This window comes from Gopherus flavomarginatus, chromosome 4, assembly GCF_025201925.1.
Source record: "Gopherus flavomarginatus isolate rGopFla2 chromosome 4, rGopFla2.mat.asm, whole genome shotgun sequence".
Lineage (NCBI taxonomy): Eukaryota > Metazoa > Chordata > Testudines > Testudinidae > Gopherus > Gopherus flavomarginatus.
Window position 1 is genome coordinate 37,471,679 of NC_066620.1, and position 144,179 is coordinate 37,615,857.

At 42.7% G+C, this 144,179-nt stretch overlaps 3 protein-coding genes across 7 annotated transcripts; 1 reads left to right on the forward strand and 2 right to left on the reverse strand.

Moving 5' to 3' along the window:
* Nucleotides 1-1,306: 1,306 nt before the first annotated feature.
* Nucleotides 1,307-13,827, reverse strand: CRIPT (CXXC repeat containing interactor of PDZ3 domain). 4 transcript variants are annotated; one of them, XM_050951978.1, is made up of 5 exons: nucleotides 13,717-13,827; nucleotides 12,989-13,054; nucleotides 11,999-12,053; nucleotides 10,803-10,906; nucleotides 1,307-2,047 (listed from the first exon to the last, which is right to left on the reverse strand). In XM_050951978.1, the coding sequence occupies exons 1-5, from the start codon at nucleotides 13,730-13,732 to the stop codon at nucleotides 2,028-2,030; spliced, it is 261 nt and encodes an 86-aa protein (XP_050807935.1). In that variant the 5' UTR covers nucleotides 13,733-13,827; the 3' UTR covers nucleotides 1,307-2,027. The 4 variants fall into 4 exon arrangements, with proteins under 4 accessions (XP_050807935.1, XP_050807932.1, XP_050807931.1 ...); XM_050951975.1 differs by lacking the exon at nucleotides 1,307-2,047 and adding an exon at nucleotides 2,905-4,517; XM_050951974.1 differs by lacking the exon at nucleotides 1,307-2,047 and adding an exon at nucleotides 7,924-8,401.
* Nucleotides 13,828-13,934: 107 nt separating this feature from the next.
* On the forward strand, nucleotides 13,935-77,675 carry PIGF (phosphatidylinositol glycan anchor biosynthesis class F). 2 transcript variants are annotated; one of them, XR_007774162.1, is made up of 7 exons: nucleotides 13,935-14,041; nucleotides 16,030-16,280; nucleotides 19,414-19,505; nucleotides 20,703-20,819; nucleotides 43,795-43,903; nucleotides 48,632-48,934; nucleotides 77,342-77,431. XR_007774162.1 is itself a non-coding variant. In XM_050951949.1 (6 exons), exons 2-6 carry the CDS (start codon nucleotides 16,053-16,055, stop codon nucleotides 77,453-77,455), a joined length of 660 nt encoding a protein of 219 aa, XP_050807906.1. In that variant the 5' UTR covers nucleotides 13,940-14,041; nucleotides 16,030-16,052; the 3' UTR covers nucleotides 77,456-77,675. The 2 variants fall into 2 exon arrangements, 1 of the variants encoding a protein (XP_050807906.1); XM_050951949.1 differs by lacking the exon at nucleotides 48,632-48,934 and having other exon boundaries at nucleotides 13,940-14,041; nucleotides 77,342-77,675.
* Nucleotides 77,676-77,869: 194 nt separating this feature from the next.
* On the reverse strand, nucleotides 77,870-108,742 carry RHOQ (ras homolog family member Q). The gene is made up of 5 exons (XM_050951952.1): nucleotides 108,163-108,742; nucleotides 107,530-107,588; nucleotides 82,158-82,322; nucleotides 78,690-78,785; nucleotides 77,870-78,025 (listed from the first exon to the last, which is right to left on the reverse strand). Exons 1-5 carry the CDS (start codon nucleotides 108,302-108,304, stop codon nucleotides 77,870-77,872), a joined length of 618 nt encoding a protein of 205 aa, XP_050807909.1. The 5' UTR covers nucleotides 108,305-108,742.
* Between the last annotated feature and the right edge of the window lie 35,437 nt (nucleotides 108,743-144,179).

The window sequence follows — 144,179 nt, forward strand, 5'->3', positions numbered from 1 at the left end:
TCTTTGCACAAGAATTATGTGTTTAAGAGAAATTGGAAAGTCAACGTTTGGAATACCAAGAAGCTAGTCACTTCTCTGAACAAACCTGTCAGTGGGCGTCTGTGGATGGAACACTCTATGAAGACTCACTTATGGAAATGGACACAATTTCAGTGAAACAGAGGAAGTTCAAAATGCACATCAGAAAATCAGAGTCAGTATAGTGAGGGTGTGATTAGTTAGATTTTTGGGATCAAATGAAGGGTGGATGCAATAGGAGAGTTTTGCAATAAAGTTCAGGCCAAAGAATAGGGATGGGAAAAACATGAAGCGGGATAAAGACATGAGAGCTGGGAAAAAAGGCAAGCACTCTAACTTCAAAAGATCAGGCTACCATAGAGTCTGACCATTGTTAGGAAATGCTACAAAACCTTTATCTTCAGAAATGCCTTTCCACCATAAGAAAGGCATTCACAACACTGGTCCCTTCCCCAAACCTCTACCAACAAAACAAATATTAAAAAATCCTACCCAAAGCACAGTTTTCATACTGAGAAGGGGAAGTGTCAGACACACCATGAAGTCTATTAAGAACTTTGCTACCGATTTTATGTACAAAGCACTCAGATACTACAGTGGTAGGCATTGTGTAAATCTCTAAAATAGATAAGGAAGAAATGTGTAGAATATTAGCAAAATCAACGGGATCAAGGGTGGAGCTATTATAAGGAGTAGATACTGGTAACATGAGAAAGGTGGAGTAGTGGGGAAGAACAAGGGCTGGTAAAAGGGAATGGAGTGGATGGGTGCAATGAGGAAATGAAGAATCAGAAGTGGAGCAAAAAGCAGGAAAGACTGGCTTTGAAAAGAATCTCCACACTCCTCAATATGTCAAACCAGGACAACAAGGATTGAACAAAACTGAAATGACACTGAAGATACTAAACCTTCTCCAGTAAACAAAGGCACTGGACCACCTGACATTGTGCTCAAGTGGTTAGGGAAGGGAAGGGGAGTGGAGCTCAGGACTCCTGGGTTTTGTTCCTAGCTTTGGCCCTGTGTGACCTGTCTGTGCTTCAGTTTTCCCATTTGTAAAAGACCTTATCTAGCTCAAAAGGCTGTTGAGGATGAAGAGCTTTGAGAACTTCAAATAAAAGCTGCCATGCAAGCACAAGTTATTTAGTGTAATACAGCATTGCGTACATGCAGTACAAAAGAGGAATACCCCTACTTATCCTGAGATGTGTATTACCCACACAGCAGCATTTCGTTCGGACGTCGGTATGTTTAGAGAGATAGTCATAAAATGGATACAAACACAGTAAAACACTTTAAAAATAAGAATAATCATGATTATTCTTAAGTGGGTAGCAAAAGAAATTTTAAGTACATTCAACACCAGCATTTACAGAATGCAGAAAACATTCACTTTGTATGACTGAGAAAAAGCTACAGACAATCACATTTTGGAAGTAAAGATATGGGTAAATATTAGGAAGACAAAAGAGGGTATTTATATAGTGTAATGAAAAACACCCGTTTAGTACATATCAACAGAATCGAGGAGTTGAGTCCATCAACTTAAGTCCCCATCTAATTGGAAATCAAAACACATGTGGAGCAGGCTAATTTGGAAACATACTTCACATATTCTGATCCAATTAAAAGAAAAAAGATGGGAATCACATTTCTACAGCACATGGGAAATCCTACCATTGCCTTGCAGACTGGTTTATAAATACCAGAGTACACCAAACTCTAGGGTTTAACTTAATATGCACAAACTGGTTTTTGCAATAATTTTTGAAGTGCTTTTTTATTAGCATAAAGCTCATTTATGCAAATACACATGTGACTGGGGTCCTAGAGGGGAGCCAGCTGTGGTCACTCAAGTAGGGTGAACTGCAAAGAATGGGGCAGACAATCCCCAAAGAGCTTGTAGATATTCCAATACTTAGCTTGACCAAGCCAGCATAAAACAGCTTCTTTATTACCTCACTGGTTACTCTGAAGTCCAAGGAACACAGTTGCCTTAAAGTTATCCAGGCTCAGGCCTCCATCCAGGTACCTAAGTCAAGTATGATGATTTCTGAAAATCTTATTTCATCATATAAAAGAAAAGGTTCTACCAATCCCAAAGGATCGGACACATTACCTCCCAAGTTAATGAATGTTTCATGTCTTACCCAAATACATGCTACAGCCAATTCTTATTAACTAAACTAAAATGTATTAAAAAACAACAGAGACAGATATCAGCCATGTTAGTCTGGATCTGTAAAAGCAGCAAAGAGTCCTGTGGCACCTTATAGACTAACAGACGTATTGGAGTATGAGCTTTCGTGGGTGAATACTCACTTTGTCGGATGCAAGAGACAGAGTATAGTTAAAAGATCAATATACATACAGACATGAGTTCAATTCATTGAGGTTCAGATTCATAGCATAGATGGTGAGCTTTGTAGTTGCAAAGAGTTCTTCCAGAAATAGTTTATAGGTTATAGTCCAATATCCAAATATTCAGGGCATAACTGGGACCTCAGTCTTGTGACTCAAACTTCCCCTGATGAAGCCTAAGCCGATCTGAGATGACAGAATCAAGACCCAAAGATCTTTTATACAATTTCATGTCTTTTGACAAGTTGGAGTTCAAAAGGTAATTAGCATGACTTTGAAGGAGGCCCATCACCCGTACTTAGCTATAGAATTAAAATAAGGCCATTTGCTTGTTCCTCCACCTCACAGTACATTTCAAAGAGAGATGAATACCAAGATACCCTGTGTTTACAACTCATTTAAATGATAAGATGTTCTTTTGACCTCTGAATTATCAGAATACAGCACAGACAGGGACTGCTGATTACATTGTTGACCCTAATCATACATATGTAAATACACAAAAACACAAACATTATCTCCCCGCAGGTCTTTTGAGGGTTATTTATTTTGCAGGATGTTTAACACTTTCTAGCCATGCATCACAACACAATATACATCCAGTTTAATTCTTTCATGTGATTAGAATTACTTGGTTTACAAGTCCAACTCCTAACACTGAGCAATCATATGTGTAATCAGATCTCATCAGCACACTGAACAGGACACATTGAAGAATATAGCAATAATATAGAAATACATTTTAACCTGGGGGGAACACAGAAAATAAGAATTATATTACTAGAATTGGAAAAGGTACAGCCAGTAACAGGCATGTGAGCCTGAACAGACTAACTGAACAATCTAATTTTCAGACAGAAAACTGGAAATGAGCATCCTATAATCTCCTCTTGCTGTAGGAGCGTAATGTCTCTTAACAGCATTGATTTTACCTCATCAAGGCAAAAGATTCCCATTTATGCTATGTGAAAAAGTTGACTCACCACAACATGTGCCTCCACATAGCTTGGCAGGTGCAGTAGTTTTTTCCACTCTAATACCCTCTGCTGACAGTCACTCCAGTCCCATAGTTTTCTTCTCAGCCTTCTGGCCAGATCACATTTTAATCCCACCGTTCTGACGTAAGAAAAGCATACCGTCATGGGGCTTCTTCACTCAGTCTAGTCTCTCCTCTAGTTCACAGGTCTTTGGCTTCTCCATAGGTCCTGCCAACTGCTCTCTTGTGGAACATAAAACCTCAGGACTGTCTCTCTCATCCTTGTCACATTTCCAGGGCCTTCATAGGGATTCCATCCCTATAGCCTTCTTCCATCAGCTTTCCCCAGAGAGAGAAATCCTCTTTACTGGGTCTTTTCCTTGGATTTCACCTGTAGCATTCACTGATTTCTTTTATGAAGACCCACCTCCTCTCCAGCTGAATCTAACAACAAATCAGACCTGACAAATCCTCTAGGTGCAGCAAAGTGGGCTGAGATATCAGACTCCTGTTAACTCTTCATTCCTTTTTTTTTTTTTTTTTTTTTTTAATATACACCTATCTCCTAGAACTGGAAGGGTCCCTGAAGGGTCATTGAGTCCAGCCCCCTGTCTTCACTAGCAGGACCAAGTACTGATTTTGCCCCAGATCCTTAAGTGGCCCCCTCAAGGACTGAGCTAACAACCCTGGTTTTAGCAGGCCAATGCTCAAACCACTGAGCTATCCCTCATCCATATAAGGCAGATACTGCATCCCATCCTAGTTTTCAGAATATGCCACTTTAGCTTCTGCTCTCACAGTGGACAGAGAAAACATACACTTCCTGACATACAAGATTTTTTTTCAAGTTAGAGACTTATGTGCTGGAGTTGGTTACACAGAAAGAGGTCTTTCCTTATCTACTCTTAGTCTGAACTTTTACATGGGTGAAGCTTTTGACTAGGGTGTGAAATGGGAGACATGCTGAGTGTTACCCAATTAAAAAGATGCATCACAGATGTCTTACTGGACTTGATTTTACACTGTTCTTCCACTGGACCCCATTTTCTTCTGGTGTAAATCAGCAGAGCTCCACTGAATTTAATAACCATGCTTTTACCAGCCTCTCCCTAAAACAGGAAGATGGAAGATCCAAGACTGCCTCCAAAGAAGGTCAAGGCATGGCCTGGCAGAGGCAAAGGAAGAAATTAGGGCATTTAAAGAAATTACTGTGCTTATAATGATCTTGTGAATACCAGTCTTTTCCCATCAATTTTTGATGACACATCAGCTCTGTGCAAACAAGGCAAACAGAAGTTTTAAAACTGTCATGTTAGAGCACTTACACAATTTTTGCCCTAGTAGTTTCCACAGGAGTAGAAGCACACCTCAGGAGGTAAAAGTAGTGTATTTCAACCAGTGACTGCTGGCTGAGCAGAGCAACATTACTGTCACTTCCCTACCTGGGACAGAAAAGGAACTTGAAAGGTTTTCCATCACATATTTCTTTAGGTCTTTGTCAAAAGATAATTTGCTGAGACACAGCACCACTATTACAGCCATCACCATGGCCTCTTTCTACTAGGAGTATGAAATATGCAGTGGCAGATACTGCTGCTCTGAGAGATACATTCAAACTACCATACAGGAGTTAGTAACAGGCACCACTCTGAAGCACTCGGCCAGCCCTCTCCCTTATCCAAGTGTGTAGCTGCATAGGGCTCTACTGTGGGGAAACCATCCCCATCACAAAAGACTTACTTGAGGTCACTATCAAGACATATGATCTACACTCCTGTCATATTCCATCCCAAAAGCTAACACTTTCATTTCCCTTGTTCCCTATCCCCCTCATTAACAGTTCTTTAATCCCTGGCCTGGTTGCCAAACCCTTCCCCTGCAACTGTTTTATGCTGAATACTGACAGCCAACAGGGCTTATGTCAATACAGGACCCTACAAAACCTGCATCCAGCTCTGCTGCAGTAGGGCAGTTTGGAAAAGAAAGGCTGCAAACAGAATGGCTTGCCACACCTAATGTTTTCTTCATAGCTCAGTTTTCTCCATCTCCCATCACGAAATATCACCACCAACAGTTTGCAGTATTTCTTGGGTGAGTCATAAAGTTGTTTCAGTAATAGTTGTGACAGCAAGAGAAAAATTAAACTAAGTACAGCTATTCGCAGAATGAAACAACATCTGAATGATAGCTGAAGGGAGTTGCAAATCAGGCAAAAAGGGATAGTGGTAGCAAGGGAAGGGATCCTGTGATGGGGTGATGTCAGCCGCCATAATTTGAGGTCACTGGAAGCCAGCCACTTAGAACACCCCTGCCACCGGGTGTAGTTAAAGTAGGAGTGACTAAGTTAGTTTGGGTTTGGAAGGGATCACTTGCACCTGTATGAAGGATTAAACAAAGACTGTGAATGGCTTGCCAACTACAAAACCAGTTTCTCCTCCCTTGGTTTTCATACCTCAACTGCTAGAACAGGGCCTCATCCTCCCTGATTGAACTAACCTCGTTATCTCTAGCTTGCTTCTTGCTTGCATATATATACCTGCCCCTGGAAATTTCCACTACATGCATCCGACGGAGTGAGTATTCACCCACGAAAGCTCATGCTCCAAAATGTCTGTTAGTCTATAAGGTGCCATAGGATTCTTTGCTGCTTTTGTATGAAGCTTGATGAACTAATGATCTCACCAGCTGGACAGCTCTGAGAAGAAAGCAAGAAGTATAAAAGGCTAAATCAGGGAGTAGAAAGAGGCTTTATGTAGCTGCTGGGATGTACCTAGAATATAAACAATAATAAAGATGCTTGGTGGAGGTACCCTGGTGGACTGTGTGTGCTGCTTAATTAACAAGGAAGGCTTACCAGCCAGGGTTTCCAGGAGCTGAAGGTGGAACCTATACATAGACCCTTAGAAAAAAATATTACATATAAGGAAACAAAAACAAATCCTTGTGTAGCTGTAGATGGCGCATATGCTACTATCAGTGCTTAAGTGATATTTCAGTGGGAGCAGACAGGAGGATTCTAAAGACTTAAACCCCTACAAGTCCTGATAGCTTTGGAAGAGCATTCTCTTGATTTAGGCTGCTATAAATAGTTAACAGTCCTTTAGCTCATGGTGTTTGTAGTACTTTTATTAATATTTCTTGCACATGATGGAGAATCCCAAGCACTGCTACAGGCTGGGGACCGACTGGCTAAGCAGCAATTCTGCAGAAAAGGACCTCAGGATTACAATGGATAAGAAGCTGGTTATGAGTCAGCAGTGTGCCCTTGTTGCCAAGAAAGCTAACGGCATATTGGGCTGCATCAGTAGGAACACTGCCAGCAGATCAAGGAAAGTGATTAGTTCCCTCTATTCAGCACCAGTGAGGCCATATCTGGAGTATTGGGTCCAGTTTTGGGCCCCCTACTACAGAAAGGATGTGGACAAACTGGAGAGAGACCAGCAGAGGGCAACAAAAATGATTAAGGGGCTGGGGCACACGACTTATTAGGAGAGGCTGAGGGAACTAGGTTTATTTAGTCTGCAGAAGAGTGAGGGGGGATTTGATAGCAGTCTTCAACTACCGGAAGGGGAGTTTCAAAGAAGATGGAGCTAGGCTGTTCTCAGTGGTGGCAGATGACAGAACAAGGAGCAATGGTCTCAAGTTGCAGTGGAGGAGGTCTAGGTTGGATATTAGGAAAAACTTTTTCACTAGGAGGGTGGTGAAGCACTGGAATGGGTTACCTAGGGAAGTGGTGGAATCTCCATCCTTAGAGCTTTTTAAGGCTCAGCTTGACAAAGCCCTGGCTGGGATGATTTATTTGGGGTGGGTCCTGCTTTGAGCAGGGGGTTGGACTAGATGACCTCATGAGGTCTCTTCCAGCCCTAATTTTCTATGATTAGCCACGGGCCAGTAAGAATACTATAATAAGGAACAGCACCAGCTAAAGTTCATACATGTGTGCTCATGTTGACAAACATACCATTTCTAGATTCTCTCTCTCAAATAAGCACCCTCCTTCCCAGGAAAGTGGATGTACAGCTTCAGTCCCTCCTACTCAGTTTGTGAAGGTCACTTTTCATAGTTCTATTGAAGCATTTATACTAGCACAGCATTCAAGAAACTTCGTTCCAAAATAGCTGTTTAAGACTACACTCCAGCTACAGTAGGACATGAAGAATATGAGAGGACTAGCATTAGGATACATTTTATGGTCTTGAGCAAGTAGACATCCCTGTGCAAAATGGGTGTAATAACTAATCTCAAAGAGGAGACTTGATATTTCTAAAGCATTCGGCTATCTAACCTCAGCTGCAAAGGTAACATTAATTGAAGTAAACTGGCAGTTATTAATTTGAATTATCAATAGTAATGGGTTGGGTTTATTTTTTATTTAGTATTCAGATCATTTGTTTTAATTTGATCAACATTACTCCAGTTAATAAACCATTGAGAAGTCTCAACAAGAGTGAAGTGTTGTTCATACCTACACAGCAACATTCCACAGTGTAGGACAAAACTGTAACCATTCGTTTTTTAATGTGGAAAGTTACAAATATGTAAGGTTATCAGAAAATAAAGTAAATGAAAACTGAACAGGAACAACAACTTTAATGAGTTGACATGATCTCATATTTTAAGCATTTACAAAATGTTTACACTATTATGTAAGTGGTCGAGTCAAAACTAACAGTGGACTAGCGGGAATACAAAGTCTGAGAATCTGAGATATGATGGTGGTAGTTTCGATTTGAATACTAAGTAGACATCTCATTGCAATTCAGTACAATATCAATATGTGTAAAACCATTATTTTAAAACATCAGTAAGTTTACTGCTAAAATAATAAATGTCAGATCTCTTGGACTTCTAGTCAAATGTGTCTTTCAGTTTTTTCTTCAGACACATATTACTCTCTAATAATATTCACAAGCTATTTTAGATTAGAAGTTAAATTGTACAAAGATTTTCAGAAACAAGTGCATAAAGTCCTCACTTAACATAATCAGACAGATGTTTGTTTGTAGTTCTTGGTATCCAAGACTTTTTTCCCACACATTGAGCAGATGCCTAAAAATGAAGAATAAGGTGTGCAAGTCATATTAAGAGTCTTGTTTGGGTAAATTTCTTTTCAAAGATTTTCATGGCTGTAAGTCTTTATAAAGAATCTCTTCCAAAAAGCTGTTAAACAGGAAAAGTTGATGGATGAATAGAATGAGCTCTCATTCTCAAGTTGTTTGTGTATGCTCTTGATTTTTATAGGAAATTGCAAACTATGCAGTAGCGATATTACAGCTGCTAAAGCAGTTTATGTCTCAACGATACAGCTACACTATGGGTAAATCACTAACATTTAAAATATCAACATATATAACTAATATAATTAGGGCTGTCAAACAATTAAAAATAATTGCAATTAATCATGAGATTAAAAAATAGTCACAATTAATCGCAGTTTTAATTGCACCGTTAAAAATAATAGAAAACCAATTTAAATTTATTATAAATATTTTTGGTTGTTTCTCTCCATTTTCAAATATATTAATTTAAATTACAACACAGAATACAAAATGTACAGTGCTCACTTTACATTATTTTTTATTACAAATATTTGCACTGTAAAAAAGATATACAAAAGAAATAGTATTTTTCAATTCAACTCATACAAGTATTGTAGTGCCTACAAGTCGAAGCATGAAGGGTCATACTAATGTTTAGGACATCTGGCATGTAAATACCTTGCAACGCTGGTTACAAGAATGTAATGCAAACACCTGTTCTCACTTTCAAAGGACATTGTAAGTAAGAAGCAGGCAGCATTAACTCCCGTAAATGTAAACAAACTTGTTTGTCTTAGTAAAAACAAAGAGGAGTCCTTGTGGCACCTTAGAGACTAAAAATTTTTTGGGCATAAGCTTTTGTGGAATATAACCCACTTCATCAGATGCATGGAGTGGAAAACACAGTAGCAGGTATAAATATACAGTACATGAAAAGATGGAAGTTGTCTTACCAAGTGGGGGGTCAGTGCTAACGAGGCCAATTCATTTAGGATGGATTTGGCCCATTCCCAACAGTTGACAAGAAGGGGTGAATATCAACTACAAGTTCTGCACTTTCACAATAAAAAGATTGCACTACAGTACTTGTATCAGATGAATTGAAACATACTGTTTTTTGTTTATCTTTTTTGCAAATGATTGTAATAAAAGTAATCGAGTGAGCACTGTACACTTTGTTTTCTGCGTTGCAATTGAAATTAATGTATTTGAAAATGTAGAAAACATCCAAAAATATTTATAATACATTTAAATTGGTATTCTATTATTGCTTAACAGTGTGATTAAAACTGTGATTAATCATGACTTTTAAAAAAAATCTAGTTAATTTGTTTTGCGTTAATCGGTTGCCAAACTGCGATTAATTGACAGCCCTAAATATAATTACAAGTCTGCTGTAAACAAATAAGAGTTAGGAAGTTTAGAGTCAGGAATGGAGTATTAACTCACCCCTGTGTGTGCCCAGCTCAATGGTATGGAAACACTGTTGTATAGACCATAATGGATGCATTGCAATGGTCTGCTTCTTTGTGCTACTGATTTGATCTTTAACTTTTACTTCTTCTCAGTTTCAGCTTAGTGCAAGTCTCATTTAGTAAGTCTCCTTCAATAAAATTAGCATTATCCCTCTACTGACTGTGGCATAGTTGCTCCATTTGATTGCCACAAATTGCAACTGGGTTCATGGGAAGTCAGAGTCAATCACAAAGACAGCCACTGACATATGCACTCTTCAGGAACCACCATCACTCAATTCTCTCACAAACTGGGTTCCCCTCTCTTCCTTTTGTGCTACACAGCCAGAATCAGAGGCCTTGTGAGGCTTGTATGCTCCAGGCACCTAAAGATAACTTCTTTTGGTGTGAGACTATTAAATATAAAGTAAAATTTCAGACTATATGGGAAAACTGTAGCAAAGGTGTAACAAGATCCAATGGCTGGAAATTGAAGCTAGACAAATTCAGACTGGAAATAAGGTATACATTTCTAACAGTAAGGTTAATTAACCGTTGGTACACTTTAACAATGGTCATGATGGAGCCTCCTTCACTGGGAATTTTTAAATTAAGACTGCATATATGCTCTGGGGCATTCTGGGGTGGAAGTTTATGACCTGCATTATACAGGAGGTCAAACTAGATGATCATTATGGTCCCTTCTTGGCCTTAGAATCTATGAATCTATAAATGAATTTCAAACACAATCACATTATTTTATATTAAGAGAGATCATGAAGTTGCTCAGCAACAGCAACCTTCAATAATGGTTTTCCATAAACCTACCCAGGTAAGCTTGAATTATTCTTCAGCTCTACTATTTTTGATGCCTAAAATTAAAACAAGTGGAGTTCCATTTGTGCACTAAATTTAAGCTGGGATGGGGAAGGAAAAGTCATGCTACATAAATCTCACCTTTTTTATAAGCACATCCCTGGCAGTAGTGAGACCCTGGCTGATGAACAGAACTCTTACAAATCCGGCATATTGCAAATTTGTTCTTCCCATAAGGATCAAATCTAGGATGAAAAAAATAAAATATTCCACACATCAGACGTTCATGTAAAAGCAACAGGAGAAAATACTCCCATCTGCCTCATCATGATAACTGCAAAACCATTGAATTTGACGTGACTATGAAGATACAATGTAGAAAGACTGGCCTAGGAGAGAGACGTTCAAAGAGTCCTAAGGCCAAATATGGCAAATGGAAGCTAATAATATAGCCCACTGCACATCCCTGCAGTGTGTAGACAAAGCTGATCAAATACAAGTCTTTATTTGTAAACTATTAATGATAGAATATTTTGCACTTTCACACCTTTCACCTATGGTCTCTAAGCACTTTGCAAAAAGTGAATTAAGCCTCAACACTCCGATGAGGCCAAATCTATCACACTACTTTACAAGTGGATAAACAGGCACTCAACGGTTTCTCAGTGACTCATGGTCTCACAGGAAGTCCTGTGAGACGCAACAACATGGGGGTGGCCTGCACCCTCTGAGCCTCTCCCCATGCCCCAACTCTGATCCCCCTCCCACTATGCAAACCCCTCAGTCCCAACGCAGAGCACCCTCCTACAGCCCAAACTCCTCACCCGCAGCCCCACCCCAGAGCCCACACCCCTACCCCAATTTTGTGAGCATTCATGGCCTGCCATACAATTTCTATTCCCCAATGTGGCCCTCAGGCCAAAAAGTTTGCCCACGCTGCAATAACAGAACCCAGATCTCCCAATTCCTAAACAATATCAAATCCTTCCTCTCCAAATCTAAAATAAGACATGAGTGCACAACTCTGCAGATATATGTAAGTTTACGGTGGACTTAAGCATTGCAAAGTTTGGGCAGTTGTATTTCTGTGTTCTAGGAAGAACACAGCAGTACAAGATGAATCTGAAAATGCATATGTTTGTTTACAAATATTTATAGCATCATAATATTGCACGGTCTTTGCCTCAAATAGCTTGCATTCTATCAGACAAATAGAATGAGAATTGTATATCAGTTTTAAAAATTACCCAGAAATACATAAAAAAGTTTGTACTGGGGCCAAAACTTGTATGAGACCTTTATTCTTATCTGAGTAAAGTTACAATTGCAATACTAACCTGGCCTTCTTTGAAGTCAGTGCCTTATTTTCATTTAGTTTTCGTCCGCCACTTTCTTTATGGAGGAAAGATAAACTGACTAATATCAAAGTTATTTGTAAAAAGCTTATTTACTAAATTAAAAACAAAAGACACACCCAAATGCCCCTCCCAGGCTTGATCAAATAAGGGGGAAAAGGTTCATTCAAAACAAGAGCCCAGAAACGTCATAAGTCTTGGAAGTCCAATACAACACACATTGAGTTCTCATATTACTACTGCTATACACTAAATGTAGCGGAAGTGCAATATATTATAAACAATGAAAAGTTATCTACAGCAGTGGTTCTCAAAGACGGTTTGCCACTTGTTTAGGGAAAGCCCCTGGCGGCCAGGCCAGGTCGGCTTGTTTACCTGCAGCGTCAAGACAGTGTATGAAAACACAACACTTAGAGGATGCATACTTAATATTTTGTACATTTACAGAAACTTCCATCAGAGAATCTCTACAATATATGAATTCTCATTTCTATTGTACAGTTAATTTGATACAGGTTTTGGTCAAGGAGGAAAGAATGGGAAAAGGTCTGGTTCCTTTTCCTATTGACTTCAAAGCATTACTACGTAAAGCCCCAGGTGGGTGGACAACAGCACTGCACAGAACTCACTGCAAAATTGAGGTGCAAAGTAAAACGTAGAGGGTAAGTGAACTAAAGCAAATAAATGGGTGGAAAAAATGAATACAAGGTACCCTAAGGATTAAGATGTGAGACGACAGGACCTCTAAGTCCATGTTTACACACGTCATTATTTCGTACTGCAATATAGTAGAAATACATACAACACCATAGAAGATCAAGCTAATTACATTCCCAGTAGACTGAATTATCATGGGAAAAAATCTGACTAAAACGAAGGGCAGAAGAGGGAGACGAGCTTATCTACTGACATCTCTTTGTGTAATAAGAGAAAAAATTCTTCCTCAGTGAAGTAACTCTTTAAATGCAGTACCTGTAGTGTTTCTTGCTCCATCCTTCCATGTGTCAGGTGTAATCACAGTGCCAAGTTTCTTCTCACCTATAACAGAACATACACAGGGTGCGGGGGGGAAAGAGAACTAGACTAGTTCTCATTAAGGTCTCTACGCAAATGCTGCTTATTACTACAAATGTTATTAAATATGTATTTCTGGAGTCAGTGCTCAGCAAGCTCCCCGTCAGAAGCCAGGCTGTGCTTGGCCTCTATAGGTTCCTTTCGTGAGAGAGGCCTGTTCACCCACAGAAGCAATGGCACAGGATCAGGACGTAAGGCGAGAGCAGGGAGAGCCAAGAGGCAGCGGTGCGAACATCGAGGGGCCGCCAAGCAACAGGTGCGCCACACAACCTGGGCAGTTCAGCCCATAGCTGTGCCCGTCTCGGTCCCCACCTACTAGCCAGGGAAGGGGGGGGGGAGTGGAGATGAGGCCCAGCCCGCAGGGGAGACCTGCCCCCGCGGGTCTACCAGCTGCTCAGAGAGCGGGGAAGGAAAGCGGACAGCGGGGAGGCCGCTGGGCACCCTGCCCCTACCGGGCCGGGGGGCGGCGGAAGGGACAAGACAGTCTCGTGATTGAGACCCTCAGCGGGGGTTCAACGCGCGCTTCCAGCGCAGGCTCCGGGAGGGGGCGGTCTCAATGCCGACGCGCTAGCGGGAAGGGCTGCGCGGGGGGGGAAGGGAAGGGGAGGCTGCCCGCGGATACTCACACTTCTCGCAGACCATGCTGAGCCGGAGCCGCGCAGCCGCGGGGAAACAGCTGCAGTAAAAACGTAAACAAACCTCCACTTCCTACATCCGCTTCCGGCCTCCGCCTCGCCCTCCCCCCACATACAGCCTATCGGCTTACCCAAATCACATAGCCCGTTAGCCTGATTGGTCCCCACCACCTGTCAATCTCAACCCTTGTTTCCTCTGTATTGAGCGCCGCGCGGCTACCGACGCAGAGACTAGAAAGAAGGAGCAGGTGAGCCCCGTGACCTCTGACCTCGCGTTCGGCGTAGCCGCGCCCACTGCCTCATGGGTAAGACTCAGGTAAGAGGAATACGGCCTTACCGCCACCCCCACCCCCACCCGGCTGCTCCCCCCAATGCCTCTCCTCCCGCGGCTTCTCCCCCCCCCCGCCGGATTCTCCTCCAGTCTCTCTCCCCCCCGTCTCTCTCTCCCCCCCCCCCCCCGCCGCTGGCTTCTCCACCCGCTGCTTCCCCCCCTCCCCCGCGCCGGATTCTCCTCCAGTCTCTCTCCCCCCCGTCTCTCTCTCTCCCCCGCCGCCGGCTTCTCCTCCCGCTGCTTCCCCCCGTCTTTCTCCCCCTGCAGGCAGCTCCCCTGTTGGTCTCCTTCCCCTGGTAGGCTGCTCCCCCACCTGACTCCTTTCTTCCATAGCAGTGCTTCTGTATATCCTGATGTCAACATTTCCCAACCTAGTGCTAAAAATTTCCCAAATCTGGTGAAAAATTTCCAGATAAAGCTTTTTACAGTGTTTCTGTATTTTGAGAAATTTCCCAGAACCTGGGAATTTGTGAGTAAAATGTTTCAACTTGGGAAATTGGGAATTTTCATTCAAAACATTTTACTCAAAGAGTCCCAGATTGTGGGAAATTTCCCAGGATATAGAACAGGGGTAGGCAACCTATGGCACGGTGCCAAAGGCAGCACATGAGTTGATTTTCAGTGCCACTCGCACTGCCTGGGTCCTGGCCACCGGTCCAGGGCGCTCTTCATTTTAATGTAATTTTAAATGAAGCTTCTTAAACATTTTAAAAACCTTGTTTACTTCACATATAACAATAGTTTAGTTATATATTATAGACTTATAGAAAGAGACCTTCGAAAAATGTTAAAGTGTATTACTGGCACGGCAAACCTTAAATCAGAGTGAATAAATGAAGACTCAGCACACCACTTCTGAAAGGTTGCCGACCCCTGATATAGAAGCACTGTTCCATAGGCTGCTGGGCCTGCTGCTGACCAAATTTGAGGGTGAATCCTGGACGCATGCCGACTGAGGCACCTTGCACATAGGCTAAGAAGAAAGCAGGTCGTGACATTTTGCCTCTCTGCAAATTGTCTGATGGCACAAAGCCTGTGGTGCAGACTGTCACTGCCTGGGGATGCAAACATCGGCATGGCCCATGCATCAGATGTTGTAGCAGGAAGCATTATCACAATCTGTTGCGAATTACAGGTTGCAAAGAATAGTACAGAATAATAATAACCCTTCCCCTCCCCAGTGTATCTTGCAAGACTGTGTAATTGGATTCTCCATATATCAGAAAATCAGGAGAGGGTGGGCTGGAGAGTTAGGTTCTTGAGTTTCTTTTTGGTTGTATGTAGTAAAGGTTAAATCTTAGTTATTTGAATGCCCTTCCTCCCAAACAGCTACAAATTTAAGTTTACTAGAAGTGTATAGTTAAGGATGAAGATTGCATCAGCTCTTTAAAAGGTTTCCATCAATTTATAATTTATATTTTTCTATGGCCCCATGTTTTAAAACTTAAAATTATGAAAATGTATATTTTTTTCAAATCTTTTCTTTTTTGTGCTGTTTGATTACTTTTTGTTTACGCTGTGTGTGCTTTTGTTCACATGGAGAATGAAAATGCTGAGTTTCATTTTTGTTTGTATGTATTTTCTCTTTGTGCTCAACCATGGGAACCAGTATACAGTGTTGTTGCAAACACTTCAGAGGAATGTTGTGTATAAAAAAATCATCAAAAATGTTCCTATTAGTTGTCTCAAAATCAAATTAATCAGCAGTGAATCAGCATCATCTAGGCTGTGTGAGTATTCAGTTCAGCCAGCTTTTGAACCATTGGGTAACCAATTTTGAAGTATTTTATTGCTAGCTTTTTAATTCTGAAACTTTTTGGGAATGAAACATAACGATTGCTCTTAAACTGAGTTTTCTATTTTAGAACAGCACATAATTTATCTTACTATGCATTCTAACCAGGAAAAATATTTTTCCTTCCTCTTAAACCTTTCAGTAGTTAACTACAATAATGTTGTTTGCTTTATTGTAGGTGGATATTCAAGATAGAACACCATGAAAGATACAGAAATAAAGAGACTGCTGTCTGCCAACGTTGTCTCTGTTTTGTCCATTATCCTAACAACTACTGTTCCACCTCTCTTCTTGGAGAACTTCTCAGTTTTGGGAACACACCTTATCTGGTTGTGCATCTGTTCTATTTGTGTAACTACTGTAAATATAATCTTGTATATAATACTTAAACCAAATCCATCTTCTAAGAGAATTTCATTTGCTCACAAGGTAAGATTTGTGTAGTTAGCTTAATGTCAGTAGCTTTGAGGGAGGTTTGACTGTCTTTTTACTGGAAGAATCATCTTGGAAAGTGAAAGGACAAAATACATTCAGGTGCTTGGTTGTCAAATCTTGGCCTTTGTAAATGATCTGAGTAAATGTGTATTACCTTTTGAAACGAGTTTTCCAGTATTTTCATCAGTGTTAAACATTCTCTTCTACTGAAGTTTTCAGGGGGGAGCATTACTGTACTCTAACTACTAGACCCCACTGCCTTCCCAGAGTCAGGTAGAGGACCCAGGAATCCTGATGCTGCCAACTCCAGTCCAGCTGGGATCTTTCTACCTCTGACACTGTCAGCGAACCCAGGGTTCCTGGCTGAGATAAGTCTTACTGTGTTTTCAAGAACTGGTGGTTTATAGCCTAAGACTGTGATCCTCCAATAAGCTCCACGCTGGCAGAAGTCTGTGGGACTCTGTGAATGCAGAGGTCTATATACACACAAGTCACTGCAGGATCAGGGCCTAAGCCAGCATTATGGAGAGGTTTGTTCTCCTCTGCAGTTAATAGTTGTTAAGGCCATAACAATAATTTGAGAAAGAAAAAGAGTGAAATCCTGGAAGTGGGTTTTTTTTTTTAATCAAGCCCATAGAAATGAAGGTAAAGCGTGACAAAATTAATTGGGAAAGTATTGGAATGGATAGTTAAGGTCACTTGAACAACCAGCCAGCTCCCACAGGCACTGCAATTTCATAGAAGACACTATAGTATTACATTTTGCAGGTGAGGTATTGGGAATGTGAACACCAAGAAATTAATTTTAACATGGGGGTCTGGACCAGTACCCAGCAAGCCCAGGATCGGGGAAGCACAAAGGCATCTTGACACTACCTTTCTTCTGTACCTCAGGTGCTGAGCCAAGGAATTAGACTGCTGTTGTTAAGAACTTGAGGATGGTCAAATAGCTTGACAAGGCAAATATCTTGAAAGCAATAACATAGCGTGTTAGGTGACATTGATTTATTTGATAAGGGCAAAAAATAACACAAAAATTATTTAAAAAAACCCCTTTCTAGGGTTTGTGACTTGAACAAAAAAAACAACTAAAAACTTTACATGGAGCTTGAAACTTAACTAATGTTGGACTTTTCCTTTGTGACTTGAGTTGAATAGAACCGCTCAGCTTTGGGTGGTGCTTTTTTAATCAAAACTGCTCATCAAACTCCCACAGAAGAAAAACAGGTAACAAATGAGTACCATCTAAATTGTTATAAAATTAATGATATATTTTTAAAAATATTATGTACATCAGCGGTTCTCAAACTGCGGGTTGGGACACCAAAGTGGATCATGACCCCATTTTAATGGGGTCGCCAGGGATGGCTTAGACTTGCTGGGTCCCGGGGCCAAAGCCCAAGCCCGAAGGCTTCAGCCTTGGGTGGCAGGGCTCGGGTTACAGGCCCCCTGCCTGGTGCTGAAGCTCTTGGGCTTTGGCCCCCTAGCCTGAGGAGGTGGGGCTTTGGCTTTGCCATCTCCATCCCCCAGGGTGGTGGGGCTTGGACAGGCTCAAGCTTCTTTCCCCCCTCCTGGGATCCTGTAGTAAGTTTTGTTGTCAGGAGGGGTTGCAGTCCTATGAAGTTTGAGAACTCCTGTTACAGGATTCAAGTATCAGAGGGGTAGCCGTGTTAGTCTGGATCTGTAAAAGCAGCAAAGAATCCTGTGGCACCTTATAGACTAACAGAGGTTTTGGAGCATGAGCTTTCTTGGGTGAATACCCACTTCCTCAGATGCATGTAGTGGAAATTTCCAGGGGCAGGTATATATATGCAGGCAACCTAGAGATAATGAGGTAGTTCAATCAGGGAGGATGAGGCCCTGTTCTAGCAGTTCAGGTGTGAAAACCAAGGGAGGAGAAACTGGTTCTGTAATTGGCAAGCCATTCACAGTCTTTGTTCAGTCCTGAGCTGATGGTGTCAAATTTGCAGATGAACTGAAGCTCAGCAGTTTCTCCTTGAAGTCTGGTCCTGAAGTTTTTTTGCTGCAGGATGGCCACCTTAAGGTCTGCTATAGTGTGGCCAGGGAGGTTGAAGTGCTCTCCTACAGGTTTTTGTATATTGCCATTCCTAATATCTGATTTGTGTCCGTTTATCCTTTTCCGTAGCGACTATCCAGTTTGGCCGATGTACATAGCAGAGGGGCATTGCTGGCATATGATGGCGTATATTACATTGGTGGACATGCAGGTGAATGAACCGGTGATGGTGTGGCTGATCTGGTTAGGTCCTGTGATGGTGTCGCTGGTGTAGATATGTGGGCAGAGTTGGCGTCGAGGTTTGTTGCATGGATTGGTTCCTGAGCTAGAGTTACTATGGTGCAGTGTGCAGTTACTGGTGAGAATATGTTTCAGGTTGGCAGGTTGCCTGTGGGCGAGGACTGGCCTGCCACCCAAAGCCTGTGAAAGTGTGGGATCATTGTCCAGGATGGGTTGTAGGTCCCTGACGAAGCGGGTATTCACCCACGAAAGCTCATGCTCCAAAACGTCTGTTAATCTATAAGGTGCCACAGGACTCTTTGCTACTGTTACAGGATTGTAGAAAGTTAGATACCCATTTCTGAAAGTGGCACTGTCATCTTGAAATCTAGTCAGTTTTAAAATGTAGTTGGAGTCAAATATAGTTTTATATATTATGATGTCTGAGTGTCTCTGCCAAGTTTTAAAATATTTTGTTTATTTTTTAATCTTCCTTGGTACTTTGTGGAAGATGCATTCGAATAGAAGAAGCATAAAACAAAGTACCTGTCAGAGCTGCACGGGAAACAAACTGGGAAACATTTTTTTTCATGTTTTCCTTCTCAGTCATAGTTATTGTAGGTGTTATTTGTAATAGTACTACAGTAGGTAAAACACATTTTCAAACTGAAGTGTGATTTTATTTTTTTAAGCTGATGGTGCTTTAAAACACTAAACACAGGAAAACTTGTATATTAAATGATTAGTTTCAACAGTAGCCCAATGTAATAACTTCATTGGCATGTTTCCAAGGCAGGCATAGTGGAAACTGTTGATAAAATGAAGAATATATATTGCTTAATGTGCTGTTTATAGACCATTATCCTGATATTTTAGTGTTATTTTTTTTAGGTAACCAGATTTCTAAAATGCTGTGTGTTCTTCTTCATATCATGTATACTGTTTCATGGAATTATCGTTCTTTATGGAGCACCACTAATAGAGTAAGTCTGAAAACCCCATCTTCACCTAAAAGCTTTAAAGCTCCTTAGAAATATTGGTTAAAAGGCTTTGGATTAAATTCTGGCCCAAACGAAGTCAATGGCAAAATTCCCGTTGATTTCAATAGAGGCAGGACCTCACTCATTGTCTATACATTTTGAGGCAGGCACTAGTAGGAAGTAAAAACAGACAGCTGACCACGTGCCTTTTACTACATGCTCATTCTGTTTTATAATCTACATGGGAAAATGATGGAGAAAAAAAACTGCATGAGAAAGTTTCAGTACAGTAGAACCTCAAAGTTACAAACACTTCGGGAATGGAGGTTGTTCTTAACTCTGAAATGTTCATAACTCTGAACAAAACATTATGGTTGTTCTTTCAGAAGTTTACAACTGAACATTGACTTAATACAGCTTTGAAGCTTTACTATGCAGAAGAAAAAGGCTGCTTTTAACCACATTAATTTAAACGAAACAAGCAAAGAAACAGTTTTTTTACCCTGTCCACTTTTTTTTAAATGTTCCTTTCATTTTTGTAGTAGTTTATGTTAAATACAGTATTATATTTTGCTTTTTTTGGTTGGGGGTTGGGGGGGTGAGGTGGGAGGTCTTTTCTGCTCCTGATTGCATACTTCCGGTTCCAAATGAAGTGTGTGGTTGACTCGTCAGTTTGTAACTCTGAGCTTCTACTGTAGTTATATAAATGTCCCATGTCCTGCTGTCTCTTCCTATCATAGCATTTGGGATGTAAGTTATAGGGGGAAACCTGCTTTGCCTCTGTCATGGCTGCTGTTTGGAAGTGGCATTGAGATGCTGAGTAATGACATCACCATGCAGGTAAAGCTCGTTATCTGCTTCCACAGTCAAACTAGAAAGATGAAAGGTTTGGGAAAGTAAAAAAAATCAGTGGATGCTTTAGTTCAAAAGTGACTATCCATACAAATTACCAGTGTGTCTGTTAAAGTTGTACAGGACCCAAATATTTAAGATGATTTACTACGTTTGTTTAGTGGATATGGGGCTGACGGGATATTGTGTTCCTTTCCCTTTATTCCTAAAGGCTGAACAGAAGAAACTTCTCTTGCTAGATTCATTTTAGTGTGCACATTTTCTAATGGAGCTGGAATTTTTTTTTAAACTTTAGACTCATTGATCTTAATCTTTTTTAGTTACTTCTGTTATATCCCTCCTTTATAGGTCAGTGCTTGAGACATTTCTGTTTGCAGTACTCCTATCTACATTTACTACTTTACACTGCTTGTGTATGCTGGGACCAAACATCCAAGCATGGATAAGGGTATTCAGTAAAAATGGGTAAGTTTTCTTTTTTCTCCTTGCAATATAAACAGATACGATTGCAATAAAAACAACAAGGAGTCCAGTGACACCTTGAAGACTAACAGGTTTATTTGGGCATAAGCTTTCATGGGTAAAAAACCCACTTCTTCAGATGCATGGAGTGAAAATTACAGATTCAAGCATAAATATATATTGGCACATGAAGAGAAGGGAGTTACCTTACCAGTGGAGAACCAGTGTGCAGGTGAATGAGCCTCTGATGTTGTAGCTGGGTCCTATGATGGTGTTGCTAGAGTAGATATGGAGACAGAGAAGGCAACAGGGATTGGTTCCTGGGTTAGTGTTTCTGTGATGTAGTGTGTAGTTGCTGGTGAGTATTTGCTTCAGATTGAGGGATTGTCTGTAAGCGAGGATTGGCCTTCCTCTCAAGGCCTGTGAGGGTGGGAAATTGTTTTCCAGGATAGGTTGTAGGTCCTTGATGATGCGCTGCAGAGGTTTTAGCTGGGGGCTGTATGTGATGGCCTATGGTGTTCTGTTGTTTTCTTTGTTGGGCCTGTCCTGTAGTAGGTGACTTCTAGGTTCCCATCTCGCTGTGTCATTCTGTTTCCTTACTTCTCCAGGTGGGTATTATAGTTTTAAGAATGCTTGTTTGAGATCTTGTAAATGTTTGTCTCTATCTGAGGGATTGGAACAAATGCAGTTGTATCTCAGCGCTTGGCCATAGACAATGGATCATGTGATGTGTCCTGGATGGAAGCTGGAGGCATATAGTAAGTATAGTGGTCAGTAGGTTTCTGGTATAGGGTGGTGTTTATGTGACCATCACTTATTTGCACTGTAGTGTCCAGGAAGTGGATCTCTTTTGTGGACTGTTTCAGGCTGAGGTTGATGATTGGGTGGAAATTGTTGAAATTCAGGTGGAATTCTTCAAGGGCCTCCCTCCCATGGGTCCATATGATGATGTCATCAATGTAGTGTAAGTAAAGGAGGTCACTAGGGGACAAGAACTGAGGAAGCGCTGTTCTAAGTCAGCCATAAAAATGTTGGCATACTGTGGGGCCATACGGATACCCATAGCAGTACAGCTGACTGGAAAGTATAGGCAGCAAAGAATTCTGTGGCACCTTATAGACTAACAGACGTTTTGGAGCATGAGCTTTCGTGGGTGAATACACACTTCATCAGTTCAATCGGGGGGATGGGGCCCTGTTCTAGCAGTTGAGGTGTGAAAACCAAGGGAGGAGAAACTGGTTTTGTAGTTGGCAAGCCATTCACAGTCTTTGTTTAATCCTGAGCTGATGGTGTCAAATTTGCAGATGAACTGAAGCTCAACAGTTTCTCTTTGAAGTCTGGTCCTGAAGTTTTTTTGCTGCAGGATGGCTATCTTAAGGTCTGCTATAGTGTGGCCAGGGAGGTTGAAGTGTTCTCCTACAGGTTTTTGTATATTGCCATTCCTAATATCTGATTTGTGTCCGTTTATCCTTTTCCGTAGCGACTATCCAGTTTGGCCGATGTACATAGCAGAGGAGCATTGCTGGCATATGATGGCATATATTACATTGGTGGACGTGCAGGTGAATAAACCAGTGATAGTATGGCTGATCTGGTTAGGTCCTGTGATGGTGTCGCTGGTGTAGATATGTGGGCAGAGTTGGCATCGAGGTTTGTTGCATGGATTGGTTCCTGAGCTAGAGTTACTATGGTGCAGTGTGCAGTTACTGGTGAGAATATGTTTCAGGTTGGCAGGTTGCCTGTGGGCGAGGACTGGCCTGCCACCCAAAGCCTGTGAAAGTGTGGGATCGTTGTCCAGGATGGGTTGTAGATCTCTGATGATGCGTTGGAGGGGTTTTAGCTGGGAACTGTATGTGATGGCCAGTGGAGTCCTGTTCCTGAAACCAACAGGACTCCACTGGCCATCACATACAGTCCCCAGCTTCAGTTCATCTGCAAATTTGACACCATCAGCTCAGGATTAAACAAAGACTGTGAATGGCTTGCCAACTACAAAACCAGTTTCTCCTCCCTTGGTTTTCACACCTGAACTGCTAGAACAGGGCCTCATCCTCCCTGATTGAACTAACCTCATTATCTCTAGCTTGCCTGCATATATATATATATATACACACACCTGCCCCTGGAAATTTCCACTACATGCATCTGACGAAGTGGGTATTCACCCACGAAAGCTCATGCTCCAAAACGTCTGTTAGTCTATAAGGTGCCACAGGATTCTTTGCTGCTTTTACATGTCCAAACTAACACGGCTACCCCTCTGATACTTGAAGGTATAAGTTGTCCCCAAATCTGAAATTGTTATGAGTGAGGACAAAGTCACAAAGCTCAGCCACCAGATGTGCTCTGGCCTCATCAAGGATACTGTTCCTGATAGCCTGTAGTCCATCCTCGTGTGGAATATTGGTGTAAAGAGCTTCTACATCCATGGTGCCATGATGGTGTTTTCAGGAAGATCACCAATGCATTGTAGTTTCCTCAGGAAGTCAGTGGTGTCTCAAAGATAGCTAGGAGTGCTGGTAGTGTAGGGTCTAAGGAGAGAGTCCAAATAGCCAGATTCTGCTGTAAGAGTGCCAATGCCTGAGATGCTTGCACGTCCAGAATTTCCAGGTTTATGGATCTTGGGTAGCAGATAGAATACCCCTGGTCGGGGCTCTAGGGGTGTGTCCACGTAGATTTGTTCCCATGCAATAGCAGAGAGTTTCTTGAGCAGATGGTGTAGTTTGTTTTGGTACTCCTCAGTGGGGTCAGAAGATAGTGGCCTGTGGAATGTGGTGTTGCAGAGTTGCCTGGCAACCTCCTGTTCATAATCTGACCTATTCGTGATGACTACAGCACCTCCTTTGTCAGCTCCTTTAATTATAATGTCAGAGTTGTTTTTGAGGCTGTGGATGGCATTGCGTTCTGTACAGCTGAGGTTATGAGGCAAGGGATGCTGTTCACAATTTCAGCCTGTGCACATCTGCAGAAACACTCTATGTAGAAGTCCAGTCTATCATTTCGACCATCAGAAGGAGTCCACGGAGAGTTCTTCTTCCTGTAGTGTTGTTAGGAGGGTTCCTGTAGGTCAGTGCTCTGTTCAGTGGTGTGTTGAAAATATTCCTTGAGTCGGAGATGGCAAAAGTAGGCTTCCAGATCACCGCAGAACTATATCATGTTCGTGGGGGTGATGGGGCAGAAAGAGTCCCTGAGATAAGACGGACTCCTCTGCCAGGCTAAGTGTGTGGTTGGATAGATTAACAATATTGGATGAGTTAAGGGTACCGCTGTTGTAGCCCCCTGTGGAATGTAGGAGTTTAGATAGTTTACTGTCCTTACTTTTTCCTCTGTATGAGAAGTAAAGTGTACATTGTAAATGGCTTGTCTTGATTTTGTAAAGTCCAGTCATGGGAGTTTGTGTGGAAGTTGGTTTTGCTCCAGTCCCTCAGACAGACAGAGACAAACACCCACAAGAGCTCTATCAAGCATTCTTAAAACTACAGTACCCATCTGTGGAAGTGAGTAAACAGATTGACAGAGCGAGATGGGTACCCAGAAGTCACCAAGGACAGGCCAAACAAAGAAAATAACAGAACACCATAGGCCATCACGTGCACACTATCAGGGGCTCATTCACCTGCACATCTACTAATGTGATGTGCTGGCAATGCTCCTCTCCCATGTACATTGGCCAAACTGGATAGTCTCTACGTAAAAGGATAAATGGACACAAATCAGATATCAGGAGTGGTAACATACAAAATCCAGTAGGAGAACACTTCAGTCTCCCTGGACATTCAATAACAGATTAAAAAAAAACAACTTCAAAAATAGACTTCAAAGAGAAACTTCAGAGCTACAATTGATTTGCAGACTTAACACCATCAATTTGGGCTTGACTAGGGACTTGGGAGTGGCTGGCTCACTACAAAAGCAATTTTCCCTCTCTTGGTGTTGACACCTCCTCCTCAATTATTGGGAGTGGACCACATCCACCCTTACTGAATTGGCCTTCAACAATGGTTCTCCACTTGTAAGGTAACGCCCTTCTCTTCATGTGCCAATATATATTTATGCCTGTATCTGTAATTTTCACTCTATGCATCTGAAGAAGTGGGTTTTTTACCCACGAAAGCTTATGCCCAAATAAACCTGTTAGTCTTCAAGGTGCCACCAGACTCCTTGTTGTTTTTCTGGATACAGACTAACACGGCTACCCCTCTGATACGTGATTGCAATAAGCAAGGTGTCCTGGAGAAGATAAGGCTTTCTGAATGAATGTATAAGGTCATTGTTCTTAGAGTCAGACTTATCACACCCATAATTTAGGGTTGTCATTGTTTCCCTTATGAAGCATCTGCATGGTACAGTTGATTAGTGAGTTAGCTTTTCATTTCTGGTGTCCAGGGTTCAAAATCTGGTTTCACACATCTTTTAAAATAGTTTGATTCTAAGTGGGCACTAGTCCACAGGGCAAAATCATTGCACAAGTTGCATGATCATCACTCTTTATAGAAGATACCCAGGACTGAATTCTATGGGATAATCTTTTACATTTCCTCACTTGATAAGTGTTGAAGTTACAGAACTTTAAAATGACACTTCTTACCATCTGCACCCAAGCTATTATAACTTAACTATGAATAAATGTAGTTGACCTTAGACAGAAATTTGATGCACATGATCTTTGCCTATAAATAATATTTTTCCAATTTTCAAATTAATCTGTTTTTCATTATAGGAAAACGCAAATGTTCTGGTGTCATTATTTAAACTAATTATGAAAATAAAATTAGCTTTGTTGCATGATGAAATACTGTAGATTACTACATTTGCTGGTATTAAGGACAGAGTCCTTTTTGATTGTTTAAAGTCACATAATCTGCTAACCCGCTCTCAGAGAACCAATAACTTCAATTAGAAGATGTTGAAGTTTAAAAACTGCAAATGTGATAGTAGTAATTCTTTACATACAGATTTTTGTTATGTATATCATACTATAGGTCTATACGGCTAAAGTCTGATCGCACTTGTTTTTACATTTAAATGAATCACTATTGATTTATACCAGTGTAGAGAAGATCAAAATTACACAAACTGTGTGTAATGGTTACATGTAATGACCTTTATATTAGCATATAGGCAGTGTGTGGGCTTTGGTAGTCATTAAACGTCCTGTTCAGGTCAGTTACATAGGGCATTTTCTTCTTTCACTCTAAAGAGTATATAGGGAAACAGAAATTAAACCTCTGAAAGATTTAATAAAAGATATTGAATATTTTTAGTCAAAATAAAGTAAGACTAAGTACTAAAATGTTGTCAATCCACCCCATTTTACTGGGAGGTTTTAGCTCACCAAACAGTAGGTGAGTTCGTGACACACATTCCACAATGATTTCCTCTGTTCTGCTAAGTTAGATTTCAGCTTTAACTCAGTTCCATTCTTTTCTAGGATTCAGTTTAGCTTTTTGATGTTGTTTTGAACATAATTATTTGTTTGGCTATACTATGCTTTAGGAGGCAGGCTTGTCTTGTCTTGGCATTTCCACTTCCTTCATATCTCTTTTTCAATGTCACAACATTTTAAATTAAAATAAATGTTTCATTCAACATAATGCAGCTGATTTGACTCATTATCTACTGGGTGCAAATCCATTACAAAGAACTACCGTAGTAATCTTGTAGTCATCTAGTATCTCAATGGTTTTCCTTTCTGGAAATTAATTGCTTAGTTTTTAATTTATTAACTGGAACCATGCTCTCAGGAGTGAGGTGGAAGTCAGGGGGACATGAGCTGAGGGAGAGGCTGATTGTGGGTGCAGTGTGTTCCCAGGTTGATTTACTGGGTTTACCATGTGGAGTGAGGAGTGTGTGATTCGATGATGAGGGAGATTGGAGTGGAGAAGGATAGGGGACACTTTTGCCTCAAAAAGTTTTAGTATGTTGAGTTGTGGGGGGAGGGGGGAGGGAGAGAATTTTATACATAGTAGGAATATGTTTTAGAACAGGGAGAGGTAATCTTTTCATTAAGTTCATTGGATCAGGCTCCATAACTGTGATCTTATTTTTGTAACCCTTATCCATCTGTGTTTTTTAAAAATTAATAAACCAAGCTCTGTAGAAGGTGCATGTGTTTGTAATGAAAATGCTATAATTAATATTCTATTGCAATGACAAAAAAAAAAAAAAGCTTGAACTTAGAAAGCTATTAAAGTCTAGCTTAGTGAATACAAATATCTAGCCTGAAAAGAGTTAAGGTTATGTTATGCATTCATATTGCCAAATTATTCACTTTGGATCTTTGTGAAATCTTTCCACTAGTGTGTCCTAAAATAAAGATCCATACCTGAATATCTTTTCACATAACTATTGTAACATCATGTTCAATATGCCCCACCATAGGGCTGAAAGGGCTTTTCAAGTGGACTACTTATCGCATGTAACCCTTTGTTTCCTATTGGTATAGTTACAGATGAGTCAATGCCTTACTACTTTCATAGTTGAACCTGATCCTGCAAGATTTGTAATGTGTCTTTGAATGCTTAGCACCCTCAGTTCACATTAGTATCGCTGGCAGAGGCATTCACCACTTTGCAACATCAGTTATGAATTAAGTTATTACGACATCAGTTTTTAACGTAATGTGTCTCTCCTTTTAAAAGAATGTTTGCCCTTTTGTAATGACTTACGTAGTTTTTGAAGCTACATAGATCAGAATTGTGTATTATAAAATAATCAAAAATTGCTTCAGAATTTTCCATTGTGCAGAATTTTCCATTGTGTAGTGCACAGAGAAGAATTGTGGACGTAATGTTCTCAAATAAAAATGTGACATTGGATTGTAAGTATCAAATCTGCAGTTTAAAATTGTGGAGAAACAACTTTTGTTAGGTTACCCTTCTTGCATTTGATTTAAAACTGAACATACATTGATTCTTTAAGAGTTGGAACGCTTTAGTGTTAGCACAATATTTATAGTATACAAAAGCATGGGATCTCTTTGAGATTTGTAAGTAAGTTACTGTATTTTACTTCATGGCATCCTGTGCCAAATTTTAAGTAAACCCTAATATGAGCTCCAGTTTTCTCTAATTCTGCAGCTAAAGAATGGGTTGCCTAAGCCAGTTGCTTCTGGACTCTGTGTAGTGTGACAGCTAGTATTGCGACTAATGTCACTATGCTAATCACATGCTATCATATGCTGTCACAAGCTGATAGTGGAAAAGGAAAAACTGTAAAAAGATCATCGGCATTAAAGGAGGTGGGAAACTGCTATTTTAAAAGGCTTTTTAGTAATTGTTGGCTAAAATAGGAGCCTGAGTAAAAGACTTTAGAAATCAGCTAGCGATTGGTGATTTTTACTGCTCCTGTTTGAGTCTTTGTTTCAAGCCACTAGTCTGAATAATTGTGTTGAAACTCCCTAGCTGGCATTAGTTGCATTGTAAACATCTGATACTGTACTGTAGAAAATGAACTGCGAGAGATTTGATTTTATTTGGTGTTGATTTTGAAAACAGAAGTATTTCGTTTCCTGTAAGATGTAACTTAATTATTATATGGAGTCATATGCTCTTGAGATTTTAAAGCGTCCTTTATGCAGAAGTGCTACATTAGAGCATGCCAAAACTGGAATTGCACATGAATATTCCACTCTAAGGTGGGACCCCCGCCTACGAAAAGTGCATCAGCACACCATGGGAGCAGACAGCCTCACCTAGAATTGTGGGGAGAGAGCTGGGCCAGACTCATCCTGTTAGCCCCTACTCCTGACCCACCCAGCACATGGCCACAGTGGCCCATCCCTCTCTGAGGGCACTACATGGGGAAAAAGCTCACCCCACCTTCTGGGTGAGGGAACAGGGTCAAATTGCCCTAGACTCCAGCACATAGCGATTATCATGCTGGGTGGGAAGCGGGCCACTGGAGCTTTCTTATTCTGCCAGCTGGTGTAGTTAGTTAGTTTCTAGCTCAGCTGTGCTGCAGGTTCAGGAATTGAACTCTGCTGATGAGGTGAGGTTGTTACTGTTGCACATAATAGAATTTGTATTTATTTTTTGTTTTAAAATGAGGAAATTGCATACAGAAATCTTGTTAAAATACATTATTTAGGCTGTAGAGTCAAACATTGAAAAAGTTAGGAAATGTCAGACTGTAGATTGCCTATGCAACCTTAACTCTCTCCTTGTCTGTACCATAGAAGATTAGGGTTGGAAGAGACCTCAGTAGGTCATCTAGTCCAACCCTCTGCTCAAAGCAGGACCAACCTCAACTAAATCATGCCAGCCAGGGCTTTGTCAAGCCAGGCCTTAAAAATCTCTAAGAATGGAGATTTCACTGTGTGATTGTATACTAAGTCCTCCCCAGGACCCTGACTACTCATTCAGCGCATAGGATAGATGATCCTCAGGGAATGAGGCTGCTATTCAAAATCTTTATTCAGTTATTGGCCCCTGCCTGCCTTACTGCACACCATCCAAAGCCTGCAATGAATACAGAATTATTCATTCCTTGTGGTCTTTTCTAAAGCACTCATCACCCTGATATCTAAGCGTCTCACAGATATTAATGAATTTGTTTCCACTTCAAGATAACGGAGTTGCAGAACCAGAATTGGAACTCAGGATCTCCTGATTCCCAACCTTGTGCTCATTCCTTCAGACCACACTGCTTTACAGCCAGAGCTGCTGAGCATACATAACTCCCATTGACTTCAGCTGCATTTGCAAGTGCTCGGCACTTCAATAAGTGCATGTTCCCCAATTTCTGGTTGCCCAACTTGAGACACCAGGGGCATAACTTGCTGTTCACCTGTCAATTTTAGTTGTAAGTGACTTGCTGAGCATCACATAGTAACTATGTCGCAGAGTCAGGGATAGAACTGAGGTCCATTTGGGGTGTTCACTTGCCGTAAGCAGAAGATCATCTTCCCTCTTACTGCAGTTCTCTACTTACCTCCTTGCTTCTGTAGAAAATGAGGCAAGGATCCAACAAACAATCTCATTCACTACATAACCTTAATTCATTCCAGGAGTGCCTTCCATCCTGTGTACTGAATGAGGCAGATATCTTGTGGAGAAAATACATGATCATGTAATTAAAGATTGTATCATAATGCTTATGCACAAGAGGGCCAAATTAAGGTTGCACAAGCAATCTTAATTCTGGCATTTCTTAACATTTGAATGCTTTACTTTGTAACCTTGATTTTCTTTTAATGTGGAGTTTTGGTATATAATATAATTTTGAGTGTATATACAAAAACATGCAGAGTTGTTTAATTACTATTCTTGACAATGAAGTAGCATGTTAATGTTTTTTTTTAAACTGAAATAGCTGTTTAGGTTCCCAACGATCATTTAAACATCTTTTAATTCTACAATTTGTGACAGGTTTGGTCACAGAGATCCTCTTGGGACTGTCACCTTATGTGCTGAAATTACCTCTGAGCCCATTTTCCCTGCCATCTTGGGACTTCCAGAACCCTGTCTTGTTGAGCCAGACACGTTAGCCTGCTACAACCCAGACCCAGGGTCTGGGCCACGCCCCCAAAACTGCAGACTTTAACTCAAAACAGCTCAGCAGGTCACCTGTCTCCAGCACCCAGGCCCCAATGGGATCCAAACCCCAAATAAATCCATTTTGCTCTGTAAAAAGCTTATACAGGGTAAATTCATATTGTTCACCCTCTTTATCATTGATAGAAAGAGATGCACAGCTATTTGCTCCCCCAGGTATTCATCACTTACTATGGGTTTACTTGTAAACAAAAGTGATTTTTATTAAGTATAAAAAGTAGGATTTGAGTAGTTTCAAACAATAATAGACAGAACAAAGTAAGTCACCAAGCAAAATAAAGCAAAAACACATAAGTCTTAAGCCCAATACATTAAGGAACTGATTACAGGTAATATCTCACCCTCAGAGATGTTCCAATAAGCTTTTTTCACAGACTAGTCTGGGCCCAATCCTTTCCCCTGGTACAGTCCTTGTTAGTTCCAGCAGACATCTCAGGTGGTAAGCAGGGGTTTTCTCATGACTGGCCACACCATTTGTCCTGCTCCACCCCCTTCTATAGCTTTGGCACAAGGCAGGAATTTTTTCGTCTGTGCTTGTCCCCAACCTCCCCAACCCCCTGAGCAATGGAAAAGTACAAGGATTAAGAGGGATTCCAGTATCATGGTCACAAGCCACTGTAGGATTCCTAGTCTCCATTCTTCCTGGGTTGGCCCACAGGTGCTCAAGAAGTTTTGCAGGTAAATAAACCATTTACAACCAGTTGTCTTAGTCAGTGGGAGCCCTCAAGATTCTAAGCCACCATTAATGGCCCACACTTTGCATAATTACAGTAGGACCTCAGAGTTATACTTCATATTTCTAGCTTCAGATATAAGAATGATACATTCATACAAATAGGAGGAATACATTCAATAGGTTATAATCTTTGTTATGATACCTTACAAGAGATCTTTTGCATAAAGCATATTGATGAAAACAAACTAAAGTGCACTGTACATATGTTTTAGCAAATAAATAATGTGTGTTTATATCTAAAGTTGTCTGAGAGAGCCAAATTTTAGTAGTAGTATGTTCAGCTTTAAATATGAATACTTTGCATTTACAGGTAATTTGCCTGTGATTTATTAAAATGATTATGAATGCAGATAGAATATTAACTTTTGTCTGCAGAGAAGTGTCACAATGGGAGAAAACTCAGCCCTGGCACAAGTGGGTGCCTTTCCACTGGAACTCTTTCTGCTTACACCACAACTGCATTTGCCCAATGTATTTTTTGTTTTAATAAGTGATTTAGTCTCTTATTATGCATGTGTTCTGGGTTTGGTTCTGTTCTATATCTTCAGTGATTTAGATAATGGCATAGAGAGTATACTTATAAAGTTTGTGAATGATGCCAAGCTGGAAGGGGTTGCAAGTGCTTTGGAGGATAGGATTTAAAATTCTAAATGATCTGGACAAACTGAAGAAATGGGCTTAAATTGCAGCAAGGGCGGTTTAAGTTGAACATTAGGAAAAACGTCCTAATTATCAGAGTGGTTAAGCCCTGGAATAAATTGCTCAGGGTAGTTGTGAAATCTCAATCATGGAGATTTTTAAGAGCAGGTTGGACAAACACCTGTCATGGATGGTCTGGATAATACTTAGTCCTGCCGTGAGTGCAAAGGACGGGACTAGATGACTTCTTCAGGTGCCTTCCAGTCCTACAATTCTGATTCTTTGTGCTAGCTACAATTATCTTAACACTAAAAAAGAAGGCTAATAAGCATAATATCGCACATTGCTAAATTAAAAGGGACACCATTAATGTTGGGGAAAAATAAGAGTTTCTCTCCTCTTCAACAAATGTCAGGCTTGCATTGTAAATATGTTATAGTCTAAATTATATTGATTTTACGAACACTTAAACACATGCTTAGCTTTGTGCATGTGAGTAGTCCCATTGAAATCAATCACATCAGTAAAGTTTATGTGAATTTTTAAGTGTTTGCAGGACTGGGGCCAATGAGTCTAGATTCCTTGAAATGAGGGCTGGAGTTAGTCAAAGTATGTTATGTAACCTAGACACAGCACAGGAGCATTTGTGATGCAATCTGTGATCTGTCAACCTTGACAAAATCTTTCCTTAAAGAAAAAGAATCTTAATTTTTTTGACTAATGCCTGTAGAAAGCATTATTTTTATCTTGGCTTCTTTCGTACATTCACCAAGTGTCATTTCTGATATCCTTGGGAAGTAGGAGAAGAATTTTCACCTTACCCATATCACATCTTAAAGACTTACCTTCAAGAGAGGATCGTTTCAGAATCTATCACTGTATACAGTCATCAAACTCAACACTACACAAATGGTAAATTCCTCGTTTAGGGTATTATTCCTGAGCCAAAAATAACTTATTTTAGCATAGGAAAACCGTTCATAAACATTAAGTTGTGCAATAAGCTGCCATTAGGAAAAATGTTTCTGGCTAAAAGTGTGGACGGTGCCCATTCAATAATACTTTCTCAAAAGATAGCTTTTTAATGTGGTCAGGTAATACAGGATGTCTGAAGCAAAATACTGTCTTGAAATGGAAGTCAAATTTCAGTGGATAAATAAACTGTAGCTCAGGGATAGGCAGCCTATGGTACGTGTGCCAAAAGGCACGCGAGCTGATTTTCGGTCCGGGGGGCTCTGCATTTTAATTTAATTTTAAATGAAGCTTCTTAAACATTTTAAAAACCTTATTTACTTTACATACAACAATAGTTTAGTTATATATTATAGACTTATAGAAAGAGACCTTCTAAAAACGTTAAAATGTATTACTGGCACACAAGACCTTAAATTAGAGTGAATAAATGAAAATTTGGCACACCACTTCTGAAAGGTTGCCGCCCCTGGTGTTCCTCCTTCCACCAAATTACAGCAATCCTATTATGTCTGCCTTTCCTCCAACCCTTGAGCTACCTCATCCTTGGTACATCCTGACTAGATTTGGCAGTGCTTTCTCATTTGAACAAGAAAATCTTTGTAAAGCCTTTAAGAAAAACAAATACCAATAAACCAAAACCCGAAGAGACTATGTATGAAAATGATTTGGCAGTCCAGGGACACTCTGACTAATCATTATTGCTAGGTGACTCCCTGTGCAAACCCATGTCAAGGAAGTGCTTATATAATTCTGTTAAATGCAAACTACTATGTAAATGCAATGTAAGATGTTCCACAAAATGTCAAGAAATGCGGAATTAGCATTGCATATCGTTTGTTGCATGGGGTAAACAAACAGGATGTACACACTTAAGACAAACTAGTGGTGATAGATAGAACATATGTGCAGCATGAAGCATTAACATGAATTTTGAACCTTAGTCTTTTCATTTCTGAATATCTGTTATTTCAACTAGGAAGTCATACTATTGAAAACAGATCTTTTGTATTTAATTGTATTTGATTTCCTTTAAGTTAAACGAAGAGCGAATCCAGCATTGTTTAGCATGTGGAATTTATTGATTAGATTTTGCCCTTGGTACCTATAGAGATGCTAGAGGCGGGGTAGGGAAGACTCAATAGCTATTTGTCTTTGCCAGTTCCCCGAAGCAATACTGATAAGGCAGAGGATATTCTTGGTAGAGAAGAAAAGCATCTCCCCAGGAGAGTGTTTGCCCTTATGATGTGAGGAGGTTTCTTCAACCTTTGTCAAGGAGATTCATAATTTAGGAATATGTTCAGATTGCTCTTGCAAACGGGGTTGGCCACAGCATAATCTCCTATGCAGGTTTCAGATGATAATTGTGACTGCTTATAGTCTATCTGCTGTTGATCTGATCACAGTTATATATGCATTTGTGACTTGATTAGAATGTGTTCTTAAAGTTACAGTTGAAGAACACTCAGATGCTACATCTGGTTCAGAACATGGCAGCAAGTCTGTTTAGTAGATTAGATGTGGGCAGCACATTACAACTCTTCTCAAACGATTGTATTGTCTCCCTGTTTGCTTCTAGGTACAATTCAAAATATGAATATTGATCAATAAGGCCTTGAATAGCGTGAGTCCTAACTGCCTGAGAAAACACCTTAATCACTTTCATGACTGCCAAGATCACTTGTGTGCTCTGGTTTACGTGGTACTTAGAGACTGTGGTGATGGGCACCAATATAAAACCTGAAAATAAGATAAGACAGTATATGATAATCTCTTGCAGAGGAGGAGCCTACATTTTGTAATTTTTCCCCATGTGGGTCTGACATAACCCAAGTTATTGGCTTTCAGGGCATGCTCTGAAGGCCACCTTTTCTCCTGAGCAGGAGGTTATGCGGTGTGTTTTTCTGAAGGCTTGTATACATGGTTGTGTCTATTAATATTAGACTACCAGCTAGTTTTTCTTTGTTTCTATGCACCCACAGATGTGTAAGAGAGACTGTTTTATAAATTAACCAAATGCTCACTTACGTAGTTGAACTTGCAGACATGACTCATTTGAGTCCACAGATGTAAATATAAGAAACATTTTCGGTATATACACTCAGTAAACGCTTTTCAGATTTAATTAACTGAGAGAATTTTTTCAAACTTTACAAAACCACTAGTATTACAACACTGTGTCTAAGCAGAGTTGCAGACTTTTGTATTCCATCCTTGTCCAAAGAAGTGTAGTTAGGTTTGTTCTTTTACAGGAACACAGTCCCTCAAAAACACAGTCCCATAAATTTACAAAAAAAACCTTTTACTCTTTAAGAAAGGAGAAAAAAAATACAATAAACCCCCTTGGGTTAGAGAATGGGCAAGAAAAATTCAGCCTGAAAAGTGAATGGATCAGAGAATTGTATGTGAAAGCAGAGGATTATAAAGGGAAAAGATTTATAGTTGAAAACCGTTAACACTGTAACTTTTGCTATAGCAAGTGTTCTGACATCACAGAATCATACTTCTAGAAACATCTGCTAGAAACTCGTTCAGTTGTTTCAGCTATCCAGACTCTTGTCTGCTTTTGATGACAATAACTTTTTGAATATATTTTTGGCAAAAACATACTTACAGGCATTTCTTCCTGAATATATCATTCCCTAATAGGTATCAATAGTATGAAGTCCCACCCCAGGCCTGCTGAGACAAATCCACAACATATTTTTTGTAGAAACAATCTGTTTGTATGATAGGAAACAACAGACCATGAATCCTTAAAAATTGCTTCACGTTCTGAGATCTGCATAAGCTGTGTAAGTTAAGCAAAATTCTTGCTGTCTTTTTAATATTCTGCCTTTCCAAGTGGTAAGTCTTGGTGCTATTCAGTAGGCTCACAGTGCCTCAGACAGTTGTGTTAAAGGACTAACTTCAGAATTTTGGAGCCAAATGCCAAACCATCTGAATCCTAATTAAGTGAACCCAGGACCTCAGGTCATTATACATGTCAAGGTCCAGTCATGGTTGCAGCTGGTTGTGAAGAAAAGGAGACTCTGCAACTTGTTTTATTCCATCACGTGCAACAAATGTAACCTTTAGCCTATGTCCAAATATAATTGAAAGAACTAAGTTTCCTACAAGTAGAGGCTATTGTGGGCCTTCATTAAGGGGCAAAACCAGTGATCAAACATGGCTTTACACCATCTTTCCCTGTCTGTTCCTGTCTAGGTTTCTGTCTCCACCCTCTAAGGGCTTCAGGTGTCTGGCAAGTAGCCCTAATAAACCAGCAGGTGTTTCTTAAGGGAATGTTGGCAGTCGTAATAAGAGTCAGCTGTGAGACCTGTAGGTGCCTCAGGCTGGCTTCAGCCCTTGGTTTAACTGGCAATGTGCAGGATCCATTCACCTTGTCATGGTATTCTTTAATTAATGGAAGTTTGCTTTGGGATAGTCACATGGCAATTTTTTTTTAAATTTAAAATTCCCTTTCAGTCATAAAATTAGTCCCCAACAGAGTAGAATACATTGTTGCAGCTTTACGTGTGATTTCTTACACAAATTAAAAGAAAAAACAAACAAACCATAATCACTGCAGTAGTTAGCCTACTTTAACTTTGCCAAACTAAACCATATTCCAAGCTAAAGTAATCTGAGGAAAATATCCAGTCCAATTATATTGCAGTCCTAGGAGCCCTTTCAGGGTTTGTTAATGTTTGTGTATTTTTTTTGAAGCATTACTGTATGGGGGATTGTGCTGTTGCATATGAACTAATTAGTAACAATAGGAGATCAGAGCCCTCAATGATGCTTTGAGCAGCAAAATCTTCTTATCCCTAGATAAGTCTCAAAATTGTGGTCTGTTAAGGGAATAGTGTTTTGTGAAATATCCAGCCTTTTATTGTTGTTAGCCTTGTTGATATCCTGCAACTTGTGAAAAGTGAGACCATTCACATGTCCCATATGCTGAGGTATATGAAGTAATGTTACCAAGTCCTTTGTCTTTGTTGGCGTTGGTTGATTGAATTACTGCAATTTTTCACTTCAGTCTTTTTGCTTTTGGCATGTTTTCCTAAGTAACTATTTTCTCAATGGGACAGAAAGAAATCAAACAACTTTTTAATAAAAATTCAGTAAGTAAGAAGTAAACAAAAATTAATTCCAGCAGAGCTCATTCTAGACCCATCTGGCACCAGTTCCTAAAAGCGAGAGTCCCCTGATGTTTCCTCACTGGAAACCTATTGAGGCAGTATTATTATAGCAATTACATAAGAACCTTGATTAGACTAAAATTCTGAGATATTAAAAATACTAATTTTTTTTTCTATTATAATTATTTGGCTGTGATCCTTTTTGTGTCTTGTTGAGGTCCATTAGGAAATGTATATGGCAGATGAGAACTGCAGAATGCTAATGGAAAATTGCAATGGAATATGAAAGATTCTTCAGATAGAAACCCAGTAGAGGGTGTGCCAGAGCACAGGCATGGTTAGAACTACCTAAAGTAAAAAGTTTAAGCTGTGCTACCCAGAGGCGCATGCTGCTTACTGAGGTACTTAAGTTGCCTCTGGTGATCAGTTCCATTCTCTGGTGAAGGAGCTCATATGGGACCACAATGGCTGATTAAAGCCATCCTTTTGTCTCACTGGTGTGTTCTGTGAAAAAATGAACATATCAGCAACCAAAACCCAACTTTTTTTTAATTGATTAGCTGGTAGAGTTTGGGGATATTCCTGATGTTTATACTTGAGAGGCTTATATGCGCCCTTCACCCCTTCTCAATTAATTTATGGACATTCAGTGGCATTGTCAACACACCTTGAGGATTTTTGCCTTTCATCTGTTCCCTCTGGTGCACCTTATGGAGGGTCATTTGCATCATCAGCATACGTAGGCCTTTGGGCTCACTTGCCATGCCTACCTCTGGACAGAGTCCTTGGGCAATCGTGCTGGAGCACTTGTGGTCACTTCTGTGTCTCTTTTCATGTTGCCTTGGAAATTTTGGTTATTGGCATTGGTGCACCATCTACTGACATGACTGCTGTGCTTTATGCCCCAGAAGAGACCATGACTGGCCAGCACATGATATATGTTCACAAATGTAACGTGTGTGCCACTGGGTCCTAGAGTGTACTCCTCAAAGTCTCCCTGGCCTTCTCCAATTGGTCTGTTAAGATTTCCATGAAGCCAGCCTGGAAAGCCTCAGAAGCTTAGGTTTAAAAGGAACCAAGGTAAGACCCCATACTGGGTGCCAGAACCCTGCCCTAGTGCTACCTACAATCATGCAAGTACCACAGAGGAGAATGTATAGCTTTATATCCAGTCCTGGGTAAAGTGTCCTGCTAGACTAATGCGACCGTTACCAGACTGTGGTGAGGTTTTCTCCCTTGAGCAAGTAATCCAACCAGTGATGTTCAACATGGCTCATCAGAGGGTACATGTAGACAAGGAAAATAGATCATCCTCTTAGGATCAACCATGGCCAGTGACCACATTTGTCAAGGTGTTAAATTGTGTCTACAGTAAGTGCAAAGTCATGTTTAAAAAAATTTGTTGGCTAGCAAGTTTTCAGACACAGCCTATTTTCCTAGTTATCATCACAAAGGCATCATCTTCTGCCAGTGCCAAAAGGGAACCAGACAACTCCTCATTTTGCAGCTGACTCTGCTGTCAGCTCTTACGAACAGCTGCCTGTGGTTTCTGGCTATTCCTTTCCCAGACATGCTGTCACAGATAAGCTACATAATGGATCCTCAGATGCAGCAAGACACACTGCATTAATAGGTGTGATGCTATCTCTTCAGAAATTTGTTTCCTTAATATGTGATGGTCTTTTCACTGATCTTAATGCTCCAGAGCAATGTCCTAACATGGACATTTGTTGGAGCCCTTGTTAGCGTGGAGTTTTTGAGAGTCATTATCAGATCTGTGCTCTGGAATCCCTTATGCAGTTTTAGACTGCCTGAACACTGATGGTGTCAGCACAACCAGTGTACATGCATACATTAGTAGCATTGACACTTCCACCACCAGAACTGATTTGGCACATGATGAAAACTTGCCTGGGATGGTGGAGGTATGGCTGAGAAACAGGACTATTACTTAAATATAAAAAATGAGATTCCTCTGAAGCAAAATATTTTTCCATTGGGAAGGTGGAGAAAGGTGATTCTCACTAGGATTATCTAGTCTTTTCCTGTTTTATGAAGAAAATGCTAAGATGTTTTTCCTTTTGATTTGGAGACTGCCCAGGAAAAACCAAGGGCTTTTATTTCAAGAGACCTGAAATGAGTGCTTTCACAGGTATGGCAGCAGTGCCCTTATGAACAATCCGTGAAAGAAGTGGGTTCATATAGTCCCAGCTGTATCAAAGGGGGTTGATACATCTTTTTTACACAACTAACAAAATCATCAAAAGCACAGAACTTGGAGGTGATGGGGGACTTCAGCTACCCAGACATCTATTGAGAAAAATAATACAGTGAGGCACATATTATCCAACAAATTCTTGGAATGCATTGGAGAATTTCTTTTATTTCATAAGGTGGAGAAAGCAACTAGGGGAGAGGTTGTTCTAGATTTGAATTTGACAAATAGGAAGGCACTCATTGAAGATTTGAAAGTGGAAGGCAGCTTGGTAAAAGTGATCATGAAATGATAGAATTCATGATTCTAAGGAATGATGGGAGGGGAAACAGCAGAATAAAGACCATTGATTTCAAGAAGGCAGACTTTAGCGAACTTAGGGAGTTGGTAGGCAAGATCCCATTGGAAGCAAAGCCTAAGGGGAAAAACAGTTTGAGAGAGTTGGCATTTTTTCCAAGAGACGTTAATAAGGGCACGAGAACAAACTATCCCACTGCGTTGGAAAGATAGGAATTATGGCAAGAGACCACCCTGGCTTAACTAGGAGAACTTCAATTATCTGAAACTCAAAAAAGGATGCTAAAACTAGATCAAATTACGAAGGATGAAAATTAAAAACAACACCACGAGTATGTAGGGACAAAATTAGAAAGGCTAAAACACAAAATGAGATTAAACTATCTAGAGACATAAAAGGTAATAAGAAAACATTCTACAAATACGTTAGAAGCAAAGGGAAGACCAAAGACAGGGCAGGCCCATTACTCAATGAGGAAAGAAAGACAGCAACAGAAAAATGGAAATGGCGGAAGTGCTGAATGCTCTTTTTTTTGTTTTTTTTGTTTTCACCAAAAAGGTCGTAGTGATTGAACATCTAACATAGTGAACTCCATAGGATTTTGAGGCTAAAATAGGGAAAGAACAAATTAAAAATTAGCTAGACAAGTTAGATGTTTTCAAATTGGTAGTGCCTGATGAAATGCATCCTAGGAGCTGAAAGAGGAGATATGAGCCATTAGCGATTATCTTCGAAAACTCATGGAAAATGGAAGAGATTACAGAGGACTGGAAAAGGGCAAATATAGTGCCAATCTATAAAAAGGGGTGTAAGGACAACCTGGGGAACTACATACCAGTCATCTTAACTTCAGTACTCGGAAAGATAACGGAGCAAATAATCAAGCCATCAATTTGCAAACATCCAAAAGATAATAAGGTGATAAATAACAGTCTATATGGATTTGTCAACAGCAAATCATGTCAATCCAACCTAATAGCTTTCTTTGATAGACTAACAAGCCTTGTTGAAGGGGGAAAGTGGTAGACGTTGTATATCTTGACTTTAGTAAGGCATTTGATACTGTCTTGCATAATCTTCTCATAAACAAATTAAGGTCATACATATATGTGCAGTGGTGCAGCTGTACCAATACAGCTGCGTTCATGCAGCACATCTGGTGAAGATGCTCAATGCCGATGAGTGACCTCTCCTGTCGGCATACAAAAAACACCACTGTGATTGGCTGTGCACATGAGTGTTTATGATGAGGTAACTTATGTCCTTCGGGGGAGGAATATTCACACCCTGGAGCAACATACATTTTTGCCAACATAGGCTGCAGTGTAGAAATAGCCTAAGGAAATATAACCTAGGTGGAGCTGCTGTAAGATGGGTGCATAACTGATTGGAAAACTGTTCCCAAGGAGTAATTACCAGTGGTTCACAGTCAAGCTGGAAAGGCATATCAGGTGGAGTCCCGCACAGATTGATCCTGGGTCATTTTCTGCTCAATATCTTCATCAATGATTTAGATTATAGTATAGAGCAAAGGTCCCCAAATTGTGGGATGTGCCCTCCTAGGGGAGCATGGAGGTATTTTGGAGGTGTGTGGCAAAGGCTTAGGCCAGCCACTCCCTGGGGGGCGGGCAGGGAGGGAACACCACCTAGTTCTTCTCCTGGCCCTGGCTCTGGCCCCAGTTGCCAGCTCCGGGGCCCTGGCTGCCACCCTCATCCCCTGGCCGGGGCTCTGCTCCTTTCCCCAGCTGTTGCTCCAGCCTTGGCCCTCCCTTACTGCTGTCCGTGCCCCCCCCAGCTGGGTGGGTGGCACGGACAGGGGTAAGTGGGGGGGTGAAACTCTGAAAAGTTTGGGGACCACTGGCATAGAGAGTACACTTATAAAGTTTGCAGATGATACCAAGCTGGGAGGGGTTGCAAATGCTTTGGAGGATAGGATTAAAATTCAAAATGATCTGGACAAACTGGAGAAATGATCTGAAGTAAATAGGATGAAATTCCGTAAAGACAAATGCATAGTACTCCACTTAGGAAGGAGCAATCAGTTGCACACATACAAAATGGGAAATGACTGCCTAGGAAGGAGTACTGCAGAAAGGGATCTGGGAGCTATACTGGATCTCAAATTAAATATGAGTCAGCAATGTAACACTGTTGTGAAAAAAAGAAAAGAAACATAATTCTGGGATGTATTAGCAGCAGTGTTGTAAGCTAGGTACGAGAAGTAATTCTTTCGCTCCACTCTGCATGGATAAGGCTTTAACTGTAGTATTGTATCCAGTTATGGGTGTCACATTTCATGAAAAATGTGGACAAATTGGAGGAAATCCAGAGGAGCGCAACAAAAATGATTAAAAGTCTTGAAAACATGATCTATGAGGAAAGATTGAAAAAAATTGTGTTTGTTTAGTCTAGAGAAGAAGACTGAGGGGTGACATGGTAACAGTTTTCAAGTACATAAAAGATTGTTACAAGGAGGCCACTGAAAATTTGTTTTACTTAACCTCTGAGGATAGAACTAGAAGCAATGGGCTTAAATTGCAGCAAGGGAGGTTTAGGTTGGACATTAGGAAAAGCTTCCTAACTGTCAAGGTAATTAAGCACTGGAACAAATTGCCTAGGGACAGCAGGTTGTTGAAATCCATTATTGGAGGTTTTTAAGAACGGGTTAGACAAACACCTGTCAGGAATGGTCTGGTTATTACTTATTCCTGACTTGAGGGCAGAGGACTGGACTAGATGACCTGCTGAGGTCCCTTCCAGTCCTACACTTCTGTGATTCTATGATAGAAAATATCCTTTGTCTAGAAATAGCTCCACCTAGTTCTTACCTTAAACCTGTGAGAGATCAGTTCTTGTGGCTATTATAACTGGAGACAGAACTGGCTAACTGGATTTCCCCTCCCTATTAGCATGACCATTGATGTGAGACAATGGTAGTAGCCTGAATCCTCCAGTATGATTGAAAGTTGCATGCTAGAAAGACCTACACTTACAAGGGGAAAAGGTTGCTGTTGTGAAAAGACCCTTGTGTATTCTCTTATAGACTCCATACAAAATCTGCTCCTCTTCTTTGTTCTGTTATCTGAGTTTGGGTTAAAAATAATCTCCCTAATGGCTTTTCTACACTGGGAAATTTTATCATGTTAGCATACAACCCTGAGGAGTCGTGGTAATTAATATGGTGTGAAACAGTGCACACAGGGACTGTTGTGTTTAACATTGTGTCAGCTGGTCATGGCTAACCTTACGGGTCACAGGCTTAAAAGGTTAAAATAACATGGAGGCTTTTTCATCTCAGCTTTCAAATGCAACTGGCCTTTCCTTATTTCAGTGATGACAACTGCAGAGGAGGTATCTATCGTTAATAAGTTAACAAAAGGCTGAAATATATGAGGTTGCGAAGGAGACCCTTAAACTTATGTGTCCTGGGAAAGTACATCATATTAGAACCCTGGGGAGTTGTGGTAACTAACACAGTGTTAAACACAGCTGGGGACTCAACATAGACAGAGAATATTGGGCATACCATAGCATCAGCTGGTCTAGGGTCTACCACAGTTCTGGTTTGGATTTGGCTCAAGATAGTGGAAATATCTCAATAACAATTCACAGGATTTTTAACTTCATCAGCATCAAATCCAAAATGTGAATCCTAGCCAAAACCTAATACAGAGCTTTATCCACATCTTCAGCCTACCTATAATGATATTCTTCAGACTGAAGGCAAAAATCCAAGTAACCTGTTTGTTATTGCCACAAGGAATAATGAAGTATCCTATGACAAAAATAAAACTTGCTTTAGGTCCATAAAGTTTTATTAAAAACTTTGATATTGCATCATGTTATGCCTCCATCAGAAGACTAAAGGTGTAGTGTTCAGTAAAATTGGATAGTGGGTTGAATGTTTTTGTCTGTCATATTTCCAGAGGGATTGGAGTTTAATGTAGGCGGTAGCACTAGTAGAATTCTTAGTCTTAACATTATAGCAGTTTTTATATTTTTAAGTACAACATAGAAAACTTAAGCTAGTTTTGCATGCTAGAACCCAGATTTGGTGCCTGAAATGTAATTCTCATGTTGTCAAGGCCTGGAAGTGATATGGAGATATTACATTCTGCCCCTTTATGTATGGTGTGTGGTTAAGGCAGGAAAAGGGAAAAGTGATATGTGCTCCTTACTAATAAACCCCCTTTGAAAAAAATGGAAAATGCAAGGGGTGGGGGAAAGGTTGCTACAGAAGGTGGGGTGTGGTAGACATATAACCCTATAAACACCCCCACCCATTAAATCTGTATGTTATATATAAAATCTCAATTGTATTTTTTTAATATCTGCTTTTTAACTTGCAGAGCGTGGCAGAGATCAGATCAGTCAGTCTAAAGCTGTGAAAGAATGACTTTTTGTGCTGTTAAAATCTTGTAATATGTGCTAAACTTACAGAGCTATGTCCATCTGGGATAACAGTCTGCAGATTACTACGATGTGTAGCATAGTGGGAGCATGGTTTGGAGCATTTCCTATTCCTCTGGATTGGGATCGGCCTTGGCAGGTTAGTCTTTATACCTTTTATTATAAGTGTGTACACATTTGTTTGTTGCAGTGTGAGAGCTGAACAAAAAGCAAGGAGACAGTAAAAGTATATTAGAGGTGCTAGGATGAAGCTGCTTATGTAATGTAGCCAAATCCCATTTAAGAACTGTATAATACATATCTCTTTTTCCAGTATACATGTAACATGCAGTGGTTTTACTGCCTCTTTCAGTCGGTTTTGAAGTGTTTTGTGTGCATGTGCATGTTCTTCTGCTTGAAGAAAATAACACTGAAAGCTAATATTCAGAGTTTGATATTGAGGAGCTACACAAGCAGGAAGAGAAGAGCAACATGACGTATGGCAGGGAGTGTATCCATGTTCAGTTTGTAGATAGAAAGCACTGCTTTTATTGTTTATGGGGAGGGGAAGAGAGTTGCTTTCCAAGTGTTTCAGCTTCCCTGAACCTTCCATTAAAGCACTTAACGAAAAGCATTTAAAATTGCTATTGGCTTAATATTGATTTGTGGAGTTTGTGTGGTCAAATACCTCTGCTGAAAATTTACCTGATGATTTCAAAGGAAACACTGGCAAGTAGCAGCTTCTTTGTTGCACAATAAAAAATGGGAAGCTGGCACTGCAGAAAAATCTGTAAATTCAGCAGTCTGCACTGTTCCATTTGACTTTAATTGACATGCGGAAATGATCTCTCCAGCTGTTACCTAAATATATAAATGCTCTGATATGATTCTTAGTAATAGCTATTGGTGTAATTAGAAAGAAAACACTGATGCATTCCAACCTAGTGAGGTGCTAACTGTTTACAATAAATACATCAGTATTTGCCAGCCCTATAATGCTGTTGATCAGATGGAGTTAAGAAGTCTCCTCTTCCAGAAACTTGTAGCGCAGCCAGCACTCAAGTGTCTCTCATCCTCATGAAGCCTGATGATTTATACTCCATATTGAAGGGTTTTTTCCCCATCAGCAGCTGAGCAGGTTACCTTTGTGTCAGAAGTCTTTCTTTAGATCAGTATGATTACATCTTTATTAAAATGTCTTAAATATCCCAAGAAATCAGAATAGCAGATGAGTGGTTTAGTAGCTTAAGAATAAAGATTGACTTGACTCCTTGCAAGTACATATTCTAAACCTTGGAGCATGTTTCACCCTTCCCTCCTCTTGAGGGTAGGTGCTTGGTAGCATCATTTAGTGTGTTGTTGGGGAAAAGACCACCACCCAGTTGATTTGGATCAGACAGCCTGAGGCACCTTTATTAATAAAAACAAGATTACAAGTATGCATACAGGGAAAGACAGCGTAACCCCATGCAAGAGGTAGGCTGCTCTGCCCTTTACAAGTTTCACCAAGCTTATAAAGATTAAAACCGCAAAACGTCATATTGATTACACAAGTTATTTGTCCTTTAATATTGCAAATCAGCAAGCTATTTTAACATATATCATGCATTTTGGCAGTGATTGAGCTGGTCATTCTATAATTGAGCAAGCTATTTCCACACTTATCATGCGTTTTGGGCAGTGGGTGAGCTGGTCATTCTGTAACTTCACCTTGCAGTTACCGTAAGCAGGCAATATTTGGTACACTATACTTGCCTAAAGTTGAACTGGCACCCAAGTGACCCCTTGTTCCCTTCCTAGTTCCTCTTTTGTCAGTGTTTTATACCCTGCTTTTTTCATATCTAGTTTCTGCACACCCAGTGCACACCCAATGCCACAGTATGCAGATAAACAAGTTTCTTTCAGAACTAAACCCATGGCTTTTATCTTGCATTTATTTAGCTTGCATGGGCCTGTAAACTAATAAAGCTAAAAGCATATAATTGTTACAATATTATATGTTAAAATCACAGATGCTTATATCAATGGCAGGGCTCTGCAGCAGGGACCGACAGATTACTATTTCAATCAGGGCCCTGATACAGCATCCGACCAGTGACAGCAACTTCCCAGAAGGCTTTGATGGCAAGACAAGATCCCATATAAACAGTTGCAAAGCTCTATCCAACGAGACGGGGGGCGGGGGATTATGTTCCCTCACATTCCCTCCTTTTGATGCCTTTTATGGCATCAAACTTTTAAACTTGGGTCATTAAGGCCTTAACTTTGGTGTTCTTAAAGTTTTTATCTTCGAAATAAGAAGGGTTATTATTTTTATAAATTGGGGAAACTAGGGCTGATGATTGTGGGCGGGTACATGCGGTAAATTTTGGGCAGAGGCAATAGGTTCTATAGCAGTAGGAACAAAGACACATAGAGAATAATAGTCCTCCCCCCCAACAGAGCCCACAGGAGATACCCATGAGCATGGGATGCCTGGAGGACCTTTGTAATTTGGCAAAGGACATCTGTTTTCACACAAAGAGTAGTGAGTCTATGGGCAGTCTGGAAAGCATTTAGCTCGGCATGATACATGTTTTCGAGGATATGGAACTGGTTTTGTAATTGGAGATGCCCAGTTAAAGGGAATCTGAAATTGTAAGGAAACCTGGTAGGATTTATTTGCGGGCCAGTGTATAGTGTGAGTGCCTGAAGCCGTGACCAGATTGAAAGCTACATTTTGCAAAATGGAGGAATTAACATAGACACAGCTATCATTGGCCTGAATGAGGGTTCGGGAGGCAAGGGTTGTTATGCGTCCCTTGCCTTCCCAACGTACATGTTGATGCACAGTGACAATTTTTTTTTTCTTGAGCTTTCGTATGCATTGGAGCTAGGGGAGGTTATAAAGGCCAAAAAGTCCACAGGTTACCGAGCCCCATTCAAAGATCAGGCATTATTTTCGTGGCACCAATAAGGAATCGGTTAGGGCCATGGGGTGGTTTTTATTTTCCATACGTCCCGGTGGACCACCCAGTTCCACATACAACCTTTCCAAGGGCCTGGGAGGATTCAGTACATGGGGGCCCACACTCCTTTCACAGGGCTATAAGCCTGGAAGGAACACTGTGAGCGCCAGCAATTCCACCCCGAAAACTTTTAAGTGTGTTTCCATGACCATAGATTAGATGGCACGCCCGAGGCATTTGTGAGGGCAGTGGGCCAGGTTTGGTGCTTGAGGTCTTCTTGAATGGAGGCTAGCTGAACATTAAGGAAATCCTGTACCTCGGAGCAAGCATGGTCCCACTGCAATGCCTTTCCAGCCTCCGTAGCGCGAATGATCATCTGTTTGAGCAGATCCTGGATAAAGACACTGAGAGTGGAGATCACATGTAATTCACCTACCCCAGCCCAGACCCCAGTTACCTGTGCCCCAGAAATAAGTCCTGCGGCCCTTTTTTATGCTGTTGGGCCTTATAGATATTTTAAGCAGAGGCAGCACTGTTAGCCCCTTTCCATAGGGTATCTGTGATACCTCTTTTCTTTTGAGAGGAGTGGCTCCAAGCCTATTGCTGTAGTAACCTGAGGGCAGCTCCTTGGGAACAATTAGGGTAGGTAGCAGCAATTTGGAGATGAGTTAAGGGTAAGGAAAACCTAATAGTTTCCAAAGTATCATTAAGTATGGTCCATTTAAACCTGCCAGAATCCCCTTTACTTGTATTGTACCATAACTGCTGGCTGGACACTTGAATTCCCTGCTTGGATGCGGTTATATTGGTTAAATGTGCGGGGGTATATTGAATTAGGGTGCAGGTTATATTTTTAGTCAGGGGAAGGGTTTTCTTTACAGCCAAAGGACACTGTAGAAGGGCAGAATCTTCGGGTATTTACGGCAAATTTGGTTACTTGGGTAATTAAGAAACAAAAAGGACCTTGTTTATTAAGGGTGGAACACAGGCCAGGGATTAGCATTGTATCCACATCTTTTCGCTAATTATGTACGAAGTAAAGGGTCTTACCGGGTTGAGCATGGGAGTCAGTAGTTATGTTTACGAAGCTGATATACACGGCACCAAAAGTTTCTCATTCTACCACCCATTTATAAATGAGGCCTTGGACTGAAAAAAATAACCTAATCAAGCAATAGGAAAACAAATTACCAGAAGGGGATGGCCTGGGCCATTGTAAAATGTTAGAGGTAATGCCCATGCTAAAATCAGAATGAGGCCGAGGCACAGGAGTGCTGTTTGGGATGTCCTATTAGGTCGGGACCGGGGTACGGGAATTATGAGGCGGGGGCAGGGGAGTAGTTGGAGGAGAGGGGCTAGGTTTATCTAATAATTTAGGGAGCACTTGACACGGATATGGTACCTGGCCATACTTACAGGTAGCTGCTTGGGGAATGAAACCCAAAACCTAGTTTGTTCCAAGTTCCCAGGAGTACACTTCACAAGTCCCTCCTTGCCAGGTAACAATGTTTTGTCTTATATACCACGGCCAACTTTTAACATTCTTAACAGTCAGGGACTTCCTTCCCGGTTGCTCCGCCGCTGATCACACAGTTCTTAGTGGGAGATCTAGGGGCCCTCTAGGGCGGCTCTCAGGTGTAGGATGGAGTGGTATTACGGGAGTACCAGTTCTTCCGGGCATCCAGAGACACTTAAAGGAATCGTGAAAGTTTAAAAGTAACAAAAGAAACACAGTTACACAAATAAAACAAAGGGAGAGCATTAACCCCCTTCGTACCGTGGCGGATTTTTTTTGGACCAATCACAGCAAGAACAGTTTAACATTAGTCCTACAACCTTTTTCCTCTAGTTTTTTTTTTTTCTGGTTCTGAAATGATATTTTAGTTCCTTTATTTTCCTGTTCCTGAGATTATATCTTAGTTCCTTTTTTTGCGTGTTAGGTGTTGCGGAGGGCTCAGATGGATGAAGAGTGTTTTTAACACCTGGGGCCTGATTCGCGTGGTTGCAGGGTATGCTGGTGGGGCCCAAAGGCGGTGAGCTCCTTTTACACTGAGAAGCGTGGACCCAAGTGGCGAGCCCTTGGCACTTCACCGCAGTATGGGTGGTTGACGAAACCTGATATGGACCCTTCCACCTTGGTTCCAGGGGAGGCTTGCGCTGGTGGACCTTGAAATAAATCCAGTCTCCGGTCTGTAAAGGCTGGTACATAGTCTTTGCCGGGTTGGGCAAGGCGCTTTGGACCTGTGAGTGAACAAATCTTAACATGGCGAATTAGGGATTTGCAACAATTAAAACAGTTTTATTAATTAACTGCAAGTTTACTTGACTAGGGAGTAAAGGTGGGGAAACAGGCATTTTCATGGGCCATGCGGTGAGAATTTTGTGTGGGAATAAGCCATGTTTTCACATAGGGGTATTCCTCATTTGCATTAGAGACAGAGGCAGAGCATCTGGCCATTTAAGGCCTGTCTCAGCACAAAGCTTGGCAAGTTTGTTTTTCAACTCCCCATTTTTACGTTCCACTGCCCCCGAACTTTGGGGTGGTGGGGGCAGTGTAGGTGCGGTACTATGTTGAGAGCGTTGCAGATTTGTGGCATGACTTGGCCTGTAAAGTGGGGGCCTCTGTCATTGTTGATAGAGACAGGTAATCCGAACCGGGGAATGGAATCCTTTAACAGTTTATTTGCAACTGTAATGGAGTCAGCTTTTGCGCAAGGGTAGGCTTCACTTCACCCAGAATACATAGAGATGCACACTAATACATACTTATAGGAGCAGCATTTTGGTAGACTTATAAAATCAATTTGAATATTTACAAAAGGTCCCCATGGAGTGAGGTGAGCTGCCGGTTTAGTCCGGACTGGCTTTCCACTGTTGTGTGCCAGACAAATAGGGCAAGAATTACAATATTTACAATATTGTTGAGCCATGATCGAAGCCATTAGCTACTGGGTCCAAAGAGGCATGAGGACCCCTAGGGCCATTCCTTCCTTTTTATGACAATAGAGGGTAAAGGGTTTTTTTGTTTGTTTGTTTTTTAGGGAGGCTCAGTGCTAATGCTTGGGCCAGATTTGCTTAACCTGGGTGAAAGCCTCATTAGCCTCTGATGTCCAAGGGATGGGGTCTGTGACCTTGTCTAAGGTTAAGTCTTGCAATTACAACATTGAAACATTTGAATAAAATAATTTTTACAAATACTTTTGCTGCATGTAGGCAAAACTGAGGAATTACTTAAATTATTCCCCATAATTTTATGTATTTATTTTATAGACAGGTCAAGTTTTAATGGTTTTTACCTTCTTAACTTTTACCTCTGAATACATGTTGATTTAAAATGGAAAAAACACAATTTATTTTGGCTTCCCTTTGGCAACATGACCGTTGATTACAGAGCCGCCTTAAGGCTTAGTGTGGGGTACTTACTACAGTTTCTATCTGCTATTTGTTACCAAAACAGATTTGAGTCTTTTACCGCTTTCCTGGCCTTGACTGCCCTGTTGCAGCCATAACTTTGGATGGTTTTTTGTTTAGTTTTGTGTTCTGGTAAAAGTATATTGGTACTTAGTTTTACTGCTTAATTTTGTTCAATAACTACAGTTAACTTTTACCTTTTTTTTTTTTTTTTTTTTTCCCCTTTTTTTAACTTTCTCAAACCACGGTTGCCGTTTGTTTGGGCCCGATCCTTTTTCTTGCTGTATTATTTTTTTCTTTTCATGGGCACAGGCATTATTTTATTACCAATTTAACAAGGAGGGGGGTTCTGACTAAACCCCCCTTTTATCTATTTATGCACACCTATTTACATATAAACATTACATCTAGATACATATTGTCTAATAATTAATGTTTCGTCTATGTCCAGACTTAATACAATGTGTTCTTGAGGCAATAACAACCCCCTAGCCCCGGTGCATTATAAGAAAAAATAATAACAGGGCTACAAACAAACAAAATAGGGAGAACAACAGTATAAACAGCAGAATAAAATTTCTTTTTCGGTATAGTTTGAGAGAGAGGTTCGCTATATTTTGGGAAGTTGTCTTGCTGAGTTCAGACAAATTTCAGCCAGTTGGGCAGACCCAATGTGCCCATCTTGGATAGCATGATCGGCTCACAATGCCCACAGGGAGGGAGAGACCTTAACCAACAGTTCCTGTTGCAACGAGGAAGGGCTGGAGTCGGAGTCCCCCACAGGAGCTTGCTCCTTTTGTAACAGGGCTAAAACCTTGTTCTGCACATGTCATGGTATAATTCCCAACTCTGAACCTTAGCGTCCAAAAGATGGGGTACCAGTATGAATTCCCCTAAGCTCAATTACCAGCTTAGAACCTGTAGCACTGCCACCAACCAGGAATTCCAGTGCCTGGTACACTCTGGTCCCCCCAAAACCTTGCCTCGGGACCCCCAAGACCCAGACCCTCTGGATCTTACCACAAGGAAAGTAAACCCTTTCCCTCACCGTTGCCTCTCCCAGGCTTCCCCTCCCTGGTTTACCCTGGAAGATCACTGTGATTCAGACTCCTTGAATCTTAAAACAGAGAGGAAAATGCACCTTCCCCCCTCCTTCTCTCTTCCTCTCCCAGATTCTCCCTGAGAGAGACAGTAATCCTAACACAGGGAGAAATTAGCCTCTCTTCCCTCCTTTCTCCCCACCAATTCCCTGGTGAATCCAGACCCAGTCCCCTGGGGTCTCACTAGAATAAAAAAACAATCAGGTTCTTAAACAAGAAAAGCTTTTAATTAAAGAGAGAAAAAACAATAAAAATTATCTTTGTAAATTTAAGATGGAATATGTACAGGGTCTTTCAGCTATAGACACTGGGAATACCCTCCCAGCCTAAGTATTCAAGTACAAATTAAAATCCTTTCAGCAAAATATAAATTTGAACTCCTTCCAGCCAAATACACATTTGCAAATAAAGAAAACAACCATAAGCCTAACTCGCCTTCTCTACCTAGTACTCACTATTCTGAACTTATAAGAGCCTGTATCAGAGAAATTGGAGAGAAACCTGGTTGCACGTCTGGTCCCTCTGAGCCCCCAGAGTGAACAAAAACTAACAGCACACACAAAACTTCCCTCCCTCAAGATTTGAAAGTATCCTGTCCTCTGATTGGTCCTCTGGTCAGGTGACAGCCAGGCTCACTGTTCTTGTTAACCCTTTCCAGGCAAAAGAGACATGAAGAACTTTTGTTCTATTAACTCTTATTTATCTGTTTGACAGCACAGGACTAGGCACTTCCAGAAACACCCCTTTCGGGGAGCAATATATAGTGCAATTTAATTTAGACAGCAAATCCTTTTCCAACAGATTAGCAGGGGAGCAAGGACTGAGGAGAAACGCATGGTACTTAGTGAGAGGGCCGATTGAGACTAACAAAGGAGAGGAAACAGGGTGGGAAATGGGAGTATTTCCCACACCAATGCCAGTAATAACTTCTGAGGAAAGGGTGCTGAAGGGAAATCCTGCACCCTAAGAGCGGAACGCAAAGCTCCAGTATCTATTAAGCAAGAGGTGGGCACTTCGTTTATAGTACAAGAACTGAAGGGCCAGTTTGATCGACTGGCTGACAATTAAAAGGCTTGGTTCAAAACTCCCCCAGGACGAGAAAAAAACACTTAGGAGGTCGTGAGGGACAGTTTCTTATAAGATGGCCTTTCTGCTTACAGTAGGCGCAGCATTTTTACGAGGGCATTCATCCTGTCAGTGTCCTACTTGCCCGCACGAAAAGCAGGCACCAGGTTTAAGTGGGAGGCTTACCAGGGGCTTCACCCTTTGCAGGGGCTTTACCTTTTTCGTCCCCGGTACCTGTCTCTGTTTGGGCAACCTTTTACTAGTGTCCTGCATGGTTTGAATGTGCAGAGCCATAAGCTTAGACTCCGTCTTGTCCTTTTCCCTTTCCAGTTGCCTATAAAAATGTTGTGCCGCAGCTAAAATATCCTCTAAATTCTTGCCTTTCTGATTAACAACTGCAATTACGGAAGAGTGAGAGGTATCTTGACCTTCCTCTTCATCAATGGCTACCGGTGGGGGCCACTGTTTGCATTTTATAAATAAGTTATTTAAATGATCTGGTGGGGATAAAGGCGGCAGCCTAGAGGCCGCCGCTCCCCAAAGAGGGGCTCCTGGACCAGCTGCAGACTGCCCCGACAGTCCCTGGACACGGACTAGCTTTTTCTGAGTTTTCTGGGCACAGACTAGTTTTTTTTTCTGAGTGAACGTTTAACTTTTCTTGGGAGTCCTTAAGACCCCTTATTTGGAATTCATGGTGCCGTTTTACTGTCTCATCATGCCAATTAAGATACGCATTGAACTGCCCCTGTGGTACGGCATTGGCAAGAAGTGCACCTTGCAGATGCACAATCCTGTCAAAGTCGAAACTTCCTTCTAGGGGAAATGGCAATTTTGGATCATTTCTGGTACACCAATTCCATTTCTGTAAATATTTACACGTCGACGGACTATAATGTATATACATATATGCAGCAGGCGTGCCTCTTGGTGGGACTGGGATGCCTTTGGATCCATCAGTCCCCATTCTTACTTCAGCTCGCTTTCACTCAAGCCACACGCACAAGGGAATGCTTACTTGGATTGCCACGGTTCTAACACCAATGGCCTCACTCCTGCCCTTGGCAGGGGAAGAGGGGTACGTTTCTATGGGCCGGAGCCACAGCTGGAGACCTACAAGGGAAAAGGCAAAAGGGGGGCGGATCTATAAAAAAGTCCGTGGTCTCCGCATGGCTTCTCCTCTGCCCAGAGCATCAGCCTACAAGCCAACGGTGTCTCTGGAGCTAATGAGTCGGTGGTGCGGTTTCCTGGGGCTCCCCTTCTCTCCGAGAAGGGAAGGGAGCTTAAAGCTCCTGGGGGGCAAAGAAAGGGACCCTGTGGTCCTTAAATGACAGTACTCGAGGAGCGGTCACAGGGTCATAGGTCATGGAAGGGGAAGGGAAAAAAAGGACGGGGAAACATGCACGCAGCTCAGCTGGATGGTCACTCACCAAGGCCTGCCAGCTGGGAAGCTTCACAGTCTCTCCAAGCTCAGTTGTGGGGCTTGTTTTCGAGACACTCCCGGTCACGAGCTTTCGCTTCGCAGGAGGCTCGGGGCGTCTTCCTACAGCTGTCACTCACACTGGCCACTTGGCCCTCACACACACAGGCACATTCTTGACACAGCTGTCAAGGCATGAAACCTCAAAACCCAGGTCCCTACCAATCCTGGTAGGAAGGGGACCCCCGGTCAACTCCTAGGGCGTATTAGCCCAAGAGCGGATCAGGACTCACCGGACCGAAAGAAGCACAGTCCGTGGGCTGCCAGTGACCTTGTCAGATACCTTTAAGACCTAAAAACTTGGAAAGACCTTTAGGAACCTTGACAGATACCTTAAGACTTTAAGAACCTTGGAAAGACCTTAAGAGCCTCAGAGAAAGGGTGTCAGGCCTGTCTGAAATTTAAAAGTTCTAATCCAGCTTGTGACTTACCCCCTGCCAGAGCCTACGGGCTGGTCCCTCTCCAGACCCCAATAGAGATTTCAAAAGGTCTCTTACCTCTTAGGTGGGCCCGGGGTGTGGGAGGACACCGTCCGCGGTCCTTCGGTCCAGGGGGGTCATCCGTGGAATCCGAAGTCACGGCACCAAATTGTTGGGGAAAAGACCACCACCCAGTTGATTTGGATCAGACAGCCTGAGGCATCTTTATTATTAAAAACAAGATTACAAGTATGCATATAGGAAGAGACAGCGTAATCCCATGCAAGAGATAGGCTGCTCTGCCCTTCACAAGTTTCACCAAGCTTATAAAGGTTAAAACCGCAAAACGTCATATTGATTACACAGGTTATTTGTCCTTTAATATTGCAAATCAGCAAGCTATTTTAACATATATCATGCGTTTTGGCAGTGGGTGAGCTGGTCATTCAGTAACTCCACCTTGCAGTTACCGTAAGCAGGCAATATTTGGTATACTATACTTGCCTAAAGCTGAACTGGCACCCAAGTGACCCCTTGTTCCCCTCCTAGTTCCTCTTTTGTCAGTGTTTCATACCCTGCTTTTTTCACATCTAGCTTCTCCACACCCAGTGCACACCCAGTGCCACAGTATGCAGATAAACAAGTTTCTTTGAGAACTAAACCCATGGCTTTTATCTTGCATTTATTTAGCTTGCATGGGCCTGTAAACTAATAAAGCTAAAAGCATATAATTGTTACAATATTATATGTTAAAATCACAGATGCTTATATCAATGGCAGGGCTCTGCAGCAGGGACCGACAGATTACTATTTCAATCAAGGCCCTGATACAGCATCCGACCAGTGACAGCAACCTCCCAAAAGGCTTTGGTGGCAAGACAAGATCCCATATAAACAGTTGCAAAGCTCTATCCAACGAGACCGAGGAGGGGGGTTATGTTCCCTCACAGTATCAATTACGTGGTTTCTTTGATGAGACCTTAAAATCAGTGGGCTCGATCCTGTAAAGTGTGCCTTGTTCAGGGCATCCTCATCTCCTGCTGACTTCAGTGGAGGTTGAGAATGCTTGGCACTTTGCAGGAGTAAGTATGGGGATTTTGCTTTCACTGCTTTGACATTAATTAACATTCCCCTTTCATTTTCTAAAAGTCATGTCCCAGTGCCCTAGGTCAGAATGCATCCCAGCCTAGAGACTCATGTCTCTCTCATCCTCCTGACCCAGGTTTTTCAAGGCTGCATAGTTCCCTGCCTACAACTGTGACTTTCCCAGCAATACAGAATGCCTAAGCAGGCCTGCTTTGCTTTCTCTTCAGAGGCTATAAGCAGCATAATTGCCCACAGCTGAAAGTAACCACATCGTCCTTTCTAAGCAAGCACATTTACTCTTAAGGTGAAAGTATTACAGAGAAAACATATTGAAAACAATAAAAGAACCTACATACAGGCTGCTAAACTTACCAGAGATCACCCCCAGCTCTAGCAAGGGTTCTGACACGTGATCAATCCTTCAAACTCCACTAAGGCATTTTTCTGTGGTTACAAGTTCATAGCAACTGTTAGCTCAGAATAAGCACCTCTGTGAATCATTCATTCTTTCCTTTATGCAGTTTGGGCCTTTGAGCTTGTTCTCACATAACAGATGATCAGCAGACAAAGGTCCCCTCCTCAGTGCAAAGCTTCAAAAGGCTGAATTCTTGCATTACTTGAAGGGTGTATATTATCATGCACATTTGCCTAGAGATTTCCTAGGAAATGCTGTTTAACTTTTTGTCCTAAAAGTTTGTTCTTATCTGGTACATTGTTTAAAATAATCTTCTGAAATTCATAACACTTCCCAGGGTTTACATTGACCACGTCTCCTTCCTACAGAAGTTATATACAATCCCACAACAGTATAAAAACTCGACATTCATTATACTATGGACTCCAAAGCTATTTAAACTTAATTCAGTTAGCTCTCCCAAAGATATTGCAGGAAATTGCCATATCTGTCGCAATGGGCACCAATCGATGTGGATTCAGCTCCCCACCCCAGAGAAAACTGCATTTCACTGTGTTTGCATGTTGTAGGTATAGTGTGACAGACCCAGAGCAGTGGGGTACAGGAGAGGGCAAATATATTGGTCACTGGATGAGTAGTTTTCTGTTCCCTGAGTGACCAGAGCAGGGGCTGCACTAGAGTAATCAGGAACCTGCTGGAACCAATTAAGGCAGACAAGCTGATTAGAACTCCTGTGGCCAATCAAGGCAGGCTAATCAGGGCACCTGGGTTTAAAAAGGAGCTCACTCCAGTCAGGCGAGGAGGAGCCAGAGGAGAGGAAGTGTGTGAGAAGAGCTGGGAGCAAGAGGCACAAGGAGCTGAGAGCGAGAGGGTGTGCTGCTGGAGGACTAAGGAGTACAAGCGTTATCAGACACCAGGAGGAAGGTCCTGTGATGAGGATAAAGAAGGTGTTTGGAGGAGGCCATGAGGAAGTAGCCCAGGGAGTTGTAGCTGTCATGCAGCTTTACAAGAGGCACTATAGACAGCTACAATTCACAGGGCCCTGGGCTGGAACCCGGAGTAGAGGGGGGCCCGGTTTCCCCCCAAACCTCCCAACTCTTGATCAGACACAGGAGGAGTTGATCCAGACTGTGGGGAAGATCGCAGAGGTGAGCAAATCTGCCAATAAGCGCAGAACCCTCCAAGGTAGAGGAGGAACTTTGTCACAACTGGTGTTAGTGGTGGGATCTGGTGTGCACAGCACGGCAGAAGGAGGGTGATTTAAAAAAAACAAAAGGTAGAGGGTGTTTTTTTTTTCACCACAATGGATGACTTAGTGTGGGCATTGATACAAGCTACGGCGGCCCAGCAGGAGGCTACCCGTGTCCAGGCAGCTGCCCAACAAGAGGCAGTGCGGCTGCAGCAAGAGACTAATCGCCTGCTGATGGACCAGGCTTCTCAAGACCGGGCTATGTTGCCTGAACTGGTAAACCAGGTAAAGACCCTTACAGAGCTGAACCACGGCCATGATGGGACGCAGATCATACGGGCCAGCCACTGGTCGCAGAAAATGACGCAGGAGGATGATGTAGAAGCATACCTTCTGGCCTTTGAGAGGACAGCCCTACAGGAGGCCTGGCCTCGAGATCAGTGGTCTGGCATCCTTGCCCCATTACTATGTGGGGAGGCCCAGAAGGCTTACTATGATCTGCTTGAAGAGGCTGCAGCAGACTACCCCCAGCTGAAAGAAGAGATCCTGACCAGATCTGGGGTAACGACCGCAGTGCGGGCCCAACAGTATTACGAGTGGCTGTACCAGGAAAACAAAACCCCGTGGTCCCAATTGTATGACCTCATCCATCTCGCACGAAAGTGGTTGCGAACGGAGTCCCGGAGTCCGGAAGAGATTCTAGAGGTTCTGGGCATCGACTGATATATGAGGGGACTTCTGCCAGACCTTCGTGCCTGGGTAAGCCAGAACGAACCCTCCACCTATGATGAGGTTGTTGCACTGGTAAAGAGGCGAAGGATGGCGAGGGAGCTGACCCGACCAATTAAGGAAGAGGCACCCCAGGTTAAACTAGCGGCACCAAGCCCTAGAGCTCGGGTGACTGGGCCACCAGGATGGCCCAGGTGGAAAAAGAGAGGGGCTGAAGGCCCACCAGAGGTCACAAAGAGTCGGAGCACAGAGGGAGAAGAGGATCATGATGTTAGATTGCCCAAACCAAGAGACCGGGGAATGCTTAGGGCTCCATACAGAAGTTATGCCTGCGAGGAGTGGCAACATATAGCTGCACAGTGTCCCAATGCTGAGGAGCCGATGCAGTGTAACCTGGGGAACTGGGCAGACCCATGCTCCCTAATCCATCTTTTGGGGGGGTCTCACTAACCCCACATAGGTACACCAGACCAGTGAAACTAAATGGGGTAGAGACCACAGCACTGGTTGATTCGAGGACTGCTATCATGCTTGTCTCGGGGAAGCTCGTCAAGTGTAGTCAGCTGCTGCGGGCTAAGCGTACAGGAATAACATGTGTCCATGGGACAGTTAGTTATTACCCCACCATCCCAGTAAAACTTGAGATTCAGGGGAACACTACTGAGGTAGCAGCAGGTGTGATCCCTAAACTCCCATACCCGGTGCTCATAGGGAGGGACCTCCCAGGGTTTGGAAACTTACACCCAGTAGGAGGATTGGAGGAAAAGGAGAACCCTGAAGTTAGTGAGGCATCCACAGTAGACTGTCAACCCCCAGTCTTCTCTGAAATATCCCCAGATTTATTTTCCATTCCCAGACAGGGTAGAAAGTCAAAAAGGGAAAGGAGGGCAGCTAAGGCCTTGGGAACCCGAATACTGACTCAAAGCCAGAGGGTCACTCTTGTAGGTAGGCGGACCCGAGCAGCTGAAAAGGAGGCCACCCCGGAGGGAGAAGCACCCGAGTCTGACCCCCACCCTAACGCTTCTGAACCAGTAGAGGCAACAGAGACTGGGCCCCTAGATCTTGGGAAGATTAACCCCGGGAGAGGAAGTTTTGGACGGGACCAGGCTGAAGACCCAAGGTACGACAACATTAGGAAGGAGGTGACTGAAATAGATGGGGTCTCTGTGGAAGGGAAGACCGAAGGACCAGGACCCTACTTCATAATGAAGAAGAATCTCTTATACCGGATTGCACCAGTACAGGGGCAGAAGGTACAGCAGATCCTAGTACCTCAAAAACACCAGAACGCTGTATTAAGTCTTGCTCATAGTCATCTTTTTGGAGGGCATTTGGGTGTAGAGAAGACCCTGGCACGAGTCCTACGACGGTTCTTCTGGCCCGAAGTACATGAAGAAGTGCGGAGGTACTGTGCGTCCTGCCTGGAGTGTCAGCTGCACAGTCCTCGTCCCCACCTGAGGGCACCTTTAGTAACCCTTCCCATAATAGAAGTCCCCTTTGAGCTAATAGCCATGGACTTAGTGGGACCCCTGGAGAAGATGGCTCGGGGATGACCAATATATACTTGTTGTTTTGGACTATGCTACTCACTACCCAGAAGCCGTCCGCCTGCGGACAGCAGCCTCTAAAACAATAGCCAAAGAGCTGGTGGGGATCTTTGACCGAGTGGGGCTACCAAAGGAGATATTAACAGACCAAGGAGCCCCATTTATGTTAAAGCTAATGAAGGACCTCTGTACGCTGCTCCATATACATACCGTGAGAACTTCAGTCTACTATCCGCAGACTGATGGGTTGGTAGAAAGGTTTAACCGAACCCTCAAGGCTATGATATGGAAGGTGGTAAGTCGGGACGGGAAGGATTGGGACACCCTACTACCCTATCTTATGTTTGCTATCCGGGAGGTACCTCAGGCCTCAACTGGGTTTTCCCCCTTCGAGTTATTATACGGGCGTCACCCCCGTGGCATTCTAGATATCGCCAAAGAGATCTGGGAAGAGGAACCCAATGAGGGGAGAAATATAATAGAACATATAATACAGATGCGAGATCAGATAGCCCGGGTCACCCCTATTGTATGGGAACATTTGGAAAAGGCACAGGAAGCCCAGAGAACCCATTACAATTGCCAAGCAAAAGTCTGACAGTTCCAACCAGGAGATTGGGTGATGGTGTTGGTACCCACGTCAGAAAGCAAGCTTCTGGCCCAATGGCAGGGGCCCTATGAGGTGGTTGAACCCGTGGGGGAAGTTACCTACAAGGTGCGGCAGCCAGGACGCCGAAAACAAGAACAGATTTATCACATCAATCTTCTGAAACCCTGGCATGCACAAGAGGCATGCATAACTGTCCGAAAAGACCTAACCCAGGAAAATAAGCCTTCCAAACAGTTGAGAGTGTCTCCCGACTTAACACCAGACCAGAAGATTGAGGTGTTTGAGATGATCTTCTGGAATCAAGATGTGTTCTCGACAAAACCAGGTCGAACATCACCACATATCACCACATCGTCACGAACCCTGGGACCAGAATAACGAGACCCTATCCGGTGCCAGCAGCCAAAAGGGAGGAAATAAAACCAGAAGTAAAAAAAATGCTGGAGTTGGGGATCATCGAAGTATCCCACAGTCAGTGGTCCAGGCCAGTTGTGCTGGTGCCAAAACCTGATGGCAGCACAAGGTTTTGCAATGACTTCCAGCGACTAAACGAAGTATCCCAGTTCGACGCATACCCTATACCTCGCATAGATGAGCTAGTGGACCATCTGGGGAATGCCCAATATTTGACTACCCTAGACTTGACAAAGGGGTACTGGCAGATTCCCCTTGCGGAAGACACAAAGGAAAAGACTGCGTTCTCTACACCAGAGGGTCTTTTTCAATATACTGTCCTCTCTTTTGGACTACATGGGGCCCCAGCCACTTTCCAGCGCCTCATGGACAAGCTATTACGCCCGCATAACAGTTATGCAGCTGCCTACTTGGATGATGTGATCATTCATACCCCAGACTGAGAAACCCACCTAGAGAAGGTGGAGGCAGTCCTTAATACCTTCAGGCGAGCTGGCCTTACAGCAAATCCTGCCAAGTGTGCTGTGGGGTTTACGGAGGCCAAATATCTTGGCTACATTGTGGGAAAAGGTCTGGCAAACCCCAAGTGAACAAGTTGGAGGCCATCCAAAATTCGCCCAACCACGTCGCAAGAAACAAGTCCGGGCATTCCTAGGTGTAGTAGGGTATTACTGACGATTTATCCCTCACCTTGCCACAAGGGCAAACCCCCTGACAGACCTAGTGAAAGCCCATGGACCTGATCTGGTGAGATGGTCTGATGCAGCAGAGGAAGCATTCACAGACCTATGGACTACCCTCTTCAGTAACCGCATACTGATAGCCCCTGATTTCATCAAGGAATTTATCCTGCAGACAGATGCATCGGAAGTAGGGTTAGGGGCCATTCTATCACAGATGGTCGGGGAGGAGGAACACCCAATTCTCTACCTCAGTAGGAAACTCCTTCCAAGGGAACAAAAATATGCAGTGGTGGAGAGAGAGTGCCTTGCCGTAAAATGGGCCGTGGAAGCATTGCACTACTACTTGCTCGGGCGCAGATTTGTCCTTGTGACCGACCATGCATGGATGCAGCGGAACAAGGAGAAGAACACAAGGGTGACCGGGTGGTTCTTATCCCTCCAACCTTTCCAGTTCCGTGTGCAACACAGAGCAGGGAGCCATCATGGCAATGCCGATGGCTTGTCACATGTGCACTGTCTGGCTTCCCAAACTGCCCAACCCCTTGGTATTGAGCAGGGGGGAGGGATATGTGACAGACCCAGACCAGTGGGGTACAGGAGTCTGGTAGAGGGCAAATATACTGGTCACTGGATGAGTAGTTTTCTGTTCCCTGAGTGACCAGAGGCAGGGGCTGCACTAGAGTAATCAGGAACCTGCTAGAACCAATTAAGGCAGACAGGCTGATTAGAACACCTGCAGCCAATCAAGGCAGGCTAATCAGGGCACCTGGGTTTAAAAAGGAGCTCACTCCAGTCAGGCGAGGAGGAGCCAGAGGAGAGGAAGTGCGTGAGAGGAGCTGGGAGCAAGAGGCACAAGTAGCTGAGAGTGAGAGGGTGTGCTGCTGGAGGACTAAGGAGTACAAGCGTTATCAGACACCAGGAGGAAAGGTCCTGTGGTGAGGATAAAGAAGGTGTTTGGAGGAGGCCATAGGGAAGTAGCTCAGGGAAGTATAGCTGTCATGCAGCTGTTACAAGAGGCACTATAGACAGCTACAATCCACAGGGCCCTGGGCTGGAACCCGGAGTAGAGGGCGGGCCCGGTTTCCCCCCAAATCTCCCAACTCCTGATCAGACACAGGAGGAGTTGATCTAGACTGTGGGAAAGATCACGGAGGTGAGCAAATCTGCCAATAAGCGCAGAACCCACCAAGGTAGAGGAGGAACTTTGTCACAATAGGGACAGATTTTTGCATTTCCCTGGTCTTTATGTTTACACCCATGCAAAGAGTGTATATTGCTACCAAATCAGCACTGGTATAACTAAGTTTGCATCCAACGAAGTGGGTATTCACCCACGAAAGCTCATGCTCCAAAACATCTGTTAGTCTATAAGGTGCCACAGGACTCTTTGCTAAGTTTGCAAGGTGGCGTGCAACAGAGAATCTGACCCTAACAATGTACTTTGGTCTCCTGTGGGATGAAAATTGTTGTATACTTGAAAAATACTTTATTAATACAGTATTGCACAAGATCTAGGTCAGAATAGAGACCTTACATTAGATAATATATGTCTTGAAGACTTCACTAATAAATTATATATACAACTTCACATAAGTTGTGCCATATGTCTGTATCTTATATACCAATAGTATGAGCTGAGATATAAAAAATGAATAGATTCTGATGAACAAGACACACATTAATTAGATAAGACAGATAATGTAAATAAATGTAATTCTTGATTTATACAGCTCCAAATATTGACATGTGGGAGACCCAAGTTTGGCAGCATCCTGGCAACTTTTTTGTGTGTGTGGCTAATATAGACTTGGGTCAGAATTTTCAAACATGAGTGGCTAAAGTTGGGCTTCCGAATCTATATTCAGGCATCTAAACAGGTGTTGCCAGCTATTCAGAGGTGCTGAGTGTGACAGATATTGCAACTGCATGCAGCATCTTTTGGAGAACACATTGTATTAAGGTTATAAATAATCTCTGTATTACTGTGGGCCAGGAATTGTATGCAGCTCAGGAGAGGGGGATAATGGTTGCTTTTAGCTCCTCCAGGAACTAAAACCAGTGGGGGATGATTAAAGTGAATCACTCAGGTTGTAAATACCTCTAGAGGTACCATCCCTTGGGAGGCTTACATATATTTGTTCAAACTGGGTTTTCCAGAGACTAACAGATAAAAAGGCTACATTTAAACTGACTCAGGGCCTCCTTTCTGATACAGCTTACAGACAAGTCTTTCTGTCCAAGGGAGCCCCTTCTTTGGCCTACTAGGGTCCCATAAGTATGACAAGTGATTCCGGTATGTTTAGTTTTTGTTTAAATCTATTTGTTTTTTTTATATGTTTTCTCTCCAGTGCATTTACCTTGAGAATAAATGTGCTTGCTTGGAAAGAACTATGTGGTAACTTGTAGCTGCTAGTAATGCACTGTTCATAGCCCTGAGAGAGAGAGAGCCAAGCACAGGTGCTGGCCTTTAGGTAGACTGGCTTGCCAGGGATATCATATTGTAAGGCAGGGAGCCCTGCAGTCTTGCCCTCCCCTCTTCCTCGCCCCTTTCTCAAGGGATGGGACAAGGGTCCCTGCCCAGAGACAAGTGATGACTGGAGATCTGAGACCTGACTAGGCACTCCTGGAATGGACCACAGGAAGTGTGGGGATACAGGTGCAATTATCCTAAGACTATGACACTGAATATCTGCAGTTTGTTACTGTAACTTGTCACTGGATGTCTTTGGACAGCAGTACTGTCCAGAACCTCTGCAGCGCTATGCACTGTGGCTGCACACCTCCCTGTCCCTGACACTCAGCTCCTCCTCCTGCCCTCACCTCTGGTATGTGCCTTATAGTGGAGCTTGGGACGGAGTCCACAAAAGACAACCTGAGGCATCTTCCTCCCTTCTTGTGCCAGGGGAATTCTCACATGCCCGTATCTAGGGTTTTCAGAGCTCCTTTTGTCACTCTGGCCCCTTCACCCAGCATATGGCAGCTTCAGCAGGGGTGAAAATCTCACTGAAATTTTGGGCTTAAAGTACTTGAGTATCCTTTTTAATCATCTCTTTCTGGGGACCTTATGGAGTAACCATACAGCAGGCAGCTTATCAATCCTGTAGGCCATAGATAGGAGACTGCTTGTGGGGGACAACATTTTTAAATGCTAATGTTATTTATGGTCCACTTTATAGGGGAACATGAAAGAAGCCTTTTTAATGCAAAACAGCTTGTATATTTGCATTTATCTTAAGAAATGTAGTCAAACACAAAAATGATACGGTCAGTGGGGTAGAAACCAGTCTTTATAGGCTGGTTTTTATTAACCTGGGCTTGACTTGTAGAACTTGACAAATATCAATTGAGAGATTATATGAACAGGGACTTCAAAAATACCTGGTCACCAAATTGTAAGCGATGAAAAAGGTGTCCTAGCCAAACTTTTGCAGTGTTTATAGTGGAAACATTGCCCTTAGCCCGGTCAAGCTGAGATGTTCCATGGAGGTGACGTATTGGAGTTGGACTCTGTTAGCATTCCCAGAGAGCTTATTCAAGAAACAGCATTAACATTGGTCTTTTCCTTCCTCCCACCCAATAGAGCAGTGGTTCTCAAACTTATGTAATCGCGCCCCCCTTCTTTATTTCTATAGTAGTTTATGCCCCCCGCCACACAAGTACATATACCGATAAAAACAAATCAATATGCAACTCACTAGATATTAGAATCCGTAAGGCATTGATTCAAACAGAACCAACAATCCATTGCAATAAGAGCAAAGCAAAACTGTGATTGTGGTTGATTCTTACAATTAAATATGCAAACCACATTGTAGCAAATGGATTAATGTACAGACAGTAACAACTTTGTATAATGCTATGCAAGCTTAACAGAAATCTATAAATATGCACAGCACCATCTAGAGTCAAGTACACAGTGCCATCTGAGGACCTGGTATGGCTGGAGGAATCAGCTTTGTTAGTTAATCAGTGCTATGGGTAAAATGTGCACAGTACATTTTTGGGGTTCCCCGCCTTTAAGGTTTTTAATCCCCCCCAACACATTCTGTGCCCCCTAATTTGAGAACCTCTGCAACAGAACACTGAGATCTACTGCTCAGCTGCTTGAGCTATATATGGTTCTTCAAGGCCCTCATGGAATCTTTAGGTCTGATAGACATTCCTGGGTCCTGGGCACCAGCAGTAAGAGCATTCTGAACAGGAGTATTCTCGGTGCTGCCACTGGTCACATGGGAAGCGAGAGAAAGTAATGAGATCTCCTTTCCCTGTAGCTATGAAAGAGGATGGACCCTTCACTCTCTGTCTTCACCTGAGGAGACAGGGTGGGAAGAAAAGAGGCATTGACATAGGATTGTGCTGTTGTATTGCAACGCCAGTGTTAAATCACCTTGATGCAGTGTTGTCACATATTGACACAATCCTGATGCAACATCACAACACACTTCCAGGGCAGTCTGTTGCGTCTTCATAACTGCAGTGATGAAGTAGCTCTCCAGCTGTTGAAAGCTTGAGTATTCCTGTAATACTTGTGATTGGATCTGTGTAAAATGATGATCCTTCCAGAATGGAATGAGAAGACAACCAGAAATTTCTGTCAGAACTGCTCCTCAGAATAGGCTGAGGCTCAGTGTGGCAGAGTCTAGCTTATGATGCAGCAGGTGGAAATCTTGTACTTGTTGACCCAAGCCAAAAGTAAGGTCACCACTCAAAGTAAGCCTACAACATTTCTGCTGTTATTCACTAAATTGTCCCGATAAATGAAGTGTGCTTCTGACTACACCATAAGCAGCACTATTTCCAGAATTATCTTATGTTCTCTCAATCTTTTCACGTGTATGTTGCCACATATTTACAGCATTAATGAACTGCTCAGATAATCATTACCTGTATAGTTTACTTTGGGCTCTCTTATTACCAAACCTTACATTTTGTTAATGGACTGGGTTTCTATACAAAGCAGACTTGGACATCTTCTTTTAACTATGAGAGAGATTTACACAGAAATGGTGTGATTTATAGTTAAAGTATGATTAGCATTCAAATGATAGCACATGCTCGGCTATACAGCAAACCTGGGTTTGAATGTTAAAGCAAACATGGTGACTCTCCTCATTTCCAGGATGCTGATCCACCCTCATCTAGAATCTATATAATAGGCCAATTAAGGGGTGTCTTGTTATTTTTCACAAGGTGTTCGATGGTCTATTAATGAAAATGACCTATGTATCTTTCAGTTCCATCTGATTCTGTTTCAGTACTTTCTGAATATTACAACTGTGCTCCATTCAGAACACAAACGTCCAGTTAGTTTCCAGGTATAATTTAAGATGTTGGGGATCACCTCTCTCCCAGTTTGATATCAACTCCATTACTCAAGTGAAAAGCAACATAGTTTAAGCAGAAGGGGGTTGGAAGCAAAGTGTCTTCCAGATTTGAGGAGCATTCATTGTAACTTTCCGAATTCTTCAGCAGAGCCATTATTTGCAATATGGTCTTGAAGGGCAACAAAACTCGTCTTTTTTTTCCTTTCTCAATCTTTTTAGGTGAAGTGGGAGAGTTGGTTGTTTTGGATAGTGAATGAGGTCTAATGTGGCTGGAATTAGGACAACTTCTTGTAATTTATCAGACTGTTGCATTTCTTTCTATGCTAAACTTCCTTTAATTACTAAGACAATTTCACATTACCTCTGTGCTATTGGAGCTCCTTTGCCTCAGTGTAGGAGATTAGCTATATTTAAATTCTTGTTATGAGTAAGGATTTGCATGGCTTTACACTTCTTAGAGGCTTTAGCATAAAATACATAGGTCTCTTCTAAGCTATGTTGTAGTAGTTTCTGATGCGACTGTATAGTAATCAGATGCGCAAAGGTTGAATTTATAGGGGTGATGGAAACCAATGCTTTGAAAATTGCTGTTGGCTCACAATTCTGATCAGAGGGCCACAGCCTATTCCCTAGTATCAATCTGTTAACTTCCCTGACTTATGTACAAAAGAAAGTTAATCTATGAAACCCAGAAATGTGGGCAAAACAACTTCTTTCCCCATACAAATACTTAAATTGCGGTCTTCAGCAAAGAGTGTTCTCTGTAGAGATGGCTATTTATAATGTGACATGGGCTATGAAATAAGTGATGATAAAATTAAATCAGCTAAATAAATCATTTTCCTTATAAAGATGCATCATACTAAATATCACAGTCTGTTTTCAATGATAGGTTGATGCTTAAAACCTCTTCCTCAACTAATGCACACATCTAGACTGTGTACTTCAGCTTTATTAAATTGCCATCGTTAGAGTTAGTTAATATAACAAAGAAAACCAAAGATCCAAACATACATATAAACCTGTGACCTTTATTTGCTTTGAAATTATTGGTAATGAAACACTCCTGTGAAAATTACTATACTGTGACCCTTCTACAAAAAATCATTAAATTCTGCTGACTTTAATCCTGAGAATGAACTAAATTTAATCACAAACATTACTTATTTGGCATGTCCACAGCAAGATTTGAAACACTGTTAGTACCTTTCCAGTGAACTGCATTTCAACTTGGTTGTTGCAAAAAGGTGCTAACAGATTTCCACTAGCTAGTGTAGCTAAGGCTTGTCTGTGTTATAAAATGGCTTACAGAATTATGGTCATAGATTAGGATTTGGACCAATCTTTCTTTAATGGATGTTGTAGGCTGGGCCAAACTGTACATTAATAGTAAAACATGTTTAGTCATGGTTGAGGAGAGGCATTGCAAGCTGAATTTAAGTGCTGATCTTTGGCTCTGTGACAGTCTTGGGATGAGGTAACGTCAAATCAGCTACAGACTCTAAAAGTTCAACAAGTTCGTAAATGTACTGCTCTGATTTAGGATAAGTATTAAATGGTATCTAGTGAAGTTAGAGCTGTTAAACATAAGCAGATGTACATATCAAAATAAGCTTTGTATAATTGATAGATGTGTATTTCCATTAGCTCAGGATTTAGCAAATGTTTCACCAAGTCCAAGTTCCTCTGGACTTGAGAGCCAGAAGAAGTCATCTCCAGATCTACCTCTGAAGTTCCCATCAGGCATTTTCCTCCAGAAGTGTCCCTGAGTCAAGTTGTCAGTAGGAATGGGCAGTTACTGCCATCTTTTTCCTTCTCTCGTCATTTGCATTGTTTAAATAGAAGATTCCAGTGTACTCATTTGAGTAGAGTACTCTTAGTTTTCTCTCATGGGTATGCTTCTGCAGTCAACACAGGGATGCTCTTACTGCACTAAAACACCACTTCCATCTTCCTGAGAGCCTTTCTTTAAAAGTAATTTTTAAAGTGACTGTGTTAAGCGAGTTGTTAGTCTAATTCTTTGTGGACATCTGTCCACATCAACACTGGCACCCTCATCAGCAATCTCAGTTGAAAGGCTGAGGAATGATTGACCAGAGAGGTTTCCTTCAGATATGTTGCCAGTGGCTATGTGGAGGAAGTTTGTAGTGCCATTATTTTTATGTCTTACCTGTTCAGTGGTTAAGATTTAATAAATAAAGAATAATACATATTTCTTATAGGGCTTTTCATCAGTAGATCTCAAAAGTCCTTCATAATTTTTTAGTGTATTTATCCTTACAACACCCCTGTGAAGTAAGTATCCCCATTTTACAGATGGGGAACTGAAGCATAGAAAAGCTAAGTGATTTGCCTCAAGTCAAAGGAAGTCCATGACTGAACAATTAAATCAAGATTGGATTTTTTTTAGTATTTCACCAGAATTAACTTTCTTTTTAAATACTACAAACTTTTACACACTCTGGATTCAAGTCCAGAAACCTGGACACATCACTGATCTTAGACAAACAAATTACCTCCTTTCCATGCACCACTTATGTCATCTAGACAGCAATACCAAGATTTTTAAATTAAAAAAAAAAAATACAAGTGTCTCCAAAATCTCCATTTTATTTTTCAGATTTAAATTTTGAAAAAGTATTGCATACAAGAGGCTATGCAGACTAGTGGGCCTGTCTATATATGAAAAAATACATGAAAATGCATTTTTAAAAGCATACAACATTATATTCTAAGCAATTAATCATCAGCTTCACTAACAGGAACAAAATATAGTATTAAAAATAAAATGTCAACATTCTTTCACTGTCCGAATAATTTTTCAGAATGGAAATAAAAAATAATTCATGTAAAGCACTCCCACTAGAGACAAAATATATGGTGGAAAATCATAATTGGGATCCTAATGATTAAGTGTCTTTCTATTAGATCCTCTGTTAATCAGAAATATGAAATTTAACCAACTTCTTGTGTGATTTGGTGCCTTACATTTATCTGAAAATATTGGAATCTTCTTGTAAGTGTGTAAATAGCAAGGTTATAGGCTTACAATGTTTGAGTGTAGGGCCCAATCTTGCGGTCCTAACTGAGGCAAAATTTCCATAGATGTCAGGATTGCATATCAGACCTTTATTTTGTAAATTTCATTTCTGTAAAATCCAAAGATATCTGCAATATGTTTCCCAAGATAAATCTTTCAGCACACAAGATTACCAGAATAGTAGAATAAGTGTTTGACATAGGTCACAAGATTTTTTTAAACTTAAGATTTATATGGTGCAGTATCTTTCTGAGAATTGTATTCCTTTAAGTAAACCTATCCTAAGTTTTGAAAAGATTCAAAGACTTGTGTATGCAAAATCTAGTTGCTTCTAACCCCATGATACAAGACGGTAATGTAGTGATAGTTCTAGTCAATAGGAAATAACCTCACTTTCTACAATTTGTTGAAAATACACACTTGTGTTTCAGGATACACACAATTCTTTCCATCCCAGGATTTCAAGGCATATTACAAACACTAGTTAATTACTGTGAGCTTCACAAAACCCTCCTGCAATAGGTAGGGGAAACGTTTTTACCCACTATGGAAATATCACCACTAAGGTGGAATGTGATAGCTGTTAGCACAAAGCAGCTCTACACGAGTCAAATATGGTGATGGATAGTGTAGCCTGTTGGAACAGGTAGAATTTAAATAGGCAAAATAATTATTGTAGTTGGAATTTGCCCAGACATTGAGTTAACATCTCTAGTCTAACAAAAAGCGCTGTGAGATCTTTAAAAGAATAGAGTCAGTTTAAAAATCTCACTGGTGTCCGGATTTTTTTGTACCTCTTAAAAGTAATACTTAAACCTAGAGACAAAATTTACTTCAGTATTTTTTCAGTTTATTTACTTTGTCTTTGACAGCACTTTAGGTATAGTCAGTTTATGTGGTCTTGCACAGCAACAGGAGTGAGGGAGAGAAAACATTCAAAATAAGAAAATTGGATTATAAACAACAAAAATTGGCAGGAGAAAGATTTCATACCCAAAGCCACTTTTAACTTTCTTTCAGAATTTGCTGCATTTCGAGTTATTCATTATTAGAAGGACACCATAGATGGTAGGCCCTCTGTTTTATGTTTCTCTTGAATGATGGTGTCTAGAGGAGCACAGTGCCCTTTAACACCCTAGACCATAGATTCAGTACTGATTCAAAGGGAAGAGTTCCACTTCAAGCACCAGTGTGACTTCTTGCTGCACCTAGATGTTGCTTGGAGAGCTTACCGAGCCACCTCCATGCTGAAGAGCTTGAGTGACCCAACATTTGCAGCACACGGTCGTGTGGCTACAGCCCAACACCACAGGCATGTTCTAAATGCCATACAACTAATAGTCCCAGCAACCCACACTTCACTGAGGGCTCGTTTTTACACCCTCGCCCCCCTAAAAAAACAACTTAGACCGGCACAGCTGTCTCTCTCTGAGAGACATAGCTGTGTCAACTTAACCCCCATTGTAGGCAGTGCTAGCTCAGTTCCGTCGACATAGCTACTGCTTTTTGGGGAGGCGGGTTAACTATAGTGACAGGAGAACCCTTCCCATCACTGTAGTGGAGTGTCTATACTGACGCACTACAGTGGCACAGCTGTAGTGTTTATATGGCTTGTCTACACTTGAAACACTACAGCATAGACATTACCTATGCTGATGGGAGGGTTTCTTCCATCAGTGTACGTAATCCACCTTCCCTGAGAGGCAGTAGCTAGGTTGGCTTAACTGTGTCGCTCAGGGGTTTGGATTTTTCACACCCCTGAGTAAAACAGCTGAGTCAACATAACTTTATCATGTAGACTAGGCCTAAGCATAGACATATTCTGACAGAGATTGGATTTTGAATGTGACAGTCTTGGTTTTATTATATTTTTCAACACCAAACTGTTAAACTATCAGGTCTGTTCCTGAGTTAATGTACATACCTGGTTTTACCTAGTGTAGTCTTTATCTAAGTTGACTTTATCACTGTTAGCAGCTAATAGATGATCTTGAAACAGATATTTCACTTAGAGTACATCCACCAGAACGAAAAGAGTAAGGTAAGTCAACAGGAGAGTGTCTCCCATTGACTCAGTGCAGTGTAGACACTGCAGTAAGTCGACCTAAGCTATGTTGACTCCATCTATGTGAATAACATAGCTGGAGCTGCGCAACTTAGGTCAGCTTAACCCTGTAGTGTAGACCTGCCCTTACTGTGGTTACTTCTATCATAGAAACACCAGAAAGGAGTGAAGAGACCCTCATGGTTCCTGTTTATACAGTATGACTTTTGGGTCCAGCTAGAGTTTGTGATGCTGCTTTTATTCAAGTGAATTGATTGCCATCAAGCTTGATTTAACTAACTTGACTGTAAATACTAGCCTAATGGCCCCTGGAACAACCATTTGTGGAGCATCTCGAATAAAGCTGTGTTTGTTAACTCATGTTGAGGCAATCAGTTAAGTAGCGTTAAAACTGGACCACAAACTCTAGACATACTCTAATTCAGTGATACTCAGACTGAGACTGGCAAGCCGCAAATGGCTCTTTAATGAGTCTCTTTCAGCTCTTTGCAGCGCATGATATTACTGTGATTTAATTATTAACCAATCAGGAGATTTTTAATATGTTAGCCAATTGTAGTTGATAAAATAATGCTTGGTCAGTCATTTTTTCTCTGAGAATAAATATATATGTGTATAAAAATAGTTAATGAAACAATGAATTCACACTACTGTGGCTCTTTTGGATAATGTTCACTAATTTGGCTCCTGAACCACTTAAGTCTGAGTACTACTGCTCTAATTCTTAGCTCAATACTGCTGAGCTCAAAGGGTTTCTTTATTGTGTTTCCTACCTAGTGTAAAGACTGTTTTAAAAGGATGTTGGATAGAAAAAGTGAAAAGCAGGACCCACGTGTACTTTGAGATGCAATAGGAGGTGTGGACCTTATTTTCCTTTAATAGGCATGGATTTGTTTTTTAATGGTTATATTTTCTTAATTAACATCAGTCTTTAATAATGGGAAATGGAGAACTCGCAGAGCCCATTAAACTTCTATGAATTAAAAACAACTGTTTAATAGCCATAACTGCCAAATAAAAAGTTCTCTCTTCACCACTCATCGTGTGCTGCACATACAGCATGTGACCAGACACATGGTGTAGTGAAGAAATGCATGCAAGCCCTCCTGCCCACACCAAAAAAAAAAGAAGTTAAAGCATATATTGAAATAACATTACAAGTTCAACATATAAGCCTGTAAGGCATCTTAGGTGCAAGGGGGGAAAAATCACTATGCACATTTATTCAGTCAATTTCTAACTGAAATCTATGTAATCATATTACTTACATAGCTTCCTAATTGACAGCTCTAGACTGGATCTTGTAAAATAGTATGCACAAAAATTAAAGTTATAGTTCAGGAATCAAAGAAGTGCCCTTATACAATATCTAAAGAATAGCCTTAATTTATTAAAAATTGTAAGTACCACTTACAGTAGATCACTGTGTCTGCTATTTGCATCTTTAAAAATACATCCCTGTTTTCCTAGTAGGTAGCTGCCCACTTTATATATACTACATTGAGCAACTTTAACTATAAGTGGTGCTGCTAACATTGCCTATATGCAACTCCCATTCCTTGTGATGGGAGTTACATGTTAAAGGGCAAAGTAATCATGCAGTCATGACGAGTTCCAATTTTATTATCCAAGTATATGGTTTTGCAGTGCTACTTACTTCGATGTAATCCTATAACTTGCTAAACCCTCCCTGTGCAATTCTGGGCACCCTCCTCTCTCACTGAAGACAGTGGGAGTTGACAGGTGCCCAGCACCATACAGGACTGGACCCTGGCAAAGAATCTGAATGCTTGCATGTTTTTGTGGAAGACCTAATACAAATAAGAGAATGTACTAACCAACATAACATTTTTACCCCTTGTGTGATCTTAGGCCAAATCCCCAGCTGCAGACAATGAGTATGCAGTGTAAGTCAGGTGCATGAGGGGAGCAGTGTTCGCCTTTGCTCTCCCCAAATCCTGAGGCTTCTGAGTGCAGGGCCAGATATTTAGTATAAGTCAGAGCAGCCATATGTGGGCTGCTAACAGTCCCACAGGGCCAAACCCACAAGCAGTGCACTGCAATGCGACCATACCATACAATCCAGTCTACAATATACTTAGACTCATTGTTAAGATGAAAACCTACTACTATCAGATAGTAATCTTGCATTTCTATAATGCCTTCTCATGGGGGTTTCTCAAGTCAAGTACTATCTGTTTTTTACAGGTGGTAAAGTAGAGGCACAGAGAAATTACTTGCCCAAAGTCACAGAACAAGTCAGTGGCTAGGCTAGGAATAGAATCCAGAATGCCTGTTTTGTGCTCTAACTACTGGACCATGCTCCCTCCCTTAAAATGGTGCTTTTGGTGAGTGGACGTTAGATTTTTTTTTCCAAGCAGTTTTTTCAATTCAGATTCATAATTACACACACCTTCGAATGGGCCATTTTCCACATGTATACTGTATGGAAACCAGCTGCTTTCATGGATTTTGTGGGGATGCTGGTTGATGTTTACTCTGGCATCTCAGAAGCAGGACAATTTGTGATAGTTGTCTGAAGGAAGTCATAGCTTTCCCTGTCTCTCAACCAGAAACTTTCCCCTCTCTCTGACCCAAAGTGAGGATATAGCCTACCTTCCTATTTATATGTTCCTGACCCACCCTTCGTGTGGGAACCAGTGAGGGTGTATCTCTGCAGCCCCTAACTCCTGTATAAACTAAACTGTGTACAGTCCTCTACAATTCTCTGAGGCCTAGAATGAGCTTTGAGAGGGGACTGCAATCTGCATGAGCTTAATACGTGCATATATTTTAAAAGTAGAACAAAATCTTTTATTTAACGACACAGACGTATTTACTGCTTAGATTCTATTTTGTCATGCCCCTAATGAGATAGTTGATACATGGTATGGGGAAGTGAAGGGAAGCCAACTCAAATACAGAGGGCAAATGCAGAAACCAGGGAGAATCCAGCCTGACCAGGAAAATTAATTGGATTCAAAAAGGCAAAGCAGAAAATGATTAGAACCTATGGGAATGAGGGTCCAGGAAATAATTGAGATCAGCAATACTCGGCCTTGAAGATCAGGAGAGCCCTTATGGAATCAATGAAGTTACAGTTGCTGTGTGTATTGTGTCATGAGTGTTTTTGTGAGTCATTTACGCCATGACACATCACAATTGGAGGAAGTTGCACTGTGATTGTTTTGTGGCTCCAGTTACCACAGTAGTCCATGGGAGCAGAGGCCACTTTGTCATCTCTGTAGTTTCTCAGTCCTGGGGCCAGCCAGCAGCTATTTCAACCTAGAAGAGCCTTTGGGCTCCTGTAAATTCCACTTGGCTGCAAGTCAGCTTCAAGGGCAATTCCAACTGACAAGGGTCAGAACGGTACAGAAGGGCTCTGACTATATTCTCAACCCCCCGTTTCACTCCTTATGCTGAAGGCTATGAGGAAGATGAGCACAACATAGCTAGGCTCACTCTGTACATGCTGCAGATTTTCCCCCTATGTTTGGGGAATCCACGGGAGGCCACGTAAAACTGGCTTTACAGCTCCTTTGTGCCATCAGAGCAGTGCAAAGGGACTGCAGTCAGGTTGAGCATCTGGCCCAACATCCTTCCCTTCTGTGCCACTGGAAGTGTGGCATTCCTTGTCTCTTATTGCTCCCTTCCACTTAGCTGCTAGGAAGAGAAAGAGAGAGAGTGTGAGTATGCGCTCCTAAAGGCCAAGGGAGGATTGCAGAGGTCTGTCAATGGCATAGTCTATAAACTTCTGCAGTAAACTAGCACAGATTCAAAAGGAAGCAAGGAAGAATGCCTTTGAAGTTATGAAGAAAGTGACGGCAGTATTTAAAAAAATAAAGTTATGAAGTGCTGGACAGTGATTGAGAATGCAAGAGAGTTTTTAATGTTGAGCTTTACACCAGGTTTGATGTAATTTACAATTGGACCAGGAGAAGCTATAACAATCCCCCAAAATTCCTTAAGTCATAGTAGCAGTTGAATGACCCAGTAAGAGCATGGATAGGGCAAAAAAAGAGTTGCTGTAGATTGTGAGGGATATTGATTCACAAGGGGAAAGATGAAAGATTCCAAAAGCCACCAGGAACAACATGTACTTGTGAAAAGCAGAGGAGGACCTGCATACCTGAATTCACCTAACGTAGGTAAGATTTAATAAAAGGTCACTGATCACTTAGTGAACTGGACACACAGAAAACAGCCAAGTTAATCAAGCCATTGTGAGGTATTTGACTTGGCTGAAATACAAATCGTTTCTTCTTACCACTAGTGATACTGCAAGAGGCACTTTCATACAGAAGGTAACACGTTTGTTATATCATTGCAAAGATTTTTGCTTTATAAACCTGTAAAATTCTGAAACGTATTGAAGTTGATTTCAACCTGATAATGGAAATGCAAAGATCCAATTGAAGCATGATCTTACCCAAGGCCACAAAACATACTAAACTATTTTTAAATGTAGTAATACCTTATTATGTGAAGACATCAAGACTTTATACAAAAGAGATGCAATGCCGTTCTTAATGAATGAAAATGAGCAAATCTTTGGTTTAAAGATAAAGCAGCAGTTATGACACTGTTGAATAAAATTACCAAATAGAAATGGGCCATAAATGGAAAGTGAATCAAGGTCAGTAAAGAGTACCTAAGGCATCTCATTTATAGATAGTCATCTTTGCTACACTCCTAAAGACCTCCAAATAATGCTTACAAAACTGCACACAATAAGCAAGGTGAAACAGCAGAGGACCAAAGTTCTTATTCGAGTTAAACTTCCCAGGATCAGAGGATAGGAGGGAAATACACTTCCCCAAACCAGGAGGATATAATGGACAGAATCAGAACCAGGAAAAAGCTGACTTCAGAAGGAAGAGGAGTACCATAAAGAGCAAGCACACTCTTTGCTGCTCATGAAGCACAAGCCAAGACCTGGAGCGAAAAGCTAGAAAGTGATAGTTTTAGATGCCCCATTTTCTCCTCCACCTTGAAGACAGGAGAAGAACAGTACATTGTATACTTGCCTCAAAATGGAGAAAATTGTTCCACAGACATAGTAAGGGTTGTCCTGGCAAAAGATGGAGGAATCATTATAAAAGCAATAGGAATTAAAATTTATCTTTTGTCACCAACGTAGTGAGGCTCTTCATTTGATGGGATGTTATTGGATGGTAATTAAACACTCTAATCACCACATCCTAGGCTAGATTAGGGCTTTAATTTAAATACTTTTTTGATTTCTCCCTCTCCCCCCAGGTTCAAATATGGAAAAAAAAAATCCACTCTAGTGCTTGCCCCATTACCTGAGGCACTGTGAGAATGAGTTGACCATATTGAGCCAATTCTGTCCTTGTAGCAGGAAATGAAATGAATTTCTAAGCAGTAAATCCCAGTGGGGCCTGCATTTAACTGGGCCTGCTTTTTGATTGCTGAGCTGTGTGTAAAATGTGCAGTCAGCATCCATACTTCCCCTTTGACCAGCAGTAGGAAGGAACTATGAAATGGCCCTGCCTGCTTTTCAAGTCCATGCTGGTATGTGTAGTCAACCAAACCCTGTCCCCATCTTGGTATGTAGGCTTATTTAGTAGTCTTCATTCTTTTCTGCACGCTTATCCAACAGCTTAGAAGGTCCATGGGAAGAAAGAAGGAAAAAGGTACAAGTGTATGTTGTAAAATATGCAGGGTTTGTTTGGTTTTTTTTTAAGTCTCAAAAAGAGTGCAGAAAAATTGAAGAATACTTTTTCAATAAATCTGGCCCAAACTTCAGGTAACACAAATACTTAAGTTTCTCAGACGCTTTTGTGAGTATTACACTAAGCCTGCAGGAGGCAGAAGGCTGGTTATATTTTAATGTATAGTAGTTAACTGTACGACACTTAGTGTTCATGATAAATGCATGTTGCATGATAAATGCATGTATGATTGTTATACTTTTCGCATTCTTTAGGAAAGCACGTCAAGCTTTAAAGAGAAAAAGGTTGTACCGCCTTTCAGTATTTCAACTACACTGAACTTGTGCTCAAACAATATTTTCCTTGTTTCTCTGTTTTTACTGTATGTTTTCTGCCCTCAGATCTGGCCCATTTCCTGTTCCCTCGGAGCTACCTTTGGCTACGTGGCTGGCCTCATTATTGCACCTCTGTGGATATACTGGAATCGGAAGCAGCTTACATACAAAAGCAGATAACGGGGGCAGAGAGAGAAGGTATTTCTTTGTGCAGATCCCACACAGACTGGGGAGAAATTTTTATGTGATCACAGCAAGAGACTATTGAAATATTTTCAGTGTGGTTCTGGGCCAAGCATCTCCACTTAGGGCATTATTTATATGCTATTGTTGCCAGCTCTACGCTTTTTAACCCCTGAGAGATTGTATCTTCCAGTCCAAATAAAGTATTTGTAAAAGATGGTGGCTGCTTCTTACCAGAGCTTTGTTGATTTGCTTGGTTTTGTTCCTCTGAATTTCACTGATTTCAGAGGTTAGATTCCTAAGTTTCGCTTACAGACTTCTATGATCTAACACAAGTTCTGTGTACTTATGAAATGTATCATTTACGTTTGATAGAAATTCACAGCAAGCTTGGCCATTGTCAAATGTCTCTCACGTGATCAAACAGCAATTTATGCATCTTGATCCTATTCTTTTTTTCACTGTGTGTTTCTTTGGAGTTAAAATGGCTATTATAGCTTCATCAAAAACAGTCTTCAGTCCTTTCTGTGTTAAAGCTGAACACTCCACATAGCAGCAGGCTCCTATCTGTCCAAAAAAAAAAAAAAAAAAAAAAGGATGAATTTAATAGCTACATAGGTATATATTCAGATCTAGTCATTAGCTCTTGAGGTTTTTTTGTTTTTATAAATACCCCAAAGTCTTGTTTGACCTAGAAAACCATCCCAATATGTTCCCTGTCCTGTAAAGCAAATTATTCCTTTTCTTTGTCTTTTGATGATAGTTTTGGAATTCATTTCTTTAGGTTCTGCTTCTGAAGAAAGCATGTTACAAGCAGCTTGGTTTGGGTTGACTATACAGTCCTAAACGCTTCAGCTAAAGAACAGGAAGAAAAAAAAATTGTTGCCAACTTGTAGATTCGTTTCTGAAAATGGGCTATAAATAAAAATCTAGCATCTTCCTGACATTAAAAAAAAAAAAGTGTGTTTTGTAATGATTAACGGCCTATAGGTACAACCCTCATTTTAATTAATTATCTGACTCAATCATTATTGACTTCTGTACTGAAAATATTTACACTGTTATTACAAGGGAGAAATCTAAGTGAGTCTGCTTCTTAGCAGCAGTTTTATAAAAAGCTGGTTATCTAGACTGGTAAAGTAAGTATGAAAATCGCACATAAGGAGAAAAAATGCAATCACAAATAAGTTGGGTAGGAGCAGGTTTATTTCCCCCCAAGTGTCTGATTTACCTCTTTTGCTAACTTCTGTCCCTGCTCCATAGATACAGGCTTCTCCTTCAGATCATTCAATCTTGCTAAAGTTTTTGGATCATCACGAAGATCAATCTAGTAGGAAAGATGGTAATAATATTGCATGATTACACACATGTCAAATAGAAATCATTGAGCCATATGTTCTCGGGCCTGATACAAAAACCACATGAAGATGTAGATCAGGTCCCCAATACCCAAGTATCCAAAGGAAGGGTAGGTAGGTTATTTATTCTCAGCTCTTTTTCCTTAACTTCAGTGTGACACTCCAGAATCATCAGTGAACACAGGAGGGCAGGATTAATCCAATACACATTGGGGAAATTTGAGCTGCTTCTGCTTAGACCACAATCCATGGGACTAGAACCTGGGACCGTGGACCGTAGGTCATCTGACAGTCCCATGTTGCTACTGAGAGGCCATGCAGTGCTACATCCAAGGAGCACAATGGAGATTAAGCACCTCAGGAAGTACTGCTCACAGGGTCCAGAACGACAGCACCCTGTGGCCTTCTGATTGGCTCCTGCTCAATATTTAACCCTGGAGGGTGCCCCAGGAAGTTGTCTAGGCAATCATGCAGACTTCTGGCATGCTGTGACTCCAGACCTCACCTTGTTTTCTGATCTCAGGCTGGGGTTGGAGGCCAGACTCTGAGCCTGACTCTTGCCTATTGATACCAGGTCTAGTGACTACTCCGATCCTTGCTCTCTAACTACTGCCTCATGGCCATCCTTGACAGGTGGACACCAGCCCAGCCATGACTGCTATGCCAGACTGCCTACACCCTGCTTCCCTATAAATCCAGTGCCCGTTGAAATCAAGAGAAGTCTCTCCATTAGTTTCAATGGCTACTGGTAGGACTGGTAGTTGTGGCACAGGCTTATGCTACTAATGTGGGGCCCAATCCTGCAGTGCATTCTGGGACTAGTAATCCTGTTGATTTCAGTGAGTTTCCTGGAAGAGTAATGCTTGTAAACCCAGATCCTTGCTCAACAACCTCAACTGCTTGTGAAACATGATGCATTTTGTTTTAACTGAATGAAGGTAACTCTGGAGCTGTGACACATTTTTTGGGCAAAAAACTTTTCACTGAAAAATGCAGATCCAGGTTGATGGAAACATTTTGCAAATTCATGGGGAATTCACCATATTGATTTAGTTTGGGAGGGGGGAAAAAAAAAACCTAAAAATATTCTCATAAATTTGAAACTTTTTGTTTTGACATTTTGTAAATCAGGTGTCTACAGTCTAAACAAATTTGTTTTGAAATTTACTTGATTTATTTTTTAAAAGATTTTTAAAATGTCATACTAAACATTTTGCATGACCTTGAAACAATAATTTTCTTTGACTCTTCAGTTCTCCAAAAATTTAGAAAAAAATTCATTTTAGGTCTACCCAAAATGTAGTTTTAATTTTTTCAGTATGGCCAACAAACTGAAAAATCAGTTATTCATACAAGAGTACTTAGAACACAAGAGACCCTGTTTTCCTACTATTGGATGTGAGCAAGATCATGTCTACACTACAACCATTACAGCAGCATAGTATAGATGCTTCCTACATCAACAGAAGGGGTTTTTCCATCGATGTAATTAATCCACCTCTCTGAAAGGCAGTACCTAGGTCAGTGGAAGAATCTTTCCATTGAACTTACCTGCATCTACACTGAGGGTTAGGTTGCCTAATAAGAGGGAAGGACTGAAAGAAAATAGCATAATGCCACTATATAAATCTACAACCACACCTTGAATACTGGGTGCAGTTCTGGTCGCCACCATCTCAAAAAAGATATACAGTACTAGAACTGGAAAAAGGACAGAAGGACAACACAACTGATTCAGGGTACAGAACATCTTCCATATGCAGAGAAGTTAAATACTAAGACTGTTCAGTTTGGAAAAGAGACAGCTAAGGGGGGATACGATAGAGGTCTATAAAATCATGAATGGTGTGGAGAAAAAAAGTGAATAGAAAAGTGTTATTTATTCCTTCACATAATACAAAAACCAGGAGTTACCCTATAAAATTAACAGGCAGCAGGTTTAAACTAACAAAACTACTAACTGAACTACTACTTCACACAATGCACAGTCAACCTGTGGAACTCATTACCAGGGGATGTGGTGAAGGCCAAAAGTATAACTGGGTTCAGAAAAGAATTGCCGTATATTCTCGATCATAAGCCGACACCCCCTTCGCTCCCAGATGGATAAGTAAAAATGGAAAAATTTTATAACCCATTCATAAGCCGACCCTATAATTCAAGGGTCAGCAACCTTTGGCTGCCAGGCCATCAGGATAAGCCACTGGTGGGCCGAGACCGTTTGTTTACCTCGAGCGTCCGCAGGCATGTAGGTAAAGCTAAGTAAACGAAGTGTCCCGGTGCTCCAGCCTCTTACCCTGATGGGCTGGGACAGCAACTGGTGGGGAATTTCTTTTTGCGGGGGGAGAAGCTGGGAATCAGGGGACTAACCCCTGTGCCCACCCCCCACATGACCTCACCTCTAGCCCAGGACCCCCCCACACTCCCCATCCCATCCTTTCCCACCTTATCTGGGGAGGGCCAGGGGAGGATGTCTCTGACTTGGCTGGAGCTGCTCCGGCAGGCTGAGCAGCGTGGCTGCAGCCTATTCCGGCAGGTCAGACCAGGCAGCATGGCCACACCATAGGCCGGGCCGGGCAGCACAGCTGCAGCGTGCTCCAGCGGGCTGGGTGGCGCGGCCACAGCCTGCTCTGGGGGGCGGGGCCGAACAGCATGGCCGCAGCCTGCCAGCCCCAGAGCTGCAGCTGCTTTGGAGGCTGGGGGGAGACCAGCGTGGCCTGGCCTCTTCCCTTCTGTCTCTGCTGCCTCTCCTTGCTCCCTCTGTTGGGGGGAGGGGCTGTGTCCCACCTCTCCCTCTCTATACCCATTCATAAGCCAACCCCCGTCTCTGATGCTTCCCTTTTTTACTAAAAAAATCTGGCTTATGAATGAGTATATATGATAGATAAGTTCATGGAGGGATAGATCCATCAGTGGCTATTAGCCAAGACCGTCAGGGACGCAACCTGATGCTATGGGTATCCCCAAACTTCTGACTGCCAGAAGCTGGAACTGAACAATGGGATGAATCGCTCACTATCTGCCCTGTGCTGTTCATTCATTCTGGAGCATCTGAGACCAGCCACTGTCAAAAGACAGGATACTGGGCTAGGAGGACCATTGGTCAAACTGGGTCAGACCATTCTCATGTATGTATGTCCTAACTACAGTGCTCAGGGCGTGAAATATTTCACAGCCCTGAGTAACGTAGCTAGGTGTAGGCTAGGTCTAACTCTTCCAGTTGAAGTCAGAGAAAGGAAGTTATTTGGATCCTGCTGCAGAGGCCTTGGGCCCAAAGAAAGCACACACGTTAGATGATCTGAATTATTTTAATAAAACAAGCAAAATAAAACCAGACATACCTGGGTTCCTACCAATAAAAAGGGTACATTAGGTGCATATTCCTTTAACTCTGGTACCCACTCCTCCTTCACATTTTGAAATGAGGCTGGATTTACCACTGAGAAGCAGATAAGGAAGACATCTGTCATAGGATAAGATAAAGGTCTCAGACGATCGTAGTCTTCCTGAGGAAGAAAAATGTTGTTATCGGCAATCCTGAACTGAAACTCATATTTTGTTCATTGTAACAGTTACATTCAGGGACTGTGCTCAAATATCTCAAATCGAAAACTCATTTAAACAGACTCAGTTTACTTGGCTGTTTTAGTGGTACCCCCAGTCAATTACCGTGGCTGTTAGATTAAAATCCACACACAGGACGTAAATGTATATATGACTGCACGTGAAAACCCTGGCAATGTTGCTACCAGTAGTTACACTGTTATCTATGCAATATGGTATTTATGGAAAGCTAAAAACTTCTTTAAAGCCTCATTTTAAACATTCTTTGCATATCCGCAACCTACGAGCTAGCTTTTACCCTGGCATGCTGAGGGGAAATAAGCAGACATGTCCTGATTCCACAACCGTTCTGCCTGTACAAAGCAAAGTGGGTGAGGCAAATCAGAGAAATCCATAGTGCTGCTTCTGACTATCCACCTAACCAAGAAACCACTCCCTCTTGGATCTCAGGTGTGAATGGTACCTGAGCCCTCTCCTAGCATTTTAAAGTGGCAGCAGGAAATTGTGTCCTATTACTGATGATCCTGTCCTGGGGGACAGAGTGGGATCAGAGCTCCTTTATCCACACTCTCCTTTAGCCCAGTGCACCCAGTAAACACCAGGGATGATTTGGCATTAAAGAGTACTGACATTTTCTAAAGGAAAAGACCACCCAAAAGACACTGATGTTCCTTTGGAGGAATTCTCAATGTGGATGGACAAATCACTTAGGTGTTAGTTTTTTAGAGCGACAGCATCAAAGCAACTTGGCCATATTGGGAAGGTGCACAGGCACACTAGACTTTTTCTGCTGGATGGCACTGAAAAGAGCAGGCTATGCTGGTGCCATTCCTATTTGAGAGAGTTTAATGCAGGGTTGGCAACCGTTCAGAAGTGGTGTGCCGAGTCTTCATTTATTCACTCTAATTTAAGGTTTTGCGTGCTGGCAATACATTTTAATGTTTTTAGAAGGTCTCTCTCTATAAGTCTATATTATATAAATAAACAATTGTTGTATTTAAAGTAAATAAGGTTTTTAAAATATTTAAGAAGCTTCATTTAAAATAAAATGCCAATCTTATCAGTTTAGTGTGATCCTTTTCCTTGCTGAGTTTTCCAATGTGTGCCACAGCAGGGAGTGGCTGAGGCCAGGAGCAGAGCCCCCAGCTGGCTGCCAGTACCCGAGGCCAGCAGTGGGCTGAGTGGAACTGAAAGTCTGGATATTGGCTGGCAGGGGGGCTGGTGGCCGGAGCCCCAGACTGGCAGCGGGCTGAGCCTCTCAGCCTGCCACTGGCCCTGCTCAGTCCACTGCTGGTCTGGAGTTCCGGCAGGGGTAAAAGTAACTTAAATTTCTTACAGGGACTGTCCTATTACAACCTCCCTCTGGGGGGAGGAGCTTAGGGGCTGGGATGTGTGTGGGGGAGCACTCAGAGCAACGGGTTGGGGTGCGGGGGGATCAGGGCAGAGGGTAGGGATGTGGATGGTGCAGGAGTCAGGGCTGGGAGCATGGGGAGTGTAGGAGTCAGGGTTGGGTGGCGTGAGGGGTTCAGGGCAGGAGGTTGGGGGGTATAGGGGGAAGTCCCGGGGGGACGGGGACTTGGGGCTGGCCTGGGACAGTCCTGGTTGCGGCTGGGTTATCTGGATGGTGGATGGGTCCCTGCCTCATGCTGTTCCTGTTTCTGCCAAGGGAGCTGTGGGCCAACTGTGTGGGGGCACTGCATCTGCAGGCAAATGGGACGCTGCGGCAGAAGACCAGGGGAACGGCCAATGGATGGGGGGCACGTCCGGGTCTTCGGCGGTGGGTCCCTCACTGAGGGAAGGACCAGCTGCCAAAGACTGAAGCGGCGGCGGTAGAGCTGCCACAGATCGCGATTGCAATCGCGGCTTTTTTTTTTTTTATTATTTTCCTGCTCTGGGCGGCAAAAACGCTGGAGCTGGCCCTGCAGGAGACCCTCTGGCCTGCCACTCCCCTCCCCCAGGGGCCGCAGGGACGGCCCGTGCCTGCAGGGCCCTGGTGTCCAGCCACAGTGGCGAGAGAGGGGCAGCAGGACAGGCTGGGACGTAGACACCTCCAGCGCGCCTTCCGCCGGCCCCTTTCACTTGCCTGACTGCCTGCTGCTTCAGCTGCCTGCGCCAGCCTGCAGGAGAGTTCAGACAGCCAGCAGCCCCCCAGCTGGGAGTACGCCACGCGCTGCGCCCCAGCATCGGCCAGCTCTGGGCTCCGGCTGGGTTTCGGTTCCGGCTGCTGGCCCCTTGCCAGCCGGGGTCTCAGCTGCCGGCCTGCTCAGCCCACTGCCAGCCTGCGGTTCCGTTCACCCTGGCTGGCGGCTGGGACCTCGGCGTGTCATTAAAAATCGGCTTGCCTGCCACCATTGGCACGCGTGCCGTAGGTTGCTGACCCCTGGTTTAATGTATATCACTAGCCTCAGAGCCTTTGCACTGAGGACTGGCATTATGCCCACATTGCACAGGGAAGGATTTTGGTCCCCTCTCCCCTACAATGAGCACCAAGACAGGGCTAACCACAGTCTGCTGCAAGCTTCTTGATACAAATTCCCATCTGAACTACATCCCACAAATATTAGACCTGTTTATTCATTAAATAAAAAGAGCCCGATGTAATTCAACACTACCTACACTCTGGGAAATTCAGCTATAGATTTTCCCTGCAACCGTAACTGCCAGATTGTACATATTTACTTGTAAATGAAAAACTTAATTAGCAAATAGTTACAACTGAAAGCGTGTCAGTGCAGTGCCAGGGAATGTGTGAATTTCTACAGAATAGTTCTACCAACCCTGTCTCCCTCAGAAGTCTGGAAATGAACAGCTAAGGCAAGGCGGGCAAATTATGGCCCACGGGATTGCCACCCCCGGGGCGCCGTGGGACTAAGGCAGGCCCTCTGTGTGCTCTGGCCCCGCGTCGCTCCTGGAAGCAGCCAGCACCACGTCCCTGCAGAAGGGGTGGCAGAGGGCTCTGTGCGCTGCCCTCCCCTGTGGGTACCTCCACCAAAGCTCCCATTGGCTGGGAACGGAAGCTGCTCAAGGCAATGAGAGCTGCTCAAGGTAAGCGGTGCAAGGCTGGAGTCGACACCCCGAACCTCTCCTATGCCCCTGGTTGGTGGACCAGTGCAGCCCTGGGATACCAGTCGCCCATTCCTGCTGTACCACTACTGTTATAAAATACTAATAAATTATAATAATTACTTAATTGAGTTGCCATGCTTTCTGATCACTTGAAACAGAATTAAGTCAAGGTTGTTTGTTTTGGTTTTTTGGTGGATTGTGTGCATTAAATGCATATATACACACGTGCATTTTCAAGTCAGGACTTTCTGTGAGCATGCCAATCCCCCCACTGTGTACACAACTGCAATAAATGAATGTGCAATAGAAAACATGCACGTGTACAAAAATAGATGCAGATCTCAGGCCACAGTCTATGCCCCAAATGTTTGAAATTACTAGGAAGAGAGAATAAAAAGGCACTGTTACCATGAATTATGTAAAACCTCCATCAGTTTCTGATAGAGCCCACTTTAAACAGAATGCCCTGATACACTTTCCACCCTCCCCTCCTTACACATGAAAGGTGTATAAGGGATATTTCTCTCCCCTCTTGATGTTTGTTTATAAGGGCAGAAGAGAAACTAACTCCCACTATTTCCATGCATGTAAGCTGACTATGCCCAAAATGTTGCCAAATGTAGAGATGAAACAAAATGAAAATACAGAGACTATTCTTCCTAATACACTTCTTTCCGTTCTAGTAATTTACTTGTAACTTTAGTAGGTACAAAATTTGGAGGGAGAAATATAACTGAAGTTCATGGCCCTTTTTACAATCTCCCATCTCCTTATAAGCATACATTTTACCTCTACTGCTGTATGCAGCCAGAGCCTATTCAGGGAAGCAACCACATTTACTGGGTGGAGATCAAAATCCTAAAAAGAAACTTCACAACTACAAATTAGTCTGGTCCCTGGAGTGTAGGATCTTCAAGCTAGTACAGAAGAAAATCAGCTAAGCAGGTTAGTCAGTCATTCTCAGATTCAGGACTACTGAAAACCTGTAAAAAAATTTTTTTTTTTAAATTACAAATCAATCACCATCTGTCAGCGAGAAGTCACTTTACTCAGGCTCAACATAACATTAACACATGAGAATGTGTCTTAAACAAAGAGTAATAAAATATTTCATTAGCTGTTAGCATGATACACACCATCGCTCAAAAAAAATATTTAAATTAGTTCAATGACCTTAAAATGCCTCTCAATCAGTCTAAATTCTAGAGATCTACTTCCAGACAACGAACACTAATTATTTCCCAGTTGCAAAGTTGTCTTACATTTGCACACTTTATTGGAAAACTTGCAGTGTGCATGAAAGTTTAGACTAACTTTTTTTTTTTTTTTTTTATCTTAGACACTATTCCTTTTACAGTTAGATACATCTTGGTACCTGGCATTCCATCTGAAAAAGCTGGCTAGCAGTTGTTTTAGAAATGAGCACTACTACTGTTCCTTTGGTGCCTATGTGGACAAACTTCTCCTTCTTGCTCTTTGCATCTATTTATATAACTTTGTACTCTGCTTCTTCTACAACAGCAAGGCCTACGTGTCTCAGTCCATCCTGTATAATTAAGGTGTTAAACTAAAGACAAATACCATTTGTTTGGATATTTTATGCATCACAATCAAATTGCCTGCTAAAGTACATAGTATCAGCTCCATTGACTTCAATGGAGTACTGCCCACTTACAGCAGCAGGGAACTTGAGTCTATTTATACACACACCATATTCCACTTGAAACAGTCATAATGTTGTCATGTCTCTCAGAGCCCTGTCTATGCTATGGAAATTCTTCAAAAATATCCCACTGTTGCTAACACTGGTTCAGCTCCACCAGTATTAGCAACATGGGTAGCCCAAATGTAAACAGATGGCCAGCTGCTTCCACCAGTTTCAACACCATGTCAATTAGACCAGCTCTAAGCCCGGTAAGATGACATGGTGCTTAAAATGTTGTCAGCAGCCAGGTTCCCATCTACACTATGATCCCCAACATGGCTAGCACCGACTGAGCTAAACCCACGTTAGCAACGGTGAGATATCTGGAAAAAAAAATCCTGCATTTGGGCCTAAATAATGGCTGAATTCCATGGGATCAGCTAGAAATACTGTCAGTCTAAACACTGACCATTTGAGAAACATGGAAAACAATCAGTGTGCCAAAGTATACTTTTATTATTTGAATTCGTCAGTGTACAGGAGAGAAATTAACTGTATTCCAAAATTAAGTGCAATGGCAAAATTTAACTATACTAGTCAGAAGTCAACCTAAATTCCAGTTTGAGTACATGCACTCACACTCTATCTCAATTAAACTTTCATTCTAATATGGAGGAGGCAGTGGGTAGACTCAGGCATTAAAAACATTTGAAGAATTTGACTGGAATATTTTAAGAACCAAAAGATAGGAGGAGGAGGAAGGTGACTAAGTACCAACACGGTGCAATACAATTGCCTAACATTCAAAGTGGAGAGAGTTGTATTATGAGCTTTTAAAAAAATTTAAAAAAACCTATTTGTCATCTGCCAAAGCAGCCAAATACAAATGGAGAAACAGGATAGGAAAAGAATAATAATAATTATTTTACCTAAGCCAATACCATTGCATCCTATTTGTATAATGTCTGCAAAGTGCTTTCAATGCCTCTAGTGGAAGACATTTGATTAGTACAAAGTATTTTATGTTGTTAATTGCAGTGAGACACTGGCTATCACTTGCTGGGTGTCACTCTGGTAACCAAAGAAAGTGGTTGCCAATAGGAAGTGAAAGGAATAAAAAGACAAGGATATAAGGAACTGTTGCTAATAGTCTGTCTCAGCATCTCAACTATAGACATGTTTATTGATGCTGACAGATTTGTGTATGCGTAGTTCTTTATTCAAAATACCCTCACGGTTGTTTTTAAATGCATTCCAGGAAAAAGGAGGTTACTCACCTGTAACTGGAGGTTATTTGAGATGCGTGGTCCCTATCTGTATTTTACTGCGGGATTATGCATGCACACACTGTGCCCAGAGTCAGAGAATTTGAAAGTAGTGTCCATTGGTCCACACATGCACCCTGGCTCGCCTCATGCCTATGACCAAGGTGATAAAGGGTGGGGCAGACCAACCACCTCTGCAATTTCTTCTCCACTGCCAATCAGAGAATATCCGAAGCAGAAGGGAGGCAGGCAGGTAACAAAATCAGGTAAAGACCACATATTTTGAAGAAACTGCAGTTACAGATAAGTAACTTCTTTGAGTGATGGTCTCTATTGTATTCCACTGTGGGCGATTGACAAACAGTACCTAAGTAGGAGGAGAGTGCAAAGATGAGGAGAGTAGGGTTGAGTGGAGAACCACCCTCCCAAAGGAGGCTTCAGCAGCTGAGTCTTATACCAGTGCATAATGCTTTGCAAACGTGTGGATGGAGCTCCATGTGACCACTTCATAGACATCTAGGAGGGGTATGTCCTGAGAGACACTATGGTCGTTGCTTGAGCTGTAGTGGAGAGAGCTCATACCCCCATAGGGGAAGGGAAGTTCGAGAGTTGATAGAGTGGAATGCAACCAGATATCCATTTGGAAATTCTCTGAGTGGAGATGGTGTGCCCTGTGACTCTCTTCACTATAGTGAAAAATAGTCTCAGGGACTTCTTGATTGGTTTTGTTCTCAAGGCCAATGCTCATTGAACACTGAGGGAGTGGAGTCTATATTCTTCTGCCAATGCATGCTGTTTTGGGAAGAATACAGGTAAGTGAATGGATTGGTTAAGGTGAAATTCCAAAACCACTTTAGGGATACATTTGCAGTGTAGGTGTAAAGAAACTGTGTCTTTGTGGAACACAGTGTATGGAAGGGTCTGTCATTGCACCCTGTTCTAGTGTGATGGCTGCAAGAAAGGTGACCTTTATGGAGCAGAAGGACATGGAACAAGGCTCAAAGTGGGGCCTTGTCATTACCGAAAGAACAAGATTCAGGTCCAACTGGAGCCCAATTTTTTGAGGTGGTGGGAAAGTTCTTATCAGAATCAATTGGTTAGTGGGTGTGTGAAAATGGAGTAGCCCTGAGTAGGTGGATTGAATGCCCTTATTGTCACTAAGTGGACTCACAAAGGGCCAGAGGGATAGACCCGATGTCTTCAAGGATAGTTGTACTTTCTGGTAGAACTCCTCTTCGTTGTGCCCAGGATGAGAAGCGTTTTCATTTAACTAGGTAACATTTTCTAGTCGAGTCCTTTCTGCTATTAGAGAGGCTGTCTAATACAGCTGAGGAGCATGCATGTTCTAAGGATGCTGCCCATCCAAATACCACACCCTGAGGTAGAGCGGTCATGGATTTGGGGTGTTTGATCCTGCAATTGGATTGGACCAAGAGCTCAGGAAATACTGGGAGGGTAATCAGCAGCCAAGGTGACATCCACAGGAGGCTGGGGAACTAGACCTGTCTGGGCCACAAAGGGGAGATCAGGATAACTGTTGCCCTGTCCTGCCATATTTTGCATAGCACTTGTGGTAGTAGCGGCAGTGGAGGAAGTTGAACTAATCTGGCCAGGAAAGGAGAGCGTTGCCCTGGGAGCAGTAACCTAAGGTTCCTCTGGAGCATGTGCCATGCAGTTGTCCATATAAGCTCCTCAATCTAGCAGGGACATATTCTATTAAAATTATGAACTATTTGCAACTGGATTAATATGGTTTTGCAGAATGACATCAGACCTGAAGATGCTAAAGATTCTGACCCCCCCATGCGGGGGTGAGAAGGAACTGAAGATGTTGTCGGTCCACCCCACCCTTTATCACTTCAGTCAGAGGCATGAGGTGAGCCAGGGCGCATGCGCAGAACAGTGGACATGATTTTCAAATTCTCTGACTCCAGGTGCACGTGTAAGCCCACAGTGGAATACAATAGGGACCATTACTTGAAGTAGTTCATTTTCTCTGCTGCTCTATGGGGCAGCTCTTCTTTTCATCTGGTCTCTTTTCTTTATGGTAGCTGGCAATTACTCTATCTGCACATTTGACATTGTGTTCCCCCCTGTGGTGGAGCATTGAAGCAGAGTGTCACTGCATTCACATTTTGGATGGATTTGTTTTAACTCATCCAAAACTTGATTATTTCTCCAATCTACAGCTTGCCCTTCCTTTATTGTCCAAAAGCTTTTAATGTGAGGGATTGGCTTGCAGTTCTGCAGCAGAGTAGTATATTCCAAATGTCAGCTCAGACTAATCATAGACTGTACTGCTTGATTTCAGGGGAGTTCTGTTAACACTGTGTAAAGTTGATTTTAAATTGATATTTTGCCTGACTCGACAGATGTGAGATGGGATGGGTGCTCTGTGGGTTAAAACAAGAGGACAGAGTCAGGAGATGTAAGTTCTGTTCCACCTCTGTCACCAACTCACTGTGCAACTTGGAGTAAGTCACTATCCACTCTGTATCTTAATTTGTCCACCTGTAAAATTAGGATGTCTCAGGGACAGTTGTAAGGCTTAATGCATCAGGGTTTGTGAAATGCTCGGAGGTGCTTTGAAGAAAGGAGCAATAAAAGTACACATTTTATTTAACATCAGATTATACTTAATGGAAGTTTTTTTATTAAATTAAAACCTCTGGACAGCCCTCTAAGACTGCAGTAAATTGTGTTTCCTAGTACTTGCTACATGGCTGGACTGAGAATCTGGGGCCTGAGGCACACCAAGACACTGGGTCCCTATGGCTCCCCCTGTGCCATGGCCCCAGCCGTCAATTTGGAGTGGTGGTGGCAATGGGCCCCACTCTCCTTCCAAAGAGTCAAGGGAACAATGCCCACTTCTCCTCAGGCGGGCCATCAGACGTCCTCCTCCCTTTGTGACCAGAAGAGGTGTTAGCAGCAGTCCCTGGAAGCCCCATCCCCCAGTACTTTTCCTCAACAACCAGAGTCTATCTGCTTAGCAGGGAGTCTGGCCTGCTGCATTCATCTCCTCCTGTCCCATGCAGATTGCTCTGCTTTAGCAGAGTCTTGCACTTAACCCCTCCACTGAGATGCATGGAGTAGTTCACATCTCTCAGAGGTATTGTCTCAAGCTGCCTGCAGACTCAGATGTCACTGAGCTGGTTATATTTAGGTCACTTTTTCAAGCTTTTCTTCACAACGGTGAGGGCTAGAAACTTTACTTTAAATGAAAGCTGACATCCTGATGTAATCACATGACTCCAGGAACTGGGGCCCCAGGGACAGGCCTAATAGCTATTATGGCTTAATCCAATCTACTGCATCTCTTTTGGCACTGAAAATAAAAAGCTAATATCTTCCTGTGACAGGGTGTACCAGGCCCTTTGAGTACCCCTGCTGGAGGTCTTACAGTCCTATCATACCGCATCCCAGAAAAGGAGCTGTAAAGGTAGGTCCTCTAGGCCTGCCTAGACAGGTCACAGGGAAGCAGCCAATCAGAGCACAGTAGGCTCAGTTAAAAGGAGCTGCTGGGCCTGAGCAGGAAGAACTTCAGCCCTGAGGTAAGGGCGAGGAGAAAGGGAATAGCAGCAGTAATTATTAAAGAAAGCAGCACGTGGCTGCTATTTGTAGGGGCCCTGGGTGAGGACCCCGAGTAGTGGGTGGAGCTAGATTCCCCCCCACTGGCCACTGGGAGAGTGGCCTAAGCCCCAAGAAGGGGATGAGGTCCAAGTGAAGGGCAGGACTTAAAGAGTCTCCAGAGAGGGAGCCCCAGGGGCAGTGTACTAGACCAAGGCAAACATGGACTTTCAGCGAGCCCAGAAGGGGCTGAGAACTGAGCCCAGAGACAGGGCTAACATTACCAAGGGCACGGGAAAAGGCCCTGTTGACCTTTTTACCCCAGAAGGGGGTCCTTCCTGTGTTTGGAATATGTATGACTCAGCTGGAAGGCTGAGCCACTGGTGATCCACACGATGAGGGCAGCTGCCAACAGGAGGCACCATGAGCAGAAAGAGAGCATGTCTGCACTCACCTGACAGGAGGCCCTCAGGAGAGGTGAGTGCGCACCATTATACTTCCCCTATACAGTCAGGCCTGAATTTACACGGGTTTTTTTGCACAGTTTCAGTTATGCACGGTCAATTAATTATAACCCTTTATTTTTGTACATGGTAGGGATTCACTGACTTCAACAATATGATGATAATGCTGATACTGTATCAAGTTAATCCTCGACATCAATAAAGGTTAGTACCTGTAGTAAGTTTAAATTTCATTAAAAAAATTAATAAAACCTGTAGTACTGTATTGTGTAAATTAGGGAGGTCATCTTGTGAGCCTGGAACCTAAAATCTTATTTCCCATAGACCCTTGGTATCTTTTTACATGATTTCTATTTGCATGGTGTTTTTTAAAAGAACATAACCAGAGTGTAAATCGAGACCTGACTGTATTGCAGTCTAGGGGAGGAATCTGATATCTCCTATCATATATTATATAACATTAATACAGGGTCTGATTTGACTATTTCTTATACCATGTGAATATGTAAAATGTGGAATAGAAAATTTCAAAGAGCATAAAACTTGCATCACTGTGGAGAAAAATTTCAACTTTACAGCTCTGGTTTTGTGATCTGTTAGTAATCATCTGTTGCTTTCACGGCTTACAACAGCAATCATAAGAGGAGGCTCTTAATCAGAACCATCTGTTTTTAGAAGGCAAACCAAAAATAGATATCAGGCAAAGCTGCTGGAGGAATCCAACCTTCATCCAGTGAAGGGTAACTGTTACTGCTGCTCAAAGGGTATCAGTGAAGTGCACACACTTACAAGAGCTAGATTCTGAAGAGAAGTCCCTGCTACAAATCTTAAATTATAATTCATTTCCCTAGTAGTACATGGTAAACGACAGTCTACAAATCCTCACTTGGTCTGAGTCACTTCGCTTTACTTTTATCATTTCAGAGTTTGTTTCAAAGCTATCCTTGAAGAGTTAAGGAAAGATTACACCACCAATAGTTTTCTTCCTGGATAAGAGTATTTCCATTTAAAAAGGACTGGTGTGATATTTTTAGATCTGTTCACCAATAGCAAGTGAATAGTACTAGTGTCTGTTGTGCATACCTGACAGCTAAATTGGACTATGAGTTACATCAGGGTAAATCCAGGATAGTTCCACTGGCTTCAAACCTAGTTACTCAGAATTAAGGGCTAAATTGCAGTTTTGCTACAAACTCTGAAGAAGGATCAGTCTGAACAAGACTGTGTTTCAGCCAGCCACAATCTGGTTTCTCATTTCCCCACTTGCTCTGGAGGGGAGGGGGAAGTAGTCTGTGATAGCTCTATACCAAGCACAAATTACTTGGCCTCATGTATAGGCTCATCTGATCTTGTTCACCCTTGGCTCTACCTACTCCCATACCCACCTGTGGTGAAGCTGCCACAGAAGGCACTGCCAGAAGGAGAGCAGCCAAATGTTGAACTAACTAACTAAGCAGGTCCCGATCTGGCCCTAAATGAAAGCAGAATTTGCCCTGATGATAGTCTGTGTTATTCCTACTACAGCCATGTTCAGAGGCACCAGTTTGGCCCAAGGCCCCATTGTGCTGGCTGCTACATTTAGTTTTCCTACTTCCTGAAATCTTCAAACTTTATTTTCTATACATGCAAAACAAGTTCTGTTGACCCATGAAAAGTGTTTGGGGAAAAGAGCACACAGCAAATCCCATCTATTTTCACAGGTTTCTGGTTGCATTTATGGAGCAAGTGATCTGTTTGCCCAGATTGTGGTCTGTTAATATTAGATTCACAGGAAAGGCGAGAGGCTGCCAATTTACGGCAATCATGTATTTTTAATTTATGGCAAAGACACTGAGAGCACAAGATAAGTGCTCTCTTACTGTATTATAGAAGGAAATAAGTATACCCAAATCCACTTCCAAACTGGGATGTGCAGAATTAGTCAGAGCAGGTATTAATTATACATTGAAGAAGCCTAGCTGAATTATGATTTTTGATACAATTTTATTCTGAAGCATTTGTAAGAGTGGGATTGCTTACATGCCTGAGTAGCTGCTTCTTCCAGCTGGATATTTGTCTTTTATACAGAAGCCTATTAAACATAGTTTCAATGTATTTAACAACAGGAAGAGACCAATGGCATTTATAATAATCACACTGGGTGAAATTTACCCACCACCACAGTGACAGCAGAAGACTCCCCCATGCAGTGGAAGAGCCATGGTGCTACATATCATATGAATGGGTGGGATGGCCATGAATCAGGAACCCAGGAACACTTTGCTCCCCTCTATAAGCGGTGTGGCTGACCTCTGCAGCTGCTGTGCATGGCTCACCACAAAAAGAACTGGGTGGGACTGCAGGGATGGGGGCTGCTCCCTGCATTCACCATTATGCAGCCCCAGTAGCCACACATCTCTACACAGGCAAGAGTCTCAGCTGCTATACCAGTCTATAGGTTGGTAGAGTGGTTTGCAGAACTGCCCCTACCCTAACCCTCATCTTCAGAAGTGGATTCTATTCCCAAGCCCCATGATAGTCCCTAGAACAAACCTTGTTTATTTGGACTGTGAATAGAATGAAAGATTATTGGGGGAGGTAAATTTAAGCCTTCGGTTTCAAGCCCAGCCACCTTCCTGACTACAGAGGAGGTCCCCCTGGCAGCGAAACTGGTGTTACTCTCCAGGGCAAGGAAGGGAATGGATGCTGGGGTGGAGGCCTGCCCGCTCTGAATGGCATAGAACTCCAGTCTGCCTGAGCTTCCTTCTCACTGAGGGTGGAGGGAGCCAGACGATCTCTTCCTGCATGGATTTTCCAGTCCTTCCTCATGTGGGGAGACACAGAAGCGCCACCAAAAAGTCTACTTTGGTATGAAGCAGCTTTCACAGAGGACCTACAGCACTGCTGTCAGAGCATGAAGGAGGATTACTTCTGCCCAGCCTGATTGGTGCTGGCCTCGGGATTTGGTCCTTAACACACAATTTCATGTGAATGTCACTTATATAGCATGTATTCCCACCAGTGTTAATTCTAGACAGTCACTAACAACAGAATCATTGAAATCCACAGTGACAGATGTTTTTGTTTTTAAATGTTGTGTTGTAGCCTGCAACACAATGCAAGACCAAAGTGAAATCCATGAGGATCTGGCCCAGACGAGCTATGGCCATATTCATCACTTGAGGATCGAGACCCATGCAAATAGCTCTGTATTATTTGAGAGTTGGAAACGATGGAGCAACTCTTAGTGATACTGTTCAACCTAAAGTGGACAGCTGAGAGGGGAGGTCAGTTTAATGCCTTTATAGGTGTTCTACATCATGGCTGGCTAACGCCAAGCAAGTACTTCACATGTGGGACTACTTCTAAGTGTCAAACCTATACTAAGACACTCCAGTACTATGATGGTGGGGGACAATTTACACCAGCTGAGGATCTGGCACTGAGTGAATTAGTCTGCAGCTTCCTAAAACAAGCTCTTAGCCTCAGTGGTTCACATGTTATGTTTGAGCCTGCAGCCTTTCTAACAACACTGGCACCAACTTGAGACAAGCTGGGGGCAGGGGAAGGGGGAAGCCTGCATAGGGTTAATACAGGGTTGCCAACCCTCCAGGATTGTCCTGGAGTCTCCAGGAATCAAAGAGTAATTTTTAATTAAAGAAAGACTGTCATGTGATGAAACCTCCAGGAATACATCCAACCAAAACTGGTAATTCTAGGTTAATGCTAGATAAATTCATTCAACTACCAAGCAGAGATTTTTTTTTCAAGAAAAGAAAAGCTCTGTGACATCCACCTGTAAGAACTTCACACTATCAACCATTATTCCCTTGGACTTAAATTTAAATACTTGACATTTACCCAGTAGTTCAACAATATGGCAAAAATGCTACACTCGGAGAATAACGGGATGGTCAGAAATTTAACTTTCAGCTCAGTTGTTTTCTCCTGGGAGACTGAGTGCACTGCAGACAACTCCTTCTACTGTACCAGCACTCATTACAATTTGTAGTAGGGCCTGGAGTTCAAGCAGCCTTTTCTAGAGGGAATGGGAAAAAAATGTGCAGTGGTAGTGGATTGTCTAATATTGGACACTTCCTCTGTTTGGGTACTATATCCTACACATGCTGGACGATGGACTCAATGATCTTATAGACCTTCCCAGGGAAAGGACCTATTACAAATAAAGACAAAAGTGATTGTTCCAACACTAAGTAATTTAAAAACAGTTCTTATAAGATAAATGGACCTAAGTCTTTATACAGACTCCTTAAGATTAATTCCAGTCATTGTTGTGCATCAGCAGATCTAGAATGGCACTAAAGTTTTAAGAGACCAGTGCCACCCAGTGTTTTATTTGTAATGAAAGCCGTGCCAGGGAGCAAGCAATTTAATTTTAACATTTATAACTGATGCAGCAAGCTCACAATGTGCGGGGGGTGGATCTTAAGAATGTTCAGCATCAGTCTTCCCTTCAAGAGGAGTTCATGGACTTCAGTGGAAGCAGAACTAGCTTAACATTGAGTGCGTCTGAAAATCCTACCTCGGGTCTCCACTGTTCTGTTCGCAAACCTCTCACTGTTTATGCATAGTCTCTACCTCTGTGTTAAAATTACCATGGCCTTGGCTACACTGGCGCTTTACAGCACTGCAACTTTCTCACTCAGGGGTGTGAAAAAAAACACCGCCCTGAGCGCTGCAAGATACAGCGCTGTAAAGCGCCAGTGTAAACAGTGCCACAGCGCTGGCAGCGTGGCTCCCAGCGCTGCAAGCTAATCCCCATGAGGAGGTGGAGTATGTGCGGTGCTGGGACCATACTCACACTTCAAAGCGCTCCCGCGGCAGCGCTCCCGCAGCAGCACTTTAAAATTTCGAGTGTAGCCAAGCCCTAATACAGGGAGCCTCTGAGCTCCACCCAAGCATTCACTCCAGACATTGTATCCAAATTTCAGTGAAAAGCAATACCTAAGAGGAACTAGCAAGATGCATACTTAACACTCAGCAACACTGATGATCATTCAGCATTCACGCTTTGGCCGTTGCTATGTCGAATTTAGATTGCAAGCTGCTTGAGGAAGGATTCTGTCTTTGTATTGTCTATAAAGCACTACGTTCACCTATGATGCTGATAAACGTTCCTTTGCTCTGGAGGGTAAATAGTGTTTTGTTATATGCAAACCACCAGCTGCTGGCTATTGCAAGAAGAATTACTGCATTTACTGTCACAGAATGATGCAGTATAGAACATTAAAGAAGAATTATTACTGTAGTAACTACATGAGTCAAATAACAATATTTCCATAACACTTCTATAAGTGTTACTTTGGTATTCAAAAGCATTTTTCATAAACAGGTTATTCAATTCCAAACTAATATGAAATGAACTTTTCTTTTTACTGCTCTCCCATTCTTTCCAGTTTCTCAATAAGATTATAAAAAGAAGCCATGATGGTGGGTTTGGTTTTTTAGTTAGAAAAAATAAGTCTTGAGGCTCTGTTCAAAAGTCTGTATTCTAGGAATGGTAATATTCATGTGTGTTGCTAACTCTTGTGATTTTTATTGCGAGTCTCATGAAACCTAGTGTTTTTCTTAAAGCCCCAGCATCTGGGCCTGTGATTACATAAGAATCACATCTTTAATTTAAAGGCAAAGGTGAGTTTCTAGCCCTTATGGGTGTGGAGAAAAACTTGAAAATATTAACCCAAAAGACTCAAATCAGAAGACAAATGAAAAAAACTTCAGAGTGCATTTTTTTCCCAGAAGTGTCATGGATTGGGGAAGGGGTGGAACTGACTCATGATTTTTGAATGTTTAGGACTGGAAACTAATAATATTTTGTCAAATTAAATTGACCGTCATTTTGTCAGTGTACTCTTCATATAGGACCTGATGGAAAGGCCATAGAAGTCAATGAAAAGACTCCTGTTAACTTCAAATAGTTTTGGGTTAGCCCCTAATATAGATACTAAGAAGACAAGTACTGTGATCTAAGGTATTTAACTATAGAAAGTAGACAGACTGAAAAAGATGTATTCAGGTCCAGATTAGGTTTAGGCAGAGGTTCAAAGCTGGCTCCAGAAAATGGGTCCCTTCTTATTTTAGAACCAAAGCAAGCAGAGATTCAGATCAGGAGAGTCAATTACAAACCTGCCTGAAATTCTCAAAGTTTGGTATAATCTCTATCAGAATTTCTAGACTTCATTAAACCACCTTAACTCAAAGAGGAAAGAGGGATAAGATTGGCCCCTCTATTTGATATTAGCCTTTATGGAATGAGTGCTGATGTGACAAGTTAAAATCAATGCAAAAAAACAAAAAAACAAAACACGTGGAAATGTTGTATTGCCAGATCAATAATTACTGTTTGTGTTCAATATTATCTTTTTAATTTATGGGAGGTGCACAGAGTATTAGACAGGTTTCACAAAAACCTAAATATCATAATAAAGAATGAAGTTCATACGGATGTTGGTCTCAAATTCAAGGACACCTAGTTATTATTAATCTAAAATGTGGATTTTTTTACTTGACTGTATAGTCAGTGTGAAATAGTCTGTTTATTAGTAGGGTCTCCCAATGAGCAGAGATTCCAGAAATATGTTTCAAACATTTCGTTTGTAGTCTTTAGTGTTAGAGATTTTACAGAAGGCTGGGTTAATTGGCTCTGAGGTCGTTACTAAGCTCTGCCACTGACTTTGGTCAAATCACTTAGGCCTGTAGCTTCCAAACGCATCCATTACATTTTGGTACCCAATTTAAGGTACCGAGGGCCTGATTTTCAGAAGAAACTTACCTCTTAGCACAAACTGGGGGAAAAAATGCTTTAGGTGCCTCAAATTTACCACCCAAGTTTAATAGGCACTTTTGAAAATGTAGGCATTAGTATCTCTGATCCTCAGCTTTCCGCCCTCTATATACGGGGGATAGCGATACTTCTCTACCTCACAAGGGTGCTTGGAAACCTGTTTAATTGATGTTTATGAATCATTTTGAAATGATTAAATGGAAAGTGCTGCATGAGAATTATTCTTCAAAAACCATTTTTAAAATCAACTTGTAGTTTTTAGTATTTCCTTTACTGTTACTGAGGAAATCTGGTTTTCATTAACAACTCTTCCCTATAATTCTCAGCCCGATAAAAGAATTAACAAAATCATGTTTGACATTAGTCTGTTGCCCTGTAGATACTGTAAGGCTTAAATTGCACACTACACATAAGGCACATTTTCATTTTAATGTCATCTGCACACACCCATTTCCACAAGCTAGTTGCTGCTGGAGAGCTCCATACGTTCTGGCTAGGGACATCATCCCCATGCACACACCAACCGCTCAAGGGAGCGCCTCCTATGCTCTACACAGACTGAGGTGCTGAAATACACATGGGGCAGTGGGCACCCAACAGTGGGCACATAACTTCCCGGCTGCAGCTAGCCTAACTAGAAAGGGAGAAGTGATAATTGCTGTAATTTATTTTTTATCTACTAAAATAGCCAGTTTTTTCAAGTTTTACAGCAATTGAGATGCAAGCTGTTAACTGTTATGGGCCCAGTGTTCGATGATTTGCACTTGCATGCTCCAAGGCTGCATTTGGCCCAAGACGCCATTTCAGGGCCAACTAAGAGTAAATGGGCTATAAGGGAGGAAAGCCATATTTCACCACACATACCTGTAACTAGCCAGAAAAGATGTGTTCCGTTATCAAGTCAGTACCATGGTGAAAAGAGAAGAGATGGCTGAACTGGATCATCTGGTAATTGCTAGAGAGGTGGCCAGCAGGGATTACAGATATCACTACTATCTCTCAGTTTATTTAGAGCAACAACAACATATCTCATTCCGCAAATTGTGTATGCAGCTTGTCAATGTAACCATGCCTTTCCGTCACCCTCACTCTCCCTCATGCAGAGGTGGCTCTATGTATTTTGCTGCCCCAAGCACAGCAGCAGCACGCCTGCGGGAGGTTTACTGGTAATACAGATTCAGCGGCATGCCTGCGAGAGGTCTGCTGGTCCCGCACCTTTGGCATACCTGCCGCTGAATTGCCACCAAAACTGTGGGACCGGCGGAGCTCCCACAGGCATGCCGCCGAAGGCAGCCTGATTGCTGCCCTCATGGCGACCGGCAGGCTGCCCCCCGCGGCTTGCCGCCCCAGGCACGTGCTTGGTGAGCTGGTGCCTGAAGCCGCTCCTGCCCTCATGCATGCCCCCAGCTTTTTAGTTACTCACTTGTTTTTATGGCTTGTCTTCATTTAGGCCCCAGTCTTGCAAACACTTACACACGTGCTTAACTTTTATCACCTTAGTCATATTGACCTCAAGAAAGAAAAGGATTTCCAATACCAGGGCCTACACTAAGACAAGGTATAAGTGCCTCTGACTTCAGTGACAGTACCCAGATTTAAGTATGCACTTAAGTATTAGCTAGTCCAAGAGTGCCCAGATCCTGACTGAGGCTGCTTGGTGCTACTGGAATACAAATCCCCATCATTATCTAAACTGGTGCTCAGTACCTTCAACATCATTATCTAAACTAAAGTGCTCAATACCTTCGAGTTCTGTCCGTTTCAGTGGGAGCTGAAGAGGAGCTGCGAGCTTTACAGCCTTGAACTCACAACATGCTCCGTACTCAAAAGGGAGCGACAGCCTGTGTTCTGGAAGGAGGCTGAGTCTCATCAAGGAAACATGGAGGCAGTAACATTAACCTCTAGATGAAATCCAGCCACCGTGAAAAACCCAGTAGAGTCCCCTCATAAGCACCACTGCAGCACACTGTTACTTGTCCATTGGACACTAGCATATCCTCTCAAAAGGAGAGGCTGCTAGAAAGTGAGGGAAAAGAAAGAGGGAGGAAATGTAGGCAACTTAAAAATGGGAGACATTGCTACAAATCCTGAGGGCCTGATCTGAAACTCAGATGGTCAAAAATAATTCTCCTCAGCTTCACTGAATTCCTATACACAGCAACAGGGCTGGGTGGAGCAACAGACTGCGCCTCAGAGGAACTGGCTGTGGAATGCCTTATCTGGCATGGCATGGCCACTGGAGAGGCATAATTATCACCCTCCTCCTGGCCTAGGAGCTAGAACAGCTGCAGAACTAAACAGGCTACTAAAGCTTCTACTGTCCAGCAGCTGAACTGGCTATTTTCTGCTGAACTAGGCCCTAAATATTTTCAGTCAGAGGAAAGCCTGATGGGTTGGTGGATGCACGCATGCACCTACAGAGAAATGTCTGTCTGTGTATAAAAAGAAGTTTGTGTGTGAGAGATCCTGACCAGTCTTTTCGTTCTGTATATTCACAACCTTGGAACAACGTAACTTTTATCCTCTCATCTTTTTATGAAGATATCAGAATTAGTCTTTCAAACCATTTTACTTCAACCTAGGTCTGAGGGATTAAATGATCTGTATTAGTTTGCAGTGATTAAGAAACCTACTATCAGTTTCCAACTGGCTTCTTCACAGTACCCCCAGTAACTTGGAAGGATACTGAGCCTTCCACTGAACAAAAGCCTCTCACAGGTGGATAAGTGTGGGAATAAGTAAAGAGACACCTGGATTGACAAGAGAGGTCAGAATTTCAGGCTTACAGAGAGTGAGGACATCAGGAAAGGGAGGAGGACCCGTGGTTGGGGCACTAGCAAGAGACCCCAGGTCAATTCCTTGATCTGCCACAGACTTCTTTGGGCAAGTCACCTAGTCTCTCTCTGTGCCCGTTTCCCATCTGTATAATAGGTAAATATTAAGTCCCCATCTACAGGGGTGTTATATGGAGAACTACTATGGTAAAGGGAGGGCCACGTACAAGACAAAGCTCTGAGAAGATAGGTGCTATAGGGCTGACACAGTATTTCATAGCAAACCAATTTGGAGTGGGAGGGGGAGGAAATCACCTGCATCACTAAGTCAGAATGTAAGGATCGATCCTCTGCTGGTGTAAATCAGCAAAGCTTCAATGGAGCTATTCTTGCGTACAGCCACTGGGGATCAGGCTTGTGAAGTATATTGTTAAATTAGCAGTCAGCAGACGACGTATTTAGGAAGCCGCCTGTTATCACACTGATGTGGAGGAGACACCCAGAAGCAATATCTATAATGCTTTAAATATTTTTATTTTCTATTTTAAGAATATTGTTTTAGAAGCTTTTCTGTCCCCCTACCCCAGAGGAGTAGATTAAAAGCCAAGGCTGGTGTTAGGGCGTAGCAAGCAGAGCAGTTGCCAAGAGCCACACCACAACGGGCCTGCAAAAGCTAAGTTGCTCAGGCTTCTGGGAACTGCAGCCAATGGGAGCTGCAGTGGCAGCGCTTGTGGGCACAGGTAGTGCATAGAGTCCCCTGCTCTCCTCAGGGACATCCAGCCGCTTCTGGGAGCGGCCTGGGGCCAGGGAAGGCAGACAGGGAGCCTGCTTTAGCCCTGCTGCACCACCGACCAGGAGCCACTCGAGGCAAGTACCTCCCAGCTGGAGCCAGCACCCCAACCCCCTGCCACAGCCCAGAGCCCCATCCTGCACCCAAACTCCCTCCCAGAGCTTGTACCCCTCATCCCCTCCTGCATCCCAACCCCCTGCCCCAGGTTCAGCCTGGAGTCCCCACTCACACTCCGAACCACTCGGCCCCACACCTGTCCCGCACCCCAACCTCCTTTCCCACCCCCGTGAAAGTGAATGAGGGTGGAAGAGAGCAAGTGATGGAGGGAGGGGGGATGGAGTGAGCAGGGTGAGGCCTCAGGGAAGGGGCAGGAGTCTTTGGGTTTGTGTCATTAGACAGTTGGAAAGCCTACTTTGGCTTCAGCCCAGGAAAGGGCAGCTCAGGCTTTGGCTTTCTGCCCTGGGCCCCACCGAGTCTAATTCTGGCCCTGCTCTCTGCTTTATTTTGGTGGACCCCCTGAAACCTGCTCACAGCTCCGCAAGGGGGCCCACACCCCTGGCTGAGAACTGCTGCCCTACCCAGTTTCTCTTGTTCCATTTGGCAAACACTGACCTTGTCACAGTGCCACTACTGGTTTCAAGGCATTGAAAAAAAAACACGACTATTTTGTCTTAAAAACCTCCACTGTAGCAAAGCATCTGTATCTTCATGCACCAGCATAATCCCAGATGACATCATAACTCTGGGAAGAAGGGCTTGCCAGATAACTGCTTCTGGTGAGCCAGCAGACAGGATAAACACACCAGGCTGGGTTGACTGGGAGGGGAGCATAGAGGAGGAGAAGCCTCTACAAGGTTCCCCTCATGGAGTTCCTCTCTGATTTTTTTTGATGAAGGAAGGATTTGATGTTCTTCCTACCACCCCACTCTAGAAAAAGTCACAGAAACCCATCCACATGACCTTGGGGAAGCCATAAGAGGCTGGGGCTACTACCCACGCAGAGATCCATGGTAATGCTGTAGGCCTGGCCACCAGCACCTCCTAGCACAGCTCCACTTGTGCCTAGCTATCAGGTACTCCCCCCAGTTATAACTGCCCCTGGGGATCCCTCTCCAACCCTTCAAAGGGGACTCCCAACCACACAGGGGACCCTGCAGAAAGGATCTCACACACCTAGGCTTTATGACCATGAGCAGTGGGAGGACACATTCCTGTCCCCAGCCCAATTTCTCTTCTTCCCCTCCCTTGTACTGATCCTGGACCTGGTGGGCACATTCCATGGAGGTGGAGGAACAAGAGCATGGGGGACGGTGATATAAAGGCAGCTGAGCTCTCATCACAAAGGGGAGATTGGGGGGGGGAAGGGGGATCTGCATGTGGATCTGGTAAGGGAGAGGAGCCAAACACAATTTCCTCTTTTCCCCCATTGTTAGACACCTTACAAAGATACTGCAGACACTACTTTTTTTAAATGGGCTGGTACACTAAAAAAGCTAGGGCCAGATTCACTGACCCTAAGTCAGGTGAGTCACCGTGCTTGAGTAAAGCCTGCAGGATCTGGTCCATCAGATAATAACAGTTTTAAAGTTTAAATTTTGAGAACTAAAAATCTTAAGAGTTTCTTTGACTTAATACTCCAGACAATACATAGCAGTCAGATAAACTGAGTTTAACTGGTGCATCCCACTAGTTACACAGGAGGACATAGGGTGCCCAGCTTCTATATTGGTATGCTTGCAATACATAAACATACAGAGTACTGCAAGAATGAGACAAAGCTGAGAGAGTGATTTCAAATGCCACCTAACACTAAGTTCTGTTTAAAACCAGTAGTCCTATGTTTTCTGTACTGCACTTTAAATAGGTTTTAGAATGTTAATAAATGTTTTATTAAATCAAATGCCCTATTTTCTTGAATGTATATTTTAAATGTTTCATATATTAGAGTTTTGGCATTATAGGAGAGGCCTAATTCCAGTCTGACAACAAAACATTTACAGAACAGTTGAATGTTGGATAACAGGACTATGATAGAGGAAACACTAAATGACTGTCTGATTTGTGCACCACTCACCTGTATTTACATCAATGACATCATAGTCATGAATAGGGCCCTATCAAATTCACGGTCCATTTTGGTCAATTTCACGGTCATAGGATTTTAAAAATAATAAATTTCATGATTTCAGATATTTAAATCTGAAATTTCACGATGTAATTGTAGGGGCACTGACCGAAAAAGGAGCTGTGGGGGGAGGGCCTGCAAAGTAATTGTAGGTGGGGTTGTGGTACTGCTACCCTTGCTTCTGTGTTGCTGCTGGCAGCGGTGCTGCCTTCAGAGCTGCCACCAGCAGCAGCGCAGAAGTTAGGATGGCATGTTATGGTATTGCCACCCTTACTTCTGCACTGCTGCCTGCAGAGCTGGGCCCTCAGTCAGCAGCCCCCACTCTCTGGCTGCCCAGCTCTGAAGGCAGCAGCGCAGAAGTAAGGGTGGTACGGTATGATATTGCCACCCTTACTTCTGCACGGCTGCTGGTGGGGCACCTCCTTCAGGGCTGGGCACCTGGCCAACAGCTGCCGCTCTCCAGCTGCCCAGCTCTGAAGGCAGGGCAGAAGTAAGGGTGGCAATACCATCAAACCCCACCCCCCCTAAAATAACCTTGCAACAACCCTGCAACTCTGTTTTGGGTCAGGACCTTCAATTTGAGAAACACTGGTCTCCTTTGTGAAATCTGTACCGTATAGGTTAAAGCCACACAGAAGACCAGATTTCACAGTCCGTGAGGTGTTTCTCATGGCCATGAATTTGATAGGGCCCTAGTCTTGAAACTAAACAAAATAAACATGCTTCAGATATAGATATGACTTTTGCCTAGCTAGAAATGAGGTCAGTTCATAGAATCATAGATTATTAGGGTTGGAAGGGACCTCAAGAGATCATCTAGTCCAACCCCCTGCTCAAAGCAGGACCAATCCCCAAATGGCCCCCTCAAGGATTGAACTCACAACCCTGGCTTTAGCAAGCCAGTGCTCAAACCACTGAGCTATCCCTCTATTTCTGCTGCTTCTGCTAGTAGGAATTTTGAAATTCATTTCCTGCCCAGTGAAAGCATATTATATATAATTGGGTGAATAAGAACACAAGAATGGCCATACTGGGTCACACCAAAGGTCCATCCAGCCCAGTATCCTCCCTACCGATAGTGGCCAATGCCACATGCCCCAGAGGGAGTGAACCTAACAGGCAATGATCAAGTGATCTCTCTCCTGACATCCATCTTCACCCTCTGACAAACAGAGGCTAGGGACACCATTCCTTACCCATCCTGGCTAACAGCCATTAATGGACTTAACCTCCATGAATTTATCTAGTTCTCTTTTAAACCCTGTGATAGACCTAGCCTTCACAACTTCCTGAGGCAAGGAGTTCCACAGGTTGACTGCGCTGTGTGAAGAACTTCCTTTTATTTGTTTTAAACCTGCTGCCCATTACTTTGCTTGTTTACTTTGAATGTTGTTTTCTTTGCTTAAGATGGATGTCTGTCTGAAGCATATACTCTAGTTCAAACACTAGTTGTTGGGCTACATATAGAAATCACAGGATGAAGTCTATGGTCTGTATTATGCAGATCAGACTAGATTATCTTAATGAAAAAAAACCCTTACATATATTTGAAATGAAAAACACAGTCACGTCCTTATGAGAGGCTCAAGACATTGCGATGTCAACCTTTATGAATTATTTTGTTTACATACGCCCCCCAAGCAGCTCCATGTCATTTAACTTAGGACAGTTTCTTCGTCTGCAGATTTGCAGAAAGTAGGTGTTTTTAATGTAAACTCAATAGTTATTGAAATCTTTTCTTGACATCTTAACAGATGCCACAAATATCAATACAATCATACCAGGGATCTCTTGCACTTCAAGCAGGTTTTGTTTGCTATAAGCAGTTTCAAAAATTACAGATGGACAAAGCATCTTTCACAATAGGATTTGGAGGCTTGCTAACACAAATTATTCAGTTTGTTTTGTTCAGGCACCAGATAAATTATTACAAATGGAGGTGGCAGAGAGCGATAACACTTAAAATGAGGCAGTCTTTTTTATAAATTGCAAAACTTTTAGTTATTTAGATTTTCCTAATTAAACATGATCAAGAGAGACTGCAATAATCTGGGTTTCTGTGAAGATGTGGTATGCTTGAAAAGGAAGAGAAACAGATCTCACACTGCATAAAGCCATTCAGAATACTAAATCAAAAGAGGGTTTTAAATCTTGACAGGCTACAGAAGTAATTGCAATTGTTTGGACTCAGAATGATGATTTCAGGAATTCAAGTGATGTGTTGCAATGCTGTAACAAACCGAACCAGACAAAATGCCTTCCCATAAAATTAGATGATGCCATTAGCCACCAATCAGAATCCTACAGTCATGTACTTCAGTCACCAATAAGGGACTAGACAGAGAACTGAAGAGGACCTGGCCATTTAAAACCAAAAATAAAGTCTATTACAGCTGATTGGAATAAGAGTTCAATTAATTATTTTTTTAAAACCCAACATCCTGTTTTTATCATTGGTTTTAAAAACATGGCAACACATGGAACTTGATGGAAGCAGGTGATTACTACAAATCAGTGTAGAGACAGCCCAACATAAACAAATACCACTGAATTAATCAATGTGTACTCAACCATGAAAATAACTAAACTTTGGAAAACACTTCAGGCTGGAACAATAAAAAACGTGCAGGTGTTGGATTAGCATTTTGGCCGGATCTGAAAGTACTCACCTGTCCTGCAGTGTCATACAAACCCAGCAGATACTGCTTCCCCCCAACTGTAACAGTGACTGTAAAAGAGGAAAAAATAAAGATGTTGCTAATAATGTAGCTAAGGGGCACACAAAGCACCTTTCTGACACAAAAGCAGGAGTGTTTTCAGTTATAAAAGCAGACTCAACATTAAAAAAAACAAGAGGTCTAAACAAGCTAGTACAAGAACACATCTGCAATGCACTTGGAGATGCAGAAAGAATGGGTTTAATATTTATGTCGTTTCATGTCAAGCACCCAGAGCCAGTGGCAGTTCTGTTTGAAACCTTTCCAGGCACTTTTTAATGTGTTGGTCTTGTTTAGACATTTATATCCGCCGGCACCGCCCCCCAGCAGTTAAAGCATACTGGGCCAGGATCCTTTGTACGTACTTTCATCTGGAGGATCCTTTCCAAGGGGAGATGGAAGTGGGCAGGCAGGCAGGACCGGCACAGAAGGGTTAAAACCAGACTTTGTGAAGAAGGTCAAGGCAGAAGGCCCAGTGTCGGAAAATGGCAAAGTTCCGCTAAAGTTCTTCTGTTGCAGAGGAGGAGCCTCTTACTCAGCACTTCTAAGCCCTCACGTTTACTAGCGATCCCGGGCGCCCCTTACCTGCATAGTGGTCAAACACGGTGGGCACATACTCCTCTGGAAACGCGTCGTTGGCATAGCTCATCAGCAGGCACGTTTTCCCCACGGCCCCGTCCCCCACCACCACGCATTTCAGCATGACCGTCCCGGTCCCATTGGCCATGGTTCGAGGCCACTCGTCATTGTCAAGGGTTCAGCTGAGCTCCGAGGGGCGAGTCCACATCTTCGCCGCCCCCGGCTGCGGGTCGCTTAGCAGGCGCCGCAGCCCGCCGGGGCTGGCATTTCTGCCCCGGGCAGTGCCAAATTCGGCTCGCAGGGCTCTTCCTTCCTCTCGCCCCGGCCAGCTGAGCACGATGACACAATGGATCATAAGACTTGCAGCTCGGAGAAAACAGGAACTTTGAGCAGGAAAACCAGCACAGGGCACGGCACTTTTCTCCTCCAGCCCAGGCGGCCACCCAGGTGCAACCTCGCCCCCAGGCTGCAGTGACAGGCACCCCCGAGAGAGGGGCCAGGGCAGAGCTCCCCAAAGCAACTGTTCGGCCACTTTCCTTCCCGCCCCCGCCCCTAACTTGTCCCGGCTTCGGGCACCACTTCGGCAACCCTGCAATCTCAGACTAGCTTGATTCGGAGGGGAAAAGGAGGAGCGAAGCCAAATGGCTAAAGAGCGACTCAGGGCTCCTCTCCAAAGAGCCAGCAGCTCTTAGAAACGTCCAAGGCTTTGCAAGTGCGCCCGGGGCCTCCTTCTGGAAAGGAAAAGCAAAAAGGGGAATCCCTTCCTCCAGTAAAATCATCGTCACATGCCCGCGGGTTTGGGAGCTGATCGTCTCGTAGGTGAGCTGGCTGGCTGAAAGAGGGACTTTTAAACTAGATGGCTAGAGTCGATGATGGGGTGAGATGATGTACATATATATACATGCACCTATATTAAACAAGCACATATCTATGCGTATTGAAATTTCATCACTATAGATCATGAAATTGTAAAGTCGCATTTTCTCTCTTTCCCGCCACACACACACAGCAAAATCCGTCATCCTAAAGGGGTAGATTTACAAAAATTGCTTCTGAATTGAGAGAGCCTCCTTCTCAGTGAGTGTGATTTTGACAGGTTAGAAATTAGCACCAATTAATTTTCCTATTGTGAAGAGTTGTTGGGATCTTTTCTCCCTTCCCTCCACGAAATGAGAACTTATCTTCTATGGATAAGAAGAAAACTTTTAAAAACAAAATGGTGTCAGGTTGAAATGGGACTGACCTGCAAAGGCCAGTATGAAAAGAATCAGAAAAGGACTGTTTTTTTCAGCCCTGGTTATATGTTAGAGATGTCCTCATACAGAAGCAAATCTGTTCTTGGGTCTGAATTTCATGACTATGTCATGTGCATGCATTCGGGATGTGTATATGTCCGAGTCATGAAATTCAGTCCTAAATACAGATTTGCCTCAGTATGAACCCATCTCTAATATATATCCAGTGCTGAAGAAACCAGGCCTTTCATAGCTAATAAATTAAACCACAATAGTCCATGTATCCAAACAGCCACACATGTTGGGTCTTCAAGCAACAAGCAATACCATCCAAACTAGGGGGTGCTGCTAACTTTGCATCGTTTTAAACCATCATTGAGAAGCCTGGATGCAGTGCTGAGTTGCCAAGTACTTAATACTTAACAGGGCCCTGAGATTTATTGAGTTCCCAGGTAGTATCTTGTTGGCCAACACCTTCACATTAGCTTGGCAAGCACTAATGATAAAATATATTGTATAAGATATTACGGATGAAATCCTGGCTCCATTATGGTTAATGACAAAACTCCCATTGGTGCTCAGAGTTCACCCCCTACTCAATTTTTTAAACTGCAGATTCCTTAAATGCAGGAGACCACACTGATAGTGAATTCAGTGATAGTGAAACTCACTTACCTTTTATTTAGGCTTGAAAGAATCAATTTTTATTTTTTAATCATTTCAATGGATCTCAATGTTTATTTTTAAGCATGTTTTCAATTTTTATCAAATTATATTTTCACAATTGTGCAAAATTATAAGGTTTAGTTTTTTTATTTGTTTAAATTTTCACAGTTGAAGGAAATTATGTGAGAGTTAGATAATCATTATTTAATGACAGCAGATGTTGAGATTCAAAAAGTTAAAGCTTTACAGCCATTAAAACACAAATTGTTAGTGTCACATGTCAAAGTATACAGAGTAAATATCCTTCGTCAAACTCTAAGAAGTGCTCAAGTAGCGTTTCTCTTACTTTGCCTATGTGTAAATTTCAGTTATCGAAGGAAATATTTTTTCCCTGGTTTGTGTGTGTACAGTGAAATCAACATTTACTGACAAAAAATATAATCCTTCTAAGTCTACTTTTTACTTTATTTATTTATTTTAAGACTTATTGCCAAATCCCTGAGCACCACACAATCATGATAAAACATACCGCTTATTGCATCACAAAGCGCAAACAGCCCGCCTCGTCATCCAAAACTACCTGTTCTCCACCCCGTCCTTATGTCAGCCCCATCCCCCACTGCTGAAAGAGGCTAGGATAGCAAATGAGCCTCAGAGCACATCCTGAAGGAATTAAATCCAGGCTTTGGCAGACCCAGAAGTATGGATGTATATTCTGGAGCAGTCTGTTATTCCCACCCTGTTTCAACCCCGGACCATCATCTTGAGTGTCTGAGCTGACAGAACCTGCCATGGTGTCACTCACATAGGGAAAGAGATGGTTCCTCAGGTAACTTGAACCCATATTGTTTAGGCCTTTGCGAGTCAAAGCTGACCCCTTAAACTTTACCCAGAATTCATTTGGTAACCACTGCAGATCTCAAAGCACAGATACAGTCTGCTCCTTCAGAGAACTGTTGTATAAGAAGTGGGCAGCCGAATTGCACACTAGCTCAAGTTTCAGGATGAATTTTGGAAGTCACTCCATGTGTCATACATTGTAGTAAACTGACCTTGTAACTTTTAACTTTTGAGAAGCTCCAAGCACTTCGTAGTGATAGTTCCTAGATAGATTAGATTACGTGTGACAATGACCTGAGTGATCATGGTGGAGTTCAAATCCAAGAGAAAAGCCCATAACGTTGTTATCGAGCTTCCAAAAAAAAAAAAAAAAAGTGCACTTTGTAACAGCTATTAGCTAGATATCCAGGAGGAGTTGAGCATTTCAACCAGACCCAAGGTTTTGAACCTGAGTAACAAATGGCCTAGGTATATGCCATCAACCTAAGGTGCTTTGTGTAATTGTCATAATTTCTGATAGTTGCTTCCCCTACTCTGTAAGCATTGCTTCCACCTTGTTTGGATTGCATATCAGCCTGCTTGCTCTCATCCATGTCCAAATCTCTGCTGCTAGACTCTGGGTAAATCACTCATTTGTACCAACTGGGTTGGAGAAGATCATGGAGATACAGAACTGTGCGCCCTCTGTATATTAAAATCCTAAACCCCATGCCTCTTGCCAGCACTGCCACTGGCTCATAAACATGTTGAATAGGACAGCTGATAGAATGGAACCCTGTAGAGCCTCACATAAAAGAGCCCAGTTTGCAAATGAACAATTGCCCAGTACTGCTAGTTCTACCTCAAGCACTTCTAGCTCTGGTCACTCACCACCTATAGATCCTGTTTTCATGCAAGTAGTGATAATAGTGCAATAATGAGGGAAGAACAATAAAGAAAACATTACAGCTGGGAACTCTTTTAAATAGATTTTTTCCAGCATTTCCAAACATCAGACCCTCAGCTGATGTAAATCTGCATAGCTCCACTGAAAAATTCAACAAAATTGTAAACTGGCAAAACAATATTTTACCAGAAATCATATCTTTCTTCCAGACACATCAAAAATCCGACATTACATTAAATATATTTCCATTTTCAGCAACACAGATCACAAGCTGTGAATGTTAAAATTATTACTCACCTATGAATTTCAAATCTTAATATTAAAGATATTAGCGCCACTGGCACAAATTCATGTTGGTTTTTCTTCTCTTCAACCATAGGCTACTAATGTAAAACAATTGCAAGTTTTAAAGTGTAAGGTAAGGCATTTTCTTCCTGATTCGTAAACTTTATGTTCTATCCATTGTATGTGCACTAGAACTGGTGGGGAAGTGGAAAACAGATTTTGCAAAAGAATTCTGGAACATTGTTTTCAGGTTTTTATGGAAATTACATTTTAACTGATTTTTGTCCCCATGCTAGCATCCAAAATGGTTGATATTGTAAGGTTGCAAATGAGCGCTAGGCGGTAGCATTGCTTTTCCTTTTGAGGATAAAAACCTTACCTGATTTTATTTTATTTATTTAATTAATTGATTCAAATGTTTGGCTACTTAATTTTAAGGGTGTTGCCGGCACAGAGTGCCCGAGGGAAGCAACAGCGGGGTCCGTTGCCCAGTGTGCTCCGCGCCAATAAACACACCAGGGTGGAGAAGCAACCAAAGTTTATTTGAGATCTCAAAGCGGTGCAAGGAGACTGACACGCCTCAAATCAAGCACACTGAAACAAGCAGCTTTTCTCTTTTATACCTGAGTTGTTTACTGAAAACTTTTTCTTGCTGACTAGTTTATCCCCCGCTCCCCTCCCTCCAGCTGCAGCGTTTCTTCTCACTCAATCTTTTGCCTCCCCCTTCCTCCTGTTACAGACATGTATGCTATATCTAAAAGCGGCCTTGAGCTAGTTTCAGCCTAGCCTCAGTCTGCTACAATAGAGAACTGGCTGTTAACAACAGAGAACTAGCTGCTGATACTACATGTTTGCAGCTATTAGCACATTAGATTACACAAAATGTTTAACATGGAGGAACATTGGTTCACTGAGGCCTAGTGCAGGAGGGCTTCATCGACACTTGTGGTCTTCCATCCTCCCGAGTTACCTAGGGTTATGCCTAGTGACACCAACAAGGGTGTTTCATTTTCAGTTACATACAATTTTCTTGTTACTCTCATATGTTAGTAGTACAATCAACCATTTTGTGCATATGTGTGTGTGTTATGTTTACACATATTTTATATGCAATAATTTAAAATACTATTTTCTGCTATGCCAATTTGGCTAATCGCAAAGAGTTTTGAAAATATTCTAAAATCAATTCAATCTTTCACTCACCTAAAATATCATGATTGCATATCTCTTAATATAATGTATACATTATTATTATTGATGTTTCCTCCCAGTGTCCTAAGCACATCCCAGTGTGGATAATTATTTTCCATCTGTCTAAATCTTCTTGCTCCTTTTGGTGGATAACACATTTTTTCTCTCTTCTTGTCCCTGAGCTCTTGTGTAGTGGTTCTAGCACCAACAGATAACGGCTGCTGTGCCCCATCACAAAGGTAGTTGCCTTTCAGTAGTGGATGAAGTGATCCTAATGGGAATTTGAATATTTGAGCAATGCAGTCTCAGGTACTGCCTTATATGTGTATACCAATCCTGATCCTGATCCTGATCCTGCAAAAGCCTGTGTGTGTGCTTAATTTTGTTCACAGGAGTAATTCCCGTTTTAATCATTTGAACTACACTAGTCTGCTTAAAGTTAAGCACATGCATGTGTTTGCAGGATTCGGGCCATAGTTTATTATTCGCTGAAGCAAACTTAAGCTTGCAAAAAGAGTTCCATCATTTACGAATTAAGCAATCAAAAAAGCAGTATTGTCCATGTAGAATGGTTAGAGCATATTATAGTTTTCCTCACAGTCAAATGAATCTCCTACATTCAAACAAAGCCCTCCTTGCCTTGTGCAAATGCCCAAAGGCAGTACGGTAATTACAAGCTCTGGACCAAACACATGTCTAGAATTCAATCAGAAGGATTTCCTATCTCATAAATGGTGAGAAAACTGTTTGTATTTATGAATTACAAATTATGAATCAGACAATTACCATCCTGTTATTCTGACCAAGATTGCGTAATTCAGAAAATTATTTTAATTTCTTGCTAAATATAAAGGAAATATTGATGTGCTGCTAATGTACAGAGATGTTCAGACCATAAAATAGCTGCAGAAGTGATTTTTCTGGGTATTAAAATCTACTCCATCCCAGATATGTTTTCCACTATTTAGAAGATCTTTGATACCAATTTTCTCACCGTTTATATGCTTTGGACTGTGTGTTTGCTGCACCAACTGTGATTTTGTAGCATACTTCAGTATCACGGCATACCATGGTAACAGGTTCTGTTTAAACACCTGTGATACCTAAAATCAGGTTCAGAGATGATGAAATATATTAGGTCATCTACGGAAGCCATCACACTGCCAGAGCATGCTTGGTCTTGATGGTGTTGTTTCTAGTTCTCTTTCCACTCTACTTTGAAGGTTCCAAGCAATGGGGCTTTCACTCCTCAGGGCTGACTATTTCACCAGCAGGGTGCACTGTGAGGAAGGCTTCCTGATACCTATCTTAAATTTTCTCTTTATTAATTTTATCCCATTACTTCTAGTGATACCTATTTATCAGCCTAAATAATTTCCTTTTCCTCCTTGATGCTGATTGATGGTCCTGATCTAAAGTCAGTGGGAGTCTTTCCATTGACTTTAATGGGCTTTGGATCCACTCCTCTGAGATTTAATAATTGTAGAGCTGGGTGGAAAATCTTTATGGAACTATTTTCTGTTAGAGAATGCAGTTCTACTGAAGTCAAAATGCTGGGTGTCAATTTTGCCAAATTTTTATTTTGGTGAAAAACAGAGAGCAAAAGTACTGACAATGTTGAAATGCTCTGTTTTGATTTTTCTGGAATGAAATGCTTCAATATTTCATTTTGAAATGACATTTCATTGTGAATCATTTATAAAATAATATAAAATTAAAAATAAGAAATCAAAATGAAACATCTTGATTTTGCAAAAATGAAACATTTCAATCAACCCAAAATGATTCCACCACCCATAAATTTCTTTTGTGGAGAATTTTGGAAATTTACATTGTGACAGGTTGGATCACAGAAACCCCTTTGGGGCTGCCAACTGATGTGCCAAGACTACTTCTGCCCCTGCTTTCCTGCCAGCTTGGGACTCCAGCACCCTGTCTTGCTGAGCCAGACATACCAGTCTGCTCCAACACAGACCCAGGATCTGAACCACGTGCCCCAAAGCTGCAGACTTCATAGAATCATAGAATATCAGGGTTGGAAGGGACCTCAGGAGCTCATCTAGTCCAACCCCCTGCTCAAAGCAGGACCAATTCCCAACTGCATCATCCCAGCCAGGGCTTTGTCATGCCAGACCTTAAAAATATCTAAGGAAGGCGGTTCCACCACCTCCCAACTTAACTGAAAGCAACTTTAGAAGTGTTCCTGTCTTTAAAACTCAAATGCCCAATCCCCAAATAAATCCATTTTACCCTGTATAAAGCTTATACAGTGTAAACTCATAAATTGTTCACCCTTTGTGACACTGATAGAGAGGTATTGATAGCTGTTTGCCCCTCCCCCAGGTATTAATACATACTCTGGGTTAATTAATAAGTAAAAAGTTATTGTATTAAATACAGAAAGTAGGATTTAAGTGGTTCCAAATAATAGCAGACAGAACAAAGTGAATTATCAAGCAAAATAAAATAAAATACATAAATCTAAGCCTAGTACAGTAATAAAACAGAATACAGATATAATGTCACCCTCAGAGATGTTCCAATAAGTTTATTTCACAGGCTGGATGCCTTCCTAGTCTGGGCACAATCCTTTCCCCTGTACAGCCCTTGTTCCAGCTCAGGTGGTAGCTAGGGGATTTTTCATGACGGCTCTCCCCTTTGTTCTGTTCCACCCCCTTCTATATCTTTTGCATAAGGCAGGAATCCTTTGTCCCTCTGGGTTCCCAGCCCTCCTTCTCAATGGAAAAACACCAGGTTAAAGATGGATTCCAGTTCAGCTGACATGATCACATGTCACTGTAAGACTTCATTACCCACTTGCCAGCACACAGGTATACAGGAAGACTTACAAGTAATACAGCCATCTATAGTCAGTCATCCTGGTTAATGGGAGCTATTAAGGTTCCAAACCACGATTAATGGCCCACACTTTGCATAACTACAATAGGACCTCAGAGTTAGAGTTCATATTTCTAGTTTCAGGTACAAGAGTGATACATTTATACAAATAGGATGACCATGTTCAGTAGATTATAAGCTTTGTAATGATACCTTACAAGAGATCTTCTGCATGAGGCATATTTTAGTTACATTATATTCACACCCATCAGCATACTTTCATAAAATCATATAGAGTGCAACATCACATACATGTTTTGTTCCTAATCAGAATGAGGACAAACTTTGAAATCCTTAATGAAGTGGAATTTCCATCCTCCACATAGCTCTGGTTCTCAGGTCCACGCTTTACTCATGGCTTAGCCAAACTACAGGAGGCACAGCTAGCTCCTTTAACATTTCTCATAAGGCAGTCCCTTTAGCCCCTGAGCATTTTAATTGCTGGATTCCCTTGATTTGTCAAAATGCTTCTAGTAATGAGGTGCGCAGAATTGAATGCACTGCTCCAGGTGTGATGACACCAGAGTGCAGAGTGCTTATCACCTTCCAGCTCTGTGATGTGATGCTTCTGAGTATGCAGCCCAAAAGTATCTGACCTTTCCTGCAGCAATAATGTTCGGCAAGCTCCATTTTTAAGGAGTATTAATGGTATTACAGTACAGCCTAGAAGCCCTAATCAGGATCAGGGCTCCATTTCACTGGGTGCTGTTCAAACACAGAGCAGAAGATAGTCCCTGCCCTGGAGAGTTTACAATCTAATTTAAGAGAAAATGCAACAAGCAGGCACAACAAACAAATGGAGAAACTGAGGACAGGACTAAAAGTGATAGGAACATGTGTATGTATAGTAGCTACATGCCCTGCTCATGTTGTCTTCTATCACCCACAGTCTTTTCAGCATTGCTGGTTTCCAAGTTCCTCTCTCTCCCTTTGAATAACTATACTTTGGATTATTTTTCCTCACATGCATTTCTCCAGATCAAATTTAATTTTGTTATTTTCTGCCCATACACAAAACTTCTCTGGATCCTTTTCCTCTTCTGCCTTCAGTGGCATTCACATCACCTCCCAGCTGAGCATCTTCTGTGAGGTTCATTAGCATGCTCTTTATCCCCACTTCTAGATCATTAATGAAAAGGTTAAAGCAGACAGGCCCTAACACTGAACTCTGCTGCTACTCTCCTGGAGACTCTCCACTTCAGTTCTGTACATTGTCATTTAGCATTACCCTTTGTCTATGGTCTAACAGCCTGTTGTCAATCCATGTGACGGGGTTTATAACCAAGCCATCTTGAATTAATGTTGAGATGACCTGACGCTGTATCAAGCATCTCAGTAAATTCCAAATAGTTTGCATCTATTGCATTCTGTTCACCCATTCATTCTTAGCAGACAAGAGGAGGGTATTGGGGATGAGGGAAGAAGAGATGATTAGAGAGAGGAGTTTGTTGGGGACGGGAAGATGAAAGACAGAGATGGAAGAGGAGAAACAAGGAATGGGGAAAAATGCAACATGGAGACATGAAAGGGAAGGCAAATGAGGAAAAGAGAATGACAGACACTGAAAGATGGAGGAAGAGATATAAGATAAGGAAAGAAAAACTGAAGTGAAGGAAGTGGGGGAGGGAAAGGAGGATGAGAAAAAGAAGAAGCAGAGACATAGGCCTTGTTCAAGAAAGCACTTAATGGGACTTAAGCACATGCTTAAAGTTAAGCACGTGTTTAAGTGCTTCCCTGAATTGGGGCCATAATAAGTTAAAATTTTCTTAAACAATGAGGCTGGGAATTTTCAAGGAGCCAAAGGGAATTAGGCACCTGAGTTGATATTTGGTGGTATTTAGGTGCCTAACTCCCTTGGAAGATCCCAGCATCAATAGCAATTTTCCTCCTCAGGCCAACTGGTTGGTGCAATTTCTTACAGTTCACAGCACATCTGATTGGAAAAATGTCTGTCTCACTATGGTATTTATAGGCACCAGTCACTACAGTACCTAGGCACAGAGAAGAGACCCAGTCAGGAAAAGTGTCAACTACCTCCTTTGAGGCACTTAGTGTCCTCTATCCAATGTTTTTATCTAGCCCCTCTTACCATAGTGTCTGAGCACCTCACAATCTTTAAGGTAATTATCCACACAACAGATCCTGGGGTGTATGCATTTTTGTAGAGAGGGCCAAGAGGCACAGGGAGCACCTGGGTGACTTGCCCAAACTCATAGAAGATATCTGGGGCACAGCTTGGAGTAGAACACTACTCTCCGGAATAGGAGGTTAGTGACTAACCATTAGTCCATCCTTCCTCTCTTGCCTTTGGGGGTATTACAGGTTGTCAGCACCTTGCAGGAGGCACTTGGCCCCTTGGAGCACAGGGCTGTAAGTATGTGTCATATAAAGGAATAGGTAGCATGACAGTGAAAAGATTCATTTCTCTGCATCAGAGATGCCGGTAAATAGTCCTTAGCAGTGAGAAATGCCATTGGTACTCAGTCAGTGCAAGTGAGATATGTAGTGGGAGTAGATTCCCTCCCTGCAGATAAGTACAGCTGTTACTATTCATGAGAGCTACAGGGACAATCACTCCTGTTCACACAAAGCTGGAGTAATTGGACTTTGTGTGGGGAACTCAGAAGGTCTGTGTGGGATGGAATTCCTCTCTCCATCTTGTCGGCAGACCCCACAAGTGCTGATTAGCCTTTCTGCAGCTGTTGCTCCCGTCTGACAGGCAGAGCCCCACAGAATTGGATGTGTAGAGTTCATGTCATTATGGATCTGGTGTTCCCTTCCCCAGACTACTCTGTCCCCCCGATTCTTCCTTGCACAGGGCTATTCAGAGCCATCAGGCTGTCCCTCTTCACAGCATGAAGAGATGCAGAAGCCCTCCTAAGAAGTCAGCTCTTGCCCACATTGCTCTATACTGGGGATAAACTGGGATAGTGGTATTCATAGAATATCAGGGTTGGAAGGGACCTCAGGAGGTCTTCTAGTCCAACCCCCTGCTCAAAGCAGGACCAATCGCCAACTAAATCATCCTGGTGTGAGTTTCCCTACCAAGAGAGCAAAACTGTATGGTACTTTATTAAATGCCGTTGGGTTTCAGTATATTGTCCCCTCAATATACAGGTCTGACTCTGAGTAGCATCCATTTCATTGCTATAGTTTAACTGAGGAAAATACCCCTCTCTCCAGTGCACAAAGGTTTGTAGTCCAACCTGGCTATTATGCATCTTGGTATATAGTGGGGGAGAATGTACTAGTGTCTTGATTCCAGAACTGAGAATAGACAGGAAAAGGAGGATTTCTTGTTACAATAATGGAACAATATTTACCTGGAGAACTCTTCACTCCTTTCCATTCACATGCATTTTTGAATGCAGCTAATCTTATTAAGGGACTGATCTTGCAAGGTGCTAAGCACCTTCTGTATCATGATGGGCACCCTCAAATGCCACTGGCTTTGCTGAAGTTGAGGGCACTCAGCATCTCATAGGATTAGGCTCCAAGGTTGTAGGCCTCCTGTTTCCTACATTTCTGTGCATTAGTCTGCCAAAGGAGGCCCAGTTCCCAGCTGTTTCTTGTCTCAGCTGCTCCTGCATGCCATGGATCATCTCAGCGGTGACTCTTGGAGGAATGAGTCTCCCAGACGTTTAATTAAAAAAACAACCTTTTACAAGCCATAAAGTCCATTTGTAATATAAAGGGTGGCTGTATGGTCTGAGTGATCTTTATCTTAGACAGTGGCTTTATTCGTTCGTACCAGTGCAGATCGTTTCCCTTGGATGAGATTAAGTGTTTATTGTTATTAACAAATTCTGATAAAGATACCCTGCCCCCTGCAAAATAAAATAAAATAAAAATCCTAAATATGTGAAGAAGCCCTGATTATTTTCTGTCTTTTCTGTGTTACAGATGAGCCCAGATCAAAAGCCCAGAACGGGTTACCCCCAGGCTTTGAGAGTTTCACACCTAAAAATAAGATCAAACAGATAGTTTATAACTACTTATGCTAAACTATCTGTTCAATCTTGTATTGAGCTGTGACACCTAGTACCTTTTCCAGACCTGAAGAAGAGTGGTGTGTAGCTCAATAGCTTGTCGCTCTCACCAGCAGAAGTTGGAGCAGTAAAAAATACTACCTCACCCACCTTATCTCTGTACTTGTATTATAATCCTGTTCACTTATGCTAAGCATCCCATAGCCCAGTGCATTAGCTGAAGTAAATTTTGTCTTAAGTAGATAGGAAAACTGTCAGTATCAGAACATATAATTGTTTCCTTATGAGTTACCCCCATGAATCTATTTATCCTGATACAGGCCTAGGAGGTGTCTTCATGCCTCATTGTACCTGGAATTCCTGTACCCAGAAGAAAGATATGGGTGCATCATGACCTGGAACACATGGTGGATTCAGAACAAAGATAAGAGGTACATTGCAACTAGTTTTAAATGACGTATAGGGTACCTTTTACTGGTAAACAAGGAGGGTATAAATGGATAGCTTTAAAGGTGTAACTTTGGGGAGCACACCTTCTGCATAAGGTGAATGTAACATCGCTGGTATAGTATAGAGCCTTTTTCCTGTACCATATTAATAAACCTGACTGACATTGGTTATTTGGTGTGTTAAGTACACTTCATAACAAACAAAATCTGGTCAAGCAATTGGTTATACAATTTATCAACAAGCAGCTCATGTGTTGAAAGGAGTATATTGCCATAAGCCTAGGACATCAGTGTTCCATGATTTTCACTAGCTGCCTTTTGGCCTCTGGGTGGACTTTAAAGTATTGGTTTTAACCTTAAAAATCCCAAATGGCCTGGAATCTGTCCACCTGGGGGCTACCTACTTCTTATGCCATACTGCCTCTGCTGTGATCAAGAAAGGCGCTAAAGCTGAAGCTCTCCTGGAATATGAGAGTCTGGCTACACTGCAAAATAACCTGCGGCAGTGCGGCTCAGAGCTCAGGTTTACAGACTCAGGCTCAGAAGGCTGGCACTGCTGTGCTAAAAATAGTCATGTAAATGTTCTCACTCAGACTGGAGATTGGGCTCTGAGACCCACTCTCCTTGCTGGGTTTCAGAGCCTCAGCTCTACCCCAAGTGGAAATGTCTACATGCCTATTTTTAGCACCATAGTGTGAGCCGGAGTCCGCAGATCCACGCTCTGAGACTCACTGCCACAGGGGTTGTCTACAGTGTAGACATATCCTAAAAGAGGAAGCTGCCAGAAGGGTGTTGTCTGTGAGGGCCCCCAGCCTTTAGAATTCACTCTGTTCTTACCCCTCATGGTTCAAAAAGCCTGAGCGTATTGGCCCTGCAGAGCTCATGATTGTGGGCAGGAGACTGAGGAGTGATGAGGTTGTTGGAGTCCTGAGATTTCTTTTGAGAATCTGGTGGGTGAGGAGATGGTATTTTGTTCTGTTTTCTTGCTGACTGACTGTTTAACGTTGGGTGGAATTTGCTGCTGTTTTGCTATTATCTTTATCATTATGAATTCTATTTTTAATGGCTGTCAGGAAGCTCAGTGCCAGGCATAAACAGGCATCATTTAAATTCATGAAACAGATAGATATAGACAGAGGCAATCTCTGGTACACATAAGTAACTGTGTGAGGCCTCAAACCAAGGGCTAAATTTTCAACAGAGCCCAGCTCCCATTTAGGAATCTAACAAGGTACCAGCACCTACCAGTTCATTTTGGTGCAGATTGTCAAAAAGAACTCAGATGAGTTCTTCTGAAAAACTGGCCACGTATTTTGTGCTTCAATGGGAACTGAGCTTTTTTGAAAATCTGCCCCCAAATGCATATAGAGCAAGGATGGTCTTATAGCTAGGGTATTGGTTGGAGGATCTAAGTTAGGGGACCTATGTTCTATTCCTATCTCTGTCACAAGCCCACATTCAAGCTTATCACTTATGGCATGTCTACATTGCAATTAAACACTTGTGTCTGGCTTATATCAGCTGACTCATGCTGGGGCTGTGTGGCTGTTTAATTGTTGTGTAGACATTGAGACTCGGGCTGAAGCCTGAGCTTCCGGACCCTTGCTCCTCACAGGATCACACACCCAAGCCCAAATGTCTACACCACAATTAAACAGCCCCTTAGCCTGAGCTCTGTGAGCTCAAGTCGCTGACACGGCAGCCACTGGTGTTTAATTGCAGTGTATATAAACCTTTAATTCCTCAGTCTTCATCTGTAGGATGGGGATAATATACTTGAACATCGCAGGGAAGGACAAGCTACATTAATATTTGGGTGTAATGAGATACTATGGTGGTGAATTCGTAGAAAAGTTTCTGAAGCAATTACTTTTAAAATGAAATTCTTAAAGTTACAACGCACAAAAAGAGTTATTGTTGAGTCAACTGTCAACATCATGACACATTTGGATTAATGATGAAATACCTCAACAGTTGAGGTATTCAAGAATTCAGTTATTTCAAATGCATTTGGGTGCCCAGAAGCATACCGCTTCCAAACCCATTGCTGCCGGTGTCCCTTGAAGCATCATCAGAAAGTGGCAATCTATAGCTCCTCATAGAGCAGCAACAGCAAAGAACTCAAAGAAATAAAAGCGCTACTATAGGAATCACTAAACACTATTACTATGCTTGCTTCATAGTAATAGGCCATTGGACAAAATTCAGCCCTGATGTAAGTCAGTGGAGTTTCACCTGATTGCACCAAGCCTGAATTTGGCCCTTTAAGAGGGCTCCAGAAGAAACACATATTGGTTTAGAAAACGACTATGGCCTTATTTCTGTAGAGCACTGTAGGGGGGCACATAAGGTGTTCAGGCATACACAACCTCAACGCTTCTCAGATCGAGGGCAGAGCACATTTATTTAGCCTTGCCTTCACTAATATAAACACAGAGCAGTGTGTACATATTAAAAAAGCTCCAAACCCTACTAAAACAGAACACTCCACTCTCCTCTGGGGGAGAGGACGAAAGAGAAAGCAAACCACATAGGGCAGATGTTAGCCATGTTGTATAATGCACCATTGATTGGTAGGTGCTCAGATACTATGATAATAAGGTGGTAATAAGAATCCGAATAACATAGAATCAAACAGTGGGGATCTATGTGAACACAAACAAATAGATGTAGATGAAATGAAATAATATTCATGCCTGATGTTAACAGATACTAGGGCCACAATCCTGCAAGCACTGATGTATGTGACTAACTTACACATGAATGGTTCCATTTGTCATGATGGTAAATGTCTTCTACTGCATCTTTAGGAAGAGACACATCACATAGTCACATGGAACAAGTTATACAAAAATCCCTGGGTAAATGTTTGGTGATTAGAACTGGGCAAGATATTTGTCAGAAAAGTGTGTTTCCTCCATCAGATTATGCCCCTTTTCTGAGTTCACAAAACCTTAAATGAAACTGAATGTCATTTAATAAACATTTAAATTTTTGAAAAAAAAGTCTCATAAAATTTGTTTTTACTAGAATGGAGTGCAAACATTTTGGGATAAATGCTTGTTACTATTTGAATTTCAAACTTGGTTTTTTATTGGTCACATAAGTCACATAGTATTGATTCTGGTTACATGATTTCCCAGCCTGTAGTCAGGAAGGTGAGCAGAAGCCATTTTTTTTACTCACTTTCTCAGAGGAAGGAGCTGCATTTTGTGTGTTGTCACGAAGTGAGGGAAAAATAAGTTGCTTCTCATTGGGTGTGGGCCATAATCACTTAATGATCTCCTGTACCCCCAGAAGATTCATAGAAGAACTTAGGGACTAGCCCCACGCATACACTGGAAGGGAGAACAATCCATTCAACAAAGATGCGAGAGGGGTAGTAGACTACAAGTCTTTCCCTACAAGAACAGAACACCAGGTAGGAATTTAAGGGCCATATGGCCTGCCAGTCCTCCAGAGTTTTGGATAGCTTGTAAAGGCATCCAGACTTAGATCCTTTTACTGTTCTTCTATCGCTAGAGTTCCATGTAGTTTGGCTATGGTGAGGCTAGTTTTGTATATTTACATGTAGCTGGGTTATGTTAATGCTGAGATTTGCAGGGCTTTTTATTGTTTTATTTCCCATGTAACCAAGTGAATCAGTAATACCATGGGTACTCTGTGCACTCCTGCAGGGTGACCCACCATAAGTATAGTAACCGATATGGTCTCAGCCTCATTTGTGTCTGCTACCCAAAACCCTGGCTTAAAGGCTTGTGCCTCCCTGACTGGCTCCTGTCTTAGGGTTCTAATGCATCCTCACAGGCGGTAGGATGAAAAGATGCTCTCCGAGTGAAAGAAACAGTTGTAGGGTTAGATGAAGAAACCAGTGAAGTAGAGGAGGATTGCCCATGTCAGTTGCCGCCTCCACATTGGTACCCTGACACCAGCATTACTAACTGCACAATGTCAGCCTCTGGCTGGCGGTGGCAGAATGCACCTGTGAACACTTTAAATGACATCTTCATTTTTAAAACAAAAACCATTTTGATGAAAAAATTTGTTCAGATTTTTTTAACCATCTCTGGTAAACACACATTGGAGAATATCTGTGTAAAGTGAACTAAGAATTAGTATTCCCCCAGCTGTCTGTGTCTTGTCATAGTCTTAGTCTGTAAATTCTTTGGATCAAGGACAATCTTTTTGTTCTGTATTTGTGCAGCACCTAATTCAATGGGGTCTTGATCCATGTTTGGGGCATCCAGGCCCTACTAATGATAATCCCAAATATTTATACTAAACCCTGATTTGGATAATGATGTTCAACTTCTTAAGGAACAGAAATGTATCCAGTGAACATTTGCCCCAACAAAAAAAACCCGCATGCACTTTGAATTTCAGCAATGCCTACATACTTGCTTGCATACAGTCTGCTAACCAAGGGTTATTTGCTGAAGGTATTGGGTGAATTATTTTGAAGAACAACTAAATGAGTTAAAATTGTAAACTGTGTGTGGACAACTCACAGAACTCCTTGACTGAGATATGTGTTGTGAGTTGTTTGCTCAGTTCTATTATTCAGCCAGCCATATTTGTGTAAAAGTTGATTCCCCAATGAAAAGCCAGAGTAACCTGGTTTTACACAGTTGCCAAGCGGGAGGGCTGAGTAGGTGTAATTCACCCTCCATCTTGGGACCAGTACAATACAGAGTTATAGCCCAGCTCTTCCTCTGTGGACATTACTCCTGCATATAGGGTAGAATGTCTGCTGAAGTTTCTCTGCACCACTGTGTGGGATAATAGGGCCATTGGGTATAGTGTGACCTCTGCCCTGGTTACCCCCACCCTCTATTAGTCTATGCGGGGCCAGTGCAAAGACTCCATGAAGGTGCATTCTTCTCCCCTTTGAATGATATAAGTCTGTGATTCCAATTTTGGAGCCTTACCTTGATTGACCCCCCCCCCCCATGTCCCCTCACATCATATCCTGCTATAGTTGCCACCATCTCTCCTTTGTTCTCTCACTTCAGCCTGCTGTTGCATTTCCTTCTGGAATGTTAAACAAAATATTTTCTTCTCCCCGTCTCTCCATTTTACCCACACATCAGATGGCTTCATGCTGCTAGGGATGAGTGCTTCCAGTGGTGCCAGTCAAGGCTAAGCTGAGGTCCTCATGAATGCAGAAGAGAAGCTTTGGTTGGCTGAGAATTTAGGTGGGTACATGTGAGCTACTCCCACAGCCAAGCTAGGTTAAGGGTCACACTGGAAAAGGGAGGGAACAGGAGGTATTTAGGAAACAGCATGTTTGGGGGATGGGGGGGTTGCAGCAGAGGGAGGATGTTGGTTTTTTTACAGTAGGGCCTAGAGGCCCCACCTACAACTGAGGCACCATTGTACCAGAAACTATATAAACATAGTAGGAGGCAGTCAGGGCAGGGACAAAAGAGAGGCATGGAGAGAGGTGAAATGATTTCCCCAAGGACACACAGCAGCAGGGAATAGCGCTCAGGTCTCCTGAGTCTCTGTCTAGTTCCCTATCCAGCAGATCATGCTTCCTGTCTGTGTGGACAACTTTAGGTCCCTCAACCTTCCACACCCACACAGATCCAACCTTCTGTCCCTCACCTTCCCTCAGCTAGACCAGTATTGCCAGGCCTTCTTGTTCTATTGTGAGTCTCATGCTAGTTGTTTTTCTTAAAGCCCCAGCTCCTGGTATCATATGATTTCATAAGAATCTGAGCTTCCTTTTTTTAATGACAGTTTCTAGCCCTCGTGGTTGGGGAGAAAAGATTAAAATTATGAACCCAAAGGCTCAAAAATAAGAAGACAAATAAAAAGAACCCAAAATATATCATTTTAAACCAGTCTCATGCTGTTTTAGAGCCTGATTCGTGATTTTGAATGTTCGGGGCTAGCAGAATTACTAGACCCAAGAATTACTAGACCCAATGGGAAACAGTGGCTTAATGTTGCATGACCGAGAGTGTAAGATCCTCCACAAAGGGATAAATTTCACCCGTTATGAATAGGATTCTTCTTTTAACCCACAGCCCCATTGTTTAGTTCTAAATTACATACATCTCTTCAAATCTCCAGAATTTCCCATTCTGGATTAATTTGCACTTGGTGAGAGAGTGTGAATGAAACTGTCAGAAGAGGATTAGCCACAGTGCTAATTTGTTACTATGCTCTTTTTATTTCTAATGCTTTTTCTGTTAAGGGCGATCTCAGAGAATTGTTGACATCTGCAAATCTCTGCATAGCACAACTCACTTATCTGATACAAAGCATGAACTATGCAAACAAATATATGAATTCATATTATAATGGTAGTGCCTAGAGGCCTTGACTGTGGTTGGGGTCCATAGGTGCTGTACAAACACATACAGTATGTCTTACACGGCAACCATGTGGTGTGATTGTGGTGTTTATGGACATACTCAAGCTAGCTTTAAGCTAGCTAGTCTGGTACTGACAGCAGTGAAGCTGCAGCAGCATGGGCTTGAGCATGGGCTGTTCAGGTGTGCCTAGAATCCTGGGTGAATCCTTGAGCAGCCCAGCACCCAAGCTAGCTAGATAAAAGCTAGCTTGCGTATGTCTATGAGAGTTACAGGAACACCCCTTGGTTGCAATGTACATATGCCTATAGTGAAAGACAGTCCCTAGCGTGAAGAAATTGCTATCTAATTAAGGACAAGATGTTTAGAGGGATACAGAAGACAGTGGAGCTTGGAGGCAACAGGGAAGAGAAGAGCAACAACCAGAGGACATAAAATTTCACAGATTAAGATGTTAAGGATAATGCAATAAGTACAATCACCATGCTCTCTGAATCACACATGCCTCCCCAAAGGGGAAGGAAATGTGGAGTGCACTCAGTTGCCTAGATGCTATGGGGTGATTATATCCTATATGACATTGTTCATGCCATATATGAAATACGTAGGTGCAGAGCAGTGAATTTAGGACCCCTAGTATTGCTTCATTGTCATTTTCAGTTTCAGTTGAAAAATTGTGATCCGCTCTAGTGAGCTGATATCGGCAGCAACACTGGGTCTTCCTCTAGGATTAGAAGAACACTATAGTTCAGCCTGCCAGGCATAAGGGTGATTTTTGTGCTATGTGTGTCTGTCCAATGGGAGAAGTTCTTTTCTGAGAACGATCTTAGCCAGTCAGAGCTGGCCCTACACATCTGTGAATGGTGTGCTGGCACTGCTCAGGGGTACCAGTTCCCCTGTGTTTGTGATTCCCATCCTGAACTACCTTTGGCCTGCCCCTCCTGCCCCTCCACTATACACACGGCTGGCCACCCTATCAGACTAACCATTTCACTCCCTCCCATCTAATGGAGGGGCTGGAGACTTACTAGCAGGAACCATTGGATGGGATTGGCCTTTACTCTCCCCCTCCTTGAAGCTACAAGGGATAGGAAAGTACTTGCAACTCATAGCCGGGGAATCTCCACTCTCTATCCCTGAGGCACAGGGGAATCGGAGGCACTCAGAACTTTGAGGGGAAGCTGCTAGAAGATTAACTTCATTGTCTGCCCCTCCCTTGTTGGCAGTTACAGGAGCCCTGGGGCTCTCAAGCCTCTCTTTGTCTGCTTCCAGCTGGCTCTCTGAAGTGGTGCAGCCATGTGACTAGTCTTGAGACTGCCATATGTGACTGCCCACTGGACCCTGCTGCCACTGCAGCCAATAAACCCAAGCCTGTGCATGGGAGCGTTTAATTTCTAAATGTGAAGGCAATAAAAATATACATTGGGAACCTGAAAATCCCAAGATTTTGTTCTTCTGCACATCTTCCCTAGGCCCTTTTTCTCTTTCCCATTTGAAAAGAAAACAGACTTCTAACAATTATGCTTTTAAAGTTTTATCATGGGGAAATAATCTATACCCCCACTTTGGAGAATTCTAATCAGAATGAGGCTCAAGGATTCAAGAGATCTCTTCTTTGTAGCCTGTCTTGACCAGATCCACCATCTTTTTCCTCTCATCTCTTTGATGCCACTTCTGCAGTTGTGGCTGCTGCATATAGACATGGTACATGTGGCACTGACAGCTACTGCCACAACAAAAGTCCTGAGATTTTGCAAGAAGTCCTGAGCGCCTAAGGTTAAGCAGGTCTGGGGTAGAGACCATCCTGCCCCAACCCAACTTCTTGCAGCTTGGAAACCTCCAGACCATTTCCCAGCTTGCCATCCAGCTATATTCTACTTCCCTATGTCCCATCAGCACAGACTGAGAGTAGGCCAGAGACAGGGAGGAATTGGCCCAGGGCTCTGAAAGACTCTATGCTAAGAGGCAGGCCAGCAGTGTGAATTTATTGGCCTCTTTGGGATGGGGCCAGGCCCCTTGGGGCATGTCTACACTGCAGTTAGACACCTGTGGCTGACCCATGCCAGCTGACTTGGACTCAAGAGGCTCAGGCTAAGGGACTGTTTAATTGCAGTGTAAACATACAAGTGTGGGCTGCAGCCCAAACTCTGGAATCCTCCCTCATTGCAGTGTCCTAGAGTCCAGGCTTCAGAACGAGCCTGAACATCTATACTGCAGTTAACAGTCCCTTAGCTTGAGCCCTGTGAGTCAGAGTCAGCTGACATGGGCTAGCTGTGGGTTTTGAATTGCAGTGTAGACATACCCTTAAATGTGTTCTGTGAGAGAAAAGGACAGAGGAAGGTTAAGGTGGATGGGAGGGGCCCCAGTCAAGAGACAGAAGGGATCATGTACAAATGAGAGGGGAAAGGAGAGTCAAATTCACTCAATGTATATCTATTAGTTTATAATTCATAGGATAGAAGATGGGTTACTGCAACATGGTGGCTGAGATTTTACATATACACAAATTAATGTGAAAGTTATGCTCCATCTATCTATCCATCTGCCTAACCCACTACATTTGCCGTTTTCTGTAGGCTCTGTGGCAGAAAGAGAATATGTGATGACATACCATTAGAAAGGGGGTGTTAGCACATGACTGCAATGAGCTACATAGTTCACTTGTGGATTTGCTACTAGTGAGTAACAGAGTTATTCCAAACTAGGGTGACCAGACAGCAAGTGTGAAAAATCAGGACGGGGCTAGGGGCTAATAGGAGCCTATATAAGAAAAAGACCCAAAAATCGGGACTGTCCCTATAAAATCGGGACATCTGGTCACCCTATTCCAAACTCAAGCCAATTAAACCTTTTTATCACTCTACCATGCATATGGTACGATCTTCTATTGTAACCTCTGAGAGTTAACCCAGTACACTTTTTGCACCTTTTCCTTTCTGCCAGTTTCAGTAAAGAAAAATCCTTCACTGACTAGAAGCATTTGAGTGTTTAATGGGAACTCCCCCAGGGCTAGAGTCTGTAGGTAGACCTTAGTGCTTGGAGCACCACAGACCATGCTACTAAAGATCTGAGACTGTCCTGAAGCATTTCACAGGGAAGGATTTAACTAGCACAAGGGTCAGTGTGTGATTTTCAGTTTACAATGAGGTGCTTAATATAATTAGTAACTTTTAAAATAAACTGATGCATTATGGTTCATATCCTTGGTTAGCTTAGACAACTTTTAAGATGATCCCTAAGCATAGAACTGGCTAATACACCAGAGGAGAGGCTTTGCTTAGCAGGTTTGAATGTCATAAATGCACAGTTATGTCTTAGTAATTGTATCACAGTTGACAGATGCTGCAGCAGACATGTGACTAAAACATGACCTCATAGTTCTCTCTCCCCCTCATAAGGGCAGAGCTGGGAACTAAATAAGTAGAAGGCATTTTAACACCACAATAAGTTCTTAAAGGAGAAGTGTTAATTTGGAAGACACAGACGTACTTTGTATGGAAAGGTCACCCATGCAGCAGCTTCTCGACAGTAGCAGTTAAACAAAACTCTTTTTCACTTGGGGAACATATTGCAGTCACTGACTAATGTAATGAAAATGTTCAAGTCCTAATTCCCATGGCCTAGATCACCCCTCCCAAGGAAAAGCTGACGGGAGGGATATCAGGGGGGCAGAATCTTACGACAGTCTTCTCATCAAGTTCTCCATGTGTTGTTACATCAGCCAATGGGGCTGATCCCAGCCTTGTCAGATCTGTGGAAGGGCAGAGCCATCCATGTGGAGGCACTGTGCTTCTGCACTGGCATTGGCCCCTCGCAGCCCTCCTTGGCTCTCTGTTAGGATAGCTCCATTGGCACCATGGTATCAGAACCTCTGCCTTTCTACAGTGGCTCCGGACTCATGGGAGGACACCAGGAGCTTCACAGGAGGATAATACTGCCTGGGGCTGGGGTTTTTTCTCTCTGAGGATTGTCCATGGGTATGGAATGGAGATAATATGCATCCCCTTAGCTATTCCCCTGCACAGACCTTGGACTGTGTGGAAAAGCTAGGCCCTGTGCAAGGTTCTGGGGAAGAGAAAGAGAGATGGTACTCTGTAAGCACCTGAGCCTCATTTCAACGTGGGAGGGGACCCTCCAAGTGCAAGCCTAAGGGTACAATCTGGAGAACACTTTTCTATTATACTGGTTTTCATTGTAGGAGCAGCTGTGGCCTAATGGCCAAAACACTGGGCTGGCTGGGTTAAAGTTCCAGTTTTGCTACCAACTCACTGGGTGACCTTGAGCAAACCTCTTAACATGTTTCCCCATGTAACCCTTCTGCCCGTCAGAGTTGGCAGCAACAAGGGCCGGGTTCAGTATTTACGGGTTCCTTTTCAATATCTCAATGCAAAACCAGCTCAAGCCCCCACCCAGTGACCTGGGACAATTACATACTACCCCCCGGGTGCCTCTAAGAGGCAATACTTCCCCTCTTGCAAGCAGAGAGTCTGAATGTAGCAAAAGCCTTTTAATAAAAGGGGAAACGCATGTGGCATTATATTGGGGAAACCCCACAAACAGGATTCATAACACAAACCATGAACAAAAGACCCACGCCCAAGTGAGTTGAGCAGTGTCCTTTTCCCTTCAGGGTATTAAGTCCAGCATCCCAAAAGTCACCCAGCCAACAGTTGCTGTCCTTGCTCAGTGCAGCACCAGAGTTCAGAAGTTCATCTGCAGAGTTCACCTCACAGCCTCGTGGAAGGAGGGGAGGTATGGAGGCACCTTACACTCTCCGCTGTTCAGGCCCTTGACAGCCGACTACCATGCCTCTCTGTGAGATTCTGCTCCAGTCCTCTCCCCTAGCCATCCCACTAGCTGAGCCTCACCAATAGCCATTCACCAATATGTCTTCAGGCCCTTCAGGCCCCCGCTACTTAACACAGCTCTCAGTGATTTCAGCTGTTAGTAGGGGAGCCTCACTGCTGGTGCATCTGGATAGTCTTCTTGCATCAGAACCATTAGCCTAAAGTAGATCTAATGCTTAGACCTAGGTATCAGTGATTTCAGCTCTGTACAATGTAACAAGACTCCTAATTGAGTCAAACTTAGCTCTATTACACAATGGAGAGAGGAAGGACCAAAGTGGTGTTTGGGGCACTCAGACCATGCCTACACTGCTACATACAAATACCTGTCTCAATTCACTGGGCTTTGGAACCCATGTCCCTCGCCTAGCGAATGAGGGTGAGTCCCTCAGTCATAAACTGCCAAGTACAGTTCTATTGTCCTTGATTCACATAACCAGAAGAACAACACTTTATTACTCCTGTCCCAATAACAAAGAGACTGGGGATCCCACAGCAGCCAAAGTGACCATTTGGGCAAGGAGTCCTATCATGCTAAGCAGGGTGGGTGTGCCCATGCAAACGAGATCATCCCCTGAAGTCCTTTTCCACAGCTCACCACCAGATGTCAGGGGAGAGCTCATCCTAACTCTGCTTACACCCATGTCTGGCGTGATGGTGATGCTCTCTCAGATCTACAGATGGAAAGAGCGGTGTAAGTGTGAAGATTATTTTATTATATTTCTCACTTGAGTTTTCCACTAACAAATCTCCAGTCTACAGTATTTCCACACTTCCAATTTATGGCCATTCTTAGAAAATGAAGACAGACATGAAACTTTCCAGCACTGTTCCACATTAGGCAGCTAAGATTAGAGATTTTTTTCTATATGATTATTCGTTTCTGAGCCCTATTTTGGGTTGAATATAACTTTCTCAACAGTTTCTTCCTTGTATTGACATTTACCATGCTTATTAATCCAAAAATTGCAGTGGTGTTATTTGGGAGCAACAAAATCCCACCCACTCTTGCTTAAGTTGTTAGCACAATAAACAAATATGGGGCTCTTTGCTTTTAAAAAGGGTTTCACGTATGTTCTGGCTTGTGCAGAGAGCTCCAGAAAGGCTCTGTTGGAAGAGTCAGGCTTGGCATGGTCACAGTGATTGTGGTCATCACCACTGGTGTCTGAACATTGTCAAGGGAGGTGATGAGTTCTAGGGGAGCGGTCAAAGTCTTGGGAGTCAGGAATGCCTGGGAGTCAACTGTGGCATTGACCTGTGGTGAAACTTTGGTCAAGTCATAGTGTGTCTGTTACCTCTTTTTGAGTGCACTTTAAGATGTAGGGATCAAAAGGGCTATGTAAGCATTATGTATTATTAATATAGCCCTTAATGAGGATATGACAATAGCTAAGGGCTCCATGCCCCCCTCTGTATGTGCTCATGGCAGGGAGCCTGCCCTCATGGACTGTAGGAAGTCCCTTTGTATGCCACAATTCTCCTTTCCCAGGATCAGAGGAAGCTCCTCTATAGGGTTCAGGTTCTGTGGAGGTGTGGGGATGAGTAAGGAGCCATCTGGGCTCCTCCAGATTCTTCCATCCCCAGGCCTGTGGGGGAAAACATCATAAGCTGTGTGTGTATAATTTGTGCTGTTTCTTGCACTGTAAAAGGGGCTCTGGGGGGCACTAATAGGAGCCCATGAGGCCAAGTGGTAAAATGGAGGCAAGGAGCAACCTACTTGGATTACCATAGATTCAGGCATTCCCACACCATCCCTCCAAGCTGGAGATCCTCCCAGTCCCATTCCCCTCCCCATGTGGCACACCTCTTCCTGCTGTGGAAACTCAGTTCCTTATGGAAACAAGTCTAGGATTCCCCTTCTGAGTTGTGGCAATTGCATTCTGAACTGACTCCCCAGATACAAGTCTGTAACTCCTTAGTTGTCAACCCTCTTCCCTGGACTCACATATGGTGTCCAGCCTACCACCTTCTTCCCCCTCCTTGACCTTTAAGCTTCACCCCACCCCAAGCTGAGGAAACCCTCAGCTTACTTCCCCAGACACAAGTGGATGAGCACCTTCACAGCTCTAAAATCTCACTAGATCAGGGCTTGGCAACCTTTGGCACATGGCCCATCAAGATAATCCGCTGGTGGGCCATGAGGCATTTTGTTTTCGTTGACCATCCACAGGAACGGCCCCCCGCAGCTCCCAGTGGCCACACTAGATTCTCCTGAAGTGAAGCCTTTGTTCTTAGCCCATCTCTGCTACCAAACCCTCCTGTTCCAGGCCAGCGGGTAAACTTAGGCACATATCTTAGTGCACATTTCTTGGTGCATTCAGTGGCCCAGGTGCTTGGGGGTGGTGCATGCCTCCTCAGGGCATTCCTGCTCACACAACATTATAATAACTTAAGCTTACAATACCTCTCTTCCAGCTAGGTACACCTTTGACCCAATAACAGACCTCTGTCCCCTAAGCCCTCTAATCCAAAAGCAGTGACCTGTCCCTTGACCCTAGCCCAATGGTTCTCAGCCAGGGGTCTGGGGCCCCTGGGGGACCATGAGCAGGTTTCAGGGGGTCCGCCAAGCAGGGCAGTGTTATACTTGCTGGGCCCCAGGGAAGAAAGCCAAAGCCCCATTGCATGGGGCTGAAGGCCGGGGCTCTGAGCCCTGCCACCCAGGGCTGAAGCCAAAGCCTGAGTAATGTAGCTTCATGAGGGCCCCTATGGCATGGGGCCCCAGGTAATTGCCCTACTTGCTACCCCCTAATGCCAGCCCAGGGTTTTGTAGGCAGAAAGCCAGTTGTTGTGGCGCAGGTGGGCTGTGAAGTTTTTATAGAATGTTGGGTGGGCCTCAGAAAGAAAAAGGTTGAGAACCCCCACCCTAATCTATGGTGACTGTGCAAGCTTTCTCCAGGCACCAGCATTGGCACAGCCACGACAGGTATCAACCTTATGAAGTTGGAAGCTCCTGGATTGTCCACCTCAACAACAAGCCGTTGATTCCCCAATCCTGTGTGTTGATTTTCAGTTCTATTTAGAGATGAAAAGGGGTGTGTATATCTAAGACGTTCTTTTCCAAGTTCCAGAAATGTTCTTAGGTATTGTCCCATCTGCTCCCCACCACACAATCAGTGCCACATGCTGTTAAAGTCTGATCCTGCTGAGAGTTCTCCTGCCAATCCAACTGCCCAAAGATATTTTGGCACTAGAAAGAGTGACAAGAAACTTTTCTGCTTCCACTAATGCAGCTGTCTGCTATTTAAGGTGACTAGATGTTCTGTTTTTATAGCGACAAACCTGATATTTGGGGTTTTGGCTTACATTACTCCCCAACCCCTGTCCCGATTTTTCACATTTGCTGTCTGGTCACCCTACTGCTAACCAAAATTGTCACTGCTTTCAGTCATCAGTGTTTTCTCAGGCAGAATGGAAGTAGTCTGTACGTCTATCTATGGAAAATTGCACATGCACCACAATAGTTTTAGCTCTGCTCACTTTCACCTATTTGGCAAGTAAACATTTGGGTATCTAGGAGGAAGTAGGCTAGTGAGATATAGAGACAGACAGCAGTTGGGGTTCTGTCTGAGTCAAATGCTGAATCCATTTTTGTTCATGTTATTGTCTATGTAAGAGTTAAATAAAAGCATTTCACTGAGCCCTGAAACTTCAAGAACACGGTGTGCAATCACTGCCTGATTGTCATGTACTCACATCAGCATTCTGAAAATGGAGCTCCTTGCATTTCACCGAGAAGTGAAATCCACAAGCACCGGTCTCTTGCTGAGCCTGACTCATGATAATGGATTTTCTAATTAGCTCTGCACTGGTAGGCCCGCCCAGAACTACTGCCAGTCAGTGCAAACTCTCAAATTTTCATAGTTTGAATATTTGGGAAGTTAGGCAGATTATGAGCTGTGCTGTTACTTATAAAATGGGAGATGATCTCACCTAGTGGTTGGAAAGGAAGGTTGTCACAGACCTAATAGTTCCATTCCTAGTTCTGCCAGGGGTTGCCATGTGTCCTTGGGCAAATCACTTATCCTCTGTGTGCTGCTCTTTACCCATCTTTTCTTCTATTCATGCAATAATACTTCCCTGCCCCAAAAGCATGTTGAGAGAGACAAGGTAGGTGTGGTAATATCTTTTATTGGACCAACTTCTATTCATGAAAGAGACAAGCTGTCAAGCTCTTCTTCAGACTTGCCTCTCTCATATCCTGGGACCAACATGGCTACAACAACGCTGCAAACATCAAAGGAGTGCCATAAGGCTTAGCTAATATTAGTTCAGCACTTTGAGATTGTTGGATGAAAAAATCCTAGGGAGGTGGTCTTATTATGTGTACATGCATTGATGCTTGTTTGTTAGGAGAATGTAGGTGTAGATTTTCAAAGGTTTTTAGAGGTGGGATTCACTAGGGGGACGTAGACTGCACATTGCAGCACCCAACTTAAGCATACAGGCTCCCTATACAATGGGGAGAGTTAGGCATCAAAAAAGGGATTCACAAAAGCCAGCAAGCTCCCACCCTTCAAAGGGAGGCATCTCTAAGGCTGGGCCAAAGGGAAGCATCTCCTTCCACTTGTGATGCACAGCTGTAAACCCTCTCCTGGAGTTAGGGATCTAAACCAAGTCAGCCCTTTTCCAAGGAAAACCGAGGAGGAGGAGGAGGAGGCGGTGGTAATATCCCCCTTTTATGCAATAGCCCAGCGGCAGGGCACTCACAAGGGATGTGGGCGACTCAAGTTCACATCCGTGTTCTAAGGACTTCAAGTATTTTATACAAAGCAGGACAGCTTCAACAGGAGATATAGAAAACACTCACCTGTAGAATACATCATAGTATGGTGGTTAGGGCACTCGCTTAGGCAGAGGGAGACTAGCATTCAAGTCCCAGCTCCTCTCAGAAAGAGGGGATCTGAACCCAGGTCTCTCACATCCTGAGTGCTTTGACCATTGGGTAAAAAGGCAGCAGTAGAACCAGCATCTTCTCCTCTTTTGTTTTGTTTGGGGCACAATTCAGCAGATGTGCTCTTTGGCAGCCACTGAATGCACATACCAGCTCAGGCTCCAGAGGTGAAACAGGCAGGGGAATACTTTGTGAATCCCACCAGCGAGTTAGATGCCAAGCTGCTAGATGGCTGTGTCTAATTGCCTGTCAGCAGAAATGTAGATGTCTGCTGGGTTAGGCAGCAGCTGAAGTGAGGGGTTTGAGAATTTAAATTTTAAATGTACGTGCCTAAAGTGGCAGTTAGGAACTAAGGGTATCTCTAAACTGCGAGTAAACACCCATGGCTGGCCTGTGTCCGCTGACTTGGGCTGCAGGGCTGTGAAATTGCAGTGTAGACATTTGAGCTTGAGCGTGGGCTCTGGGCACCTAAATAACTTTGTAAATCTGGCCTGTAATGTTTACCTCATGCTTTTCTTAGCACTGGTTACTACCAAGACTATTAAAAAGCTATTTTTGATACTTCATAAAAATGTCAAGTACTTTGAGCCAAATCTTACTCCACCGTACTCAGTCAATTGTGAGTGAAATTCACTCTGGCACAGAGAGCCAGCGCAAGGCCTAGACACCACAGAAATTCTGGGGTGCTGAGGAGATGGACAGGAGCTCGTTATATGTGTAATGTGTTGTCAGAGCTGGCTAGATGTTATTGAGAATGGATGAAATTACAGGATTGTTAGCAATTTGTCTAGGGTTTTACAGTTTTACTTTCCAGACTTGAACCGAGAAGGAAGTTAAGCTGCTAAACCCTGCTCTGCTTCTCACAATCCACTTAATCAAAGCAGGAGTTACAGTGAATATCTCAATGCCTAATTTGCTAGTAGGCTTCCCTGATTTCTCTTTTAAATTTAGCACAGAATAGTAACTCTTACAAAACATAAACACAGCAAATATGAGGCTTGCTAGAACTTCAGCGAGCAGCTGCAGACTCCCTGCTTTACAGAGTGACTAAAGCAGACAGCACTAGATTCATCCCTCATTTCATAAACCTGAGTAAATAAGCTCATTCCTACAGAGCAGGAAATAGTTCCCCTAGGTGTCAGGATGCAGTGGACAATACTAATCACTTAATGTTGGGATTCCTCCAAAACTTCCACTTGATTTCCCAAGAACTTAGTTCAACTCCAGTCGCATCACTTAGGTTCCTTTATCTGGCATACAGCAAAGCTACTCTGAGCTGATCAGATTCAAGCGTAGTGGGTGGGTATAGGGCATATGACACACTTAAAATTACACAGCAAACCTCTTCCTTTTCTATACATTTCGTTACATGTTTTGGGATTGGCTGGTCACTTTGTAGGAACCAAACACCGTACAGCATGCACTGTCTATGCACAACTTACTCTTTACCTCGTCTTACATTCCAGGCTTATCTCCTCCATTGTTATCTTGTCCATTGTAAATGGTTCCTTGGGTGTTCCTCTTATTTCAGCTACTTTAGACATTTGGTTTCCAGCCTGCTGATCCATTTACCTCCCTAATCCTGTCTCCCAAGGAATGAGGCAACGCCCATGTCCAATTACTCATGTCAAGCCAGACTTACATCCCACTGCTCTTGCTTTAGTTTTGTTTTATATATTTGCATTTCTTTCATTTGCATTATTTTCCTGCTTTGCTGTGCTTTGTTTTTTAAATTCACTACCTAGCCACACAGTCTCAAGACCACAGTAGTTGTAATTATTTGAAGCAGCGTTAATACTAGGCTTAAAGTGCGAACCAGGTGGTGCAAGCTCATCTCCTATGATGTAGCCTACCAGGGTGTAATTCCACATTATAAGCATGCTCTGCCTTTAAAGCGTTCTTTTGTAATTTTCACTTTGCTTTTATTTTAAGTATATTATAAATCAGGGGAGCAACATATACTTTTTTAAATGTATTACCACAGAAAGTTTAGGTGTTAAACACAACATAGGCCAATTAAAATAATATTCCCTGGGTCCATATCAAAAATTGTCCACTTCAGCCACTATGCAATACTTGCTATCACCACCATAGGGAGGTTTACTTTATCAACATCCCATCAGCTCAACTCTGTTGTGCAATTTGGAGACCGTTCCCCCAGAGCACGCCCACATGCCGGCAACTCTGTTTATAAGACATTACACCTGTACATGTAAATATCCCCAGCTGCAAACAGCTATACAAGTCTGGGGCTTTCAAGACATTTCATTGTTTTGCAACAATATTTGAGGAGGGAAAACAAACTTCTTCCACATCATATTGGTAGCAGCGGTTTTACATTTAACTTCATGGTATTGGACCCTTATTAATTTTTTTACTTTGCACCAGCAGGTATCACCTGTCTTGTACCACATTTTTATCTTTTCTTGCAGTGATAAAAGAGGACACATTTTCTTGCTCCATTTTACTTAAGAATGCATTTACTTTTTATAGGAGGTATTTTCTACACATTACACATAATGTTATTAGAGAACATTGACTTAATGCCATACTTTAAAAAAAGAATTGCAACATTATGTATATTACATATAGTTAAAGCTTTATTAATGAGTCCTTGGTTTTGCTCATTTAATGGATGCAGTACTTTAGCTGCTGTTTTCTGTTGAAATACTTGGTTATGTTCCTACAGCAGCTCTCTGTCAGCATGGTTTTAGAGTAACATACCAATTTCAGAGAGACAAGAGAGGTGAGGTAATATCTTTCATTGGACCAGCTTCTACTGGTGAGAGAGAGCGAGCCCAGGTCACATCAATATTAGTATATATGGAACCAGTTACGCCATATAGAAATCCCCGTTTCCTTTAGTGATTTTAAATAAATGGTCTGTAGTCAAATAATTTCACTTAGATTGTTTTTGTACCTGCAGCAGCCAGCACAATTAATTATTTACAGACCCCTTTATTGGGAAAGGCCCATTTCCCTCCGAATGGCTGTAAAGGCATTGGGGAATGTGGAGGGGAAGCAGAGTGGTATTAGTTGTCACCACCTGACCTCCCCTTTGCACAGTCAGTTTGATTGCTAAGGATTTCACCGGGCATGAATGCACAAAGTTCTACTGCCATAGGTGGGCTGTATTATTAAACCAAACATTCTATTTTTAACACCCTTTTAACACTTAACTATTCTCTTTAACAGAGTATTACTTCCACTTCCCTTGACTATTTAGTGCCCTCTAGGCTCTACAGTGTTAATTTGTGCAAAAGCTCCTTTTAATTGCCTATACTTTTTTATAAAATTACTTTTCCATTTTCATTGTTTAAGACATTTTAAAGATTTTACTAGCTACTAAATTTTGAGACTGTAAGTATTCTTTTTTATTTTTCAGAATAACATTTCTCAGCTGTCTTTTTTTGGCCTCTTTATGCTTATTTTTTATGTTTTTAGCACTTATTTTTAACTGAGTATATTTTGCCTGCACAGCAGTATTTACTAAATGCAGTCCTTGAAAGATGGCTGCTTTTTACTTTGGATTTATGCAGATGGGAAACAGACATTGTTTTCTCCTTGACCATTTAGGAATCTTTTCCATTTTCTTTATTACAATATTGATTTGATTTTTATGCTTTTTGCATTTATTCCTCAAGATGGCACATTTCTCTGGTAAAGTTTTAGCTACCAGAAATAATTTGTGTAAAACTACTGCTTTGATCAGGGCTTTCTTTGCCTTAGGAGAAAATCTAAACCAAACTAGATACTATTTTTTTCATGGCTGCCAATGGGTTCTATTTTTTGAAAATTTACAGACCTTTGCTATGCTCTACCAATAATTTATTTGATTATTGGATTCATGGGACCTTTCCTGTGTTCGGTCAAGCATTCTCTTTTTTTTAATCTAATACCACTCTCTGGAATTCCTTTTTCACCTGGTCCTAGTCTCCCCCTAATACTTCTGTGGGCTGTATAGAATTGGCCTTTAGATTTAACCCACTTTTCCAGTGTGGTTCTTCCTCCTATTTAAACTCTTAACCCCTTTCAATGTGCTGTCCCTTAATATAGGTTGTGACGCTCACACTAAGGGGTTTGTACATTACCTGCTCCAGATGAGTGGATCCAAGTGACAGCATCATTGTGTTGGGGTTCTCCTGAGACCTCTTCCACTTGATTTTCCAAGAACTCATTCCAAATCCAACCTCATCACTCACGTTCCTTTATTTAGCATACAGCAAAGCAATGCTGAGTTGATCAGACTTAAGCCTAGGGGATGGATCTAGGGCATACCATGCATTCAAAGTTACACAGCAAACCTCTTCCTTTATATGCATTTACACATTACCTTGCATCACATCACACATTTTGGGACTGGCTTGTAGGAACCAATCCCTGTACAGCATGCTCTGTCCACACACTGTCCATGCACAGTTCATTCTTTACCTCATCTTTTGTTCCATGCTTGTCTTCGACATTGTAAATGGTTCCCTGGCTCTTCCCCCTTGTCTTAGCTAGTACTGACATTCTGCTTCCAGCCTGTTGATCCATCTACCTCCTATCTCCCAAGAAATGAGGCCTGACCCATGTCCAGTTACTCATGTCAAGGCAGGCCTACACTTGAGACAAATCCTGGGCACTAGTCATGTGTCAGTAAGGGGCATAGTAGCCTCTAGTTGCCCCATAATCTGAGCAGGGGGTGGGGAGGAGGGCTGGACAACCTGATCCTGAGAATGGAGGAGGAGGGCATCTGTACTTGCTCTGGAGCTAGCCCATGTGGAGCTGCTCCCGAAACTGGATGGTTGTGCTAATGACCTCTCTGCCCATTCATCTTTTTTGAAGCCCCACATTCCTTCCACCCCTGTGTGCCACCAGGGGCGGCTCTAGACATTTTGCCGCCCCAAGCAGGGCAGCATGCCGTGGGAGGTGCTCTGCCGGGCGGCAGGCGGCTCCAGTGGACCTCCTGTAGGCGTGCCTCCAGAGGGTCCGCTGGTCCCGCGATCCGCTGGATGCCTGCGGGAGGTACACTGGAGCCGCCTGCCGCCCCCCCGGCAACCGGCAGAGCGCCCCCCCCCACATGCCTCCCCAAGCATGTGCTTGGCGTGCTGGGGCCTGGAGCCACCCCTGTGTGCCACAGACTGGAGATCCTGCCGGAGTACAAGAGAGGGTCTGGACCTGGATCGCTGTGATATTTTCAAAGGGATGGAATCAGTGAAGCACTAGGTTCTGTTGGGTGCTCTATGGTGGGAGGGAGTGTCTGTCTCTCCCAGGCTGATGGCTTTCATGGGCTATGTCACCTACTGAGTTGGTGAGGGGCCCATTTCTACCTAGGACATTAGGGTAGCCTGGTCTCCTCTGATGCCATTCCTCAGTACCCTGACTGCCATAGATAGCCACAAGGTCATGGACTGCACTTAGGAGGAGGATAGTGGTCACACAAACCCTTTGGAAGAACTTCTAGCACCTTGGGATCCATTGGTTCATATCTTGGCAGCACCATGGAGCTGCTGAGACCTTGTGCAGCAACTATGGGCTGGACCAGGATTTGGCCCGATATCATTTAATGAGACATTTGTTTATACAGAGGAATCTGCTCAGATATCCCTGGTGGAAAAAGAAATGTGTCAATTAGATAATCAGAGACTTATGGGAATATGTCACCTTCATTTTCTGGATTACTTTAAAAATAATCGCTGTGTGGGGAAGCCATTAAAACATTAGACACTACAATACACAGGCCAGAACACTACAATACACACAGGCCAGTCACATCTGGATATTATAATTTTCAGACAAATCCCTGCTTCACACTGAAATCACGGTGGTAGTGTGCAATACTTGCTTCACACTGGCATGAATGACTACGCAAGCAGCAAGACAGTACTGGCTCAGGCCCACTAGGCCCTGCTCTGAACACAGGAGTTGCACTGGTTTATCCAAAGGGATGATGTTGCACTGATTTTATTAACTTTGTGCATGGACACTCTTACAGTCAGTTTACACCTGCTTTACATTGGTTTTGTTTGCCCCTCCATACAGTTGCGCCAGTTTAACTAAACGTCACCGCTTTAGTTAAATCAGTGCAACACTGGTGTGTAGCCAAGCCATAGGGGTAGCATTTATCCTCCATTTAGCTTCACTGCACTGCATTGAATCTATTCTCTTACCACAATTAAGGGCCAGATTGTGGTTGGTATCTGTGCAGCCGCCCAAGGCAGGCTGATGGGGCAAGAAGTCTCCCCCACTTTCCCCCCTTGTATTTTTCATGCAGGGGCTGTCACACTTTCAGTCCTCACACTCCCATAAGTATACAGGAACCTCCCTGAGGTTACTAATCATCCCAAAGGAAGCAGGGGTTAGGTGAGCTCCAGGGCAACCATGCAAGGGAGTGTACTCTGCACCCCTTATGGTTCATGGCAGTGGGTTCACTCCCTCTGCTCACTGGCTCATCCCAAGTGGCACAGTGCCTGCCATGCTCCCACTGGGCTTGTGTGGCTCTGCACCACCGTTTTGCAATGCTATGGCTAACAGTCACAGTAAAGCCCTACACAGTCGTGCACTTTATAGGATTACTGAGTAAGCAAATTCTGCCTAGTGCAGTAGGGGTCCAGTCCCGCATTCCTTGTTCACCCAAATTCCCACTGAGAGTTCTAGGTGCAGCAGGAAATCGCGAACTGGGCCATATGTACTATCTGTCCCCATATGAATTAGCTTACAGACTCATAGACTTTAAGGTCAGACCTGCATGATCATCTAGTCCAGTGTTTCTCAAACTGGGATCGCCGCTTGTGCGGAGAAAGCCCCTGGTGGGCCGGGCCAGTTTGTTTACCTGCCCCGTCTGCAGGTCTGGCCAGTCACGGCTCCCACTGGCCGCGGTTCACCACTGCAGGCCAATGGGGGCTGCTGGAAGTGGCAGCCAGTATGTCCCTCAGCCTGCGCCACTTCCAGCAGCTCCTATTGTCCTGGAGCAGCGAACCGCAGCCAGTGGGAGCTGTTTACAGGGCAGATAAACAAACCGGCCTGGCCCACCAGGGACTTTCCCTACACAAGCGGCGACCCCAGTTTGAGAAACACTGATCTAGTCTGACTTCCTGCACATTGCAGGCCACAGAACCTCACCCACCCATTCGTGTAATACAGTCTTTCAAAGCTGAAAAGCATTACTATATTTAAAATGTGTAAGATGTGTTTTAATGATTAGACAAACAAGTTATAGGGTTAGATGCCTCTGGTATCATCTTGCTATCTTTGAAAGAAACCTAATTAATCATATTTACTGCAAAGTAACTGTACTTCTAAAATTCTTGGTGAATTCTTCCATTATAGCTATTTTAAAATGAGAATTAACTCCTTAGGAGAGAAAAATACATCTTTTGCACAAGACTGTATTGTTGGACTAGTTTCTGGTGTTGAATAACTGGCTAGCTCAGTGGTTTGAGCATTAGCCTGCTAAACCTAGGGTTGCAAGTTCAATGCTTGAGGGGGCTATTTAGGGATCTGGGGCAAAAATCTGTCTGGGGAATAGTCCTGCTTTGAGCAGG

Bases quoted from the DNA above. Each gene is read 5' to 3' on its own strand.
- RHOQ (XM_050951952.1), bottom strand. From the start codon at position 108,304: ATGGCCAATGGGACCGGGACGGTCATGCTGAAATGCGTGGTGGTGGGG. The intron at 107,589-108,162 runs GTAAGGGGCGCC...CCTCTTTTACAG, and splicing joins CGTGTTTGACCACTATGCAG to TCACTGTTACAGTTGGGGGG. The intron at 82,323-107,529 runs GTGAGTACTTTC...TTTCTTCCTCAG, and splicing joins TGTATGACACTGCAGGACAG to GAAGACTACGATCGTCTGAG.
- PIGF (XM_050951949.1), top strand. From the start codon at position 16,053: ATGAAAGATACAGAAATAAAGAGACTGCTGTCTGCCAACGTTGTCTCT. The intron at 20,820-43,794 runs GTAAGTTTTCTT...CTAAACTTACAG, and splicing joins AGGGTATTCAGTAAAAATGG to AGCTATGTCCATCTGGGATA. The intron at 43,904-77,341 runs GTTAGTCTTTAT...TTCTGCCCTCAG, and splicing joins ATTGGGATCGGCCTTGGCAG to ATCTGGCCCATTTCCTGTTC.
- CRIPT (XM_050951974.1), bottom strand. The intron at 10,907-11,998 runs GTTAGTATTGCA...TTTTCATCCTAG, and splicing joins CTGACTTCAAAGAAGGCCAG to ATTTGATCCTTATGGGAAGA. The intron at 8,402-10,802 runs GTGAGATTTATG...CTTCATTTTTAG, and splicing joins GGGATGTGCTTATAAAAAAG to GCATCTGCTCAATGTGTGGG.